Genomic DNA, 106,796 nt, shown 5'->3' with positions numbered 1-106,796 from the left:
AGCAACTAAATATGGAAAATATGCCTTATGTTATCGTGATGAATAATGAAAGATATCCATGACATCGTCGCACATACAGCATATATATACAGCACATTCCATAGATAATGAAGCATTACAATCAAGATATATAATTAGATTCACCTGTTGAAGCAACCATATGTCAGGAACTCATCTTTTTATGATGAAAATTTATTTATTTCTCCTGTACATAATGATTAACATTATCCATCCTACATATTTACTGTCAATCCCACGTTTAATGCAACATTATATCATGTCTGTTAAATTTTTCATTATCTCTGGAATTTTTTCTCCCTATTTAAGGGTATCTTGGTGCTGTGATTTCAAAAGAATAATAAATTCTGAACAATTTGGATTAGGATGGATCAACATGGAAATTATGAATATTTTTTGGGTGATTTAGTCAGTATTGATACAGATTTACCTTTGATGCAGGAACGTAATCAGATTGGAGTTTTAGGAGTCAAAACTCTCAACTTATTTTATAAAAGTTATTCAATTCGATTGAGTTTTATGAAGAAACAATCCAAAAACCCTGCTATTCCCAAAAAACTTCTGACTACACACCTGCATTGATGCAAGCATTTACTTTGACTTTGGAAGATGATTTAGTCGTTTTCCAAGTATAGAAAAAAATTGTTCTGAGTTTATAATAGCAAATAGTTTGGGTTCGGTAGGAGAGGTTGAAATTTTGGAGATTTTGAAATTTTTGTCTTCAGAAATTCAATCAAATTGAAGGATTTTGTACAAAAAGAAGACATGGGGAATGAAGATGCCAATAGTCTGGGGCATATATAATTCAACAAAAAAAGCCAAACCAAAGCATCATTATATTCTACAATTATTGAGAATCGAACTCATGTTAATAATATGAATTAATGTGCATACATCGAGTATTTTAAGAACTGTATCAATGTTCCTGAAGTGTTCTTACAAAATTAGCTAATCTAGATAGGGTTTCTACAGTGCTCTGATTAGAAATCTTTTGCTCCATAACTACTATCATGTCTCCTTGAATCATTATGCACTTTAATGCACTTAAGCTTAGATTACATTACCATATAGAATTCAAATTCACCCTTATACCATCCATCTACCTTAGCAACAATATCATTATGCAACAATATCAATTGCCATACCCCATGACATAATAAAAAAAAACTAAGAACTCAATCAAATAATGTCACAACCTGTACAGTAGTCTATAAATGCGCTCAGTGCATTCATTCATGAAACCCTTCAACATAGAATAAAAAAAAGGGAAAAAAAAGATTGGTAAGGGAAAGGTATAAGGTAGATTACAGCACGTCTTAATTGTTTACTCATCAGCCTTACAGTTGTCGTGTGCACAATAAACTCAAAATAAATAAATAATAAAATATTTTTTTTTCGTATGAATTCACGACAGAACAAAATTAATCGAGAGAATTTTAATATTAAAAATTTTGTGATGCAACACAATACGAAACAAAATGTAAAAAAGTATATTGTATTAACTTACAACAACAGTTGAAGATTTTATGTATATCATTTTCATCTGATATGTATGAGAGACTTGAATTGAGAGACATTTTACTATGTATTGATGTGAAATTTTTGAATTTTTTTTCTAACATCAATAACTTTTCCAAAACTTGAATCAATTGACATCAATTCGATTTTTTTTTTAAATAGATTGACTGTAAATAATTGTTATTTTAGTGCCAGCAGGAAGTTGTGACGTAACAAGTGTTCTTTAAAAACAACTGTTTTGGAATTAACATTCCCGACTAGCTGTCTACAGGATATTGTGAATAAATTAAATACAAATTTTAACGGGAAATTAATACAAAAATTCATAATTTAACGGTAATTATTATAGCAAGGTCTAAAAATCGATTGAGATTTTGTAGCACAATTCAAAATTTAACCGAAACTTTTATGACAAAATTCAAATTTTTATAGCAAAATTAACATTTAACGAAAATTTGGACAATAAAATTCAAAATGTAACGTAAGTTTTTATAGAATAATTCAAAATTTAACGGACAATTTTATAGCAAAATTTAAATTTTAGCGGAAAATTGTATAACAAAATTAGAAATTAAACGAATACTTTTATAGGAAAATTCAAATTATAACGGACATTTATATGGCAAAATTCAAATTTTAACGAATATTTTATAACAAAATTTAACGAAAATTGTCAAAAAGGGGATTTTTTGAACAGAATTTAAATTTTAACTGAAATTTTTAAACAACTTCCTTAACAAATATTCCACAAAAAACTTTCCTACCTTAGAAAAATTAGAAGCCATAAAAAGTAACAACATCCAAATAAATTTGCAAACAACTCAATTGAGCGAAAGAGAGCGGCTTAAAATAATTGTGATTTATGCAAGATTGATGGATTTGACAGATGCTGCGCACAGAAATGTTTATCAACAGTAAGAAAAAAAAAGATGAGTGGATATAAGTAGGGAGGAAAATATAATTTGACATGCAGGTAATTATAATTGTAATCTCACCCTCTCTTATCCATCACATATGTTAAGGAGTTATATGCTGACTTACAAGTCATCAATATACTCAATAAATGTCAACATTTAAATCTCAATAAAATCAGAATAGATGTAAAGAATAAGACTAATAATGTATATACAAAATTTTATGAGAGAGAATCAGCCGTAAAAGTATGAGCATGATTGAAATACAATTGAAAAAAATAAACAAATACAGTTACTGGTTGCTCTGGAAATTTATTTTTCCCTTTTACAGTACGTCTGTATTATACAATTTTTTTTTTTTCGTACCTTCTCTACGTTCAATTTCCCTCTGTCCTCTACACACACTTCAAAAATGATTTATTTACCGATGTATATTGGATTAATGAACAACAAAAAAAAAAAGAAATAGAATAAAATATCATTACACAAGCAGTCTCACATTGGATTCCTGTGGAAATAGACGGATACGGAAAAGCTCTAGATGCTATTTCGCTCTCGTTATTCGGTGCTTACAAACGTCATTTAAAATAATAAATAATAAATCTGATCTGATGTGATAATTTTTAAAAAATATTTAAATTTTGTGATCAATTTAGGAATTAAAAATGTGCCAAAATTAGTGAATCCATAAAATAATTTTTACTTAATTATGTTCAATGACAAAAGTATGAAAAATCGATAATTATGTCGGTGGAATATGTAATAATTGTGTAGTGACCACGCGATGATCACTCAATTGTCATGATAATTTTGACGCGCCAAATCTTAAAACATACAGAACCTTAAAAGCAGTGATGATAAATTTAAATTGCAAATTGTTGTGATGAGGAATCGACTAGAATGTGAATTAAAATTTGAAATTTTGTGAATAAATTTCTTAAAACATATTGAAAGGAAATATCGCAAAAAGAGACAAATAAAAGAAAAAAAAGGAAAACTTATTACATAAAATGGAAAATTTGATGCAGCTGTATAGGCTAATTGTATTGTAATATTATAAATGTATGTGAATCTAAATATTATTTTTCTATTCTATATACACATATAATATATTATATTATATTTTTTCTTATTCAGTGAGAAATTGTTACATGATACTATTTACCTATATTTTACCTTTTTTTTTTTCTCCATCTAACTTGACGTCACGAGAAAAGCAAATCATTTTTGTCTTGTGTGTGTGCATGTTGAATTCGACTATTTTATTATCTACATAGATAAAGTGGAATTTAAATATCAAATTAATTGCATAGATTGCGGAAAGAAAATAGAAAAAAAAATATGAATGATTTTGCAATATAAATGCTCTAAGTGTGTACGTTGTGTATCATCAACTTACAATATAATAATAATGAGCGTAAATAGCCGTGTAAAAGTGTAAAAAAAATGATGACAGTTCATTGTCAAGTTCTTCTTTTTGATAAGTGATAATATGATTAATGTGAAAAAAAGCGACGATAATTTGATTATAAATTGGAAAAACTCATCGGTAATATTGTGTAATGGATACTTCATGTCATTTCAAACTTAATTACATCAAAATAACTTGTAACGGTAAATTTATGTTTAAAATAAATTCTACCTTCTCGGTAGATTATTGAATAAAATTCAAATTTAGAAAGGTCGTTGAACAAAAATTTCATGCTTGATCTAAAATTATAGCAAAAAATTCTATCATCTCGGTAGATTTTTTAACAAAATTCAAATTTCAAAGTTCAATAGTAATGTTTACATGTTTAATTTGAATTTATAGCAAAAAATTACGACGGCAATCTTCTTTTCAAATATAAATTATTGCCTCTCGGTAGATTTTAGAGTAAAGTTAAAATTTTTAAAGATCGTTGAAGGAAAAAAAAACATCCTTAATTTGAAATCATTGCAAAAAATATAATTCAACCATCTCGGGCGATTGTTTAAATTTCAAAAGTTCGTTAGAAATAAATTCATGCTCAAATTGAAACAAAAAACAAATAATTAATCATCCAAGCAGCAAAATAACATCGACAAAAATCTGTTATTGCATTTTAGAATGCAAATTGAGTAATCTGTGCACACTAATTGCTTCCATGTAAACTTATCAATTACGTATAGAAAAGAGAGAAAATAAAAACAATTGAAATTTCATTTAAATTGCATTAATTAATGAGTACATTTGTAGACTTTTAAATCCAATCAATAAGTCTATGGCTCAAATAATTCTAAGGCTTTCTCAATCTTGACCCAGATTTAAATATTATAATAAAAAAAAATGTCCTTCTTTTTACACATAAAAAAAATCTCTACCTTTATATTGATTACGTATTAGTAACAGTAAAGATAAATCAATAACAAAGAATCGTACATGAAATTGAATGTGGAGAAATAAAAAAAAATTGGTTACATAAAACCAAAGAAGTGAATATGAGTGGTACGAGGATCCATCCACATGCGAAAATATATTTTTTTTATGTAACAAGATCTCATTTTTCATAATTACGTTTATTGGGTACGAAATGGGGATGAAACAGTAACAAACTTATGAGAGCATTGAATTTTCATATCGAATCCATACATAATTTTTCCATTTTTCAATGTAAATATTTATGCGATGGTAAATGTAACTGCATTTTAATTCTTCTTTGATTTCTGTTCCACTTTTGTTGAGATGAAGAATTAAATTTTTTTTTTTATTTAACTTTTTCAACCTCCTTGGCAAGACTTTTTCTTTTGCATAACTTTCTTCCTTATTGTTCTTAAAAAATTTCTCTTCTGTTATTTCATCACGTAATATGGAACGATAAATAACGTCATTCATCTGATGATGAAAACGCATTTTATGATGTTGCTAAGTCAAGAATACAGTCGAATAGGACAATTTGGATAATCGGTCATAAATCTCGCCTCAGGCCGGATCAGGCTGGCATTGTTCTGACTTGATGCCGGTTTGATTTAATTCAAGTCAGAGTCACGCTAGTCTGATTCCAAATTTAGGATAGATTAACCGACTTGTGTGCTATTTGGTCGAAAATCGTCTTATTAGTTAGTGACTGGAGATTACAGTTGGCTTAATACCTGACCAGAGTTGGCAAACGCCGGGTTTAATCGCTTACAACTTCACTTTCCGCAGTTGGTCTCTTCCATTAGTTCTAGTGATTTCAGGCACTTAAAATGTTTAACAGGATGGTTTCTAATCGACGACGATTTCAAAAACAATCCTTATTTTAATAAAAAGTGGATAGTAATGAACAATTTAGTATATCATCATAAGATAGCAAGAATTAGAGTCGTAGTTAGAATATCTTGGGAATCGGACTTGAATCCAGTGATTCAAACTAGAATGCCTCATATATAGTGATAGAAAATTCCATATTAAAAGCCACAAAATGATAGTTTATCATGTTCTGTGCCAGAATGTCCAATGAAAGCCTTCATATTCTAGTTATGTCATATCCACAGAAAGGAGTGTAATCTGGGGATGGGGTGTGAGACTGTTGAAGTCAAACCTCGTTTTTGTAGCAAATTCTTCAATTTGCTAGAGTTCTTTTATAAAAAGTCTCAGTCCATCCTTCCACCTCCATAAATTAGCTTCTGTCTACACACCTGCCTACATAACAAATCTTATCCTAAGCAAATCACGTGAAGAACTTATGATTAGTTTCGTCATTGCCAATCGTATTTCTCATCTCATTCTAATCCAATCAATAATCCCAGACAAAGTATGCAGACTTAAAAAAATTGTTCCTTCCTTAAAAAAGTGCTACGAAGTTTTTTTACATTATTATGTAAAGGGTAACTGCTACCTTCCCATCCTTTCAATCGCAGATTTTTTTTCTATTTTATTTTATTTACAAGAAGAAAAAAAAAGTTTTTTTTTTTAAAGCATTTCACAGGATGCATGGAAATTATTATTTGTCTTGCTTCTTTTGCAGCAAATTACTTTTTTTTACAAGTTAAACAAGAGTTTAATGAAATAAAAGAATGGATGGAAATTTTTTGCCCTTTTAGTATAGTCGGGTAATAATTTTATGGTTGTAAAAAAATAAAAGTACGTATCTCGATTTAGCATTTGAGATTGATTGTTATGACAAAACAAATCATGGTCTGACGCAAGAGAAGAAAATGTCTTGCCAACAATATAATTGACATTAATAATAATTTTTAATTATGGAAAGTTTGTTTAATTTGTAGTTTCTTCTCTTGTAGCTCCAATTGGAGTATAATTTAGGATCAGACTTGAAAGTTTTGAGTTTAAAAGAATTTAAAGTTGGGCAATTTTATCTTCAACCTAATTCGAAACAGGAGAATTAATTAAAACTTTTTGTTACGAAATCAATGTTCAATGTGATCGCGTGAACAATCCCGAGCAACACTAGACACACTCATGGTCTTTAAATTCAGTCACTTCTAAATTGAGCTTTTTCTCAAACGGACTAGAAGCAAGAAATCATCTTCATTCATAAAAAATCTATGTATTTATTTAAAAGATATTTCAAGGATCTGTTGTACCCAGTGTTGCAACAGAAGCAACTGTCACAGGAAAAAACCGTTCAAAGACCTTCTTAAAAGCTCTTTAAAATGTCTATATTCGTCAAGAACATCCATGATTTCTGTTGATCTGAGTATTTTGTAGAGTTTGTCCAAAACTGTAGGCTTTCAGACAAAAAATGCAAAGCTATTTTGAACAAACTATAAGCTCCAGTCGAAAACTGCAAGATTGTGCATCTAAAATCCAGGAAAAGAAATCCTGTGATTTTTGGGAGAATCTTACTATTTTGACCTCGGGAAAGTCGCAAAAATTACGTAGCTTTAAAATTACCCTTTTAAAATACCCTCACCTTCTTCCCACAGTAGCGCTTTGTAGCTTTTACCGTAGCTTATTCTAATTTGAGACATTACTGCATCAATTTTTTAGTTAGTGACTAGAATTTAAGTTGATTTTGGAACTTAAGTGCCATTTTCAGCCAGAAATCGTCTCTCAAGCCCCTTATCTTTAACTTCCATAGCATTCGACAATAACTAATCCCAATATTTTGATACACAAATATCTAAGAATACAGTTACAATTAAAATTAATTAAGTCAAAAGTATAGGCGTAAAGCAACTGTGCAACACACGATAACATCAAACTATGACATTGAACTTCACATTTTCTCACTTACATTGTAGTGAAAATTACATCCGACTAGCCTGAAGCTATACTTAATATTTTTCCGTATACGTATTATATTCTATTCCACATGCAAAAAGTATATATATGCAGCTTTACTCAATACTATGACAATTTAAGCTCACTTTTAATATTATTACATTTGAATGTAATTTATAATCTTCTATATGTGTACACAAGCTTACTAATAACTGCATCAATGCGCACTTTTTTGTTATGCAATTTATATTCAAATGTAATCAATCAACAAAATTATGTAATTGACGGACTGGACTGACTTTATATTCTCGTTCTACTATAAAATATTCTTGATAATACTTTGAATTCATTAATGTGATTAACTATAGGAACTTTGTTATTATTATTGGCGCGTGGATTATTGTGGAACTGTTGCTGGTATAAATAATAATTTTCATAGAGATTACTCGGATTTACACATTATAATTATTAGGAATTGAGGAAAATATTGATGATTTCATAAGAATTGAATTTTATTTATTGGGAATGTACTGTGTATAGCTATTGAATAACTGGCTTCTAATGGATTTTATGCAATAATAATCTAAAGTGCTTTGCAGTTGTAGGATTTTCTAGGAATCATGGAATCCCTTTAAAAGCTTACAAGCTTGAGAATGACAATAAATATTTTTTCTGGGTTTTCTGATGATATGTATCACCTGATGATATGAATGAATAGATAACAATCGCAGAATTGGATTAGGGAGGAATTAAATTGTAAGCAGTCTAACCTAAAAGTGACATTTTTAAGGAAACTAGTATCAATTTTAAGTGTGTCTAAGTTAAAATATTGGGTGGATGTTATGACAGTCGCTGTCGGCACATATTGGAACCTTGCTACCACAACGACGAACCTACTTAGAATCAAGTAGCTATCTACTTGTCGAAAACGTCCAAATTTGTCCAATTTGTACCGATCGGGTATTTTGTCTGTTGTTAAAACAAATCTCACAATCGATTGACTTCTAGATAAATACTCAACTAAGCTAAACTTAACTTCCAATATAAAAATTACTACGAATTTACCTCTAGAGCAAAAGTTCTCTGGTTGTATTAGGATTAATAATGGTCATATTAAATTCCAAAACAGCTTATTAGAAAAATCCTTATTGTCCTTGATAGCGATCCTTGAGTAATACACTAAGACAATCGCAATCGTATGGCATGTGGCAACATCTACAAGGTTACTGTCATGTGGTAGCAATTGCTAATATAATGAAGTTTTGCATAAAATCCTGTAATATCGCGGAAACATAGTAGACAAAGAAGGTCATCATATTGATTCAATATGATCTCTAATATGTTTACCTTGTGTCGCTCTGTTATAGTCGTTTCTCTCACCGGCTTTTCTAATTTTTATTAAGTTGCATTCCATGAGTTAAATTTCCATTCTAAATCCTTAATAATGTAGAATTTTGGCTTATCCAAGATCTATCCATTAGGCAGAGTTAAAAGATTCTTTAACCAACCCGACTGAACTACTTGACATAATGTGTAGTTAATAGCTAGATCTACTATCGACTAATGACACTTTCTACGGAATGTTCATTAAAATTTGTCATTAGTCGACAGTTAATTTAGTTATTAACTAGGCATTATGTCAAGTAGTTCACACGGGAACTTTATCAACAGACTTTAATCCACAAATAAAAATGAACTTTGAATTATAACTTTGAACTTTTCAATTACTTAACATTCGAGTTTAATAATTGAAATTTGAGATCTGTGATTATAACCTTATAGTTAAGCATTACAACTTGAACAAATAATTATGTAAGAACTGTAGCTGTAATAATCACACTTGACAATAGCAAATTTAGCACGATCTAAAAACAAAATTATTCATCCACACAAATCACAAGACAAAAATAAGATAAGCTGATGTAAGATGGCAACACAAAAAATTTCTCTTGTTCCTTTACAATTATTTTTAATATGCAATGCGAGATGATTACGGTAATAAAAAGTATATCTCATATTATTATTTAATTACAGCGAACAAATATGATAATTGAAGAATACACAACAAATTATATAAGCATGATAATAAGGAGGAGAAAAGCCTTACTAAAGAATAAGCAGTGATTAAATTGGAATTAAATATAGAACAATAAAACATTGAGCTTCTTAAGCTCACAATTGAGTGAATTTTTAAATAAAAATTAGTAAAAATTAAGATTAATTTAGAGACAATGATGGAGGACGACGAGGATAAGGAAGACAACAAAAGAAAATCAAGGAATTTAAGCGAGAAAAAGCGCCGAGATCAATTTAATTTGTTGGTAAATGAGCTTAGCTCAATGGTGTCAACAAATAGTAGAAAAATGGATAAGTCAACAGTTTTAAAGACAACAATTGCATTCCTTAAAAATCACAATGGTAAGTTATGAATTAAAATATGTGAAATTTGGTTGTATAATGGAAATTATGAAACTGTCAATTTGTATAGTCTGCAATAATTGGGGCTACAAATTCTCAATATTTGTTCCCAAAAATACTAAAACTTGCTGATGCACTCAATATGTTCGCATAATTTACAAATTTATAAAAAAGTAGAAAATAAAAGGTAGACAGTCACGTTTTGCCGGTTTCAAGTTCAGGAATATCGTGAATGAATTTTTAAAGCAATGTGTTACATATGTAGTGTCCAATAGCTATTTAAGAATCTATAATTTATAGGTATGGTACGGTTCGGTACAGGTGCTCATCACTGTACTGTGATTTTACCGTACCAAAGAAATACAAAGTTCTTGTATACAAAAGCACTGTGTGCGTTACAGTGAGTTTGAATAATATTTTTTAACATAGTTGAAACTAGTGGTTTCTGAACCGCGAACCAAAACCAGCCCCAAAATTTGTAAAATTTTTGCGGTTTTCTGGTTTAAAGTTCTAAATCTGATTCAGAAAAAGTCACGAATTTGTATTTTCTTAAATTATTAAATCATTTTTCTTATTTCATTAAATTTAGCCAAATTCTTGATGTTTTGATAAAAAAATTTTTAAACTTATTTGAAAAATTAGCTAAAATTTACTTTTTGAAGTTTCCATACAAAGTGTTAAAACCGCGGTTTTTTTTCAAAAAAGCAGCCGTGTGTTAATGTTCATTTGAGATTTAAATAATATTTATTGGGCATAGTTGAAAACCCCTTTTTGTACAAAAGTTCAGTCTTCATTTGAACTTCGAAGAATAAACATCATAATTATACATATTTTTGTCCAGTTATTATCTACCGGACAGGAACTGAAGACTTCTTACACTTATAAACAGCTGAGCTTCCAAGACACCAATTTTTCATCTGTGTTCACCACAAATGGCCACAAAAATATTCCAAATCAATCAAATTGAAGTCACTCAATTCGAGTAGTTGAAGCACAACCAAATAGAGCACAATTTAAAGCAGCTGTATAAGTGTGATAGAATAATAATACAGTATTAATTTAATATTATGATAAAATATTAAAAATTTTGAGGGAATCCCATTATCCACTTATTTTATAGTTAAATTTTTCACATTGATATTGCACACGAGGATCTATTTTTAAATTAAAAAATCCAAAAAACTTGTCAATTATACTGTCAAATAATCTATCACGAATTTAAATTGATGAATATAAAATCAGGCAAGCCAATAAATTTAAACGTCTGTAAATTACAACATCTGATATAAAATTTCCATTAATGACGTAAATTTTAATGACACTATGCAGTAACTCGTCGATTACAGAATCTATAAATAACAATTCTCTGACTTCATAATAATCTGTGCTGTAATCAAGTCTCCAAAAGCTCATGCTTGTTTTTCTGAATTCTTTTTTATAGAAATTTCAGTACGTTCAAGAGCGCACGAAATTCAAGAGAACTGGAAGCCATCATTCCTGCCAAATGAAGAGTTTACTCATCTTATCCTGGAGGCACTCGATGGCTTCATCATTGTGTTTTCATCGACTGGGAAAATTTATTATACATCGGAAAGCGTTACATCACTTCTTGGACATTTACCCGTAATTATAATAATCAATATCTGGTTTTAAGTAGCAAATGACATAACACGTATTTCCATTTCAGACTGATCTTTTGAATATGACAATTTATGATTTGGTTTATGAAGAGGAACAGCAAGATATTTACAATCTTTTACTAAATCCACCAAAGACTGTCATAGATCCAGTACAAAACGGAATTAATTCAGAGAATCAAGTTTCGTTTACGTGTCATGTGAAACGAGGATCAATTGACAACAATCCAACGTCATCATTGTCATATGAATATGTTCAATTTAATGGATATTTTAGTAAGTCTATATGTTCACCTACATTTCATATAAATTCCAGCACACGAGCTGCATTGTTTTTGATTTCATAACCTTGAAAGAAAATACTCAAAATAGATTCATATTTCTAGGAGATAATGCAGATGTTGATAGTGTGATGCCAAATAGATATAGTGGATATTCAGGTGAAGCTGATACAAGACTAATATTTGTTGGTACGGGACGACTATTAACACCCCAATTAATTCGAGAGATGTCAATTGTTGATACAAAAAGTGAATTTACCTCACGTCATAGTCTCGAGTGGAAATTTCTCTTTCTCGACCATAGAGCATCACCGATTATTGGATATTTGCCATTTGAAGTGCTTGGAACATCGGGATATGATTATTATCATTTTGATGACCTTGATCGAGTAGTCACGTGTCATGAGGCATGTAAGTCAACATGTAAAACTTTATCTATGTATAGCCGCTTATTATTGTCCTTTTTTTACTTTTTCTATTCAGTAATGCAGAAAGGTGAAGGGACGTCATGTTATTATAGATTTTTAACAAAAGGTCAACAATGGATTTGGCTGCAAACACGATTTTACATAACTTATCATCAATGGAACTCAAAGCCTGAATTCGTCGTCTGTACACATCGTGTTGTTAGTTATGCTGATGTAATGAAGCATATGCGTAAAGGCGTTACAACAACACATAAGGATATTGATGATAATGACAGTGCAACAGAGGACAGAAAAGCTCAATCTACGTCAATGATGGCGACATCACCTTGGAGTTCAAAAAGCTCCCGAGCATCAAAGTCATTTGCTCATACTCAGGAGTCACCAAATGTTAAAATGAAACGATCATATCAAACATATAAACCTGATTCTGACTCAACCTCAATGTCGGCTGATTCGCCACTTAGTCATCATTCCATGTTAACTCAACATAGTTCTGTTAGTCAAGTAAGATAATGATTTATAATTTTTAATAAGCCTGACTAATTTTTAAAATTTATAAATTTCAGCGATCGAAATCTCGTCCTAATGTACAAATACCCAAAATTACAAACCACCAGCAGAATCAACAGCCACCGACACCACAGCAAAATACCCAACATCAACATTTTCCCCAATTCAATTTACCTCAGGTTCACTCCACAAATCCGAATCCACAAGTCCCACAGAATATCACTCAAATTCCAGGTCCGATGGCAATTCATCCGACACCAATTGCTGGTCCAATAATGCCTCATCATCATCCGCATCATCAACGAACAACGGCGACAACGCAAATAATTGGAACTCCATTTATTGATCAGTCACAATATATTACAGCGATTCCAGTACAACCGGTGCTAACAGCACCAACGTCCTTCCCAACATCAGCAACTGTGATCTCACCCTTATTACCGCCACCTGATTATGTTCATTCAAATGTAGTTTTAACACCTGCACAAAATCAAATACAAGATCATCTGCAGAGAAAGCATGAAGAACTTCAGAAACTTATTGTCCAACAACAAGATGAGTTAAGGCGAGTCTCAGAGCAATTGTTTATGGCACGATATGGATTGTTGCCATCTATTGTTAATGTATCATTGCCGTTTGTTGCTCCGATAGATTCGTCTACGGACAATACGGGTGAGAATAATAGATATATAAGTACATCATCACATATGTCACAACAATCATATCACGAGCATCATCATCAAGGACCGGTGATACAAAATCAAACAACACAAGTTCACATACAGTCAATATCACAGAATCAACAAACTAATCAGCCACCACCTCCCCAAGTTATGCATCATCCTAGTATGATGCATCAACATCAAATGCCGACTTATGATATGAGCTCACAAAAGTCAAGTATATCGAGTCATATGGATCAATCAATGGAATCAGAACAAACAAATAATGATATTATGCAATATATGCAACACCAAAATATCAATCAATCCAGTCATCCAACTAATATTCATCAAATGCCACAGCCACAGCAACAGCCTCAACAACAAAATCAGCAACAGCAACAACAACAAATTATGACCAATGATGATTTTGAGCTGATTCCCTTTCAAATGATGAATACACAGGCTCAAATATTATTTTCCAGTGGAAGTAATAATGCCAATAACAAATGATTATGAACTACAAAAGACACGAATATGTGATTTATATTAAACATAGAAAAAATAATGTCGGGATCAATTTTATTGACATTCTCAACGATTTTCTAGAGTTTATTATCCAGTGCATTTGCATTTAAGACATAATAATTAGATATGATTTATAAGTGAAACGATTTTTTACCTAAGAACTAAATGTCTACCTACCTTATTATGAATTAATTAAATTAAATTAGGTAATCAACAGAATGACTTTTTTTATATAGTCCCAGGAGATGAAAAATTGTTAATTGTGTAAGGAGTGCAAATTAATAAGAGTATAAAAAGATACATAATGTACATAAAGAATAAAAGACATCAATAAACTCAAGAAAAATATGGAAAACTCTGGTGAACTGAACAATTTTCTTCTTTTTCCTGCTTCCCTATCATTTTCAGTTGCCAACGTATTTTTAAAATTTGAATTTTTCGCATCATATTATTTTAAAGATGCAAAACTATTCAAATTTAACAAATAACGAAAACTTGATCAGCGCTACAGGTAAGTAGCGAAATTATATCCAAATGTACTTAATAGCTTTATTTCCGTTCAACAAGATAAAAGTGAATCATCAAATTAAAATAGTTATACATAGAAAGTTAATCTCACACAATAATCTTAATATTAATTGATTAATCATATGGAGTAAACATGTTTTTACGATCTAAGCGCGTGTAGAAATCAGATCTGAATTTACAATTTCCTCAAAGCGTTATGTAAAATGTGAACTTCCATATTTATATTGTTAAGCAAGTTCTCAAGCTGATGCTTGCTGTCAAGAACCTCAATCGTTTGAGTATAAGCATTGTATCTAACACCAAATGGACGCTTGATTAAGTCGGCATATTTGCTATAAAATAAATTGCATTAATTTATGAGAATTACTTAGTTGAAATCTGAATAATATTTACATCATTTTCTCGATTGCACTGTCGAAGCTTTCAGCTACAAAATATAATGGCTGGTACTCAGTAATTGGATATTTTTGTAAACCTGTTATTTCGGGTTCAAATTCCTTTATTTGTGGTTTATCAGTCAAGCAGTATTCAAGTTCACCGTAACTTGACAGTAAACCGGCACCGTAGGCTTTCAATTCGCCGTTCTGACGACACAATCCATACTCTACTGTAAACCAGAAGCAAGTAGCAAGTTTCTCAATTACATCATCCGGTGCACCAAGTGAAGCAAGTCCAATTTGTTGTGAAAATGTTGCGAATGCAGGATCAGCAAAAAGTGGAGCATGTCCCATCAATTCGTGAATAACATCGGGTTCAGGTGTATATAAAGGCTTAGATGGATGACGAATGTATTGGGTTGAATGAAAGACACGAAAAGCTAGTCCAGCTAAGAAATCTCTTGATGACAATAATCCAGCAACAGGACGTAATGAAAAGCCTGTAGAATCTTTTAAAAAGTTTGAAACATCTTCAAGTTGTGGAATGTTATCTTCACGATATCCACAATTCTCAATAAGTAAAGGAAACACGTGGTTATGTTCTCGGCAAGCATGAGTTGGATATAATTGTGTAAGCTTCTTAAACACAACACCCCATGTTTTGATTTCTTCATCTGTATATACAACATGTGGAAGCTACAAAACAAAATTAGAATTTCAAATTAGAATTTACAAAAATATTATTTGCAAATTTGCATATATCTAAACCTGTTGGCCATGCTTATAATTATAAGCAATATCCGCAAAATATTTGCGTCTTTCCCGATAAACAGGATCGGTAAAACCTGGATGATCAGCATTCAACTCAGCTCCATATGACAATATTTGATTAGCAAATCGATCCAATTCACGAATACGTCTTGGAAACCAAGGCACAACATCATCTTCGAGCTTCTCATCATCATTATATGCACGCGAAATGACTTGAAAATATGTGCATTTATCTTTCAATATTTCCAATGCATCATGAAGCTGTGGATTGTTTCGTGCATCGCATTCCACCATGAATTCATAACCTGTGTGTCATTAAATGTTTATTATGATTATCATATGGAGTCATTCACAAGTGACGTCTATAGAAAATTCCAAGAAAGAATCAAGAATTTTAGATGAAGTTGTGAGTAGCTTCTCTCGACAATAAAATTATAGTCGTCATGAGTGAATGACCCCTAATGTTATTGTGATCAAAGTCATTTGAATTTGAGGAAAATAAAGACGCAGTAAACAAGCATGCTTATCACATAAAAATATAAACTTAATTATGCATATATGCACGAAAGATAATCAACAATATAGGAAGAGGAAAAATAAATACCTGGAACACGCGTTGATGATCGAGACTCAATATGAGACAGGTCAATGTTAAAGACATCAAAGATTTTCAGCATTTTTGCCAAGTTTCCAGCTGAATTTGGGTCCGTTGGTGAGAATATAATCTATAATAATTAATTACACCATGTTAATATATTGTTGCTATGCTGAATATGTATCTAACTTACAACTGTCTTTGCAGCATTTTCAAGTGACTGAGACTCCATAATGTATGATCCTCCTTCCTTCAACTTTGGCTACAAAATAAAAATAAAATCACATCAGCAGCTGATTTAATATTGCAAGTAATTACAGCCTCATATGAATACATTATTATTATTGCTGCTGTTTTTATTAATCTTGTGCATGTTGATTGATAACTTGATTAATAGGACAATTTATTGGAATTTCACAACATTAAATCAATGCACATGCACAATAACAAATTAAAGACGATTGCGGAACTTGTTTCAAAGTATGTTAATAGCACAGAAATTGCATTTGATACTTACAGGACTTCCAGCATAATCTTCCACATCCTTTAATTTTGCCTTTGCGTACATTTTCACTGCACAATATAATTAATCACTTCACTATTATCACTTCCAAAATTATTAAAACTATATCCAGCACCCTTTCTTTTTTCAGTTGTTAATTGTTTCACGTTATATTTCCGACTGACTATAGAAATTCATAATTATTAGACTTAAATACTCAAACAAGATGAAAACTTGATTTTGGTTTGATGATGGCTGGTGATAAAAAAATATCAATAATATCATGTGAGCGACCGACCAGAACAATAAATGTGTGAATGCCAAGCAAACGAAGAATCTGAATATTTTTGGAATTGAAATTGACTTAATTAAGGGACATTAAGAATTTTTTGTTCCTTCTTTGATAAGGAACAAGTGCATTTAGTTCTGGTTGAATTACAAATTGTTAATTAATGATCGCATTTATAGGATGATTAAATGCTTGAGTACTTTAATCGGTCTGTTTTGTGATAAGGCAAGCTTACATTCATTGAACAATTCTGCAGATCATTCTGTGATGCTTTATTTAATCGTTCTATAGGGTCATTTGCCTATGACGTCAAATTTAACAGGAATTATGTGACATCTTAGAAAATGTATTTATTTTAAAATCCCTTAGACATGTCAGTCAAAGACCTCGTCTAGTTTGTATATGTCCGAAAATCCATAACTTTTGGTAGACGTCATTCCTCAATTCTCCAATCCAAATCATCGTGTTGTTTATAAAATAATAAAACAAGTTTAACGAATATTGGAGGCTTGTCAGATGAAGTGATTTTCTTCGATGAGATTCCAGCCTGTTTTGCATCATTTAAAATGTAAATGCTGCCTGACTAGATTGTTAATTTTAATTAAATGAAAATTCTTGACTCGAAAATTCTTTGCGGTATTTTTGAATTTCGGCATAATTATGAATGGCGTGATTGTGTATGAAATTAGAAGGTTTGAGAATCTTTGGAATGACATGTTTTGTTATGACTGCATATAACAGGTCTATTTTTGGAAATAACTCGAAATTGTTGATTTTTGTGTTACTTTATAAACACGAGTTTAATTTATTTTTTATTGCATTAACATAACTTCAAATACTTAGAATACATTAAGTACGTCATTAAAGTGATATGATGAGTAATGCTACGACTCAATTTTTAAGTTTCGACTCTATTTCTGCAAATGTTACAGCAAATGCTTTCTTTGGGGTGCATTTGGGTGGGCTTTTAAATGAAATTCAAATTAATTAATTTTCTAGATTCTAATTACGTATAATGAGGCATACACTTTTATAGAACCCGTAAACTTAGTGTGTATGATGAAGATAAGTAATTCTGATTCTGAAGAGTTTGTTACTCACCCAGCCATATTCACGATCTCAATTGTATCACCATCTTCCATATCCAAAGACTTTGGAGTGTCGTCATCCTTGATACGAACTTCATCATAAAGGAAGCCAGTATTGCGTCTAGAGAGATTCTTACGATCACAAAATACGTGCATTAGCTTTTTAAGTGGATCGTTACGTGATGTCTTGAACTCAATTGCCGAAGTAGCTGATACCATTACTTTAAGCTTGATATAATTGTTATCCTCAGGAATATCAACTTTTTGTCTATAGAAATAACAATTAATAATTAACATCCAGTAACTTTATGCTGCAACTTACGTTTGAGTCTTCATAACTTCAATTGTTTCTCCATCTTTTATGTCAAGTGATGTTAATGTGTCATTTTCATGGACATGCTTTCCTTCGTACAAGAATTCGACATCCTTTAAGCATAAATCTAAACATTCACAGAAAATGTTTGTGATTTTTTGAAATGATGAATGTTGCCGAAATTTGAATTCATATTCAGAGGTTTTTGGTCCGTTCAGTCGCATTTTGATGCGAATACTTTTGTTACTGTTGTCTTTAGGCATTGTTTAATATTGCTATTTATATTTAAATCCACAGAAATAAATAAATTTAATAATTTGTTTAAAAAGCACGTTTTGATTGAAAATTGCAAAAAAAAAAAAGATAAAGTTTAAAAATAAACTGACCGTTAAATTTTTTTTTTGATTCATAATACATCCTGAAAATATTAAAAACCGATTAATTAAATTAAGAGAATGAAAATTTTAAAAGTGATATTAGTCCTTTATTTATTACAGGATGAATCTGCTTAAAATCGTAATTATGCTTCAGAAATCAATCTTTTAAAGAAATTATATTAAGTTAAGTTTACAGAAGTTATTAAAAATGTAGTTATCATAAGTTTACATGATAATAAAATAAAGTTAATTAAAAACATCCACCGTCAGCTTCTTTTTCGACATCAATTTCGCCTCCATCTTCCATTTCAAAGGATAATGGTGTATCGTTGTCTTGAATACGTGATCCATCATATAAAAATCTCAATTCACGACGGTTTAATCCCAATCGGTCACAATATACATTCATTAATTTCTTTAAAGGTGCACTTTTTAGAACCTTGAAATTCAGTGTGGATTTATCTTGTCCTACGACTTTTAAATTAATGTGCTTGCTGTCTTCATTGTTTTCCATTTTGTCGGAAGTTTTTGAATACTTATTGCGTAAATCTACTACTTATATGCTTAAAAACACTTAATTATGGCTTTTTGTTGGCTTTCGTCCTTAACGCGCGCTTTTTGAGTAAAAAAATCTTTATTGACGTTGGATAATCCTGCAAATTATTTTTTCATGGACAATTCAAAGAATAAAATTCAAAAAAATTTTGTCCGTTTATTTCAAGTTTTTTTTTATTTAATTATTTTTTTTAGTTTTTTTAAGTCTTCGATCTACAATTGTTTTAAATATCAAATTGTGAGCAATTATTAATTGCAATTAATTAATGAAAATTGGTTGTTTTAATAAAGATAAATGATATGTGATGGATTTTCCTCTAACTAATTTTTCTTTTCTTTTGAAACTTTCCAAGAAGGAACAAAATGAAAAAGTGTTGATGAATTAGTTAAATAAATTAACAAGTTAATGGTATTTAAATAAAATAAAAAATAAAATTAAACCAAAAAAACCCATTTCAATGGCATTAAAAATGACAGATCTACAAAAAAAAATTTATGCGAAAATGTAGTTAAATTAAAAAGATTTTAATTTTCCGAAAAGCTTTTCATAATTTTTTTTTGAGCTACTTTTATTTCGAAAAAGCTTTTCATCTATCAAAAAGTGTGTATAAAAGGCACTAAAATTGCGTTATAGGATTCCAATACTTTTTTTTATTATGTATATTAATTACTTGATATCTATGGTCCATGCAATAAGAAATAAGTTGGGAAGATTAAAAGTTTTTAAGGCTTTCATTTTTGATATATTTTTCTAATCTAAGTTTAGTAGTTAATTATTGCTGTTGGGAATTAAAAATTTTGTTGCTTGTATATTTTCTTCATAACACAATTACTAAACTACATAATATGAATATGGCATATAATTTACATAATTTATCAACATAAAAAGTAAAGAAAAAGGGTTTTTTTAGATATGATGATCATAATTTTGTGTATAATTTAAAATACTTCAAAAGCAATAGCACCGAATAGTCTACAGTTTATTCAGAAAGAAGCTTTCTAATATAGCAAAAAGTCTAATTAATTCTAGTGCATTTTTCAGCATTCAATAAGACACAAGCGTCAAATTAACCGTCATTTTTAATTCAAAAATTATTTCGTTAAATTTTCAACAAAAAAATTCGTTAAAATTTTCAAAATTCATCTGACCGTTAATTTTTCATTTTCCGTATGTCTCATTGAATGCACAAAAAATGCCCTTCTGCCGATTACTTCAATCGACGTTATACTAATTTCCATAAAGCGGTCCTAAATGTAAATTTATTGAGAGCACAACTCTCATAATTGCCAAACATAATCACTCTTAACTTTTTTATTTCATATTTAATTCAGTTGTTAACTTTTCTCTTAATTCGATGAAATTTTTTCATTAAAAACTAACTTTCACATCAAAAATACTTCAATTAACTTTTTGTTTCCTTACAAAATTTCACGAGTAATAAAAAAACTTGCTTATTTCCATTTAGTTTGTTGCCTTAAAAGTTTTTTTGGGGAAGTTGAAATACTTTTCGTTGAACATTATAATGTTTTTTGAGCCAGATTATTAAAATATTGATATAATTAAAGTCTATACGTCAGTGTTTGAAGGGGAAATATGAAATGAAATAAGTTTGTATAGAAAATAAAAATAAAAACTTTGAAGCAATAAATTCTTTAAGCTTTCACTTTTCTCGTTTCGGTGATGAAATGAGTGTCTTGTCCATATTCTGCTTATCCTCTTCAAAAAATATCTTCGTAATTACAATATCACCTGTTGACAATGTTTGACATGCGATTTCTTTCTTCATGCCATGACTTGTCGATATTATTGAACATGATGAGGGTGTTGGACTATCAATGTATGCTTGTAGTGAATTATTTAATTTTGTTATATCTGTTGCGCTTGATCGATTTGATCTATGAATGAAAATAATAGTCAAGTGTCAATTGACTGTCAAAATAAACATATTATTTAAGTATGCTTACCCAATTGAAAGAGTATCTTTCATCACTAAACCACCATCATCATTAATGCCGCTTTCGATTCCAATTTGATCTGGTAATGATGCAGCAACTGACAACAGTGCTTCCAATTTATCAATCTTTATTGCTTGATCCATCGCTTTATTGTTGATTAATTCATTCATTAAATGCATTGATTCCAACAAACTTGGCGGCTCACTGTTTTTAGGTGAGAATGTGTTTAATGATGGAAGTGAATTGTCTGATGGAACTGAGTCCAAACTTTGATATTCTAATTCATTATTATCCCCTTCATCGTCAGAATCTGAATAATTTCTATCCTGTCCAATGCTTTCGAGTTTTTCCAATTTTTTAGCTACCTTCACAGATCCCTTTAGTTTCTCTTTCTCATCCTCAGTCAAGTCAAGGTATCTAAGCAATCGAATCTCTCGATTACTCAGCACAATATTTTTGTTCGTCGTCTGTAACTTCTGTTTTAAATCAAAAACTTCCGTACTAATTTTACGTTGCTTCTTTTTCATCTTCACGTCATTCGGTCGTATTAACATGTAAATCTGTTCTGTACAAAGTTCTGAGAAGAGACTCATGTTTTCTTGTTTTATTGCCCTGTACGAGAAATAAACAAAATTACTAAGTATTTAACTGGAAAGGTCAACGGACAATAATTATTTAAAGTGCATTTTTCAGTTTCGTTTGAATTTTAAAAATTCGTTAAAAAATAATCTATTCAGTAATTCGCAATGAATCATTTCATTCCAGTTCACTTGAAAATGAAAAAGCCGTTATTTTTTAAACCGTTAGGAAATCAATAATTTTCGAAGAAAAAAATAGAGAAAATGAAATGATAGATTAATAGAAATCTAGGTGAGTCGCAGCCACTGACCACTGCTCAGCACAAACAAAATAATAACGGCATATCAATGAAAATGAAAAATGCACAAAAAGAAGTAAAAAAGTATAAAATATCTTACGATGACATTGTTCGAAATAGTTGCTCATTAATCAGCACTAAAACATCACTAGCTGCATAAAGAAGCATATCTCGTGCAAGTGGTCTACGAGACCAATATTTAGGATCTCGTTTGTAAATGTTTTTGAGCTGATCCTTCATGGGATTTGGTGGTGCATTATACATCTCACAGAGCGTATTTAGCGAGACATTTTTCACTTTGTAAACTTGCTTGCCCGTCTCTTGATATTGCAATACAGCATGCGCACTCTAAAATTATAATTAACACAATGTTATTAATAATTAATAAAGTAAATAAAATCGAAAATTCGTACCTGAGTATCGAAGACATTTCTTAAAAGTACATTATATTGAGTATACAGATTATATGAATCATTTCGGCAATCATGGATGATTTTAATGATATTTTCATCCTCCAAAATTGATTTAAGGCCACCATCAGCTATGAGTTGTGGACATTGCTGTAGATCAAATATAAATGCCTCTCCACGAATCGTGCCAATCTCAATAATTGTCAATTGACCCTTAACTCCCAAATTAACACCTTCACAATCAAATGAGATAATCACACAGTCATCATTTGGTGCTGACTTTTTAATTGCTTCACATACAAAAAGCGATTCCTTTATTGTTGTTATGACACGAGTATTTTGAAGGACTTTAATCTTCCATGTATCACCCATGAAATAATTACGCGAATGTACTGGACTCGTATTGGTTGATGATGAATTTGAAGATGATAAATTGCCATTGTTGACCGGTTGTAAGACATTTATTGTCCTCTTATCCTTCTCCTCATTCTCAGCTAATGTCTTTGTTACTAAATTGCTTATTCTTTGCTTAAGTGTTAAATTTATTCTCCTATCTCGATCATTTCGGTCTACTTTAGTTGGAATTACAACAGATTGCTGTTGTTGTTGATGCTGCTGCATTTCTGGCTGATATTGAGTATTTTGGGAATATGTAAATTTCGTAGGACAATTTCGACTGCATAAATTCTCCAATCGTATTTCATGAAATGATTGTGGCAATCCTATTGATGGAAGATCATTTGTGGAATTACGTCCATTGCTGAGACTACCTTCATCATAATTCAAACTAGGCGATCCAGATTTACAATTCTTATTCTGTATACTGCCTGTACTACCCATAATCATTGTATTTGATATCGGTTCATTAAGCTTAAAATCACCGATTTTGGGCGAGGAAATTTGATTTATGTTGTTTTTATATAAAACTTTTTGCGCATGTTGTAAATGATTCTCATTTATTTTTGGCTTTTGAAGAAGTGTGACTAGATTTGATTGAATGTGGAAGCAATCGGAGAATAGTTTTAAGAATGTCGTTAGATCATTTGGCGTTTTAAAGATCTTATACCAATGTTCTTGTGGAAAATTTGATGTAACTAGATGAAATAATTGATCAACCAAAATCGGCCCTTTTATTTCAATGCATTGAGCAAAAAAGTCTAGTATCTGTTGTGTATTCTTGACATCAATCGTTGGTTGAGGTAGATGGAGCTTTTCTGTTGCAGGAATTACAGTCGCCGAATCATAATTAATTAAAACAACATGATCTTCCGTGAGATGAAAAATGTCAGGATGTTTAGCAAGAAAATCTGTAAATTCCTTAATGTGCTGTCCACTGATATGTCTAACTTGTGGCGATGCTTGCGATCGATGGCCGAGAAGTGATTTAATTGGAACTTCTGTACCGACTCCATATTGCAATAATTTATGCGAAAAATATTCTCTCGCTTCTTGAATATAATCCTTTCGACCAGCAACATTACCCTCCTCTCGATGCTGATAATTATTAACATTTACATATTCTCCATCGACTTGAAAAAGTGCTGGGTATTGCATTAGAAATTTCTTCAATCCTACAAAAGAAATAATAATAATAGTAATTTTCACCAACACATCAGATAAACGACCGAGCAGCACGTAATCATAAAATATTTCATTAATATGGAAATTAAAAATTTAACGGATTATTGGTTTTTAAAAAATATGCAAAAATTTGAAATTCAGAAAACCGTTTGTTTTTGAATATTCTAATTCCGTTACGGTTAAAATTAATTTTTTTGATGCATGACTGCTCTAAATATGACTAAAAAGCAATCACGTGCTACTCGGAACCATTTTTTTAATATTAAATATTTCTTTAAAAGATGTTTTTCACATTTATATCGCAAAATATACACAAATGTATGAATTCATTGAACAAAGAAAGAAAAAAATATGCAAATGAGGTATTAGAGTAGTTCTTCGTCTGTTTTCTCACACATAAGACTTTTTGTGACTTGATATTGACATGTCATATGTGATTTAACTAAATAGTCTTCACACAATCAATTTAAAGCAAATAATAGGCTTCAATTGTGTGTATAATTTATGATAAAAACAATAACATTATGAATCGTCTTTTGCAAACAATTTGAACTGTTTTAACTCAGCCTAATTAAAATATGAATTATAAATATTAAATGTGAATTATGCAACAAAAAGAAAAAAAAAAACTTCAAAATAGTAACAATATGTGGAAATAGTTTCATACCTGATTGACTGCCGCCTGCAATTTGTCGCATTTCTTTTGTAAATCCTGGCGCTCCAAATTGACATGATAAGTCGTGCAGCGTGCGTGGCTCATTTTTATCAATTAAGCGTTCAAGGAAGAAGAGTAACGTCAAATTCCGAGCTTGTTCATACTCCATTGCCTCATTGCTCATCATTATTGATAGTAAAACCTCTGTTTTCTTCTACTTTTCGATCTTTATATCTCACCCAGTCAGTCAGATAATTGGCTTCTCACTGTTTTTCTCGTCTTTCTCTACCTTCTTCTTCGTATTTCTTTCGTATTTTATTTTATTTTTCTTTTCTGTTACTTTGGCATCAATCAAGAAAAATGTATGGGCAAGCAGCACAAATAGATATTGCACCCAAAAACAGGTGTATTTTCAAACATTCACGATTAGCAGTGCCAACAAGAGTACTGCAATGAAGAAATAGAAATTTTTTATTTTATATATTTATTATCAATATTGTATTATTAATGTTTATCGATTTTTTTGCAATTCCTTTTTTTTTCGATTTCAAAGATCCAGTGAGATTAAGTAATTCTTTTTTTCAACATCCAGAAAAACAAATAAATCTCTACGAGAGAGATCACTACACTAATATTGCACAAGTTGACGATGTTTACTTACGATTCTTATCAGAGAATTAATTAAAATTGCAGTGTAAAGGAATTTTCTTATAAGAAAACTAGTGAAAATTTAATTAACGTGTTTTTAAGCACTAATTTCTACGTCTACTCAATTCACTGACTTTCAACAACTCCCAATTTCTCACTTATGTACTTAACTAATAGAATAAAGACGTTTTCATGGGAGAAATTGGAGAATTCCTAAAATAATTAAATTTTTCCACTGCAAGTAAGAAAGTGTTGGATCTCTTCATTGACTCTGGATTGTTTTTTGTGCAAGTGATTTTCCCTTCGAACTGTCAATTTTCAAATAAACCGTTATCCAGAGTTGCGAAAATTTAAACTTTTTCTTTCACATTCAAGTTCAATGCCACGATATTTGCATGATATCATAGTGCATGCATATGTAGTACAAAGTAAAATACACAACATGAGTTAAGTTAAAGTGCAATAATTTATTTTCAGTGATCAAAAAAGGCTTCATTCCTATCAATTTTTTGTTCGTTTCTCAATCTTTTTGTTTAATAATTTAATTAACAAGCTTATAAGCTCTAGTTTTTTACTCTCATATGACATAGTTTATAGTATATAGTACCACCGATATAATTTAAACTTTTTTTTTAATTAATTAAATTCCACAACAAGAATAAAACAACTCGATTGATGTTCTTTTTGTAAAGTTTATCATAATAAAATTTTTCATCATAAAACCTAAACATTATCTCACTCAACGAAAAACATAAAGTCAGATTTCTTTTTTTTACTTGCTAATAAAGCTCAAAAAAATATTTTTTTTTTAAATTTATATAATGTCATTCATCTTGGATCGGTTAATATCATCTTTCTTCCTCAGCACAGGAATGTCGACATTCTGATTTTTTTAAACACTAAAATATATATTTATTTAATATAATATTTGCTTCATTAAGATTAACATGTTCATGTTTTCTCTTTTTTTATTATTATGTTTGTCATTTCCTAGCTTATTGTGTTGGGCTATTCTCATCCATCTCGTTGATAACCTCGGTGGTTTTTTCCATTGCTTCACGTCTCAATAGCATTTGCTTTAAGTGATCCTCATTTTGTACCAAAACTATTCGATGTTGTATTGTGGGAGCTAACTGACATGATGATTGTTCCAAGTCATCTAGGGAAGCACGTCTTAACATCTAATTATGGAATTTAAAAAATATATATTAAATTTCTGATCAGTCAAACAGCAACTTTAGTCTTACCCTTGCACTTGTTGAGATTGGTGGAGGCAAAGGATGATTAGTTGGTGGATGATGAATTCTGACTGGATTTGGTCCATCAAGCTCGAGATTCTCTAACATCTGTACCATACTATGTCTGCGAGACAGTGTTACTAAACTTTGACGATGTTTTGAGTGCTTTCCAGTTCTACCCATTTTAAGATCGATTGCTTTAAAGTGATTTTGTATTGCTAGCCCTAAAATACATAATAAAACATGAATTAATTAAATTTTACAAATTAACGGTTTAAAGAAATTCAAATTTTAACGGTTTTCAAAAATTCAAATGAACTGAATCGGATTGAAATGAACTGAAAGAAGATGAAATGATTCATTCCAGCTAATTTCATTCTATTCAAATGCTTACATTGCAATGCAGTTATTATTTTATCGCATTGACAAAGTGGCAATTGTTTACATAATCAGTAAAATAAACAAACTGATTATTACAAAACCGCATATGTGTAACCGCAAAACAAAACAAAATTGTTTGCTCACCTAGTTCAGGGCATGAATCTTCATCCATTATAACTGGACAGTTTTTAAACATTGTATAGCCATCACATCCTGAGTGCATGTAAGCTTTAACACATAGAGTATATTTTTCATTTAAATCCAGCCACTCATCTCCAATTCTTACTAATCTCGGCTCAACGCGTGTTCCAGGTGCTCGATCAGGATTAAATGTGAACGAAATTCCTGAAACTTGTGGAAATCTTCCTTCTAATTTTGGATACGCTGAGACAGCATTCTCAAGTGCTTCATATAAAATCTGACCAGTTACTTCAATAACAATTAAAGGATCCTGCATGGGAACAATTGAGACTAAATCTTTCATTGTAAATGGACCGGCTTCATGGATTTGGTCACTTCTAAAAGTTCCACTATTAATCATACAAATATCGGCAGCTGTCGAAGCAAGCGCAATGTCACAAATAAAGTTTCCTAAATTCGTCTCGCTCGTTCGTATTTTTGCAAATCGTGCATCCAATGAACAAGAGAAATTTCCTAAAACCATTCCCATTTTTGATTCAATCATTTCACTATAATGACTCAATTCCGCTTTTAATTCAATGTCTTCCTCAAATGACTCTGTTACGTCAATCTTTTCAATATCTACATCTAATTGCATTTCGTCGTTCACTAACGACTTTTTTAGTGTAATTTTTGAGAATTGACGAAAATCAGTACCTGATTTAATAACATTAAGATGATTGACTTTTACTATTTCATACACATGATCATGTCCTCCTAAAATGAGATCCAATTTTTGACAATTTTGTGCTAAATTTAAATCATTCGGTGTACGCATATGAGTTAATGCTATAATTATATCACATCCTTCTTTAAGAAGATCGTCTGCAAGTTGATTTCCAGCTTTGACATAGTCAATATATGTTACTTCATTCGGATCAATATTTGGTAACGTATCTAGCCATTCCTTCTCAACCAAACCCATTAAACCGACTTTTAAACCATCATGATTCAATATGTGGCTTATCTTTCCATTTCCAAGCGGTCGACCAGTCTCGTTATCGATTACATTTGACATTAACCATGGAAAATTGGTTTTTTCAACCCATTTTTGTAGAACGTCTAAGCCATGATCGAAATCATGATTACCAAATACGGCACATGCAGTTCCAACTTTATTTAATACGGGAATCATTTGTTCACCTTGCGTAAATGTCGAAAGCATTGATGGATTGAATGCATCACCGCTGAATAAAACGAGAGGATTAAGATGATCAAATGTATGAATTGCTGTTGTAAAGCGTGCAGCTCCTCCAATTGCACCAGATTTAACTTGTTGGTCTATATTATAAACATCGTTGTAATGTAATATTGTTAACTTTTTTGCTTGATCATGAATTCCATTTTCATTATCAGATTGACTCATTGTACTCATCGCGCCCATATTTGATGTTGATCCATAAGATGTTGACGCGTCTTGATTTCTTGATGGACTAATTGGTTTGAGCAATGTTTTGAGAAATTGTGGTCCGGGAATTTTTTCCGGTGATACGACAGGAATTAAATTTGGATTTTTCGTCTGAATTTGTACGACAGCACGTTTGCCTGCTTCTTTAACCTCTGCTGATGCCTGAAAATTATCCAATTTAATAAAAAGAAAAGTTTTACTTTAGTCATTTAATTTAGTCATGCTATTGTTTAATCTCATGCATACTTGAGTCTATAATTTCATTTTATATTTTTTGTGTATACAGTATGTACATTTATTGTCATAATTCGCCTTAATAATCTTGAGAAATAAGAGAAATAATACAAAAAATACAGCATACGAAAAAGAAGAACAAATTATGTGTTTACCGATTTAGTGAAAGTTGGCTATTTTTCGTGAGTGGAAACCGAGAAATAGGCACGATAAATAAGGCATAAATGATACATAAAATTGTGACCTGAGCTGCATACAAAAAGTATAATATTTAATCGATACATTAATTCAGCGCATTTTCCCAAAAATGAAAGAGACTTTACTGTCCGCACTTTGTACGGCAGGAACAAAACAATATAGACCTAGCGTGCTTAAAGCTACTTTGTGATTTAAATCAGTGACTAAAGTTCAAAAATAAACATAAAAATCAAAAAAAATATGACCGTTACTTTTCAAATATTTTTTGGCCGTTATATTATTGCTGTTGGCTGTTTAAGCTTTTATTTTGTAGTTCCTTAGCATTGAAAATACGCTTCTGTCGATCGCAATTGAAAGCATTTTATACTATTTTGTGCTTATAGGTACACCAAACGAACAAATATATCTAATAGATTGAAAAGAAAAAGTTTGTACATAAGACATTACGTGCTACATTCATAAAATATATCATGTGAATTAAACAAAACTGAAAAGTGCATTTTTAGGCAAGGACATATATACATAGTAGATAGTTAGTATGAATTTAACACCTGTTTGAACCACGACATCGCATTTTTGAGACCTTCCGAAATGTCATTTTCTGTTGAGTCAATCAAATCTTCGTAATGACTTCGCAAGGCAGCCTGATTCGCGAAACCTGCCATCGTATTCGCTAATTTATCTTTTTTCGTATGATCGTTTCTACGGCAATAATGATGGTAATGAAAGTTATTAGCATTTTATGCTTTTGCATAACTTTTTTTTTTTGTTTCATAGCAATTACAAAAAAAATGGATCCGACATGAACTAATAATGCATAACAATAAACAATAAATGAGCCTCAATTTCTTATTGCTTAGTGCAACCTGTTTACAGTCGAACTTATCTTTTTTTTTTTTGCCTTGTCGCCTTGTTCTATTTTAAATCAGCACAGAAAGAGAGTAGAAATATTTGTTTTTTTTTTTCATTCGACTGTCTAAAAATATGTTCTCAAGTAGGAAAATAAAAAAAAAAATCTAACTAAAAAGTCAACATTTAAAAGTCAATGTTATGTGAACTAACAACACAGACTTAGTATCGTGCTTTATCACGTCACGCTCACTTTCAATAAAATTGATTATGATTATTTTTTTACATTCTTTTTAAAATCCTCACACACTCGTGTTCATTTACTCACAAAAAGTAGTCTTGAAATGACTTTTTTGAACATCCAATACGGAAAATGTTGAGACAGTTTTGATACGTTATAGACTACGATTATGAAAAGAAATAAAAAAAATTGCAAACACTTGCAACTTTCAGCCAAACAAAATGCAACTGAAAAGTGTGGGCAATAGAGTTATATTTATAATAGAAATATACAGATAATTCACAGACACTCATATTGTATATAAAACAGGGTTGATGTCTTTTTTTGTAGGCACAGACAATATTCGACCTGGTCGAAGATCCATATGAATCTGTCAATAAAATGTTGTCTGTGACTGTAATCCATAATTAGCTCTAGCTATTAAATCCACACATATTTATCTCTAGCATAGACACACAGACTATATGCCTGCCAATAACCCTGTATACAAGAGAAAAAATCGAAAAAAATGTTTGAGGAATTTTTTCATACCGTGCTTGATACACGATTCTTTTCATTTTCTATACGTTTTTTTGTTTCCTTACGTATTACATTTTATATTATCTAAGGCCTATGTATGTGCTGTGTAGAAAAGTATATAAACCATTATATCCAATGACCTTTGAGGAACATTGCGCGCTTTTGTCATATTGAATTAAAAAAGACAATTTACTTTCGTTTACAAAATGATTGAAAGTTGGTAATGAAACGCAGACACAGCACATTTTCCTGTCTACTTTGTTTTGTTATTTCTTTAATTAAAGTACATTTCCTTCAACGAAATTGAATTTTTTGACCTCGAAAACTTTTCATGGATGTTCTTCAATGTTAAATTAATCACCGAATCATATATGAAAGGCACACCTTTTTTGATAACAATTTAATGTTTTATCACTGGATTTAACAAAATTTTAAGTCACAATTTTTGGATTGGATTTTTTATCGATTTTTTTTTTGGATGAGAAAATTTCAATTTTATTTTATACCTTTAAATGTCTTGAAAACACACAATCTTTTATTATTTCCTAGCCACTAGCTTGACAGTATGTCCGAACAGTTTATTTAATAAACTAATCAATTACTCTGTCTGCGAGATTTTAAATATCTCGCGATTTTTTGAACTTTTTCTTCTGAAGGGTGACTTTACTTTGAATAATTTAAACATAGATGGAAATTCATTTATTTTGAGTCAATTTTTCAAAACGAGGACCACCTATACTGATTTCAAATCATTTTTGACCGTTATACTCAATTCGGAAAATTTGCAGCTTATTGGACAACAACATTGAAAAGTTTTCATCACAGAATTTCTAAAATCATTTAATATAGTTAATAATACAGTAATAAATATGGCACGTGGATCATTCTTCGCAATCTTAAAGAGACCGTCAATATTGTGGCCGTCAGCAATAGCTACAAGCTTTGGAATAGCATTTATTATAAAGTAAGTTAAATTAAAATATTTTTTATCAATTTAATTACATTTATTGTGAAGAACACGATGTAAATTAATAATTATTAGATTGTGAGTGAAAAGCGGCAAAAAGTCATTAAGTAGGTCATATAATTCAGTCAGTAAACGCACTCTAAATGGCATTTTCAATATTTACTCGATTATTTAACCTTATCATCAGTGTTGTTTACTTGATGTCTATGCTTGACCATGATCATAGAATGTACAGCCTATTGTTATATCTCAATCAGACAACGCTATTTTAACATATAGAAATAGTTATATTGACATATCTGTCTTATAGGAAATATCCAGTATCAAAGCGAATATCCAGTTACCAACACTGCTTATAATTATCACTTTTCTATTATTTTTAGAGATTCACTGCAAGGCGAAGTCTATAAGAATCCAATAAGTCAAGAAGGAAAAGTATTTATTGTGACTGGTGCAAATACAGGAATTGGAAAAGAAACAGCAAGAGATCTAGCAAAAAGGAAAGGAACCGTTTATATGGCTTGTAGAAGCTTATCAAAATGTGAGGAAGCAAGGAAAGAAATTATTTTAAGTTCAAGAAACAAGAATGTCTATTGTCGTGAGCTGGATCTGACGAGTTTTAGTTCAATTAAAAATTTCGTTAAACGTTTTAAAGCTGAACAAAGCAGACTGGATGTACTTATAAACAATGCCGGTGTTATGAGATGTCCAAAACTAGTAACAAATGAAGGATTTGAAATGCAAATTGGAACAAATCATTTGGGACATTTTCTACTTACACATTTATTATTAGATTATTTAAAAGCATCATCACCATCACGAATTGTAACTGTATCAAGCATAGCACATACAAGAGGAGAAATTAATACTGGTGATTTTAATAGTGAAAATTCTTATGATCCAAAGAAAGTTTATGAAATGTCAAAGTTGTGCAACGTCTTATTTACAAGAGAACTAGCTAAAAGATTAGAAGGAACAAATGTCACTGCAAATGCTTTACATCCTGGCATAGTCGATACGGAATTAATGCGTCACATGGGAATAGTCAATTCATTCTTTGGAAAAATCATCGTTTGGCCGTTCTTATGGATGTTCTCAAAAAATCCTTATCATGGAGCTCAAACAACTTTATATTGTGCTCTAGATCCAAGTTTAGAAAAAGTTTCCGGCGAATATTTTGCGGATTGTAAAAAAGCTGAAGTAGCTGATCAGGCTAAGGATGATAAAATGGCATTGTGGCTTTGGAAGTTGAGTGAAAAATGGTGCAGAATTGCTTAAAAAGCTTTTAGTCATATTATTTATAGGAATAGAAAGTACTTTTATTACAAATAAAATTTGTCAAATGTGCTTAAATGCTTGTATACCTAAATCTGACTTTTTACAGATATGCTTAAAAGTTTATTAGAAAATAACGGCTTTTAGGACATTTGAATTCCAGAACCATACAAATTATTTTCCAAGTGTACAACATTTGAATGGTTTTAATATAATTGCATGCATATCATGATGGCCAACACTGCAATCACATGTTGTTTATATACTTAACGACGACCGTAACTAAGTAACCGTTAGTAAACAAATTGTTTCCGATTTTTCATTCATTTTTAAATTATTCTTGAAAGTGATTAGACGTAAATTTGTGATTTTAATATGAGTGACTAAAAATTGTGTCATAATTGGAATCAAATTAAGGAAAAATGGATTACAGGCTACAATCACCGTATTGTAGTAGCTTTAAAGTTCCTATTCAACAGAAAGGTACAGGAAGTTGATAAAAAAAATTAATCCAAACTTTATGACTCATAGGAATATTTATTTAAATTAGGGCTGATTATGCAACATTTGTTAGTTCGAAAGTTGACACGCAGGGAACTAGAGGATAAGTATCTACGACTAATTGATGAAAATTATGACCTAAAACGTGAAAATAATGTCCAAAAAGAGAAAATTAAAATACTTACCACAAAATTACTTCGGCTTACTAAAGAAAACAGCCGATACAAGTCCCGAGAGTTCCTGTTCATGGATGAAAATAATGAAATACTTGAAGCTGAAGAATTTTTTAGAGGCCGTGGTAATCGACCAGCATCATCGTCTGCAATTCCAAGAAAATCGATGGACGAAAATTTGAGAAATTCCACCCCAAATCTATCGAAATTTAAAAGGTGACTTTGTGAAAATTTCTTGAATTTTCATTTTCATTTTTTTTCTCACCTGTTTGATCAATAAAATTTCAATTTCTACATAGCGAAATGTCCTTGCAAGAAACCATGAGTGGAAAAAGTACTGAAAATTCCGGCGTCAAGAATGTGAGAAAATTTCAACCTGTTTATTGGGAAAATAGCAGTGCTGTCAAATTTATTAATAATTATTATTATTTTTATGTTTTCCTTTTCAGCCTGATTCGAATAAAATAAGGGATATGCAGGATGAAATTGAAAGATTGACAGAGGAATTTAACAAGCTTCAAGAATTAAGTGATTTGGAAAAGGAAACGAATGCGCAATTGGAGATACAAATAACGGAATTAAAGGATAAATTAAATGGAAAGAAAATGCAAATGGAACTAGAAACGAGCGTTGAGATTGCGGAATTAAATAAGAAAATTAAAGAGCTTCAAGTTGAATTGAGGGAAATGGAAACGCGATACAAAAAGAAATTGGATGAAAATACAGCTGAAAACGGTAAAATTATTTTTAAATGTTTGTAAACCTTACAATTGTTCTTCAAAATTTCAACATTTGTAAGGTTTTAAATTTAAATTAATTTTTAACGGAAAATTTAATTCACAGAAAAGTTAGCGGAAGCTCTGGAAAAAGAAAGGAATAAATTCAAGAGATATGAGGCACAGTCTCATGATTTAGAAGCATCTCAGAAGATGATTGAGGAACTAATGGAGCAAATATCTTCGTTAGAAAAGGAAAAGGCTGAAATTGCAATGCAATATGAGAAATATGCCACAATTGCTGACGAAGTAGTCAACTACAAAAAGAGAATGTCTGAAATGGCTGATACATTGAACGAGCGTGAAAGAGAATTAGAAAAGGAAAGAGAAGATCGGGCTTCAATTGAACATTCCCAAGAAGAACTATTGAGAAAAATGAAAGACTTACAAAAAGAAAATGACGAATTGGTTGTAAAACTTGAAGGCTTGAAATCTGAAAATGACACTTTAATTAACAAAAATAAGAAGCTTGAAGATCGCATGAAAAATCTTGAAAGTGAAAATATCCATCAACTTCAGCAAATCAACGAAACACTCAAATTGCCAACACCAATAATTCGAGATACAGAAGCAATGATGCCAAGTTGTGCAGCAGAAGCTCAAAAGATACATGACATTTGTGAACAAGTCATTAGACAAAGATCACTTGAAATGGTTTCACCAGAAAAATCGCCAACATCGTCCATAAATTCACGCAGAAAGTCCTCAACTCCGTCCAACTTGACTATTCCTCCAGTTATTATAAATGATGATAAACGCCCAGAATCGCCTGAAAAAATCATTCCAAAGATTATTGAACCGACCACGTCAGAGGCATCAAAGCAAACTGAAGAGCATTACACAAGTACGATAAATTCTCAAGATGTTCCAACAATTCCTCCTGACTCTCCTAACAAGAAGGGATTTGCTGAAATGTTTTCTCAGTCAAGTAAGCATGATTATTACACTTTTTGTTGATCAACATTGTTTTAACGGATTTTAAAACTATGCAAATTTTAAAATTTGAGAAACCGTTAAAATTCAAATTCCAAGAAACCGTTAACAATTTAATTTCTTTTAATTACAGTTTCAAAGGACGAAGGTGAAGACGAATTCGATCCAAAGACATTTTCGATAGATCAGGTGAGTGATGCGGATGGTGTCAGTGAATTGATAGAGGATGAAGAGGATTACGAGTATCTGCTTAATTCCGAAAATTAATTTTTAATGTAAATGTAGTTATTTTTTCCAACTAACAATTATTATCAAAAGTAGTGTGGATTTCTGTGTCATAGGTAGTTAAGTAACTTAGTGCATTCATTTATGTCTTCTTATGTCTGTAAACGATTTGCTCGCTAAATTGTTAAGAATAAAGTTTCTAATGGTCAAGGACTTTTGCTATGTGTGTTGAGAGTTTTCTTCGACTTACTTTGTGATTATTACTGGAAGTGAAATTAATGAGTTAATTTTATTTGATATTCACAGCATAAAGGAAGTGAAACAATTCGCCAAACGAAAATAGAAACATCCATTGAACGTGCAAAGAACATAATCTTGAGTGACATTTTTGGAACTAATAAATCCACAAAATTATCAACAATGAAACGTGTAAGGCTGAGTGTGGATACTAAAATGATTTCTCCGATTTATTCACCACGGATCTCATCACTATCAAATAGTTCATGTCAAGAACATCCAAAACTTAAGTTAAACGATTACAGACCTAGTCAGAGAGAGATCCGTATACAGTCAGACAATGAATCATTAGAAGAATACATCCAACGTAGCAATTCGTCTAGAAACTCAACATCTTCGACATCAAGTCAAAAAATTCCTCAACTTGTTCTTGATCACATCGACGATGAGAAGCTCCTGTTAAAGCACAGCACACATTCGATCGAAATTGAAATAATTAAATTAGAGCTTTGTGAGAATTCAGCATTACTGGATGACGATGATGCAAACTTCCTGTATGTTGAATATACATTTATGAATTACAAAGGCTACCTGCTAGAAACACAATCACTTCCAAAGCCAAAAAAGTCTGGAGATTCTATAATTTATAATATGACAAGGAAATTTGACATTAATCCACAAGACAAAGATTTTAAGCATTTTAAGGCAATGGTCGACAAGAAATCAAACTCACCAATAAAGTTTTTAATTGTCAGTGAGCCAATCGATGCTAAAGAAGAGGATGGTGGTGATTGCGACGAAGTTGGGTAAGCTTTGTCAGATTTATGAGAATTCAAAATTTACAACGGTTTTCTTAAATTTAAATTTTGAACTGAAATGAAATGAACTCAATGATTTATTGAAAGAATTTTTGAATTTCAAGCAACCGTTAAAAAACAAAATATTTTACTTACAGATTTGCATGTGTGAAACTGAATGAGGTAATTGAAAAATCAAAGAGCAACACCGAGAAAATTGTAGCTGAGTGTTTTTCTATAGCATATCCTCATGAACTGATAGCATATTTACATATCAAAATCACAGGAATTGACATCTTGAATAAATTATCAAAGCTGAAATAAAGAATAATTATATTTTCCTAACGAATTTTCTATTTTTATGCCTTGAGAAAATGTTTTTTCACAGTGATCGTGTGTGCTGCTTACTCTACAAAAAAAAATAATAAAAAAAATTCTCCGTGATATTTTCTGGGTCAAAAGAAGAAGTGATGCAACTTTAAAATCGTTCGTTCGTGAGTTTATATTCAGCTACAGAAGCATGCAGTCGGTTCCTCTTAAGTGCAATCAAAAATCAAATCAATTTTTAATTAACGCAAGTGAATTCAAAGCACTAAAAAAATATTCGGAAGCACTTGTTGAATTAAATAAAAGTTTGTGCTATGCAACCACTGACGATCAGCTTGGATTAATTTTTGCTGTTCGTGCAATAATTTTCTTTGAGATTCAACGGTATAAAACGTGTCATGAGAATATAAAGTTGGCAAAAACTCATGGATATAAAGGAGAAGCACTTTTGATAGAAAATGAGTGCGTTGAAAAGCTTAAAGATGAAAAACATAGCGACGATCCTTGGAATTTCTTTAAAATTTCACTTCCGACGAACGAAAAAGTTCCGTTTATTGCTGATTGTTTGAAATTACACGAAACATGGAAGTACGGTCGTTATATTGTCACTGATAAAGCACTCAAAACTGGTGAGATTTTAATTATTGAGGAACCTCTATTCAAAATGCCAAATAAAGATGTCAGGTATAAAAGATGTGCCAATTGTATGAAATCGAATGTCATGAATCTATTGCCATGTACGCAGCAGTCTTGTGTTAGCAGTAAGTATGGTACCCAAATTAGATTTCCACAACTAAGCTCTTATGGTCCATTTTTGATTTATCCTTAATTTCCACAGCAATGTACTGCTCAACAGAATGCATGAAAATCGGCTGGAAGCGCTTCCACAAATACGAATGTGGACATCTAGAAGACTCACTTGAAAATAATGAGTATGACTTGATGATACAGAGAATAATTTTCGAGTCACTTGACATGTGTGATGGAAGTGTAGAGAAATTAAAGACAGTACTGGGCGGTGTTAAGAGCAGTCAATCGATTTATGACTTTGATGTGAGCATGAAGGATGAGAAGGAAAGAGATATGAATAGATTGAAAGCTGTTTATGCGTTAAAAAAGGCTGTAACTTCAGAAGAAGATAGATTGATGGCTGAATGGTTCTTGGACAATGATCAGACTTTAAAGTCACTTTGCAAGACTAAGGAACAAAAGGATTTCCTTAGAACTTTCATTCTTAAAATAATGGGAATAATTGACCGTAATTCCTACTTATTTTACTGTCTGCCATCAATTAAAGCTAAAAATGATGTGGAAATTGGCTCAGGAATTTTCTCATTTGCAAGTTTGTTGAATCATTCATGCTCACCAAATCTCTACAGATTTTTCGTCGACAACAAGCAAGTTTATGTTACAAAGAAGCCAATTGAAGCTGGTGAACAACTGTTCGTTGGATATTTGTATGCTTAAATGACATTTTAATTAATTTATTGATTTTTCATAGTAATTTTTCACAATTTTTCCAGATCTAATTTTACTTTATGTGATCGCGATAAAAGACAAGTAAATTTATTGCAAGATTTTCAATTTAAATGTTCATGTGATGCTTGCGTCAACAATTATCCACTAATGAAAGATCTTAAAAAATATGACATGTTGTTTGTAGAGCCACCAACGCTTATTGGCGATGATGTTTTAACAGTAATGAGGATATATAATAATAATTGTGAATATATTGAAAATAACATTAAAAAATTTCCATTTCCTTCCTATGAAATATGCACTACAATGCAATCATCATTCAGACTTTTACACTATTTAGCTAATAAGTACTACCTTCCTGATTAATACTTTTTATGTTACTTACGTGCGATGTTATTGCCTGAGTTATTGTAAACCTGTAAAAAGATGACTTTTATGTAATAAAATATATGTGAATTGAAATTTTTCATACGTACCTTAAGCATTTTGGTTTTAACAGCAAATGTTTCAGTAAAATGCAGCATATCATCATAAAACAAATTGATAAAGCGTAAGAACTTGTATGGTATTGTATCAAGTCGTTTGGATAAGGATGTCTTGATAGTGAATAGAAAATCCAAAGTTTCCATCGTAAGCAGCATATTGGACGAGCCAATTGAGTTCCGTTCTAGTTCAATTGATTTCAGGAATAATTCTTTTACTCCATTCTTAAGATCCTCTTCTAGAAAATCCTCTAATGATGTAAGTTGACGACACATTGACAAAAATGTTCGTACTGTTGTTCGATCTCCTTCCGAAAAGCTTCTGAGACGATTTACAGCACGATATTTTGTGTTCTCACAATCGCTATCTGATGATTCATTACTTGATTCGTACGTTTTTGAAAAGTTTTTATAACTTTTCGGGATGCTCTTCTTCTTACTTCCTGTCTCAACATTATCATGTCTGTTTTTAGTGTTATTGGAATGAAAATTCATTTCATTCTCTATTTCATCTAATTCGTTTGTTGTCAGCACTAATTTTAGCTTTTTATTGCATTCTCTAGATAAATAAACGTTTTAAAATGCTTTCTAAAAGATCCAGTGAATAAATTTACCTTCTTGTCAAATTATTACTGACTATGCATTCCTTCATCCATTTTTTGTAAGGAACACTGTCCAATTTAGATAGTTCTCGGTGAAGCACACTTTCATCGTGCAGGTATAAGTCATTTTCATTTATTATTTTACTTACACCGCATAGATTACACGAATAAATTGTGTTGGAACTTACTATTTTCTTTGAATAGACGTAAAAAAGATTTCCATTTACTAATTCCTTAGTGCAATTAAGAAACTTTTGTTTGATTGTCAAATTATGTTGAATCTGTAATGTATTCAAGCTTAGTAAACGAATAAAAATGATTAAATTAACTTACTTCTTGATTTAATCCCATTTTGAAGCCACCAGCTTCTTTACACGTTTTTCAATTTGTAACGTATTTTCAAATTTTAAATTAAACGAAAACATTTTGAAAATTTTCAATGAACATTGATCAACCGTCAAATAAGAAAAAATTTTATTAAAAATATTAATTATGGGCATTGTAGAGGTTAAGAAAGGCTTGCGAAAAGCCCAAAGAATCAATTTCACTTGGACAATCAATGATTACAACATAGAAACCAGATATACCAACAAGATTGAGTGTGGAAAGACAATTGTTAAGTAAGCTAAATTATTTTTGAGGTTATGTTGGATAAAAATAAATAATGATATTAACAAAACCAGCAAATTATGTTGACAAACTGCTTCATGGATCATAGATTGTATGATCTGTGCATGGCTTGATTATCTTTGATAAATATGCTGATTATGATATTAATTAAATTTTCAGGATGCTAATGGATCCGTGCTATGTTGATGGAAAAGTCGAAGGAGCTAGTCCATTTATAATGTTTGATGATGTCGAAGGAATTGATAAAGCCGCCAAGGAATTTTCAATTCTAGTTAAGCACGGTGTCAAGTACGAATCATCTTTTGGATTTATTCATCTGAAATTGAAGCAACGATATTCAGCTGGACCTGGGATATTTCTTGAAGCATACAATTATGTCCGTTTTTTGGAAATGCGTAAAAATCTGATTATGGACTTTGAGGTAATAGACATCTTCAATAAATTTGAAATTAGCATTCATGACCATTGATTTATTTTTAGATTTTGATCGTTAATGCTGGATATGAGAAGGAAGCAGCATTCGATGATTCTAAATATGCAAAGGATATGCAGAATCTTTTTCACAATAAATCATTCTGTGACTGCAAATTCGATGTCAACGGAAACATTATAAAGGGACACAAATTTGTAATGTCTACACGGGCTCCAATGCTCTTAAAATCAATTGAAGGTGCTAACAATAAGTTAACAATCACAGACTGTTCAGTCAATGGATTTAATGAATTTTTAAGATTCTTGTATTGTGGAAAATTGGCAGATAAAAGCGATGCCATTGTTTTTGAAGTTTTAAGCTTGGCTCATACTTACGATGTTCAGTACTTGAAGCAATATTGCGATGAGATTCTCATGAATAACTTGAATGCTTCAAATGCAAATTCCATTTATCAAAATGCTCACAAATATGATTTGAGTGACGAATTGAAGCAACAATCCTTTGCATTGATTCAAGTTATGTTCAAAAATATCAGTCAAAAGTTGCCAGATGAATTCATTAATGATCCGAAGTATGTCGATAATCTCATCACTCTTGCCGAAAGCCTCATTAATGGATTGAAGAAAAAAGACTTGAATAATGACCAATCATTTGTTCAAGCCTCTCCAAGCGTCAAGCAAATGAAAGTAGAAAAAGTTATTGACGAAATTGTCAAGGAAGCTGAAAGTTTAAATGATGGTACCCAAATTGATGTAGCAGAATCAGCTGGCGAATTGCAAACTGATGATTATGATCAAGAATCTGATGAAATGGCAGAGTTTAGCTCAATGGAAAATTACGTCCAAAATATGAGTGAAATAATCGATGAAGAATTTGGATATGAAGAGTTTGCTGAAAATATTCCTGAAAATACAACCGACCGCTATTTGGACGTAATCATAGAAGAAGACAATCTCGTCACTAATTCTACATCAGAACAGTCAATTGCTGATGAATCTGAGCATAACAAAACGTTTGATGTTGGCTCTAATAGCCTGAACAAAGTCATTGACAATCGAGACATCACGGAATGTGTTATAAATTCAGAAGACACTCCAACAACTGTGGATATTGATGTAAAATTTTCAGATGAAGGGGATCATGTTGAAGGAATTGTTAAGGATGTTGATATTACTGAAATACAAAAGGACATGCAAAATATTGAAAAATTCATCATTCAAGTTACCGATGAAGTTGGTTCGGTTGTTGAAAATGTTTATGGACGCGATGAAGTTGATGCTGTCATAAAAGATTGCTCAAATGCTAAAAACATTGCCGAACGAGACGGTAAATTAAATGAATCAGTTCCTGCAGAAAATTACAAGATTGAAATACAAATTGTTAAGGATTTTGATGAATTAGATATCAATGATGAGCAATTAAGCGAAACTCTTGAAATCGCACTAGAAGATGTTTAATTATTATAGTAAGGAAAGCTTGTCTCTTTTTAAACTTGCTTATTTCGAAATTTAAGCATTTTTAGATGATTTTTTTTATCTCGGAACTTTTGAGAGATATCTTTAAGAATTAATTTTTTACACTTTTTTGTTGGAGACAAGCTTAGTTATAGTCGTTTATAGAATATGTTACTTAATCATATCAATCTGGTGATTTTGTACCACAAATATGAATACTCTGATAAATTTGAAATTGATCTTTAAAATTTGAAATAAAGAACAGAAGAAGAACCTAACTTTTAAATTTTCAAATTTGTTAAACATTAATCAAGATCCTCAAAATTGAAACATTTGTAGGGTTTTAAACGATAAATCTCATTTAAAAATTAATTTGTACTGTTTTGAAGCATTATTTATTACGTTTGAATGGTTTTATGAAACATTTGTATGGTTTTAGAAGAAAAATTAATGAACATTCAAATTGTAGATGACGGTTAGAATTTGACGCTGAACTATTATTGGATCAATCAGCATAATCTCTGGAATAATCCGATAAAATCATAAAACTTTCATCATTTTAATCATTAATATGTACAGTTTTTTATGTCATCGCCACGTTCCCAGAATAGCAAGGTGTAACTTTGATAAGAATACCAAGTAAGTCACTTTGAAGTTTAATATAGAGTGTGTAAAAACCAATACATCATCACATAATTGATGTTATAACTGAACCCTATGACATACCAACAAAAACAACCAAAAGCATGAGCATTTGTGCAACAAGTTGAATATTGCTGTAAATAAATCATTTAACACATAAGTATCTAAAATTATCATCAAAATATTTATTCACTGATTCATACGTCCACAAAAATTGATTGTTGCCAAAACAAAAAAGTCTTATCGTTATTTTTGTACATAGTTATACAATTTTACACGCGTGGAGGTGAAAGAGTAATGCTTTAAAGGTCATATATAAAAAAATTGATATGTGATAGATAGCAGAGCACTTGATAAGTTATCCAGACAGTTATAAAGTCTGTAACGTTACAGATAAGAATGTCGTTAAGTAATTCAGGCGAAAATTGATGTTTATGGCTGTGCTGTAAATTTTAATTGAGTTCATAGGTCAACTTAGAGACTAGAGTTTTGATAGAAAGACCGTATGTACACAGAGGTAGGAGCCTTAATGGTATTGCCTTAAAAGTATTAGTCAAACTTCCATAGCAGCACAGCATAGTCGCCAAAAACCCGAAATTTACCGAAATATCAATACATCCAATACATTAGTTACTAAGAACTATTAACTTTCAATCTATAATACCCATAAAAATTGAGTAGTATCCATGTCCTCATAAACTACAACTCAAAATTACAAATCGACGATAAAAAGTTATGGGATATACATTAAAAAATTGTTATGTTTTATTTGTGTTGCTTGTAAACATGCAATAGTATCTTTAAAGTACATACAATTTGCTTTCTATGTCTATATTGCAAATGTAATTGACCATTTTATGTGTTGTTAAAGAACTGCTCCCATAAAAAAACAGGAGATAGTAAGTATTAATATAAATTAGGTTGACTGACCCCTTTTGTCTTTTGCCTGCATAATCAATCTTCTTAATTGAAATTTACGGTAGTTCCTATGCAGAATATATTAAGTTACTAATTTACGGTCTTGTACATAAGATTTCTTGTAGCAGATACTGCCAACCCGTTGAAAGAATGCATGCAACTTTGTATGTTGTGGACATACATAGAAAACAATAAAATTTGACTCCAACACTGACGAAACAATATCACTGATTATGTATGTGTTTTTGAGTAATTAATTAGAATACTAATTATAATTGGAACCGATAAAAAATTAATAAACTCTTAGTTCCGCTGATAACAAAAAATTAATTGAATTTATCTGAAAATATTGAGTGCTTTTCGGATAAATCCTGGTCCGTTCCAAATGCCATTTGCAAGACCGTACCAATATAGTGGAGCCATAAAGTCTCTCTTTGCGAGTAACATACTTAATCGTTCCTTTGACTGATCGAATGGGAACGTTTCTAATGGTTGCAGATTGTAATCAAACTCAGCTAAAATGCATGTATTGTATCCCGTAACAAGTGGACATGAGGCATATCCATCATAACTCTTTGAAGGCTTTCGTCCTTCCATAACATCAACAAGATTCTTATAAACTACTTGACATTGTCCAGCTACTGCTGCTGCAGTCTTTGAATTTGGACTGTTTGCACAGTCACCGATGGCAAAGACATTCGGATACCGAACACTCTGCATTGTATGCTTATGAACATCAACAAAGCCCAACTCATTGACCAAATCACCAGAATGCTCACGTAAAGCAGATGGTGTGCTCATTGGCGGAACTGCATGAAGAAGATCGAACTGTAAAGATATGAGGAAAGAAAATATTAAAATTGCGAAATAATCATCGCTTCTTTCGCATCACAACAACAACATCTTCTTGTTTTTCTATTATTATTTATGTATATGTATAGCATGTGTATTGATTCAATACTCACATCCATCGTCGTTCTTTCTTTCGTCGTAAGGTTTTCGAAGGTCGCTTGTTTTGCCGCTGAATTAACTTCAACAAGATTTGTACTTAAATTGACATTGATGTCTCGATTTTTAACTACTAGCCATAAAGAATCGGCATAATGCTTCACACCGAAAATAACTGGAAGTGCTGTATTGTAGAAAACTTTTGCATCGTTTCGTTTGTGACTTTTTCTTAAATAATGCTCGAAGATGTAGCAGATTTTTTGCGGAGCACCTTTATATGATGAAATTGTGCGTTAGAATTGGTAATATTAAAAATAACAATGAGCGATTTACTAACCAGGACATTTAACTGGAGATGCTGGGAAAGTGAAAATAGCATTTCCACTTTTAAATCGTTCAAATGCTTTAAATACATTAGTTACATACTTTGGAGAATAATTAGAAACGACTTGACTGTTTGGATCTTCTAGAGCATCAACAAGACCCGGAATTTTATGATAATTTAATTCTATTCCAGTTGACACGACCATATAGTCATACTCAATTGTATCACCCTTTTCGGTCTCTACTCTGTTGCTTTTTGGATCAAATTTCGCTGCACGATCTTTCTTCCATTCAGCTTTGGATGGCAATACATCTTTCATGGATTTATAAGAATTTTCCAATTTCTTCATTCCACCGCCAATCAATGTGAACATTGGTTGGTAGTAATGACGCTATATATTATGTAAGGTAATGTTAGTAAGACTAGAATCAATTAAAATTATTTAATTTTTCATACATCAGACGGTTCCAAAACAACGACACTTCCGGCACCATACTTAAAACATAATTTAGCAGCAACTGCAGTTCCTCCACCACCTCCGCCAACAACAAGCACTTTGCATCTATTTAAAATACAATTACTTGATAAAATAATGCCACATAATTTACTTATTTTATGCTTCTCACTTATGATTTGCTAAATTTAGATTAGATGTCGAAAAACTTCTCGTAATTAGAAGACCATGCTTGCTATTAGTTAAATATTTAAGAGAATTCATTATTTCTTATCAAAAAACTTTTAGTCTTTCCAGTTGAAGAGCTATTTCGCAACTGTATTAAAGAAATTTCACGGCTTGATACAATCGGTCCGCAATAGAATTGTGTAAAACAAGAAAAATTAGCACTAATATTTTTATATCCAAAGTAAAGGAAGCTTATATTTTCACTTCCGAAGCTTTCCTTTTCACTTATCACTTCTGTACACGTGCATGACTGTTGTCAAACTATTTTTGTGACTTCTATGTCAATGAAAACATAACTAATTCAAGTGTAATTCCGAATTTTTCATCTGTTTCAAAACATTTTTTTCATACTTTACGCAATATGTATATAGTCGGACAGACAGGGAATAATACAAACATTCATATATTTGATACACGAGCGGTTCTTTGAATGTATTGAATTGATAGCCGGCTGATTTTGTATGTACACTATTGAAACCTTACAAATGTTTTTGGGCTGTTTTGAGGTTTTCAAGGTCGTTTGTTGTTTTGATTTTGAATAAGCTTATGCTGCATACATAACCAGTTTTCATAGAACATAATATCATTGAAACACGAGTGACTTGATTTCCAATAACCAGTACAGCTTTAATTTCTATTAAATCCGCTTCCGTTTCTTACAATTACAAATACAATTAAAAATCACAAATGTTGCTCCTCATCTTATCACCAGCTCAATTGTTGGTTCGGTTTGATTTTAAAACTTTACAAGCCTGCAAGACAGCGTCGTGAAAGTCATCAGGATTGTCTGAATAAATGTGATGTCCGGCATTTGGGATGATTTTAACTTCTGTGTATGAATCTTTGCCTCTACATTCTTTGAGTATATAGCCATAAGTTTTACTCGTCCATGTTCTTGCGCCGTATAAAAATGTAAGCGGGAGGTTTTCATCTATATTCTTCATTCTCTCTCCAATTGGATTTATTGGCCTATGAGAATTAAGCTCTGATTAGAAATGGTTGAGAATTGAAATTCAAAGCAAGAGAACATTAACGGATATTGGAGATTTGAAAAGTAACGGAAATTCAAAATTTAAATGTAGCTTAAAATTGGAGTTCAGAATTTGAACTTCAATATTTTTTTTAGCGAGATTCATTCTGCCTCAAGGCCAATGTGTTCACAAAATCAAAATTTAATATTTACCAAGGACCAACTCGTGTCATTCTATGAAATGCTTGCTCGCCTGTTGGATTGTTGTTATTTACACAGTGATAAATATATTCGCACATAACCGACGTATCCGCAATTGAATTGTATTTTTGAAGAAGGTCTGGACGCACGTTTTTTATAAGCCAAGGTCCAAACGGTCCTAAAGCTCGTACCATTGAAAAGCATCCTTCTAATAGACGCACACCATATGCTGCAGACAACTTCCAGAGAGGAAAATCAGCCATATCAGGTTCATTATCAAGTCCCCATGGATCAACTAAAACCAAGTGCTCTAAATGTTTGGAATATTTTAATGCATAGGATGATGCTAAGAATCCACCCCATGAATGGGCTACTAGAATTATTTTATCGAAATTCATTGCTTCTCGCCACTTTTCGATGGATAGGACGAATTCCTGAAAAAATCACGTAAAATTCATGAAATTAAAAGACTTATTCATTTTATCGCTTAATTACCTCTTCAATTCGATGGGGATCAATCGAGAATAAAGGACGTGAGCTTCGTGCTAATCCTAGAATATCAAAGGCATATATTGGATGATATGCGCTAAGTGTTTCCAAATTTAATGCCCAAAAAGCCATTCCAGCGCCTTAGATAAGGAAAATAATAATATTATTGAGGTATATATGATTTGCGATAAGAGATAACAGAAATATTTACCGAATCCATGTAGTAAGACTATTGGAACTTTTTCATTGTCGGTATTCATCTCGAAAGTCCAGATTTTATCATCATTTCCCACGCATTTTCCTATTTTCACATAATATCGTTTGAATGGCTTTGATATTTCTGGAAATGAAATCATAAAAATGATTGTGTCAAGTATACTTGGATTCAAGAGGTAATTATGACTATAATTAATAATAAAAATACTTAGATTAGTATTATTTACTTGAAAACAGCTTATCTTCTGATCGGGCAAGTGCTTCTGATGAATGACTATTCCATTTTAGATACAATCCAAATAATGTGTCCCTGGAAGTATAGACGAATGAATTGACATTAATGATTTGCGAGTCCAATTTTCTAGTGAAAATCATATGACGACGATTAATTGTCAAAATGCTGATTAATTAATTCACCAATCAAATGTTAGCGATAATATTATATCAAGTCATGGCATTGCATAAGTATCCAATATTGTATTTACTTTACAAATAAGGAACGTTGTTTTATTGGCTTTTGAAAATGTACTTTATCTATCAAATTAATGGAATGATTCACATGCTTAAAAAAGTTTAATTAACTTTTTATAAAAATATTTTAATGTCATCGTCCTGGTCAAATGTTTTTCAAATTTCATTATCTCACTTGACTGTCTACCTTCCCGACTGTCCAATTTCAAGCACAGCTTTTTCATTAACCATATCCGCAGACCTTCAAGGCACTAAATTTGTGATTTGATTAATATTTTTAAGAGTAAATTTAGGAAAACACACGACAGAAACGTTTGAACAGTTCTGTGTCTTTCGAGCAAATACTTGAGTTTAACATTATATCAAAACTTACAACGATAATAATTATCAGACCTCGATTACTTATCAATATCATTAAAACGATTAAATTGATAAGAAATGTTATGTAGAGCATCACGTTGTTCTTAACGGTTTTTTAAAATTTAAAATTCCAACACGTGGTTACATCACAAAAACCGTTAACATTAAATTTCTTTAAAACACGAATTTAAGTTACCTTTGGACTAAAATATGGTAAAATTTGATTAATTTTTATATTACCAATGCTTATTACTTAGATCTGGTCTAAGAATAACTCAAAAATCATTAAATAAAAATTCCAAAATTCAAATAAAAAAGGGGCACAAAAGTACATTCAGCGTAGCTTCTTTGGGAATCTGATTGCGACCAATCGCTCATTGATTTTTGAGGAAAAATTATTTAAAAGTTAAATTTGGTCCGGAATGGCTTCACAAATCGTCAAAAGAGGCATCCAAACAGCCTCAGCAAATCTTGCAAATCCAGGAACATCAGCTTCTGCCGGACATAGTGGTAAATTATCCAAAATTATAAAATTATGATTGCATAATTCTCAAAAAATTTTGGCATATAGATAAAATTGATAAAAATTATGCTATAACTTTGATAATAGCTTAATTTTAGATATTTATTGTATGCTTATGTCACACATAGTATGGTCAAGCATACAGCTATGCTAGACAAGAAATTTTCCTGTGAAAATCAACCTTTATTTTTTTACGGCTTACTGGATCTCATAATAATCACGTCCGCAATAACCGAGAAAATTTTCAATTTTTCATTTTAGGTGGATACAAATTGTGGAAACGCTTGTCATTCTTTGTTGCTATCCCAGCTGTTGGTGTCTGTATGTTGAATACCTACTTGGAACATCAAAAAGAACATGCTAATGGCCATCATCAACCACCATTCGTTCCATACGATTACTTGAGAATGCGTAACAAGAGATTCCCATGGGGCGAAGGCAACAAAAGCTTATTCCACGTATGTTCATTGATTGCTATGATCTAGTAAGGATCCAGAAAATTTAATTTATGTTTTATTTAATTCCAGAACCCACACGTCAACCCATTACCTGATGGTTATGAACAAGAGCATTAAACTATTAACATTCAGTTACAGCCATTCGGATAGTAAAACTTAAAATTGGAAAAATAATGAAATTTTAAAAAAAGAAAACAAAATATTCTGTTCAATGATCCAAAAAAGAACATTCACAATGGAAAGAAAGTTTAAAGTAAAATAAATCTGTAAAAAAAGGAGACAAAATTTTAGCTGCTTTAAGTTCCATAGACAATATTAACTTTAAACTTTTTGATTTATTAATTTTTTTCAGACGAAAATTCCATAAATCAACAAGGCTGTGCTATGTAAACAATATTATAAAGAGCTTAAAAGTAGCTCTGGGATGTTCATTCATTAATTTTACATTTTTATATTGCTACACACAAAAGTCATTCCTATATAGCCTCAAGAATTTCTTTATTCACATTTCTTTATAAACAAATTATTCTCAAGTGGATTTCCACCACTTCCTATTTATTTACAATACTGACATAGTTTTACTTTCAAGCTCTACAAAAATCCTTTGTCAAGAGCTCTTAAGTCTTATTATGAAGCATATATAAAGTAATAGAAACTTTCATTGTCTACATATCCGAATATGAAAGTGAATTGAGGGATTTAGAATGCAGAATAGTCTAATCTGTATCAACAGAGGAAGGATCAAATGTGACAATAAAGTTTTGATGGAGGTCATAAAAAATTGTTGAAGAGTTTAAAAATTTCATTGAGTGAATAACGGATTTAAAATATTCAAAAATTATGTAATTCATGAAGTTTTAACGGTTTTGTAAAATTTGAATTCAAAACCATACAAATTATTTTCAAAAAATTTATAAGGTTTTCAAATATTGTTTTTGTTGTTTCACAACTTTTAAAATACTGATTGACATCCAGCTGTCCAAAATGGATGTTTAAACTCACTTTTCTAAGAAGAAAGCTCAAAAAATGGAAACAATAAAATAAAAAAAGGAACAGGAAATCCTTTTTGGCGATGAATATTTGTTGACAATGACAAATTATAAACAAAATCCATCCCTGATCACAATGTAACTGCATTGCACGACTACGCATGTACAATGAAGTAACATTTCTCTCACAATCTATTCGGCGGAGAAGAACGAATACAATTTTTTTTCTCATTGATAAGAATACTTTCGTGGGATACAGACGTGTTTTCTCTTCAATCTATTCGAATATTAAGAAATTTCCTTTTTGTTAAAGGGCAAAAAACCAGTAGAAACAGCAAGTTGTAGTGGAACCGTGTATATGTGCTAAGAAAGTTTTTTTTTCTCTTCTTCAACATAAAAAATAAGAAAAAAAAAAATAAAAATTCTCATCTCTTTTTAATCTATGTAAGAAGAATATTTGATGAAGAAGGGAGGTCAGTGGATTGTGTTATTAGAAAAAGTGGTGGGCAATTCCTGAATCGTAAGGAGATTGCTTTTCTTTTTGTAAGTGCGGGAAAAATAAAAAAAAAAAGTTTTTCATTTTTCTGTAAGACAAATAAAGGAAGGAAGGAAAGGAGAGAGAGAAATGGATAGATGTAGGTCTCTGTTTGTTGATGGATAAGAAAATTGCATTCAAGCATAGGACAAGGCATACATACTTAACCTTTATATAGTGATCTGTTGTGGCATCATCAATGAAATAACATATTGGTAACTAGTGAGTCGAAAACTTCGTAAAGGATGTTCTTTTTCGTTCAAAATAAAGGGAATATTAAATGATGGCATGAAAGTTTTAAGGCAGACACACAAAAATAGTGAATGAAAAACGATTCAAGAAGTTAAAGCGTGAAAAACTTTTCCATTTTTTTTCCTCTTCTTGTTTTTCTCGATCATTTCTATATCCCATCTCATCATTTATACAATTCTGTAAAATATAGAATTTATGCAAATTATTTTGTCATGATGCAAAATGCTGAACAGAGTATTAAAGGCTTACGAGTGATATAAACTCAAGAATTTTATGATTATTCTTTTATGCTGCAAATACATTAAGCATTTATATTTTTTCGTATGACAAGGAAAAGAAAGTGTCAATAATTTGGCAATTTAAAGCCTTAAGAACATGTTATTGTCGGATGGATTCAGATGATCTTGATTTATTAAATTTAACGTATTTTAGAATTTCAAATTTTCTTACATAAAATGTAGATTTTACATATCAAATAGTTTGCATACGTCAGATTACGTACGTTTTTGTGAAATTTACGTACATATTTAGAAATTTTACATCACTATACGTACGTATTGGTAAATATTACGTACGTCACTTTACGTACGTATTAAGCAATTTAAATTAAAAAAGCTTTTAAAAATCAATTAATACTAATTTAATTGCTGACTCTCTTCCCATATTCCTTAAGAATATTCCCAAGACTCTAGCAAACGCTGTCATAATCATCCATTAAAGTTAAATCCATTAAACTTCGTTCAATTCCATCACCATTCGTTCTTCAAATTTCTTTCCAAAATTGCCTCCTTATAAAAGGATGAAAAAGCAGCAAACAGAATATAAAATAGTCATAAATTTGTCAATCGAAGAGTCGTAAACTTTTTTCCTTCCATTTCTTATTCCTTCTTCATTATCTTCCATTTTTTTCCTTATCCATTCATTCATATATACGTCGAATATGGTGTTTGACAACATCAAATCCAATTCAACATTCAACGATGTGAAAGATGAAAATGAACATCATTATTAATGAAAACGAATTGTTGTCTCCCTTTCCTTTTATTAGCATATCATTTGATGTTTTTTTTCTTCTTTATTTTTTCTACACCATTCATTCGTCTATTTTATGTCTCAATTCTTGTTTCTACGGTTTCTATTTGTTTTCTTCCTTTTTTCCAACATATTCATCACTAGCTGCCTTGTATTCCTTCATCATCTCATTACATCTTAGGAATAATTTTTCATTTTTTTTTTACGATTGTATTTTCCCATGGCACCGACTTTCTGTGTCATATTCTAATTTTACCATGCATCCGACTCTACTTTGGATGATGAGATTGAATATAGAAATGCTTTTAAATAGAAAATTTCTGCGAGCTTTAGGGGATTTTCATATATTAAGCTGTGTAGAGCTTACTATGGATCAATTTTTGCAGAATCTTTAAGATTTTCTATTGAATTGGAGTTGGAATTGGAATTGGAATCAAATATTGAATGTGCTTTAAGTTGCAAGTTGCTTTAGCTTAAAGACTATAGTCAGCAACTTACCACGAAATTGAAATTTTGAAATTAGACCAAATTTAGATTTTAAATCCAAATTTTAACCTCAAAACTCATCCTAGATCCACTAAAAATATACAAAATCCTCTAAATCCCTAACAATCCGGATCTATAACTCATACATTCCCATTTGTCATACACACGTCAAATGAAGTAAACATTTTCTTCATATTAAAGATGATATTTTCCATAATAAGGATGATATTTGAGCCTTTGCACTTGAAAAAGTGCCTCAAGTGCTCCGCATACGATGTGATACTTAAATAAATGACGCTAACATTTGCTACAATGTCAAAAAAGAAAGAAATTTTTTTTGATTGAAACACAATTTTTATGAGCACACATTATGCGTAATTTCAGTAAAAGCTGCTGCATCCATACATTTTTTAACCCATTTCAGAACAAAAGACTGAAAGTTGTGTATATGATGTTATGATAAAAATTGCCAGAACGCTAAAAAATTTAAGGTCAACAAGTGAGACTTGCAATGTATTTTGTTATCCTTGAGAGAATAATCGCAATAAAAGTAAACAAAGTGCTATAATTTACCATACCGAGGATGCGACGATGATAGAGATAATTAATTATAATCATAAAGCTGACTCTATAGTCTCTATAGAGTCAGTAGTGCACAAACTTTTATTTTTCATGGCACAACTTGATGGTGAACCTCTATTAAAACCGTACAATTTATACGGTTTTCCCACACGGCAGCCGGTTTATGACATTATAGATGCTCACTTGTGTGTCGCGTCATACAGGTTGTCCATCTGTTGTAAACCTCAACCGAAACCCCACATTGCATACGGTTCATGACAGCATACTAGTGTGTCGCGGCACACAGGTTGTCCACCTGTTGTAAACCTCAACCGTAACCCCACACGGCATACGGCTCATGACATTATAGATGCACACTAGTGTGCCACGGCACACAGGTTGCCCACTCCTGCCATAGACAATCCTGTTGAAATTAAATGTCAGTCGAGGACAAAAATATGTCTTTTTTAGCATTAAACAACAAAATTATGACTTCTTTTTCATCGTTATGACCCTAATCATTGTATTAATAGACATCTGTGTCCGTCCTCTCATGAAAAATAATTTCCATTCTTGGCATCGCCCACATGCAGACACAATTTACGATTATATTCTCCTATTTGTGCTTGTTACAATTTTTCTTCCTTTTTTTTGTTCAAGTTTTTGCCATTAACACAGAACTATGTAATAGAATTCCCATCTTCGAATGATGAGACAGTAATCTTATTTGACATAAAGAAGCGTGAACTTGAAAAGGAATATGAAACCTAAGTAGTGATAGATAATTAGAAAGGATTTGTCATTCATCCACTTCTCTCTCGCTCCTTTCATTTTCTTTATATTTACAGTATTATTATTTTCTTCTTCATCCTGCAATTTACTCGAGTACATGTTATAGGGTGTGCCAATAGTATTTTTGTTGAATATCGTTATGCCATGTGAACTGTTCATGAATCCTTTTCATGTCGATAATGTCTGAACAGCATAGCATGCTCGCTAGAGCATGAAGAAGGTACCGTAACGCTTAGTTCGATACATTTTACGATAAAAATGCGGTTAGCCGATTATTTGAAAACATTTTCCAACTTTTTCAGTTAGTGACACATAAAGAGCCACTGGTGTACCCTGATAATGAGATAAACTAGTGATTGCTATACAAGTCGTGGGTTCGAATCTAATAAAATATCAAATTTCTTGATTTTTTCCAACTTTTGTTTATTGAAATCTAAGTAACCTTAGACAAAAAACAATCAACAAAGTTGAATTTAATAATAAACATTAATTTACCTCCAATTACATTAAGTATTCGTAAAGATAACATTGACACACCCTGTTACATAATACATGTCTACTCATGTACACATAATTTAATGTATGTTGTTCTTATTGTGATATTAGATAGTAAATACTAAGAAGACAGTCCTCTTGAGAGGATAGAAGGAAAAAAAAGGAATAAAATTAGAAAGAAATAAGTGAAGAGTTCAAGTGGATAGATCTAAAGTAGAACAACAGTGAACTTGTTGATAATAATAAAAAAGGACATTGAGAGTTCATAGAGAGTGTGTTCTCTATTGCATAAAAATAGTGAAAAAATATACGTGAATAAAGCATCAAAAGAGCAAGGATAAAGTTGTTTCATCAACAACTTTTATTTTGCGATCAAAAATACAAAAGAGTGGAGAAAAAAAAGAGAATAGAAGATAAGGAGGAAGTAGAAAGTTTATCATCATCATCAACCATGAATAGCGTGCAAAGTTCGGGTAATACGACATCACTTAACAGGAAAAAGGACTCTCAGTTTGAGGTAAGTAATATTGTATTATCTGATATAGTAAAGAGCAATCCATGATGGTTGCGAGCAGAATGAATAGTGGCATAATTAAATACAGACAAAAATTTAGAGATTTATGACACAGAAAGATTAATCTCAAGTATGTTGAATTGAGTTCTTCTGGATGATATGTAACTTTCTCGTTTTGAACCACATTCTCGACTACATTATGCTTCATATAATTAATTTAAACTCAACGTAGATGATTCTGTGATGCCAAATTAACTTTTGCATGTTAGATTTTGCTGAAGTAATTTGTTAGCAAGAAGTGCTGATGTCAATTAATCAAAATAAAGTTTACCCAGCACGAAACCATAAATCATACCTCTTTTTTTTGGGTAAGGAGAAACCAAAACTGCAGACAAAGGTGTAGCTTTTTTGGGTATTAAGGAGTGTTTGTGGACAGAGTTAGCTTTTCGATTAGTTCTGGGTTGATATGAATGTTTCATGAAGTTTTGTCGACTTTTCTGTACAAATTTTAGTTGAATTTGAGTTAAATCTAATTCAGACGTGTTATAACGTTCATTTGAGATTTGAATTTTGTTTATTGTGCATAGTTGAAGACCCTTTTTCATACAAAAGTTCTGTTTACATTTGAACTTTGAAGAATAAACATCATAATTGAAATTGACTTAATTACACTCAAAAAGCACTCAATAACAACAATTAGGCTCACCAACTCTGTCTCTATATCTTTATGTAGTCATAAAAACAACTAACTTTCTAAAATTAGCAATATTTGCTGTAAAGTCTTTGAATTTGACACTCCTTAGACTGAATCTGATAGATTAATACATTTTCCAATAAATCAAATCACAGGGATAATTTTTCGAGAATATTTTATGGTTGTGGATTGGTATTTGGGTCGAGCATAACAGATCTATCGATATATTTAAATAACATACCATATACATGCATGTGGGATGTTTAATAAATTCGCATGCTATGAAAGGATCTAAAAACCATAAATCCTTGTTTAAAACTAAAAGTTTTGTAATCGTATTTTATGTATTATAAACATTCCAAAAGTTCCTCTTAAGAAATTGATGATGAAATCTTGCATGAAGCCTTGCCTTCTATGACTTTTCTGTTTGGATGCTCATTCTTTTGCTGTTTCTTAATCAACACGTCCTAAGTTAAGATTTTCGATCTTAATTTTCTTCTCGTTCTACACTTTTGTCTTAATTTTGTTGTTTCTCATTCCTCCTTTGTTGTTTCGTAAACATTCAGTTCAATAAATTTTCATTTTTTTCCTTTTCAATACTTTCCAATGAACATTTTTGTTCCACCTCATCTTCTTGATTCCCTCACACTTGATATCGAGTTGAGATCTCATCGACCCCAATTGGCCTTGCTGTGAATGAATATAGCTTATTTTCATCATCGATTTCGGTTGATCACAATTGCCATTAACCATAGTACTATGTGTCTATTTTAGTGTTATCATGGGACGCAGACAAGCAGGAAATGTTTACATTTCATCATCATCACATAACCAATACATAGACTATATATATTTTTCCACTTTACTTTTGTTCACGTATTAATATTATTGTTTTTATTATTTTTGTATCTCATCAATGTTTTTTTCAAAACAATGAGGAGCTTTATTCAAATTAATTTGAATATTATTCAACAACCTAGATGTATAAATGTGTAGGCAGGGTGACAATATACATGATATTTGCATTAAGTTGAGTTCTATTTGCTATTGAATTTGATGAATGAATTTTCTGGTATTGTGGATGCTTTGGGGTAGCTATCAGGTCTAGTATCTAGAGTGGAATCTAGAGTATTCAGCTATATATATATAGGCTAATCTGTTAGTCAGACCGGACGTCTATATCACTCTTTTGTGAGAATGTGGGTTCGATTCCCACCCAGTTGAACTCTCAATCATTGTCGATAAGACAAGGATTCACACAATACACTTACTTACTGGCCGTACAGATCAAGTGTAATCCATGGCCTCCCTCAGTCGGTTCCTGAAGCTGGCTCTATCGCTGGCTACCGATTGCCAATTACCAATTCCAAGTGTGACATTATCTCTATCGACAGCTTCTTTCCATGAGTTCTTTGACCTACCGCACAATGCACATTACATTTCAAGTTCAGTCACAACTTTCTGGGTTTTGAGGTTAAAAACTCTTTGTTTACAACAAGATCCAGGAACACTTTGATTGATGTAAATGTAAACATTAAGTGAATAATTGATTATTTTACCTCAAAATCTGATTAATTCTCTATTTTAAAGAATGTAGCATTAATGTTGACATCATCAGAACACACAATCCAAGCCATATCTTATCAAACATCTTCATAGTCATCCTACAAACACTGCTTATATGCACACAAACTAAGGGGTACAATGTTTATGAAATGCTTTTTTATTATTGTACCATTGAGAGTCGAGTTCCTTTATACGCTTTTTCCTCCTCACAACGAGCAGCACACACAAAAAAGAAACTTTCTGTATTGTTGGCTTTTGACTTAAAATAATTCCATTGTGAGATTTAAAAAAAAAAAAAATGAAATGTTGTTTAAGATGAAAAAAATTTTAATATTGCTGAATAGAAGAAAAGTAAATTATTTTTCTTGTATAAACGTAAATTCCACACATATTCTCATCCAGGCACTATCAACAACACACAAAGCAATTTTCTCTCATCTTCATTTCCCTCAGTATGCAAGATAGGAAAGGAAAAAATTATTCAGAATAAAATTTCATCTTAAATTTACACTTAATATTTTTGGAATGGAAATTCCTCTCTTCATATTCAAGTGCATGAAGATCATTTCCCACCTTAAAAGTGCTTCTCTCTCGGTTTTACATCATGATTATGCAGTTTTTATATTTCTGGCATATTAATTCAAATCTTCTTCCTTACTTCTCATAATATTCATGATATTCTTGGTTTTATCGTTCCATCCTCAAGGCCACAAAATATTATGTATATAAAATGACTGACATATTAATAATAAAATTTGCTTACTTTTCGTGACCTCTGGGGGTGGGTGTTGCTAATAATAACTTGACAGTAATTTTGATTTCATGAAATATTTGGGTATGGATTGTTGTTTCCCTGAGAGATTCAATGTAGTCGAAAGGTCATCGCTACATGGTCGCATTGATTGCAATGATGTGGGGAAGGTGATGCTGTGACGGTATCGTAGCAGCTGTTTTTGGTCCTTTATTGCGTAGCATGCTGTTCGGGATTACATAACTCAACCATTTACGAAGGAAGAAAACATGATAAATTGAAGTACTAAAAAGGTCCTTTTCATCTACAATTATGGAATGAGAATCGAACCCACATCTTCACAAATTAGAAGCTACACTTATTTCTAATATGTTCCAGAATTGTGGTCATTGGCTTTTTGCAAGTCATTGGGTATAATGATATAAAATAATTAAGAGATCGGCTTCTGATGGGAATTGAACCCACGTGCTCATAGAAATAGTGACACAGATATCCAGTTGCTAACCACTCGGTCACAGTGTACTTCCTCTTGCACTGACAGAATCACCAATTAAATAGACATTAATTTGCCTTAATCTAGTTATAACGTTCCTATCTCTGTAAATAATTCGGAACTCCAGATTCGATACTTCTCAAACGTTGCTGTGACATAATGTTTTTACAGCAAAGAACATGGCAACATCATCTACATACGACTTAATACTTTAACCCCTACAATACCTAGATTCATTCAAATCACAAATCATGAAAACTCCTTACCTGGCAAATTTAAGTATACTACATAAAAGTATAAGCCTAAAGTGATTCACTGTAAAATTTTCTGTTAACCAGCATGTCTTAAAGAAGAAGAGCATAACAAGTCAATTTTTGAGTTGTCATGTCACGTGCCAAAATGTAATTCACAGAAAGACAAAAATGATTTCCATGCTGAATAAAAGATCCATCGGCGCCTCCAGTTCTCTGTGACTTCTCCATCCATCCAAAATAGACTCAGATGACATTTGATAACGAACAAGAAATGTAAAATGTTGAGGGAGGTAGTCTTAACATTGGTTTTGTTATTATAGTCGACAGAATTAACATCAGACATGACCATGCGTCCAAATAAACATAAAGAAACAAGCTTTTTGTAGCAATTTTATGCCTTAAAGGTAACATACCATGTAATTTGCCTTTAAAATGTTGTTTTGTCATTCAAATAACGAAGATGATCCATTGAAAAAGATTAGTCTCGACATGAAGTGAAAAAGGTCATAAAGTAGGAGTTATACTGACTTGAATAAGGCTGAACATAAAGCATTAAGCCTCCAATTAAATTGAGGAACCGAGAAAGTAAGAAAATTTTGTAATCGTCAAGGATGGTGCCGACATAAAGGAGAAAATAATTTCATTTTTTATGTGTATTTTTGCTGATTGCGCGTGCTGTATGTGAGTTGAGAAAGTAAAGTATATGGCCATAAGTATGCTGTGCTATGAGTATTTCGAAAATCGTAACAAAACTTGCATGTCTAACATTATTCTGAACTTGTCACTTGGCAAGCTCCTTTCACTTCTAGCTTCATATTGTAACATGACATTTAATTTAATTAAAATCGATACAATTTTTACAAAAATCTTATTTTTTCTGTTCATCCCTTACGTATTGAACGAGCATTGAATAATTCACAACTTTTTTTTCTACGAGAAACGATTTCATTTCTCTTCAGGCGAAAGCAGCAACAGTAAATAGAATTTGAAATGATTTTTTTTGTACCCTCCTCCTCGTTATTCGATTTTATTCGCGCTCTATTCCTATTCAAATTTGATATTCTTTAGAAATGTGAATGTAAAACATGCGAAAAATGTCGTGCAAACAACAATCCTAATATTTGACGATGGAAGACGATGAAATATAAGAATAATAAACAAGTATTAAATTGGAAATGGGAAACTAGTGCAAATTTTTGTTACTTGTGGGTATTGAAGACGCAGATATTCGATGTTCAATAGTGAAACATCTTTTAATGCTGTACTATCCTATGTAACTCATGATCCGTCATAATTAGAATCTAGACTTAGCTCAATCTAGATGAATTAGTGTAGCTGGGAGACTGCTATTTATTTATACCTTATACCAGTGATGAGTAAGATGTGAGCCGCGACTGTGTCTAGGGCAAAAAAAAAAAAAGTGGCAAATTACTGGTTTATACCAGAATACTAGTAATAAGTCACTATTTAGGTCAGAGATCGAAGTATACTTGAATTGGTCTTGTATGGAGTCGATTAGACTTTTTCATACAAAATCCCACTTTGCTTCGAACTCTGATCAGTACAAATTGATCTTACTTACTTACTTCGCTGGCTGTACAGATCAGTTGTAATCCATGATCTCCATCAGATGTCGTCTAAAATCAGCTCTATCGCTGGCTATCGTTTTCCAATTTCCGATTCCAAATGCAATACTATCTCGATAGACAGTTTCTTTCCATGAGTTCTTTGGTCGTCCAAGTTGATCTTATCGTGTGTAGTTCCGGTGTGTTACTAAGCTTTTCACGAAACAATAACGTGTTAATGGTCATTATTTGAAGAGCACGACTGTTGACATATTATCTTGTATTGTTGTATTCATTCATCTTGAGAAGCCAAGATTGTGTTGAGTGCTATTGTTAGCTTAACTTTACCTTTATAAAGCAGACTATATTCTTGCCTGCGATAAGCTTCTCTACAACCTTCATAACTCTAATTAACAATTCTTGAAGCTTCAATTAACTTTAACTAAAGGCCTTCCATTTATTATGTAACTTGACAAATCGATTCTGAACATGAAGATATGTAAGTAGCTAGGACAGCCAGCCAGCCAGACTAACTTATCATGAGTAACATTATCTATTGTACTATTGTTGAGAGAAATTACCCAAAAAAAAGTATGTGGGAAAAAAGTTTAAAATTGTAGTGAATTACTTTCAGGTAATAAATTATACTATGTTTATATGATTCCATCAACCACACTTACGCAGCTCATTTTAAAATGTACAGACACACGTGTGTAACAAGGTTTATTTGAAAATTTTCACTCAATTTGTTTCGGAAAATCTCATTTCTCATTTTATTGATATTACCTACAGTTGAAGAGAAGAAAATTCATTTATTTATGACTTCATGGAAAGTGTTTCAGTTTCACCAAGTAGCAATTTTCTTTTTTTAAAAGTTTCAGTTTATTTTAGAATTCATCAAAATTCAGTTTATTTTTAGATAGCACCCTGGTGTGGTTAGGAAGTGCAGTTGAACAAAAAAAAAATTGATTAAAAATTTTTGATACTAAAAAAATGTCGTATGAAGTTGGTGTGATAAGATAAGACATCATAATGTGGATTGATGTGAGTTTTTTTGGATATAATCTTTAAAAATACCGATCAGCACATAACCTCAAAATTAGAATTGTTTGCTATGGAGATGACTAAGTGGTAGATCACATGATTCAGTGAAACGCAACCTATGTGGTGCGACACAATTTTTAGAAATGTCATGAATCATATGCCGTGTAAGGTTTTGATCGTGACTCACCATCAAGGTGTGCCGCGAAAAATTAAATATTAGCAACTACTGATTTAGTCCCTTAAAATCAGTTGTGGACAACTTATATGACGCAAAACATTAGTATGTTACGCGACAAATTAGTGTGTGACGCGACATATTAGTGTGAGATGCGATACATTAGAGTGACGGCATTTTTTTGGAAATACCAAAATCACACGTCGTGTGAGGTTTCGTTCGAGGTTTACCACCTAATTGTGTCATACCACACAGGTTGCCCACTACTGCTTTAAATCCTTAAAAAACCAAACAAAAACAATTTTCCGTTTGTGTGCAGCTTGGAAAACCTTCAACAAAGTTGATCTTTAATTCCACATAAATATTTGACACAAAATAATCACAAAATTCCTTCTTTATCAGCTAATAAAAAGTGGAAAAATCTCAAATATTTTTGAAATAAAATTTTCACCACATTTGTATGAAATGATTGTGGATTATGGAATGGGATTTCACATCATAAATACAGTTTTATGAGCATACATAAAAGGTATTGATATGCTCACGAAATTTTATACACTCATGACTGTAAGCAATGGTTGTGAATTTTGATTAATCAAAGAAAATTGAATTTGTGCTGATCTGAAAAATCCATTAAGAATTTCAATTAAATTTGCATGCTGCATGAATCGTCAATCAGAAAATTTTCTTAAATCTCATAAACACCAACAACAACAACAACGCCTTCATTTCATTAAATTTAATGTAGTAAAGCTTCTATTTTGCTGAGAAAATTATTTTTTCTTCATCCATTCGAGGCTTTTTTCTCAATGGCAGCAATTTAATGCAGCACATGTGTATTTTATAGAGATTATTATGCTGAACTTTTAGCTAAAGATGTAAGAAGAAAAAAGTTCTTTATTTGTAGAAGAAAGTCTTTATGGTCGATTACTTCTCATTGATGCTTTGCTTCATGGAGGTTTTTCTTCTTCGCTTATTGTCGGAGATGTATTTAGGGGGTTGTGGTTCGCAAAACTTGATGAAAATTATCTGTAAAATTGTTTAACTGAGCGTAATAAATGAAGAAGGGTACTTTACGGAGCTTTAAAGGTTCTATGGACTATGGAAGGCTATTTGGTTGCTGAATTCAGGCGACTTCCATTAGATGTTAATCAAAGAGGTTTCCCGGAGCTTATAACTTCTGTGGTCGAGCTTTCTTCATTTGTGTTGCTCGAGTAAGGTGCTTTTTTGTTGTAGGCATTGCATGAAAGTGTCCAGACGATACTGAGGCACACTAGAATGTCGCGTCACACAGGTTACCCACCACAGTAAAAGATTTTATCAGCTTCAATCAATTAAACCACTTCAACTCAAAATACTGCAAAAACTCAAATATTTAGACAACTTTCTGGATATGCCCCTGCATCTTACTCTTCCTATTTTCTTAACTTATTCTCTTCGAGACTTTAATTCTCTCTTTTACCCATTTTACTGTATTTTATTGCTATTTTAAATTAAAGAAAAAATTCAGTGGAAAATGAAGAATTTCAACTTAAAACAGTCCTAAGGCATTGTAAGATGTTCATGAAAGCTCCGCAACGGTTTTGTCACTTGGAAACGAGCTTCCATTGTCTTCTGTCTATAGAATTTTTATGGAATAAATTCTATCCGAAAGAATACAATAGAAAAAAAGTTTATTCAAGCTAAAAATAAGGATTTCCCGTCTATTTTCTGATTGAGATTTTCGCTCTCTCCATTTGACTTGCTGTGTGGAATGAGGGGTTGAATTTTTAAACGCTTCATTTTGTCACAGAAGCGACGAGAGGAAAAAATTCTGTGAATTTTAATTACTAGTCATAAAAAAGTCACTTTATTGCTTTTTGAAATCTACAGCACGAATCAGTTTGGCAGTTGAAGAGGGGAAGGAAAATGTTTGTTGACTTCCTCTTGGCAATATTGTGCTGCTTTCCATTCTCACTTCATCCTTTTCATTTTGTGTTTATTTGCCACTTTCAATTGGAACTACTAAAATAAAAAAATTTACTTCTTTTTGTTACTTAATTGAGTTTTTAGTTCCACTTGCATGTTATGTGAAAATAATTTACGCACTTTAGACATAAAAATCGCTTTTTTTGTTGTGAAAGGAAGTGGAAAACGTTTGTGAATGTCTCATTTTCACGGTTTTATTGCTCCAAAAAAGAAATAGAGCTTAATATATATATTTTATTTTATTAAGGGTCGGTTCCTGCTCTGCGGTTAGGACATACTTGAAATTTACTTTAAATTATGTTCGAATAGATTTCAATTACGTTGTAAGGAAATTGTTTAATGTAATAAATGAGGTGAAATTTGATAGAATGACTTTAATGATTTAAGGCTTTTGAATGTGGTTTGGGGTGTGGTGGTAAAATTTATGAGATGGAAGTGGCGTTGGAAGTTTATTTGAAGTTAATGAATCAATTTTCAATTAAATTGTTATTAAATAAAATTTAAAGCTATGATTTGAGTATTATGGAGACGATTCTAGTGAAAATTTTGTAAATTTTGATAGAGCAATAAAGCACTATCTAGTATTGGAGTGTTGAAATGATATGGGTAGATTAGTGACTTAGAATGTTAAGCTAGTATACTATTCTAGAGCTCTATTACACTTTATTAGTGTATACTATCTCTAGTATACTCTAAATACTAAATTAGTACACGTATGTACTATATTAGTAACCATGTGTACTATATTAGTACACTAGTTTACTATATTAGTATACGTGTATACTATATTAGTACACTATTATACTATTTTAGTAACTATGTATACTATGTTAGTAGACCAGTATACTACATTAGTACACCAGTATACTATATTAGTACACCAGCATACTATATTAGTACACGTGTATACTTTATTAGTACACTAGTATATCAAATTAGTACACTATTATTCTGTATTTTTATCCTAATATACTAGTGTACTATGCCATTAAATAAGACTACCCAAGCACACGTCTGCCTCATAAAAAGGTAAAATATCAGCAAACAAATTTAGAATTTTTCCAGTTATTTTTATTTAATCTCTGTTGAGGAATCAAAATAAAAGCAATCAATCATCGTTAATTTAGCAGGCAAATTAGTTACTGGTAAATGTGATTATATTTATAATTCATTACTTATTACGCATCCTCAATTTATTTTCGAGTCATTTATGTAACCTTACCCAAAACAATAATAAGCTACACATACAAAACTTTCTGCTGTTTATTTGATTGCGTGGCATCAAATTTTATGGAAATTAATTCTTCTTTAAACGACGTCACCGTACGTCCTTGTGTATACGCATTTTATGGAGAATTATAAAATGTAGGTATTATAAAAAAGTAAGCAATGATATCATGAGACATAAAGTATTGTTGCGAGGTTCCTTTAATTCGTTTATCAACTGCCTGTGCGTTTAATGATGCCATTGTGGCTATTGTGTCAGGCTTCCTATCATCATAAAATATAGTTATGGGACATTTCAACGTTGATATTGCTTCCCCTCAATCTTTTGTGGACCTTACTATATTATGTCTGTCCGGTTCCATAACTTTCACGTCTGCATTCATATGAAATGGCTGATCATAAATGACAATGAAGTTTTTTATGAAAGAATTTTGACAGTATGTGAATAATAAATTTTGTTCAGCACTGATTTTCATTAAACCATTTCCATGTATTTGCACTATATATTTATCATAAATTTTATTATATTGCTCATACGTTCCTTTCATTTTTGCGCACAGTAGAAACCCGTAAACTTTAGGTATGTGAGAATGAAACATTAAAAATGTTATAAAGACATTAAGAAATGGTGTGGTAGGGATTGATGGTTGTGATAAAGATTGTATTTAAATTATTTTGAGGTTATTTTTCTCATAGGGTTCATGATGTTAGTGCTGGTGACTTATTTATGCGTTTTATATTGTTTTATATTGAGTTTGTTACTAGATCCTTACAATTTTGATATTATACATCAAAGAAAGTTTATGAAACTTTAAAAAACGGTATTCAAGTCAACTTCTAACTTAATACTGCTTAATCCTTTAAAAATCATGAAATCTCAATCCTACTGACTTAAGATAACGCCTTATGTTGATGATTATAAATAGTTCGGTGGCGTAGTAGGTAATTCTTCCGGATTTAATCATAAAAAACCGACCCAGCAATCAAGGGTTCGAGTCTCGGCTTGGGAAAGTTTTCACATGTCCTTTTTCGAATCATATGAAGTGGAAATGATGCTCACATCCTCCCTTTATGGTCTACAGACAATAATGTAGTCAAAGAAAAGGTTTCAATGCCACTATAAACTGTAGGACAAGGTTTGAGTGTGACGGCTTGATGGATCCTCATGAATGATCTCTGAGACACAAATAACTCGAGCTTCTGCATCTTTCAGATCGTTTAATGTTATTTGATGTTGGCTACCACATGCTCCTCACCAAAATCAAGTGTCAACAGAGTCTCTTTCAACAGATCTCATTTCTGTAGGGACAAAACTTGATATGATTACGGGCAGTGAGGGTATGGGTCCATTTCGAACTCTCTGATCACATTCTTGCTATCCTGATTGCTGTAATAGAACCATTTAACAATTTTGTATGTCCTTTACATTAAATCAAAAGGAAGAGGAAATTACATCATAAAATATTCATGTAATAATTGTCATAAAATAAGTTTTTATAAGTCAGGATATCCAGCAATTGTCTATAATATATGTCAACTTTTATGAATCTTCCGAAGCGAATGTCCGTTTTACATTCATTGCCAATAAAATTCGCATGACGACACTTTCTGTAACAAAAGCAATAAAAAAGTGATCCATATAATCCATTCAAATCCAACAGAAGCTTACAGTTAGTCTCCTTGAAAGCTCTCAGATATTTAAAACAAATTTCATCACAAATGTTTGCCTTAAATTAACCTTGAATGGAAATAAAATTCTTCAAGTTTACAAATGGGACATATAATGATCAAAGGAAGTGATTCAATAAGCTTTACGCAATTCCCTCAATGCTCTTTTTCATTTTAGAATCAAATCTATTTATCATGAATCTTCGCAAAACATTAAGTGCGTGTCTCGTGCTCAAAAGCAAATAAGCAAGTTAGCGAAAACCTTTTAAAGTTTCATAAGCTTGTTCAACAAACAAAACGAGGAGGAAAAACATGAATAAATTTTGCTTGCTGTCATTCGGCTGCACAAAATATATTGTTTTGGAGGTAGTGAATGGGATTTAAGTGTAGATAGAATCTTATAGTGATTTATTTACATTCAACGGAAGTAATTTTTTTATTATTTATGGATGTCTAGGTTCCCTTATGGAAGTTTTTTTGGGTAATTTTGGGAATACCCTAACATGCAACGAGCATGCTTTCATGGCACAGAAAGACCACTATGGTATCTAAAGGCTGCCTTTTTGACTGTTAGGGATACATACTTACTTACTTTGCTGACTGTACAGATCAATTGTGATCCATGAATACCATCATATGGCGCTTAAAGCTTGCTCTATCGCTGGCTTCCGTCTGTCAATTACCTATACCAAATGAAATATTCCCTAACAGGCAAAGAACAAACTTTCATGGTACCGATCAGAAATACCACTATGGTACCTAAAGACGGTCTCTTGGGATACTGCCTGTTAGGTACTGTCTCTATCTATAGCATCCTATCAAGGGTTGTTAAGGTCGTCCACGAGTTTAAGTGATTCTTAAAGAAATTGCAAATTTAATGTCGATCTTAGATTGATTGATGTGATTTAGGTGAATTTTTGAAACAATTTCAATATTTCAATGAATTCTACTAATTTTCGGAAGTGCCTTAAAGGTTTAAAAAGTTTAAAACAAATTTTCAACCCAAAAAGATTGCAAAAATCCCAAATTCAGCAGAAAAAATCGGAAGTACAAAAGCTCATTTTCGTGTTAGTGAATTTTTCAACAAAAGAGAATGAAGGCAAATAGAATTAACTGTTATTGGATCAATTTAGATTTTTCTTGTGACAAGAGAATAAAGAGATTTGAAAGAGCAAATTCAGCGGAAGTTCAGAAAACAAATTATCAATAATTCTAAATTATATATCAGATAAATTTTATATTGAGGATTTCACCCTTGTGAATAGAGTTTCTTGGATTCTTGGCTTTGATGATTTTTCGAAACCAAGACTGCATAGGATTTCTTCGAAATCTCGGTCTAGACAAATCTAGAGATTTCTTAAGACTGGGAAGTCTTTATCTCGGTTTCGAGATCAGTTTTTCTTATTTTGTATGAAAAGGGGTTTCCAACTATGTACAATAAATATTATTCAAATCTAAAATAAACGTTATACCACCTATCTTGTGAATTATGACGAATGTGTTGATATTAATTTAATTTAGTTCAAAGTAAGGCGTTAGATAGGCTTTTAGGTTTGGCACGAGCTAGATCTAAATTAGCATTGTGTCACACTACCTTTCAGACTTCAGTAGCTCAATAGGTAGAAAACTTGATATTGATGTAATTAAGAGGACGTGGGTTCGAGTCCCACTCGGGCTTTAGTTGTGGGGAATTATACTTCTAGGATCTTAGTTGTAGTAGGATTCCAGAACAAAGTGTTACTTAATGTGATATTAAAGCTAATTTGACTGTTTCGACGGATTGCTCTCTCCTTAAATATACTAGTTGAGTATGTTAGCGAGAGCTACTCTTGTCCTTGCTCTGCACTTGAGTGTTCGATCTTTTCCTGATAAGGATAAGCAACACAGTTGAGTTCAATGTAACATCAACATCAATATCAGTATATTTGTAGTTAATACCTAGAAACAGGTATTTTGATTAGTAATCCTACTTTCATCAAAACAAACAAAATACTCATCCCCAATAAATAAAATTCAATTTTCCTATTCCTCGACTTAAATAATTCATGATCAATGTTTTCAAAATCAAATGTCCTTGAATATAAAGTCAACTTGTATAAATACTGAAACTGTAATGTCTTAAATGAAAATAAGGGAGAAAAAGTGAGGAAATATTTGTGTCTAAATGCGTTACATTTGCTTACAAGACATATTTTGTCCCATTTTATTATCATAATAGACTCTGTAGATAAGGATGAATTCAAATACATTTGGTAAACATTCAATTTATTATTTATTTATATTTTATTTTATTATTGTATTGTGCTTTTGCGTCTGTTTGCTTTGTCTACAGTTTGTATACAAAAATATTGAATCGGATGTAAAATAAGAGGCATTAAAATCGAAAATATGATGAGGATTAAATTGAAATCAATTTAAGAATGCTAATATTTATCATTGATATGTACATTAGGAAAGGGTCCAGATCGGAATAAATCCATAAATTGAGTTGCTAAGATCTTCCCAAAAAAGTACTTAATGTGCTGGATTTAATATTCAATTAAAAGCACCTCCCACAAAATGTTTGTTGAAAGCTTTAATGCTTTAATGTTCAGGCATTTAACTTCTTATTATTATCATCTCTACTTTTGTATATATTTCATTCCACATTATTTCTATTTGATCAATTTCTTGTTTTTATGGATCAGGAGCGTAGTCAGAGATTGGAAGAAACGTTTTGTCTCGAATTGTAGATTTTTTCCAAGTAGGGGGTGAAGGTATAGTGGTTTCTGGTCTAACCGGTTTTGGATGTAACCCCGGGTCAATTCGAATGTTACCCCGGGACAACTCAGATGTAACCTTGGTCAACCCGTGTAGAACCTGGCTCAACTCGAATGTAGCCCGGCTCAAACTGAATGTAAAGCTAGTCAACCCGAATGTAACCCGGTTCAACCCAAATGCAATCCGAGTTTAATCGAATGTAACCCAAGTCAACACGGATGTGATCCGAGTCAAAAAAAAAAAAACCTTTAGCTATTCAGATCTTTAAGATCCAGAGCTGCGCTAGGGCGATTCGCGGCTAATGATTGTTTAACGAGTGAGGGTGCGCCAGACCACTGCACTCAATAGACCTACAGTTTATAGTGGGATCAGAACCACTCCTTTGATGACGCTATTATTAGCTTATTGTCTCTAGCCTACAAAGGAAGGCTGTGAGCCGCGTTTCCACTACATATGATTCGAAAAAGGACACTTGAAAAATTTCCCATGCCGAGTCTCGAACCCATGATCGCTGAATCGGTGTTGCAATAATTATGTACCGAAGTACTAAACCATTCCGCCACCGAGCCACTTCGACTCACGTGATCCGAGTCAACCCGAATGTAATCCAAGTCAACCCGGATATAACCCTAGTTAACCTGGATTCAAAAGAGAAAGGTATGACTCAGACTCAAACCTTCCCTTTCTCCCCTGAATTCCCCCCTTGCTATTGATGCTCCAGTAAAAGTCTAAAAGGTTTTTATGATTGATTAAATCGATTTCTGCTGACTCACTGTCCTTTAACAGACTAAAGTGCTTTGTTTCTTATGCTTCAAGGAAACCTTCTTGTCATTCCGAGATATCTATTTGTTGAAAAATGAAAATATTTATCTATCCAGCTCCACAGATACCTATTTATAAATATCTTTTATGAATTTTTCATGAGGAAATTGTGTCAGAAATAGAATAAAAATTTATTTTATATTTTATGTACATGCTATGAACATGTTGAGAATGTAAATTATTTATCTGATTCAAAAATATATATTTTATCGGGTCATGAGTCTGATTTATTTAAAGGTGTTAATAAAAAATGTCTGGGTGGTGTTAGAAAGGAAATTATTCATAAAATTATGCAAAAATTACAGTGAAGTAAAAAGAATTTTTTAACAATTTTTTTAATGGGGTTGTTTGGATACTTTTGATACTATTTAACACTTAGTTTGGGTTTGTATTGTTGGTATTGTGCGAATCCTGAACAAGACAAGATCTGTTTGATCTCTTATGTATTCATTCCATTCATAAGGTGATCTTGTAGTTTTTGTTCTAATTTATCAAGCTGCACTATGTTTCCTAATCCAAAGTTGTCCAGAGCTCCAATTTCGTTTTGATCTCATATGTATATTAAGTACTTGAAGTGTCTAAACTTCTAAGTCACCAATTTGAAAATTACAGTAATTGAACCGACCTTTGAGTTACCACGCCAAATTTGAGTCAAAAACCTTCAAGAAAAGCATAAATCGGTTAATCGATCAAAAATCCAACCTTGGTCGACTTAACTCTGATTTGCTGCAGATATATTTGTCTTAATCCGATACTATCTCAGAGTCACACCGTCTAGGTGCAGAGTTTTGGTTCGGGTAACCGACTTGCGCTCTTCGGGCTTTCTGATTACTCCACAGAGACACTTATCTGCTCATGAATAGCAGTTCCAGGTCATTCACCTGACAAATCTCGGCTAAAAAAAGACAAATTACAAGCATTGATAGAAACGCCTACATATGTCTGGCTACCCACATGTTTGTAGATTCTAATTTACTCTGACACCACAAATTCGAATTAGAATTTCGAAAAATAAACAAAAAGTTATGTCGGCAATAACTGTAAGCAAGTGTCTAGCATGGCCAATTTTAATGCTACGTAATGTCTAAACCAGAACTTGAGTTGACTTCATCGAAAATTCAAGTAAACTTCTAGTTCTGATCCAAAATATCTCTGCATTCTATTAGCAAATCCAACACGCGTTCCAAACTAATTTCTTAATATAACGCCGGATGTTTCCTCAATGGATTTATCTCGGGATTTAAGTATTATGTAAAAAAATTTCAAAAAACTTTCATATTCACAAAATCCGTTCGCTCTAAATTTCATAACTGCAAAAAGTTTCATCTTTTTTTTTTGTTTTGCAGCGTTCATGTTTCATGAATTAACAATTGAGCAGCAATAAAAAGCTCAAGGGATAAAGTTTAAGAATTTTACATCGGAGAGCTTAAGCTATCCAAATAATCATTTTTAAAGTATTAAGATGCTGAATAATAGAAAATTTGCTAATGATAATAAAAGCAAATTGCAGTTGGACTAAATTGTTATGAATTTTCCCATAGAGATTGCTGATAGCAAAGGCACGAAACAAATTTTTAAAGTGGATTAAAATTCATATGAAAACATGAAAGAAATGAGCTTTCATGGCAAGTTGATGCTTTTTATTTGGCAATTTTCTATCTATTTAAATAATTTTTATATTTTTTAGCCAATTTTTGAAGAAATTTAGCTTAAAAATACACTTTGTTTGGCTGACTGGCTAGTTGGTTCGATAAAAGATGAGATCTCGGCAACCAGACTTCGTAGAAAGCTCTAGTTTGAAGCATTCGTTTTGTACCATCGAGTTATTTAGGTATTGATTGGTCTAAATGCGCAAAACTATCTCAATTTACGTTAATTAATGAATTTTCATTAAATAAACAAAGGAAAAACAATTTTAAAGCGTTGCTTTCAGTAAATTTAAATTATTATCAACCATTAGAAATTTCAAATTCTAAAAAACCGTTATATTGAAAAATGCACATTTATTTGTGTTAATTTCGTCAATTTTTGATCGCTGACACAAAAATGCGCTAAAGTCACTTGATAGGAACAAGCATCGAGGAACAAGTTTATTTTGTATAAAATGAGTATAAAAGAAATGAAATTTTTAAGCACTTTGCATGGGAAACGAGAATTTTTTTTCTTATTTCTTCCGTTTTTCTTCAATTTGTGAATATTTTTTTCCTTTCCGTAATCGCTTTTCATATGAAAATGAGAGAAAAACTTTTTCCTTTTTTGAATATTATGGAAAACTACAAGCAGAAAAGCATGAGCAACAGCTATCATATGACTTGCTTTATTCATTTAAACAGAGTCATATTTAAAATTCAAAACTTAACCTCAATTCAAAAAAATTTTATTTGTCCCAGTTAGATGCACATTTCGTTGCACTTGTTAAGCATCATCCCCCAGTGGATGTAAGTGACATAAAATTTCCTTTATAAATTATTTTCATCTCCACACGATAGCATTTTCTATTCCCCAAAATAAACATCTATAAAAGTTATAAAATTAACAAACTTTTGTAGTTGGCATTTTGATTTACCGAATGACACTAACTCACACATACAAATGCACACACACACTCAAGCAATTCGCATTCAAGTGTGAATAATTGAATTTCATTTGCACGATGAAGCTTTTTGTGAGTTGAGCTTGGGGAATGCAAGTGATTTGATTAAGATTTGAATGACTTGATCATTTTGGCTGGTTTCATGCTGATTTATCAATTTTAAGATTTTTGACAATTTTTGTCTTTTTGACAAAATTACAAAATACCGTTAAAATTTTAAATTTTCAAAAACCGTTAAAATTTTAAATTTTCAAAAATCGTTAAAATTTTAAATTTCAAAAAACTGTTAATATTTTGTTAAATTTTCGAAAAAGTCAAATTATTACAAAAACGGTCAATATTTTGAAATTTTTGAAAATCGTTAAAAACTTTTTTGGTAAATTCAAATTTTAAAAAGCCGTTAAAAATCAAAATTGTTTTACTTTTGGGAATTCCAATTTTAAGTATGCGCTCCTTGCATCAACTACTCATTCATTCATCCTATCTCCATTTTACGCTCTCATTCTCCACAAAGTGATAGAAATAAAAAGTGAAAAAAACCCAAAAAAAACCTGAGTAAATATTTCATTTAATTATTTATTTATTTATTTATTTTATCCGCTTCGTACATCGTTCTAAGCTCGTACGTGTATGTGCTAAAATATCAGTAACAACATTTTTTTTATCGCCTCCATTCGTTGAATCATCATGTATAAATCAGCTATTCTACACTCGTTTTTCTGCAAATATACTTTATTTTTTTGTGTTACATTGTTGTTGTTGTGGGGGCTTTTTGGTTAATAGACTTGGGGGTCTATGGATGGTATTATTTTGTCTTGCGCTTATGCTTTACGAATTAGATCTGATAATGTCTCTATGGTTTTGATATGGCTATAAATTTTCTATAATTTATGATAATGTTAGATAAGGGATTTTATGTCAAAAAGATAACTGATCAATTATTTAATTATGTTTGTAGCTGAGTAGATTGACATTTATGGACTTTGATGTTATGTTTACCAGATTTTATGAAGCATCTGTCAATAGAATTCGTAAAATTCTCTGTAAATAGAATTCAGCATCTTCTTGAAATTAAAGGAAGTAACTCAAAGTGCTTTTGATGTTTTTTCCCTCCCTAATTTGGCTTTTTGATCTTCATATTTTACCATTGAGAGCTATATCCGAGTAAACATTTGCCCTATATACCCGCAATATTTACATTCTTGTAGAACAACATCCGCAAACTTATAATGTTAGATAAATGAAGGACTTTTTGTTTCAACACATTGACTAGTCCAGTGGCGGGCAACCTTTTTTTTGCGGCACAAAGAAGTGTTAAGCCTCGACCAAAACCGCTCATGGCATACGGTTCTGGGTATTTCCCGAAAATTTCGGCGACACACTGACGTATCGCGTCACACTAGCGTATCATACCACACTAAAGTATCGCGCAACACTAACGTACCGCACAACACTAGCGCATCGCGCAACACTACCGTATCGCGTCACACTAGCGTTTCGCGCCACACTAGTGTATCGTGCCACACTAGTGTGTCGTACCACACAGTTTGCTCTCCAATGGACTTGTCCCTGCTTGATAGCTTCAAAATTGCCAAAATTTCTTCTTTATATCCACATAAAGATTTTTCACATGTTTGTTTCCATATGCTTGTTGTTGTGCATTATGGCACTTCTACATTCTCTCATGTTCTGCATAACTCGTGATGCCATGAATAATTTTTTACACACAAGTCGTTATGTAAATAGAAACAACACCGGAGTCATGAATACAAGCTTATGTGCATAGCCACCCAATGTGGTTGTATATTCCATCATAAAAATGACCTGCAAAAAGGGTTGATACAATCTTTGCCTTTCTTCTTCACTCAACGGATTGCTATACATAAATTGAATGATAATCTGAGCTTCAGGCGACATCCTTAAAAATGTTTATTAATAGGATCTCAAGAATATCGAGTTGACCGAAGCGTAGAATAATTTTTTATTATTGTCATGACATTTAGATGAATTGTGGGGGATATGGTGTTTGGTATTGGATATGGCAGTGGTGTGGAAATTGATTTGATTTGTGGCTGAATTAGTTCAATTGCTTGCTTGCTGGATTTGTGATCTTTAGGGCTCTCTAGGGTTCTTCAAGGAACCGATACGTAGTTTTATTAACGATAAGACCCAAAGTTGCTCTGATGGCTCCCTTGATAAGACCCACATTTGTCCTGATGGCACTGTGACGGCTGCTTTTGACCCATTTTTACGGAAAGAAATGCAGTTTGTCGCATTGCGTCGCTTGGGCTAGCCAGATCAGCAATACTTAATATTAAAGATTAATTTGGACAAAATTTAGCTGAATCATCAAAATTGGGATTCGAACCTTTGCTATGAATTTTTTTTTGCATACTCTCAGCATTAAGCTCTATGCTGTAGCTTCTAATCTTGACAGAATGTCAATTTAGAGTGTTAATTTGCTCTGAACACAATTTTTGATCATGATACATTGCAACTTTCCTTAGGGACCGTTCTAGTGGCATAGGATTGGTAGGAGTGAGCATTTGCAGGAGTAAGAGTCATTATGAAGTTCATACGCTCTTAAAAAAGACTCCGAACTCTTTGTGGCTTCCAAATAATTGTCAAATGTACTCTTGTGTCGAACGGTTGAGGAACCTCCAACATAGCAGTTTCAAAACCACTGCAATAAGAAACGTCAGCAAAAAACAGCGTCAACAATTTCCACATACATTTAGTATGAAAATTAATTTCATTTGATTATGTCCTCGTTTACTAGCTTGCATACGATAAAACCAAGCATCAACATGGGATAAACGACTTGGAACATTGCTTGAGTATGAGGAAGTTTGTCACGTAGCATCGAGAAAATTTCCCATTTTCCAAAAGATTAAGGAATTTGATGACCGTCATAACTTTTCACTAAATTTGATTCCTTAAAGTTGACATGGGAATTGAGACTGTTTCCTTTGTTATTGTTAAAACCAGAGTGTGGTCGTCTCAAATTCGAGTTTTTCGACATTAGATTCGAACTTGAACTTTTCGAATTCAACTTATTTTAAAATAAAAATTTACGTTACGAAGAAAAATAGAAGTAACGGTCAAAAAAATTTTGAATTTTAATTATAAAATTTTTTTGAAAAATATTAACGGTCGTTATTTAAACAGCCACACTCTGGTTAAAGCATTGTCTTTAAAGAAAAATCTGAATGACTTTATTTTGAAAGTAGAACGAAGGAAAATTTAGGAAAATGAGGGAAAAAACTTTTCTTTTTTTTTTTTGCAGTTTTCATTAATAAAACTTGCTGAATTTTCATACATCTCATAAAATGGATTCATGTCTTCATAAAAATCTCGAAAATTTGATTATTTAACTTTTTCTTTTTACTCGACAACTGCTGTGCTGTGCTGTGTATGACTAGCTTTATACGAAGAAAAAAATCATGATCAATCAGTTTCACTTTTATGACTTTAACCACATGAAATGCGGAAGTAACATTTTCTTTTTTGTGAATCAGTCATTGACTTGGATTAAATTGGAAAGTTTTATTCGATAATAAAACTTGTTGACTAAGGGAAAAAGCCACTAAATTTATAGAGTTTATGTATCAATAATTTATTTGATTTTTAGTATGAATTATGGATGGCTTTTTGGAATGGAAGTAGAGTTTTTCTATTTTTTCTATTATTGAGTTGAATGTGCACTGTAGTGAATGGAGTAATTTAGATTGGATTGTGAAGTTTAATAGATTTATTGCGTTATTGAAATGGATTTTGTATTCAATTATTCAGTTCAGGACGCGAATACAGGCGCCGAATAGGACAAGTCGGCTTATCGATTCAAAAGCCAGCTTCAGATCGCCGTGACTCTGGCATGGTGCTAGATTTAAATTAAATCTGGCAACAAGTCAGAATCACTAGATTTTTGATGATTTAACCGATTTATAGAATTGGAAATTGATAGCAACAATTGAAAAAATCCGGATTCATTGCTGCAGCGAAGACTTAGTCACACTCAGACCAGTGCACACGAGAATGAAAATAGGAAAAATCTAGAGCCAAGTCGACTTGAAAACACTAACCCGAAAGCACTTTCTTTTGCTTTACTTTCGCTGTCTGTACTTATCAACTGTGATCCATGGACACTCTCTTGGTTGGATTCTGAAGCTGGCTCTATTGCAGACTGTTCCTTGCTAATTATTAATTACCAAATGTTATGGTCTCCAGGTCGACGACTTCGACTATAAGTCAGCTTTGACAAAATCCAGCACCTTGCTAGAATCATCATATTGACCTAGGGCAAGGTGCGGAACTTGAAAATTCACCCGCATTTTTCCGTTTTTATCCACATTATCCCGCATTTATGAACAAGATCCATCTCCTTGACCTTGGGACACTATTTTCCAACATTTTCAACTCATTTTTCTTTTGGATAAGATTCGAACTCGAAATAAACCACATAATTGCATCACAGCCTTTTTCCACCTTTTTCTACATTTTAAAACTTTTCAATCTATCAGTGCTGAGATAGTATAGTATAAGATATCAGTGCTGATATCTTTGGATTCAAAGGCAAGTGCTAATATAAGCTTTAAGCTTGTATTACAAGCTTTAAACTAAACGCATCGCACACTTTCACCCAAAAAATACCACAAAATCCGCCCTAAATTCCATAAAAGATTCAAAAATTGCATGAAAGCAACAAAAAGCTAAAAAGAATTTTTTCTTTTATTAAATTACACGCACATCTGATGTGAATTGTCACATTTTTAGACCCAAGGCATGCATAGATGACAAAAAAAAGTAGGGAGCATCTAATTCAGTTTTCACATGAAATGTTTTTATGATCTCATTTTTGCCGAGTATTTCACCATAATAAATATCTGTACATGTTTGTCACATTGTCTCTATAGATTCCATATTCATTCATGTACGCATGAAAAATGAGGGTAAAATAAAGCAATATAAAGTTGCTCGACGGAGGGGAGCTTTGAAAAGTCTTCGGCAAAATGTAAAGGAAGCATAAAAGATACATGTTTACCAAAAAACATAATTTAATTAGACTTTTTCACCAGAAAAGAGTTGAGAAATGAAAGTAAATATGTGCGGATGTTACAGCTACAAAAAAATAAAAAGTTTGTCTTTTTTCTTGACATAACATGACAGCAATTTAATATAATTTACGCATCATACTGATGATATGAGAATAATTCACTGCTTCCCTCAAACACTCACCCTATCCTTAATGCTCTATAAAAGTTAATAGTTTTGCGGATTTTGGGTTTTGTGGCTTTAAAGTTGAAAACAAACATAATCTTCGTCTATATCTTGGATGATTTTAGAGATGCATAGTCCTTTTCCGAGCAGCCTAACTCTTTTTGGGAAGCTTAATGGCCACTTAATAGGGGCGGACTCGATTTGGTGTTAATAGGGGTGGTAAAACGGATCCTTTAAAACTGAGTGGGAAAGCCTTCTTGATTTGTGTCGCTCTGCTTTTCCGAGAGCTTTAAAACAGTGTTGTTCAGACTTTTTTTTGTCACGGCACACTTTAATGATAAGCCACGACCTAATCCACACAAGATTCATGTCTTTTTCAAAAGATGTCATCGACACATTGGTATGACGTGACACACATTATGGAAAACACTGCTTTATAGGCTCCGCTAAAGCTCATTTACTAACATCAAATGGAAGACGTCTTTAGGTGGAAGCCAAATGACAGCCACATGTAATTAATCGGAGCTTTTTCAGAGCTTTTAAAGCTTGATGTTTACATAAAATGTGTCACATGCCCTAACACTGAAGCCTCTTCTATTTGGCAACCATATGGAAACCACAAAACTGACTTCCATTTAATCCTAACAAAAAAGCTTTAAAGGAGCCCTAAAAGATCCTTACTAACCTTCCTCTCATGTGTCACTCGGTTTTGTTACGGAATTTTCTCCAAAATAATAAAAAGGAATTTCATTCACAGAGTCAATGCTGTAGGAAGGATATGAAAAAAAAAAACTTTAAAAGACCATAAAATTAAATAATACAGAAAGAGATTTTTATGCTGTATTTTATATATATAAAAAATGTTATTCATGAAGAGAAATTTGAAATTTAAATTTGAGAGCCTCAACAAAAGATTTTTCTCCGGGGGTTGTTATGCTAAACTTTTTTTTGAATGGTGATTCTCAAATTAGATAATGAGAAAAATATTCTCTTTTATTGCAAATCATCATCTTATTATACCTCCTGCTTATGGGTGCTTTTTATAGGCAGGCCACTTTTGATTGATGAAATTTCATTTTTTATTCTTATTTCCTGTTGAATTGTGAGGAGGTTGATTGGTGCTGGTGGTTAAAGGGGATCATAGTAATCATTTGCCTGTGACAGGCACCTATTTTGCAACTCTGGATGAGAGTTGGTGTAAATTAGCTTGGAACCTTACAATTTTTTAAGATTCTAGAGAACTTCTCTAATCAAAATCAGAGTGGGATTCGAACCCATGTTCTCCTGCGTTCTATAATTTCCGGTTGTATGCTCTTATCACTGAGCTGCCGGGGGGTTGTTAAGGAGCGTGGCCCAAAGCACATTTAAACCTTCTTTTTCTATCCAATGTTCATTACACAGCTCTTATCGTTGTATGGAACCACAGTATTAAATCCAACAAAATTATCTAAGTGGAACAGACATAGCGCATGTTTGACTTGAATACAGCACTAACACATCACCACACCATCTCTATCCCAGATAATGTGCCTGTCAATTCAATGCGCTTCACAGAACTAAACTCACTATCACAAAATTCTAATTCATTTATTAAGTTGTCACATTCTTATACCACCCTAAAACACCATTTACGTAGCCATTCTATAACATACAATCGAGATTAGTGCGAACACATTTTGATTATATAAATTACATGATTGGATGTACGACACAAAACTAAATTACAAAAAAAAAAGCTTATCACAAACACACCTGGCAATTTGCAAAGCTATAAATTACAACGTATTGTTTACATTCCAAAGAATATCAACACAAATGCATAATTGACACAAAACGTTAATGATAAAGTCCTACATTGTAACAACAATAGATTATACAACTTGATTGTTGCATGTTAAAGGTGATGATGAATTTATTTATATGAACTAAAGCTGAATTGTGTGTTGAAATTTTGTGAGTTGGTTTTGCATAATGAGGTTAGGTAGTGGGAGTTTATGAGGTGAAATGTCTGTTGGTTTTGCTAGAATTGTTTGAGAAGTTCCATTTAATAATTGAGTATTCAGACATTAGAACCAAATGCAAGTGTGTAACTATGTAATTAAGTGCCTTCCTGGTCAATCAGGTAAGGTGTTTGGCTCGAACTCGATTTTGTAACCCCGAAAGTCGTGGGTTCAAATCCAATCATATTCAAAATTATCCTTTTTCGCAAGTTCAGATACTTCAACTGCTTAATATACGAGATCAAGTCATGATTCAGCCTCTGGGCAGTGTTGGGTAAAGAAAAAATTCTGGAATTTGAAGTGCAGGGAGAGACTGTTGTCATATTAGCTTAAAATGTTTATTATTGTCGTAGAACTGCAGATTTCTCTATCAAAACAGACAAAACTTAAAAATGACCACAGATCCGTCAGTATCGTAAAGTAACATAGTGTTACCCCAGCACAGTGGTGAGCAAACTTTATGCCGCGAAACACTAGCATGCCACTAACATTTTTAGAAATGACATGAGTCATATGCCTTGTACGATTTCAGATGCATCAAACATTCATGGTTTGTCGCGAAACAGTCTGTATTCTAGCGATTACATTGTGCAACTCGGTTGATTTAACATCAAAATTAAACGATTCATTAAAAAATCGATGACCTTTTAATTACAACATAACAATAAACAACATAAAAGCAATTTAAGTAAGAAGTAAAACATTTTCAATGAAAAACCTTTTAAAAAGCCAATGACCGTTAAACTGCTATGATTAAAATTCAATCAAAATGCTTTTTTATGTATGAGATAATAATCAAGTTAGTTCATAAAACAGCATCGAATATTTGAAATTTAATATTTTTGTGAAATTGTTTCAAAAAACTTTTCATGGAGAAAAAACTTTTATCATGAAAAAATTATTAAAGGCAAAGTTTTCTAAAGTTGTAGCCAACACTCTATAAAAAGTTTTCAATAATAAAAAATTTAATTTTTCATTTTTTTAGTGTAATGCAATTTTTATGACTTTATGACTATTTGAGCAATAACAATAAATTGATTGAGGTCGGTTCTCTTATCCCTTTTTATATCTATCATTTTTAAAGAGCTATTTTTAGTGTATTTTTATTTTATTTGGATAATAAGTAAGTGCTTGTAAGAGCATTCAATACATAAAAAAAAAAATAAAATGCCATTCTATTTTTATTTTCAATGTTCCTTAACACAACATCGTAAAGTGCGATTTAAGGCAGGCAAAAAGTAATTTCTCGTTAAAAATATAAAGTTGCTGCGTACTCAGCAAATAAAGGAATGGGATTGGTTCATCAATGATGTCTAAAGAGATGGGTTTGGTGGTGAGTTGGCAGGACTTCTCAAGTCAGCTCATATGGCTGAGATAGCGGAACCTATCAAGTTTCGGTGCGGAACCATCTGTGTAGCTCTAGTTCCAATGTGGAGGGGTCTTAAATGGAATCCGGGTTTTGTGGAGCTCGGATCTCAATAAAAAGCTGAGAACAGAACTCTAATTGCTTAATTCCTTGGCGAAGGTGCACGAGTGCCCATTGCCGCATAAGGAGTTTGTCGGAAACTGGATCTGTCTTTAGACAACTCTACAAACTCGAGTAGAAGAGTCTTTTAGGAGTTCAAACTCCCAAAATTTGGACCCAAAGCCATTGCTTGAGCTAAATAGAACAGGATGGCAAAGGTACATCGGTTGGACTGTACAGGTTCATCGGTGGTACGAAAAAAATGGTACGGGAAGAATATATTAATAGGACACCGTTGCGTCGCCTTATTAACAGTAAGACACGACTTTTTCCAGGCCTTACCAGGACCTTACCATAAGGAATCGAACTTATTCTTGTCGACTTTTCCATACGAAATCCGAGTCGACTTCAAGCTCTCGAAACTTCTAAAAATCCCATTTACATCATTCACAATCATCCCCACAAACGGAAGTTAATAAAAAGGAAAAAGGAAGAGAAAGTGGATGATTCAAAAGCCTATTGTAAATTTCCACAGTATATAATAAATTTTTTTCCACCACTCCAATGTCACCAACATATCAACGATCGAAAAATTTCAATAGAATGACTTTATAGTCAATTCTATTGCCATCATTTCATCATTTCATCATTTCATTGTGAATTTAAGCGATATAATTTCTTGGAAGGAATGTTGGGACTATGGGTTGCTTTAAACCGATTGTTCGGATGTTCATGTCGATGTGCTTTAAAAGTTTTGAATGTAAACAGGAAGAAGGGATTTAATTTTCAATTATCAAGGATCTTTAGGTCCAAAATTCACTTTAAGGCTGTCCAAATGTTGATTTTTGATGAAATTTTATCAATTTTAAGCCTCATAAATTCAAGTCATTCAGACCAAGTTCAAGTCATGTCAAAAACGCCAATTTCCGTACAAAATCTCAAGAGACGCTACTCGTGGCTATAAAAAAGAGACGAGAATTATTGATGAAAAAAAATGTGGGCGGCTTGAATGAATGAAAGAATGTTTCCGACAATTGAAAAGCTTGTTTGTAGTTGGGGCGGATATTAAATGCCAATGGAAGATCCATATCTCAATACTTAAATAACCCCTCGAGTCAATTTCTGAGTCAACAACAATATTGTCTTCCTTTTTCATAAATTTTTTGGTGTTGGCCATCATGCGGTGAAATTATGCGGTTGAGAATCGGAAGTGAAGCCAATGGGCACTCTCAGCTATTATTAGGCTTAATGCTCAATACTTGAGCTATATTTTATCTCAAATAGCAATTTCTCGTGTCAGTATTGTCTAATTTAATGATAAGAATAAAGATTTTTTACTACTTACTTGTGCCATGAAATCTCCATGACATGAAATTACTCCCCATGCTGCATGTTGTCTTAGATTCTTTTTGTTGTCTCCAAAAAAAAAGTCCTTCTTATTCTTTATTGCTCAGCTGATAATTCTCATCTATTTTTATGTGACTCAATTGATTTTCATTTCCGTTTTCATCTTTACTGTAAACACACTTTGTAGGATGAAATTGAGGATGAATTGGATAAGAAAACATCATTAACAACAAATCAGATTCTCAATAATTGAATTATCCTTTTGCTATTAGATTCTTTTTTTTTGTTGTTGTGACATGCTTAACTTTTTTGTTTTTTTTCATATTCACACCATGGTTAATGATTGTTGGATAGATGGAGATTGGATCTGGACTGATGAGAGATCGCTGTATCTCTATATGGCGAAGTGGGTCGGTAAAGAATGGCTTGGTGTAGTGGTGATCAACCTTCTTTGTGTCGCACCACACAGGTTGCCCACCATTTTTGTGTCGCACCACACAGGTTGCCAACCATTTTTGTGTCGCGCCACACAGATTGCCCACCATCGTGTCGCGCCACATAGGTTGCCCAGTCTTGGTTTAGTCCTTCGAGTTATTTAATTGTTGTAACACCCACACTGTCATCATTGTACATAGTATTGCATTTAGTATTGGAAATTGGCAGGCAGAAACCGGCGATTGAACCAGCTTAAAGCGACATCTGAGTGAGGCCATGGATCACAGTTGATCTGTACGGCCATCAAAGGAAGGAAGAAGGAAGAACCCTGCTGTCATGGGTTCGAGATTTGACATGTCCATCCTCACTCCAGTCATTACTTCTTGATACACCCAAGCATAGTTCAAAATCTCAATGATTTTGCCATGATCTGATTACCTAACTGCCTTACTGTGTTGCTTTCCATTTGTTGACATTCCTTGACATTGAAGAAAATTAACTTCAATACAGTTTCTATGTCACAAGGCAATCTCCTCTCTGACCTACCTGAACACTTCACAATCAATAAACACAAAAAGTTCTTTCTGTTGAGAATTTGTTCACAAATAGCATGCTGCCTTACTTTACTTCCTTTTCCATTTGCAAATGAGCAAGAACTCTGGCTGCGATAAAAGGAAACATTTATATATCCTTTATAGATAAAGCAGTCATGGCTACTTAACCTCTCAACAAACAAGCAAAAAAAAAAAATTGACATGAAAGGAAGCTTGTAAAGTGATTGATGAAGGAAAAATGATTTTGAAATTTTATTTGAAATTAATTATTTGAAGTTATGTCGGAGAATATTTTTAATGGAAGGGATTCATTTACTGATCATGTCTAGAATTTAGATGGAAGGAAATAATGAATTTATTGACAATTCTGAGTGGTTCAAGAGTGTAGTTGAAAATGCAATATCACGTTGCTGTTCTAAGGAGAATCAGTTATTGTTGGAATGGAGTAGCGACGGTATATCATTGGAAGTGCAGGAGTGAGGGGGGTTAGAGAGAAATGTATAGTTTATGTATGGCACTTTGTTATGTAGTCGGGTATCCTCCAATAGCTCAGTCGTAGGAGTAAACGACAGAAGATACGACCGGATATCGTTGGACGTGGGTTCGAGTCCTACTCGAGATCCGTTATTCGGATTTATACTTTTTCTGCTAGATTAACAGTTTTAGAGTCATTAGATTCCCTCTAACTGCACAATTACGATTCTTTGAAGTCAATAGAATCAGAATCACTTGTTTGATGGCATTACTTGCCTGTAGTCTACAGATGAAGATTGTGAGCTGCGTTTCAACTAAATATGATCGAAAAAGGACCAAGTTCCTGCCGAGTCTCGAACCCATGACCCCCTGGGTCGGTTGTTGCAATAATTAAATACCAAAGTATTAATCCATTCCTCCACTGAGTCACTTAGACTCACTAGTCATGCACTAGACAATTAGTTAACTAATCGCAGCATGATCCAACTCCATTAAACGACTCAATCATAAACATCACTCACAAACTACCTCAAAATGACAATAAAGTTCAATTTCTCGCTCCTGTACGGATTCAAAGTTTTAATTGCTTTTCAAATAATAATAAATGAAGAAATTAAGAACAGACTTTTTATTTCCATTACATAAAATTCTCATTTTGAAATTTATGAATTGTATTGGGATAGAAAATGAAGTCGACAAATGCTGCTAAAAATATGACTCAACACATTCTTGAATTTTTTTGTATATACGAAAAAGCTTCTTTTTTTCGTTGTTTATGTGAAAAGTTTTCATGAAAAGTCTCTCGAGTATCAACAGTTAATTCCGACAAGTTGAAGATTTTTCGTGTTTTTTGGAGGATCTAATTAACTTAGTCATGTTTATCTACGTTATTTCAGTCATGTAATTGAATAAAGCTATTAAAATTAAGTGAGCTCTTATGTATTTTTTTTTTTTGATATTGCTAGACATTTGGAAGAGATTTATTCAAGCAAATCACAATTGCAAAAGATTAAATTCTGTCTTAAGGTCAACGCATTATGTTAAGTAGATATGAGAAACCACTTGATGATGAGATAAACTTAGGAGAGTTTACTTTTTATATCCGAGTATCTAATTTGCATAAGCTTAAATTACTTTTTTATTACTAACTTCAAGACTATCTAGTTTATTATTAAATTTTTTTAATGAACTTTTGAAGTTGCTGTTGTATCTCAAGTGTGTAAACTTATATTACTTTAAAGCGTGTCTTTAAGTTTAATGTTGCAGAATAATTGCACTTAATCTCTTAAAGAGACTCCGTTTCAATAGATTTGTGGCTATTACCCAGTAGAAATGTCCTTGGGAAACTTCTTTCCCGAACAGTTCAATGTGTATGCTAGGGCACTTCTATTGCGTCGTATTAACCAGAGCTCGAACTCGGCTCGGATTTTACATGAAGTCGAGTTGACTTTTTGATACAATATTAGAGCTCTGAATTGCTCGATATAAACGGTAAAATCCGAAGTTGCTCTTACGGTACCGTAACTCGCTGCTTTCTCGAAATCCCAATTTTGACAAATTTTCGGGATCGGGAATGAAATTTCAATTTTTTTTTCCTGGGAAATCCCGATCCCGATAGCGAGAAAGCATAACCGTAACGGCTGTTCACTACATTGTGTCGCTCGGAATTGTGGCTCTTACATATAAGTGCCCTTACGTTTTACTATGTAGCTCTAATATGTATCGTAAATCACTAATTACAATGGCAATTCATCATGACAAAGCATTAACAACATATGTTTTACCTGAGATCTGTTAGAGTAAATGCCGTGACCATGAAATGAAAATTTACTAATACCCTAAAGGCACATGACATGAAAAAGTCGGAAAAAATATTGTCCATTGTTGGGTGTACCTCTGGTGTTGAGTTAGATTTTGCCGAGTCCGGCTCGAAGCCAGGGCTACGCCGATCTAATGGTGTCAGATTTTGGATCGATTACCCGTTTTGTGCTATTCGTGTTAGAGCTGTAGAACTATCTATTTGCCGCAACATCTTTGTGAATCATATCATGTGTACGGTTTCAATCAAGCCTAATCACCAAGGTGTGCCACGATTGCCCACCACTGGATTAGATTAAGTGTCATGACACACAAATTGACCATGAAAAGATCAGATTTGTTGTCAAAATTTTATTCATTGAATTTTGGTACCACTGCTGTTAAGTCAACTCAAAAATTTACCATGGGTGTCAAATCATAACAAATCTGTCAGTATGAGCTTAAGGCTTTCGTGGGTGTTAGTCTGGAAATTCATTGTCATTTTTCTTTATGATGACGTGGGCTTGATTTCAGCCAGCATAATTTAATCTCTAAATCATTAAATTGAATGTTGTTGACATGAGTCATACAGTGCTTCCAACACCCAAACTTCTTTAACATTAAAGCATCTTTAAAACAATCAAAAATGTCATTGATTTTCAGCAAACCTTTTTAAAGCCATTCCATTTGAATAATCGTTAAAGCACAACAAAAAAATTCAAATTACTTTCTTAAATCTCATCCAAAAAAGCATACATTTAAATAATTTAAAGACATCCACCACAGTAATTTTTACAACAACAATTCCTTTATCGTAAACAGCAAAAATATAATCTTAATATGCGTCCTTAAATGCTAACATGCCATCCTAAAATATTCATGAATGAAATTAAAATTTTCACTTCATTTATTCTCGCATCTTATTCAGCTCCATATGTGCTGCTTTTTTCTTTGTTTCGCCTTTCATGAACCGTTTATATAACATTTAAGATCGTTTGGTATTCAAGGAAAATAAGAAGGAACGAAGATTGATGGCTGAAACTTTTTAACTTCCAGGTTTTTTTGTCGAAGACAAGTCGAAGATTAATTGTTGGTTGAATAATTTTTATTGGAAATAATGTGGAACAAATTGAACTTTGAACATATGGTGAATGTTATCAATGTGTTGATGTTTAGGACTGGTCAGGGTTTGATCAATCATGATGAATGATTGAAGGTATGGAGTTTCAAGAGTTAAGATGTTTTTGAAGTGGAAATGTTGCTGATATTCAATGATATTGCTCTTACGGGATCTTGCATATATTTGTGCTGTAATAGCTAGCGCTTACATTTGGGATTGACATAGTATATTTTCTCGGATGCACTTATGAATGACATGAATCGTCACATGAATGACATGAACTTAATGTGCCTCTGTGGCAGCGTAACGGCCGATTATGGCAAATTCTCTGATAATTCCAGATGCACCAGGGCGTCTTTTTCCTTGTGGATTCCATCCAAGCGCGGTAAGGATCTCTGTAGAATCTAAAGTACACTGACTGGTTGACGTGTTAGTGGCAATTGCCATAGAAACCTAAGAACACTATGATGACGTCTGATAACAGCCAACATTAAGTTTCCTTTCATTGTTTGATTCAAGTTAATAACTACTTCAAACAGTACTGCAAACTGCCTTTCATAAAGCTATTGTCAAAGACTCAATTGCCAGGCAGTTCGAGATAACCTACAAATGAAAAAATTTCGTTATAAACTTCTCATCAGTATTTCCAATCCTTAAATCAACAGTTGTCCCGAGTGGACACAGCTAGTTAATGTCTACTATTAGACACCATTCAACTAGCCATTTATTTTGCCAAAAATATACACGACAACGTAACAAGACATTAACGAGACTTTAACTTGACACATGGAAAGTTGATTTCTAAAGAAATTTGTGTGAAACCATATACTTCACAAGTGCAAGCAGAAATTACAAATAGAAATTTGTGTGAAACCATATACTTCACAAGAGCAATCAGAAATCACTTTTATAAGAATATTTTTTTTCTGAAAATTTTTTTAATACATTTATATACAATGAATGGTGTGCACTTAACGACTTTTGTCAAAGTGCAATAGTTAGTTACTAAGTGACTTGCTAAAATGTTTTTAAAGCAGCTACGAACCTGTAATTCTGATTTTTCCAAAATAATTAAATTAACAAATGTCTTCATATGTCTTGTTTATATCCACATATAAAATTATTAAGAAATTTTTGATTTTTTCATGTACGTTAAATGGTTATGGTTAACTAGACATTAACTATACATAAGTACTGTACATATGTCTAGTTAAATGGAACGTTCCAAAAATGTCATTAGTCTCAGATACGGTTAGTTACATAGGCTAGTTTATTGGAAAGTAACCAGCCATTGATAGGAAAGTAAATGGCAAGTCTTTAACTAGATGCCTGTCCACTCGGGTGTGTAACAGTTGGATGTAAGTGCTGAAGTTGAGTAATTGATTACATGTCAATACTCAATTGAAAGAATAAAGTGGCAGATACAGTACAAAAGATTAAAGCTCATAAAAGGAAATCAATTTTCGCACAAGTGATGGAAAGAAAAGCACAAACATTTGTGTCGCTTCGTCGTGGAAGCCAAAAAAAAAAAAGCAGAAAAAAAAGTTTCTTTTATTATTATTTTCATTTCATATCATCAACTCAATTCAACTGAACTCAAGTGTATGTTGTTAAATAACAAGAAGGAAAAAAAATTTGTTTTTGTTGTTTTTTTGAAGTAAAGTTTGTAGTATGTAGCAGATAATGCCACATGAAAATTCATTTTTGTCGCACTCCATAAAAAAGCAATTAAGGCGAGAAAATTCAAAGTTTTTTTTAGTCAGAGTTGGGAATTGGGTAACGGCAATTGGAGAAAGACCGTTGAATATTATCTGCTATCGGCAGTCGGTCAGAAGCAGTTAACACTTGCTACCAGCAGCCGTTAATACTTGCTACTGGTAGCCAGTCGTAAGCCGGTAAAACCTGCTACTGGTAGCCGGGGGGAAGCTATTAACCCCAGCTAGCGGCAGCCGGTTGGTAAGCCGTTAATACTTGCTACTGACAGCCAGTCGTAGGCCGTTAATACTTGTTTCTGGCAGCCAGTCGTAAGCCGTTAACTCTTGCTGTTAATCTGTTAACACCGGCTACCGGCAGCTGACAGCCAACCCCTGCCATCGACGGTATCCAACAGCCGTTAACTGTCGTTTGTAGATTTCACTCAATTGCCATCTCTGCTTTATCCACATCCATGTCTGTTATTTATTTTAATTTTTCCCACTTTTTTTACTTACAGGAACTCGCGATATCATCAACAGAGAAGAGAAACTGGCGGGGTATATGCATTGCATTGCTCGTAATATCTGCCGTCTTATCAATTATCGTCTTTTCAATATTTTTACTGTCACCAGGTAGGTTGAAGTCTCATCTTTTCATGACACTCGCGGGTGTTCATTTACATCTCCTATTTTTTATTGATTGTGAAAATTTGCATTTCTATTTCATCCTTTTCATCCTTTACTTGACATCGTCGATTTGCGATTGCGATGTGAAAATCCCTTTTGGCATTGAAAAATGACGATTTAGAAATCGAGGACACAAGAATTTATGGAAGGCGTCTTCTCTTATCAGATATTTACAATGACTCGCTTAAATGGAAGTCATTCAATGGCTCATGGATAAATGGTAAGTAAATGTCAACCGTTTCTTTTTTTGTGCCTACAAGTTGATGTCATCTAGATTGTGCAGTGTTAATATAAACAACCGAAAGGAAATTGATGCTATAATAAATTTATCTAGGCATAATAATAAGCGACATTAACAACTATTTTCCCAGAGTGTGGCTTCCTCAAAAACGACCGTTAATTTTTTTCAAAAAAATTATTTTTCGTTATAATTTAAATTTTTTTGACCGTTACTTTTACTTTTCTTCGTAACGTACATTTTTATTTTAAAATTAGCTAAGTTCGAAATGTTCGCATTTTTCGACAATCTAATGTCGAAAAACTCTAATTTGAGACGGCCACACTCTGTATTTTCCTTACATTTTTCTCATTTTCCTTACATTCTTCTTTATTTTCCCTTTTTTTTACCATCTCTTATCGTGATTGCCGATTCGCCTTGACGTAATCATCATCAACATGGCCCATTATTATCATATTCACCATCCTATCGGATCATCATCCATTACGACAGACAAAGAATTTATCTTTCGAAATCTTGAAAATGGAATATCATTATTTAATGCTGAGACATTAGAGACAAAGTTGTTAATGGATAATTCGTCATTTGTAAGTCACAAGAGTTTTTTTCTTCTCTTCTTTAAAACTGAAAATATACATGCAGGGGGTGTCAATGGGAGTTTTTGAGGTTAATGACATTTTGGTATAGAATACTTGTCGAATAACATAAGTCGGTTAGTTGATCCAAAATCTGGAATTAGTTCAGCGTGGCCTGACATGGTGCATGACTGGCATCGTGCTAGACTATCATGGTGCTAGATTATCATGGTGCATGACTATGGCATGGTGCATAACTATGGAATGGTGCATAACAATGACATGGTGTATGACTATGCCATGGGGCATGATTATGGCATGGTGCCAGATGGCACTATGTTGGCTGTTTTCGGTCAAATTTTCCGTGTTGCCTGTTGATAGCTTAAGAAGCCAAAAAGAAAATTTTTCCTATTGACACACCCTGAATTTTGAATAAATTAATAAACATTTATATTCATTTGCATGTTTATCATTTCTGCCTCATCTTTATTTGAGTTTGACGAGAGAAAGAGCGAAGAAGTAAAATGATGAAGCGAGTGTTTGAAAATGTGGGAGTTCATACTTTCTTCAATACGTACATAAAGATTGTAAATGAATGAAAATGAGCAAATTGAGTGATTTAATGTACATAAAATAAGAAGCGCATTTCGTTATTAATTATCATCATTAAAGTCTAATACTTTGATTGCTACACTTACAATTAGGTCTCACAAAGGATGAGAAAATTAATCATAAAGTGGTGATTTTATGTGGGCTATTAAAATTAGCAATGATTTTCCACTTGATGATTATTATGCCATCAATCATTTTGAGAGGGAAATAGATTTAGATCAGAAATAGACATAGGAAGATCATTCATAAATGACGTGCTATGAAGTATGGGATTTTAAGATTGATTTGTGATGTTGGAGTAGAGTGGCGGTCGGAGCTCGGTGAATCAATCCCATATGCTGGGCTGGGCTGATTCTGGTGGTGGTACGGTTTGGTAAAGGTATCCCACTGGTACGGTACAGTGGTATGGCTTGGTATGGCATAGTGGTATACCTGTGTTGTATTAATGGTACACCAATGGTACGATATATGTACAGCACGGTACAAACGTATCACTTTGCCATACGAGGTATTCCACTATACCGAACTAGTGCTGTGCCTATGGCGTATCGCATACATAACTAAACTTACAGTAAACTAATCTAAATCTGTCCCACTCAAGATTGCTACTAAGCATTCTCCGTGAGTTCAAAAATCTGCTCCTATTAGTAAGATACAATGCCAAACGCATCTTACGATAACGACTACCCCTACTCTCTAAATCCACCATTAGACTTCATAAGCGAACAATCTCAAATAGGCCAATTAAAAGTTATTTCCTTTCCATTTTTCTTTTAACCCCTCAATTAGGAAGCATCAAAGTCAGATAACAATTACAGGTTTTGTGGATACACAACTTAATGCCACAAAGTTCTTTGTTAGATTTCATTAGTTTTATCGATAATAGAGCAGTCAAAACTTTACAATTTAATTATATCTATAGAAAATATCATTAAAATCCAAAGGAAAAGCTCATTAGACAGCATTAAGCACGACATCACAGATTTCTCCCTTAGCTGTCAAAATGACATGTTAAGTGTTTCAATTATTACAAAAATCCCGCTACAAAAAATGTTATCGCTAATGAACATCAAGTTTAATTATAATGGAAAATTTTTTCTTTTTTTTTCTCATATTTTCTACATAAAAATGATAATCGTTTGTGGATGCGAGCAAAAAACGACGGCAGAAAGTTGTTCCTTATAAACTTTTTCCCGTCCGAGGCAATTTTCGTCTCGCGAGGAAAATTCCGGAAAAAATCATTATTCTTTTCATTAAACAAATCAGCAAAATCAAGTAGAAAAGAAAGCTAAGCTTCAAGGCTGTGGTGGACAACCTGTGTGCCGTGGCACGGCATATGTCACAGAATACGTCACGACACATTTCATAGCATACGCCACGATACATATCACTGTATAGTCCACCACAAACCTTGGCGACAAGCCACGACCGAAACACCATACGGCATGCTATGCTTAAATTGGATTCTAGTAGTGGCCTTTCAATTGCACTTTGCCATATAGTCGAATAACCCCCGATAGCTCAGTGGTAGTTGCATGCAACCCGAAATCATAGAATGTGGGTTCGAGTCCCACTCGGGATTCTTCATTCAGAATTATGCTTTTTCTGTCAGATAAAACAGTACACTAGTGTTCCACGGCACACCTTAGTGGTCACGATCGAAGCCACAAACGACATACTATACCGCGGTATACAGTATGTCCACAACTGTTTCAAGTGAAGCCATTAACATTTAATTTTCATTTTTCGAGCACATTAATTCAGCGGAAAATCTCAATTAGATGATGACTTTGAAAGAGATAAGGCGTAAAAAGCAGGCATTTAATGATGATGGATCAAGAGAGTTTGCTCTTAAAAATCATGATAGTGCGATTAAATGTTCATTTACCAAAAATCTCTTAAGATGTTTGAAAGCTGGGCATCATTAAATCTTCTCGTCCATTTTTTTATAAAGAAAAAAGAGGTAGCTAATGAAATTAGCGCTTTTTTGAAAGCTTTTGTTTGCTCTGCGACCTTCGCTTCTTATCACTCTTTGTCAACGTCATCAGCACAACACGTTCATGCTGAGGACGCATTTTTTTCTTCGCTCTCTTACAGGACTCATTTTACGGTCATTTGAGATCAGAAAAATTGAAGATTTTTTATGTTGAGGGATTAAAAGGCAGAGCTTTTTGTTGGATGAATGTTAGGAGGTGTCTTGCATGAACGTTTTCATTGGATTTAGTTATGAAAAAGTCAAGGCATATGGAAATACTAACTTAGGTCTTAGGAGGTGTAACAAGATATAATAGTCTAAGACAACATCAGCAAATCAAGACCGAGATCAAGTCCTGAGTACCAAAACCGAGACTAAGAACAAGACTGCCACTAAGACTGTGACTGTGACTGAGACTGTGACTGTGACTGTGACTGTGACTGTGACTGTGACTATAAACTGAGACCGAGACTGAGACTGAGACTGTGACTGTGACTGACACCGAGACTGTGACTGTCACTGTGACTGAGACCAAGACTGAGACCGAGACTGAGACCGAAATCGAAACTGAGACTGAGACTGAGACTGAGACCCAATGTCCATACCAGAGTAACGTGGGTCTGGCTCGTCACATGGGTTGGTAACAAGCATTTTCCGGAATACTTTCCGTAACTCTTTTCATAGCAATTCATTGACATAACTCAAATGACCGTAGCATGATCATAATTTTTCTGCTCCGTACACTATTTACATTTGTTCTTAATTGTCAAGCTTTTCATAACTTGTTTACACATTTCTTTAATTTTTTTTCTCTCGTCCCTTTCTCTTTTATATCATCCACAGAGACGACTTAATGTAGATTGCTACAACATTTCACCAGATTTAAATTTTATACTTTTATACGAGTGTCAGCACGACAGCGACTCGAATGGCACAAAATATTTTGTGTATGAGATATTTTCAACAAATATCTATCCACTAACACCAAATGGCAGCGACGAAGTAGAGCTGCAAAAAATATTATGGTCACCCGGTTCTTATGATAGTAATAATTTAGCCATCAACGATAATATTGATAGCATAAGCACTAACAATAATAACAATAATAGTCCTAGTAATAATAATAGACAGAAAAAAGTTCTTCCAAATAGTAAAACGAAAGTAAAGTTTGAAAAGAGTAAGCTGTCACAGGCAATTGCATTCATACATGATTATGATATTTATTATAAGCCAAAAATACACAGCGATCTTGTGATTCGTGTGACGACAAATGGTAAGTTGTTAATAATATTTATGTTTAAACATTTATTTTACCTCACCCTGCCTGCTTTCTTCCTTCCCGTCTCTTGTCGTCATTGATTGAGTTATTTATGTTCATTTATCATATGAAATGTTTTTTTGTTGTTTCTTCTTCAATGTTCTGACATTTTTATGGATCAGAATTGCAAGAAAGGGTGCTTATTGGGGTTTGATTTGGTCTATTGTCTGGTTTTATTTAGTGACAAGGTTGATGATGTTCTCTGTAGGTTATTTATCTGGTGACAAATTATGCTTACTTACAAGTATTGTTTGAAGAAGGCTAAGAATTGAAATTTTCTAGTGTCGTGTTGTCCAAAATGTGTGGCACGGCGCACAAGAATGCTGCCAATTTCTGTAAATGCATTAAGCAACATGCTTTGTGCGATTTTGGTCGCGGCTTGGCAAAATATGCAGTGGCAGATAAATATTCGGTAACAAATCTTCTTTACTTAAAGGTTAGGGCTATTACTAAGGAATTCATAAGTTAAGAGACTTTTCGAAACAATTTAGTCGGTTAAGCTGTCATCTGTCTCTATATCTTAACAGTAAAATATCACAAAGTTATAACTATACCTAAATAAGCGACCAATCATGTGCCTACTCGGTAGTCTGATGATAAATTGTCTACTCGGTGTACTAGTTGACAGTACAATTAAAACCTAGCGTCTTCCTATCGACGGTAGCAATCCCGTTGTTAACCTTTTAGAGCAGATATGCAAGTTGAACAATCATGTCCAAAGAAGAGTTGCTTTGAGCCTAAGAAATTGCCTGGATACGTCTCTGACCATAGCTCTTGCAATATGCTACATCTTCCTGATATTTTGATCCTTGATTCAAAATGCGCTTTAGTCAACACCCTTAATCTGCGTATCTTTCCCTCAATATTTCATTTCATTTTTTTCAATCATGACAACATCAAATAATGACAATGTTTATGCCAATAAAAAATTTTCTATTAATATTTTTTTTTCCATCTCGTTCTGCTTGTTGAGCTTTTCAATATTTTTTTTTCTCTCTTCATCCATCGTTGCTAAGAGTAATGCATCATGCCCTTTCAAGTACAGAAAAAATAAGTCATTAAGAAATTTTATGCTTAATAAAAAAAAATATATAAGCGAACGCTTAAATTTAAAAAGCGAGTAAATGTGCCCGAGTAGGACATGGAAGTTGATGGATCTGAAATTTGGGACAGTGTCAGAGTCATGCTGATATAGGGTTACTAAACCTGTCTACGGTAACCATGCGGTCTCCGGTTACCAGGCCTGTGGTCTTAGGTTCCCAAGCCTGTGGTTTCAGGTTGCCAGGCCTGCGATCTTAGGTTGTCAGGTCTGCGGTCTTAGGTAGCCAAGCCTGCGGTCTCAAGTAGCCATGACTGCGGTCTCAAGTTGCCAGGTCTACGGTCTCAGATTGCCAAGTCTGTTTGACTCTTTAATGGTGTCGACACCAGGTAAGACCAAAACAGACCTGCATTTAAGCTGAATCCGATACCAAGTATGAATTACGTCGGCTTGAAGCGCATTTTTGATCAATTAACCGATTTGTGCTACTCGGCATGTAAGCATAAGGAGAACCTCATAGAAAATGGAGAATTAATGTTCTTAAGTGTCATTTAAAGCTCTCAAACGAAAGCTTTTTTGAAATAAAACATCAAAAAGTATTCCCCATAAGGTGATTATTACAAAAGGAGACCTTTTTACTTTGTTGATGTTTGTGTGCTCTTTGATATGTGACTTCCTTTTGACAATAATTTCAATTATAAGACTCTCATACAAATTCTCTCTCGTTACAGGCAAAAAAGATTTTATTCTCAATGGCATCCAAGACTGGCTTTACGCAAACACTCCGGAACTGAACGGGGACACAATCGCCTTCTCGACAAATGGAAGTTATTTATCATTCCTTTCGTTTAATATAACAAACGTAGAAAAATATGAGTGAGTATGAAACGTGATCCACTCGTTTATTTTCATCATCATCATCATCTCCTATTCAGCATGCAAACATGCACAATATTATTTATTTTTACATAACATGTATGAATATGTACATGCGATTCTGATGTCAGGTTCATACTTTAGTCTCTCTTTTTTTAACGATTTATCAGAGAATAAAAGGAAACTGACAAATGATAAATTCTGATGGAAAACAGCATGAAAACACGAAAGCATGGGTTAACATTACGTTTTATATCTGTAGACTACTCTTTTCTTGTGTTTTGGGAAAACCCTCTGAATTCTATGCTTAGTTTTAATGTGTTTGAAAGAGAATAAAAGAAAAGGAAAAATTTTTCATCCTTTCCCAGTGCAACAATACGCCTACTTTAATGTCAACAAATCTTTACCTTTGAATCCTTAGACTTATCGGTTTTCGAAATCGAAATATTCGGAATTAAGATTTTTGGCGGGAAAATTTTTCTCACTTGAAGATTTCAGTATTGAATTTTGAGCTTAATTTAAGAGTTTGTTGGACATAAAGTAGGCAAAGTTGTAGAAAAATAGTGAGCAAAGCTATTTTTCACATAAATTTCATAATATTCTTTCAATTGAAATCGAAATTTTCAAATTTAGAATTTTTGACGGGAAAATTTTTCTCACATGGAAATTTCATTATTGAATTTTGAGCTTTATTTATCAGTTTGTTGGACATAAAGTAGGAAAAATTGTTGTAAAACAGTGAGCAAAGCAATATTTTCAATAAATTCCACAATATTTTGTCATTTTAAGGTTATTTTGTGATTTAAAAAATCTTCATAATAACCTTAAAAAGACCAAAAGTTTAAATTGTTGTTGTATCCTTTAACCGTAAGTGCGAAACACATCTGATTCATTCATTCCAACATAAAAGGATAATCGAAATTGAATCTGATGAATAGAAATTCACTCATGCATGAATATGCTTTTTGTAATTTTTTTTCAACAGATACACATGGAATGGAAGAAATTCGCAATATCCCATGATCAAAAGCATTCGTTATCCACGTTATAGCACACCAAATCCAAACGTTACATGCTTTGTGGTTAATCTGAATGTGCTCAAATACATAAATTTAATTCCATTAAATCTACCAGAGCATTTAGTTGGTGATTTTTACATTGGAAATATGTTTTGGATAAGCAACACAGAATTAACTATAACATATACGTCGAGGGATCAGACGCTGTCGAGTACATTGCTCTGTACAGCACCAAACTTTGAATGTACTGAAGTAAGTTATATTTTTTTATAATAAATTACCATGACGTCATGATATGCTGTTTGTCATTTTTATGCTACATGCTACACATGATGAAAAGATTAATTTTGATGTTACGCCTAGAGAGTACGTAACTTTATCCATCAAGTCTTCATGTAAATTGATACAAAAGATAATTTTATTCATTATATGCAAATTTTCATCTACAATACGTAAAGTCTTAAACTGTTAAATTGATATTGATTTGATATGTGTAAGCCTCGACGGAGTTATAAAAAATTGTGTAGCAAATTAAATTTTTTTTGGTGGATTTATGTAACATAGGAAGAAACTAGAGTTGAGTCTTTGAATGATTAATGAAACGTGAGATGGGATTTATTATAAAATTTAATTAAATTATGTAAGTCAGGGATTATTTGAAAGTTACGTAGCGCAGAAATTAGTGTTTTAGACATCCTTCGCTTTTCCTCTCTAACAGGCAAAGAAACCAGTTTTAGGTACCGTAGTGGTGTTTCTGTATGCCATAAAAGCATACTATTTGCCTATTAGGGTTCTCTACAACCGTGACACTAGAAAATTCATGAACCAAAATTGAGACTGAATAGCATAATCAAGCCTGTCTATCCTCCTCATCCCCACTAAATGTGACGTAATTTCCGAACGATCCCTTAGTAGCTAAAAATTAATTTTTCTTCGAAGACATCTTTTGATATTGCCAGTAGCTTAGAACTATTAGATCAGTGGTGGGAAATCTTTAATTCTGGCACACATTGATGGTAAGCCTCGACCGAAACCATATAAAGTATACGGTTCATGACATATCCAAACATTTTCAACACTAGTGTGCCGTAGATTTTAGAAGGAAAAAGCTCGTTTTAGACGTTCCCAATGATCCCACATGCACCTCAACTAAGGAAGTAAGTAAGTAAGTGTGCCACACCACACAGGTTGCCCACCACTGCATCAGATCAAAACTATTAAAATTCGATTTCCTGCGCCATGCCATTCCGCGAATGTGCCGCGTCACAAAGGTTGTCCACCACTGTATCAAAAAAAAAAAACTATTAAAATTCGATTTTCCGCGTCACGCCATTCCACTCAGCACAACAGCATATCAGACGACAACGCGTAAAACGATCCCAAATTGCTACAAAAGTTCCTACAATCTCAATATACAATATATATATTTTCAATCTATAAAAAATTTCAGATACAACGAGAAACAAACAATGAAATAGGAGTCGACATATCTCCAGAGAAACCAATTTATCTCGATGTGAATGAATTTGCTCATGCACTCTTATCATCATCAATAAATAATTCGTCACAGCAATCATCAAATAACAATCGTTTTTTGATTAAAATTTATCCAGTATTGGATGGTAAATATGGAATGTTTCGTCAAATTGCATTAATACCATTTGTAAATAAGAAACCAATTGGTATAACAATTGGACGTAATGAAGTGACAGAGATACTTGGATGGGATGCAAAAAGTCAAGCGATATATTATATGAGTGCACCTGAAGATCGTCCTGGTCAAAGACATTTATATAAAATTGTATTGGAATTTCAAGTACTCGATAGTACATCGAGTGATATTAATATACGACCAAAAACTCCTGTATGTTTATCTTGTGATAATAGTATCGATACTTATGATATGAATAATACATACAATTTGAATAGCTTTATACGTGAACACAATCATAATGAGAAAGATATATTTGTTCATGTGAATCACATGATTGGTAAAAATAAGGAACCGAGTGAATCGGAATTAATACCAAATAATTGCTTATTTAATCGCGTTCATATGAGTACGGAATATTCCTATCATATACTTGAATGCTTAGGTCCCGATACACCAAGCATTTATCTCGTAGATACCTTATTAGCTAGAAAAATTTACATTATTGATAATGGTGCAGAATTATCAAGTAATGTATTAGAATTGGCATTGCCACAAGTTAAAACATTTAGTGTTGAGATACGTGATGGTTTTCATGCACAAGTACGATTATTTTTACCGCCTATGGCGAAAGAAGATGAGGAAGTATCCTTTCCATTAATACTTCATATTGACTCAACGCCTGGCTCACAATTAGTATCAGAAGAGTTTAAAGTTGATTGGGATCATTATTTAGCATCACAAAAGTCTTTTATCGTTGCACAAATTGATGGACGAGGAAGTGGCTTTCAAGGTGAAGCATTTAAATCACAAATTAAAGGAAATGTTAGTTCGGTTGATGTTGAGGATCAGCTTACTGTACTTACGTAAGTAAATTTATTGTTACTGACAAGCCACAATTTACACTTCTATCCCTTCCATCTCCATTACCGTTGTGTATTCCAGTGGTGAGCAACCTATGTGTTGCGCAACCTATGTGTTGTGGCACCTGTATGTTGCCGCACCTATGTGTTGCGGCACCTATGTGTTGCGGCACCTGTGTGTTGCGGCACCTGTGTGTTGCGACACCCTTTGTGAAATGCCATGCCGCATGCCGTGTGCGGTTTCAAATGAGGCTCATCAACAAGCTGTGTCGCGACACACATGTTGTCCACCACTGCCACATCCCTTTACACATCTATAGAACCTTATAACTATCATTGTTATCTTCCCCAATGCTCATCACCCATAACATTCACACCATATACATATTTACATATCCACCTCCTTCCATCCCATAATGTTGGAACTTCCATTCCATTTTCATGCTTCATTTATTTCAATATTATTATTGTTGCCATTATGTATATATAACCAAAAATAGATATTTGCGAGATAATTTCAAAATTATTGATCCAACGAAAATTTGCGCGTATGGCTGGGGCTATGGAGCTTATCTGACATCGATTCTACTAACGAAGGATTCAAAAAGAACGTTCTTATGTTACATTGCTGTAGCGCCGATTGTTTCGTTTCAGTATTATAGTAAGTATATATATAAATGACTATAGATAAGCATTTATTTATTGCAAATGTGCTTGGAGATGTTCCACCTTCTTGGTTGAAACACATTTTGTGTTCTTCTTGTTGGTTTTTGGAGCGTTTTCTTGAAAGGGATGAATTGTTTTGTTTGTAGTTTGTCTGGTTTACTTGTTCAGATGATTTAGGTCATTTGTTATGGGATTTTCATGTTTTAAGTTCGAAATATCTGGATTTTATTGAAATTTGCATTATTTAAAGTGTTGAAAATCAATTTATCAAATTTTCTCAAGCAAAAGTGATAAAATTGATGATTTTCTAATTTTTGCTTGTTTAAACTTAACTGGAACTTTAAAATATCATATATTAAGCAATTTTAAATAGAAAGATCAATATTATGATGAACTTAAAGCTTGATTTGCATTGAAAATCCTAAAAATTGAAATTTCAATTGTTTGTAAACAAAGATTTGAACAAAATTCAATTTTGAACCTTTACAACGTTAAAAGCATTGATATAAAGGTTGTTTAATAATACTAATCTACTATCTATCCCAAGAAAATGCTCAATAAACCCGTAATAACCACAAAAGAACTCAAAATCATTGATTCATTCTTCTCTTATCACTCCTCATAGACTCATTCTTTACGGAGAAATATTTCGGGTATCAGCGTATGATAGGTCATTCTCTACAGGAGGCCGATTTATCACTACATGCTGCAAACTTCCTATCAAAAAATTACCTTCTCATTCATGGAACAGCAGATACATTAGTGCATCAACAACATACAATGCTCCTGACGAAATCACTCATACAAAAGGGAGTCATTTTTAGACATCAGGTGAGACTGAGATTACCAAAAACAGAATTTTACCCAAGAGTTTAGAGTGAACAAAAGTTAGGAAGGATAATGATTATGTGAATGATGTTGATATGCATGGGAAAAAAGATAAAACTTGATAATAATAGAATGTTCACTTCCATACACATCTGTACACGTGAATTTATTGTACATTTTTTCAGCGCATTTTTGTGAATATGGAAGCTTAATAATACAGTTAGTCATGTCAGTCGTAAAAGTTCGTTAACCAGACATTGTAGAAAGCCCGAATAAGCTTTGTTAGATCAGTTTTATTGAGTTATTGGTGAATTATATAGTCTTAAATCTTGAAATCATTCCTAAATTTGGGAATTAATGATTTTAATTTCATATTTCATTTGTAAACATACCTGAAGTTGGCTGCAAATGGAATATTTTACTTCAAAATTTGAATTCAAGATAACCGTTACAAATATTATTTTCTCTAAAGATTGATAAATTTTACAAATTTTTTTTCAAATTCTACAAAACTGTTAAAAAATTTGAATTGCAAAAAACCGTTAATTTCTCAATTTATGATTGCTGGTACAAAAATGCGCTGGAGTCACTAGACATTGACGAGCACTTTTCTGATATTTCTCTTCTTTTCTTTCCTTTCATATCTCCACATCGTCTGCTTGAATGCTTTTCATCATGTCTTCATCGCACACCGCACATCCCACATATTGTATTTATTATCAAAAAAATCTACATAAAATTTTGACTGTACAACAACAACAATAACATGACATTTTGTTAGGTATATACTGATGAAGACCACGAGTTGAAAGGAGTAATTTATCACGTTCATAAGACAATTGAATCATTTATGGATGATAATTTTGGCAGTTTAGATGCACGAGAAGTATGGGAGGATCCAGTCTTTTACATATTCAACAAGGAATAGTATTAGGCATAACATTTGTGATGATAATTTTTGAACATAAATCATATCCATCGCACTTAATGATGATGAGATTGAATGAAAAATGATGAACAGCACATCTGAAACACCAAGTAATTAAAGGAGCATGTTTATCTCCTAGACGAAAAAAAAAAACAAAATTAAGGCACAGAATAGAGAGAGACCTTAACAGGCAAAGAGCATGCTCAACTGGAATATAGTTGATGAGCATGCTTCTAAGCCGAGTTGCAAATCAGGCACTTGTGACAGACAAAACCCCTACAATTGCTTGATAATTTGTATGGTTTTGAAAGAAAAAACCCATTCAAAACCGTACAATTTCTACATAATTTGTATGGTTTTGTACGACGAAAAAACCGTACAATTTCTTGGTAATTTGTATGGTTTTGTAGGAAAACAATACAAATTATCAAACATTTGTACGGTTTTTGTCACAAGCGCCTGTTTTATAACTCTGCTTCTAAGTGTTGCTTACTCTGCATCCTGAAAGCAAGCTCTTTGCCTGCTAGGGAGACAAAAAGTTGATATTAAGAGGCAAATTCAAATTTTTTGAGCTTTAATCTCAGTTCCTTTACAAAAAAATCTTGATGAAATATTGAATTATTTCCTTTTGTAAGATTTTCAAAGAAAATCACATAATTAAGTAAGATACATAATTTATGGTACGTTGATCAGACAAATTCCATTATTTATTAAGGATCTCTTCAGATATATATTCATAGTATTATGAGATTTTTCCAAATAATAAAAGGATTATTTTTAGTCATGCTTGAGAGAGGATTTAGAGAAATAAAGTTTATAAAATTGTTGAATTTTAAATAAAAATAAAAGCTTTAAATAGAAATTTTTAAGAATTTTTCAAATTTTATGAAATCGTTGAAATTTAAAAAAAAAAAAATTAAATTTTTGACTTTTATTTAGGATAGAATTTTTTATGGAAGAGAAGGGAAGAATGGATCAACGTACCTTGTAGTGAACAGTAGATTACTTAAGTTATGTCAAAGTATTATTTATGAGTCAAGGTGGATCGGTGGTGGATTGGTTTCGTGATTCGGTGCCAAATTATTGTGATATCGACCAAGTGGTCATGGGTTCGAGACTCAGAATCCTTTTTCGAATCATATGGAGTGGAAACGCGGTTCACAGTCTCCGTTTGTAATCTAAAGGACAATTAGCTGACCATATGCGTCAACAAAGGAGTGGTCTACTGTTTCTATTGGTCAATTGCGTTCAGTGGTCTGGCGCACCCTTACCCCTTAAACAATCATTAGACACAAAACGCCCTAGAGCAACTCTAGATCACAATATTGAATTCTCAATATGCCATTAACTGCTCAGATTCTGTACTATTCGGATATAGTCATTTTCATACTCAGATCAAACAGATCGATTGTGATCCATGACCTATACGCCTCAGAATATAAGTAAAATTAGCAGTCACGGTGCCTACAGGACAATTTTACGTCTTCATCGTTTATACGATGACTAGCGTCCTAAGTCACTCTGTGCTGTTCAGGATGTATAATGGTAAATCCTCTTGTCAAATAAGATGGGTTGACTATCATCCAAAAAGCACAAAAAATTTCAATCAAAACAAAAAACAGATCAATTTCCCCTAATAACAAATCAATGATCTATTATTTCCAAAGTCGACCCCCACCTTCCACAGAAATAACAAACCATTCAAATTAATTTTTTCATTCATGTCTATAAATAAACACGAAAATGGAACCATTTTTCATGACTAATTTGATTCAACCGCAAAACGGACATGCAAAAAGGTAACACCTACAGTAGCATAAAAAATTGGAGACAAAAGACTTGAGAGATTTACATGGAATTTTTGTGGTCACTAACTTTTTATCAAGTTTTCTCGCTTTCCGACGTCCATTAAGAAGCTTTCTGATTTTTTTTTTATTTCCCTCAATTTATCATTTGCAACGAGACTTGTCTCCACATCTCCACCTCTTAAAACGGTTTCTGTTCCAGAGTTGCAAAAGAGGCACTTGTCATAGGCAAAAACTGTACAATTTCTGATTCAGTTGAATGGTTTTGTAAGAAAAACGCAGGCAAAAACCATACAATTTCTTGATAATTTGTATGGTTTTGTAAGAAAGATTATACATTATTAAGAAATTGTATGGTTTTTGCCTGTGACAGATGCCTGTTGACCTGACAAAAACCGTACATTTTGTTGATAATTTGTATGGTTTTGTAAAAGACCATGCACATTATAGAGAAATTGTATGGTTTTTGCCTACAATTTCAAAAACCGTACATTTTTATTGAAAATTTGTATGGTTTTTATTGAAAAAACGTGTGCTCATTATTAAGAATTTGTACGGTTTTTGTCTGTGACAGGTGCCTGTTTTACAACTCTGTTCCGTTCCTTTACATTAAAGCCGGAAAATTGCCCCTAGGGGTCCGAATGACGGATATCCGTACCGTCCGTTACCGGTAATTACCGGTAATATCCATTACCGTTACCGTTCATTTATATGGATTATCCATCGGTAACAGATTTTTAGGGTAAAAACGTTATTTTTAGACATTTTTCATTTTTGAAAACTTTTAATGTGGATATTTCCAAAAGAATTTTTAGACTTGTCAATTCCAAGATATATATCAAAGTTAAATGTAATTATTGGTCAAAAAAATGTTAATTTTGGTCACATCTAAAAATCAGTCATTTTTTATGATGAATCCTGAAAAAGTGCTTTATTTATTTGAAAACGTAATATCAGGAATGATAGAGGGATGAGAAAGGTAACTTTTCAGGTACTTATTGGGTCATGAAAAACTAGTTATTTAGCGCAAACGGCAGAATCGAAAACTGACCAAATTTGGGTCATTTTTAAACGCTTTTTTTTTCAAATTTTAATTTGCACGAAGTCCAATAGTCAAAGTTTTTAATGCAAAAAATTTTGCTTATGGATGTTTTAAAACTCTTCTATACAAGCCATCCTTTAAAAACGATTATATATGACTTTTTTTAAAAATGACCAAAAAAAAAAGTGTCAAAAAAAAATTTTTTTTACCCTAAATATTCGAATATATATAGTCGGAATATACGGATATTACCGGTAACACCGGTAATTACCGGTAAATATCCGTTACCTTCAAATCTCGATTACCGGTAATTTTCGGACCCCTAATTGCCCCTTTTATTACCTTTTTCTCTCTCTCGTTCTACGCTTCATTGTGTATAAAATTGAAAAGAGCTTTTGAGAAAAAAAAAAAGATATAAAAAAATCTAAGAAACTTTTGACACGGATAATTAGTATTACAATCTTCTGTATCTGTACTGACTAGAATGAGAATTTCAAGTAAAAAAAATTGTAAAATAAAAACATTTTATTCCTTTTTCTCTTCTTTATTCTCCCTTCTTTTCAACTTCTTGTTCAAGTTCGTGCTACAACTTATATTGCATAACTTTAAGTAAAAACTTTTTAAATTAAAAAGTAAGGAGAAATGTAAATAATATGAGCAACAAGACGGAGGAAGTTGATGATGAGAGACATCATCAACTTTTCAATTGAACGCACATTTAAGTAGCTTCAATTGAATTAAACTTCTTTCTTTTTTGCTTCCATTCGATTTTTTGGAAATGTGAAATAAATAATAAACAAGTAAGTTACAAAGAGACATTTTTTTTTGTTTCATGTGGTGGGTTTTGTTTGATTTTTGTTTCATATTTTAATTAATTTAATTATTGACCGTAAATAAGTATCCAACAGTTAGAAAATATTTGAAAAAATAACGGTCAAAAAATGTTTAAAAAGAACGGACAAAAGAAATTTGAAAAATAATGATTAAAAAACATTTGGAAATAACAAGGAAAAATTTGGAAAAATAACGGTCAAAAAATATTTGAAAATTAGTTTTAAAAAATATTTGAAAAATAACAATAACAATAATAATAACAATAATAATTTGAAAAATATCGATCAAAAATAAAATGTTTGAAAAATAACGGTCAAAACATTTGAAAAAATAACGGTCAAAACATATTTGAAAAAAATAACGGTCTTTGAAAATTTGAAAAATAACGGTCAACTTATTTTTGAAAATCAAAAATTTTAAAAAATCTGAGCTTCTTTTATAAGGACTAGGGTTTCTGAAAAACGGCATTTTTAAAAAACGGCCGTTTCCGTTTTTTTCTGAAAAACGGCCGTTAACGGGTCCGTTTTTTTAATGGAAGGGAAACAATACGTTGCATTCAAATTGAAGTCCTTTTTGATTTGCCAAGATATGTACATGAAAAATTTACTTCTAAAAGTATACCGCAGGTCAAAAAAATTGACGAATATTCATGTTCTTAGTTTAAATTATTATGTAAAAATTTTTTTGAGTCGAAAACTTAATAAAATTTTTGGTTTTTCCAAAAATTCAGAGAAAAAGTCATATTAAAAAACGGAAAAACGGCTAGCAAAAAACGGCCGTTTTCCGTTTTTATTTTTTCGAAAAAACGGCCCGTTTTCCGTTTTCGTTAACGGCATCAGAAACCCTAATAAGGACACACGAAAGTCTAAGATCTTAAAAAACCCACTCCAGAAGACAAAAAAGAAAGTAAAAATCGATAACGATGATGATGACATAAAAGCTTTAAAATGAAAAAAATAGATAAAAAGAAAATTATTCTTTCCATTTTTACAAACCCATTCTATAGACACATAAATACATATATTGATAATGGGATGTGACAATTCAATGGTTATTAAATGTTGAACACAAAAAAAAATTGTGAAGTGAAAAAGTTGTTGGATGTTAAAAAAAAAAAAAAAAAAACTTTCATTCATTG

The 106,796-nt window shown here is 32.3% G+C and overlaps 14 protein-coding genes across 17 annotated transcripts; 7 read left to right on the top strand and 7 right to left on the bottom strand.

The window, feature by feature from the left end:
- The first annotated feature begins 9,866 nt into the window (after window positions 1–9,866).
- Window positions 9,867–14,175, top strand: Clk (circadian locomoter output cycles kaput protein Clock). Its single transcript, XM_070653993.1, has 6 exons — window positions 9,867–10,053; window positions 11,495–11,676; window positions 11,741–11,966; window positions 12,077–12,382; window positions 12,455–12,903; window positions 12,966–14,175. Exons 1-6 carry the CDS (start codon window positions 9,867–9,869, stop codon window positions 14,082–14,084), a joined length of 2,469 nt encoding a protein of 822 aa, XP_070510094.1. The 3' UTR covers window positions 14,085–14,175.
- A 337-nt stretch (window positions 14,176–14,512) lies between these two features.
- On the bottom strand, window positions 14,513–17,061 carry Hn (phenylalanine hydroxylase). The gene is made up of 6 exons (XM_070653994.1): window positions 16,888–17,061; window positions 16,564–16,632; window positions 16,380–16,500; window positions 15,773–16,080; window positions 15,021–15,700; window positions 14,513–14,959 (listed from the first exon to the last, which is right to left on the bottom strand). Exons 1-6 carry the CDS (start codon window positions 16,936–16,938, stop codon window positions 14,803–14,805), a joined length of 1,386 nt encoding a protein of 461 aa, XP_070510095.1. The 5' UTR covers window positions 16,939–17,061; the 3' UTR covers window positions 14,513–14,802.
- Window positions 17,062–17,606: 545 nt separating this feature from the next.
- On the bottom strand, window positions 17,607–18,897 carry LOC139085611 (uncharacterized). Its single transcript, XM_070633698.1, has 3 exons — window positions 18,572–18,897; window positions 18,263–18,517; window positions 17,607–18,125 (listed from the first exon to the last, which is right to left on the bottom strand). Exons 1-3 carry the CDS (start codon window positions 18,823–18,825, stop codon window positions 18,053–18,055), a joined length of 582 nt encoding a protein of 193 aa, XP_070489799.1. The 5' UTR covers window positions 18,826–18,897; the 3' UTR covers window positions 17,607–18,052.
- A 744-nt stretch (window positions 18,898–19,641) lies between these two features.
- On the bottom strand, window positions 19,642–25,897 carry egl (Egl_like_exo domain-containing protein). The gene is made up of 6 exons (XM_070653905.1): window positions 25,635–25,897; window positions 24,986–25,420; window positions 22,741–24,308; window positions 22,428–22,675; window positions 21,460–22,062; window positions 19,642–21,390 (listed from the first exon to the last, which is right to left on the bottom strand). The coding sequence occupies exons 2-6, from the start codon at window positions 25,158–25,160 to the stop codon at window positions 21,156–21,158; spliced, it is 2,829 nt and encodes a 942-aa protein (XP_070510006.1). The 5' UTR covers window positions 25,161–25,420; window positions 25,635–25,897; the 3' UTR covers window positions 19,642–21,155.
- A 171-nt stretch (window positions 25,898–26,068) lies between these two features.
- Window positions 26,069–31,527, bottom strand: LOC139101048 (mannosylglucosyl-3-phosphoglycerate phosphatase). Of its 3 annotated transcripts, XM_070653906.1 has the most exons (5): window positions 31,376–31,527; window positions 29,812–29,962; window positions 27,385–28,990; window positions 26,869–27,083; window positions 26,069–26,802 (listed from the first exon to the last, which is right to left on the bottom strand). In XM_070653906.1, the coding sequence occupies exons 2-5, from the start codon at window positions 29,923–29,925 to the stop codon at window positions 26,617–26,619; spliced, it is 2,121 nt and encodes a 706-aa protein (XP_070510007.1). In that variant the 5' UTR covers window positions 29,926–29,962; window positions 31,376–31,527; the 3' UTR covers window positions 26,069–26,616. The 3 variants fall into 3 exon arrangements, with proteins under 3 accessions (XP_070510007.1, XP_070510010.1, XP_070510009.1); XM_070653909.1 differs by lacking the exon at window positions 29,812–29,962; XM_070653908.1 differs by lacking the exons at window positions 29,812–29,962; window positions 31,376–31,527 and adding an exon at window positions 30,438–31,158.
- A 131-nt stretch (window positions 31,528–31,658) lies between these two features.
- LOC139085581 (retinol dehydrogenase 12-like) lies at window positions 31,659–33,183 on the top strand. The gene is made up of 2 exons (XM_070633667.1): window positions 31,659–31,833; window positions 32,220–33,183. Exons 1-2 carry the CDS (start codon window positions 31,739–31,741, stop codon window positions 33,112–33,114), a joined length of 990 nt encoding a protein of 329 aa, XP_070489768.1. The 5' UTR covers window positions 31,659–31,738; the 3' UTR covers window positions 33,115–33,183.
- A 280-nt stretch (window positions 33,184–33,463) lies between these two features.
- LOC139085632 (flagellar attachment zone protein 1-like) lies at window positions 33,464–37,098 on the top strand. The gene is made up of 8 exons (XM_070633725.1): window positions 33,464–33,594; window positions 33,662–34,001; window positions 34,085–34,145; window positions 34,235–34,520; window positions 34,629–35,489; window positions 35,628–35,683; window positions 36,026–36,762; window positions 36,912–37,098. The coding sequence occupies exons 1-8, from the start codon at window positions 33,534–33,536 to the stop codon at window positions 37,075–37,077; spliced, it is 2,568 nt and encodes an 855-aa protein (XP_070489826.1). The 5' UTR covers window positions 33,464–33,533; the 3' UTR covers window positions 37,078–37,098.
- Window positions 37,099–37,200: 102 nt separating this feature from the next.
- On the top strand, window positions 37,201–38,978 carry LOC139085633 (histone-lysine N-methyltransferase SMYD3-like). The gene is made up of 3 exons (XM_070633726.1): window positions 37,201–37,841; window positions 37,919–38,537; window positions 38,604–38,978. The coding sequence occupies exons 1-3, from the start codon at window positions 37,274–37,276 to the stop codon at window positions 38,923–38,925; spliced, it is 1,509 nt and encodes a 502-aa protein (XP_070489827.1). The 5' UTR covers window positions 37,201–37,273; the 3' UTR covers window positions 38,926–38,978.
- On the bottom strand, window positions 38,570–40,013 carry LOC139085634 (uncharacterized). The gene is made up of 4 exons (XM_070633727.1): window positions 39,977–40,013; window positions 39,656–39,924; window positions 39,036–39,600; window positions 38,570–38,975 (listed from the first exon to the last, which is right to left on the bottom strand). The coding sequence occupies exons 1-4, from the start codon at window positions 39,992–39,994 to the stop codon at window positions 38,937–38,939; spliced, it is 891 nt and encodes a 296-aa protein (XP_070489828.1). The 5' UTR covers window positions 39,995–40,013; the 3' UTR covers window positions 38,570–38,936.
- Window positions 40,014–40,096: 83 nt separating this feature from the next.
- LOC139085584 (uncharacterized) lies at window positions 40,097–42,170 on the top strand. Its single transcript, XM_070633668.1, has 3 exons — window positions 40,097–40,263; window positions 40,433–40,694; window positions 40,754–42,170. Exons 1-3 carry the CDS (start codon window positions 40,136–40,138, stop codon window positions 42,161–42,163), a joined length of 1,800 nt encoding a protein of 599 aa, XP_070489769.1. The 5' UTR covers window positions 40,097–40,135; the 3' UTR covers window positions 42,164–42,170.
- Window positions 42,171–43,545: 1,375 nt separating this feature from the next.
- Window positions 43,546–45,930, bottom strand: Sqor (Sulfide quinone oxidoreductase). The gene is made up of 5 exons (XM_070653996.1): window positions 45,620–45,930; window positions 45,450–45,555; window positions 45,006–45,384; window positions 44,686–44,939; window positions 43,546–44,548 (listed from the first exon to the last, which is right to left on the bottom strand). The coding sequence occupies exons 1-5, from the start codon at window positions 45,709–45,711 to the stop codon at window positions 44,057–44,059; spliced, it is 1,323 nt and encodes a 440-aa protein (XP_070510097.1). The 5' UTR covers window positions 45,712–45,930; the 3' UTR covers window positions 43,546–44,056.
- A 347-nt stretch (window positions 45,931–46,277) lies between these two features.
- On the bottom strand, window positions 46,278–48,361 carry LOC139101091 (1-acylglycerol-3-phosphate O-acyltransferase ABHD5-like). Of its 2 annotated transcripts, none has more exons than XM_070653967.1 (6): window positions 48,210–48,361; window positions 47,779–47,861; window positions 47,547–47,675; window positions 47,342–47,475; window positions 46,859–47,280; window positions 46,278–46,644 (listed from the first exon to the last, which is right to left on the bottom strand). In XM_070653967.1, the coding sequence occupies exons 1-6, from the start codon at window positions 48,251–48,253 to the stop codon at window positions 46,389–46,391; spliced, it is 1,068 nt and encodes a 355-aa protein (XP_070510068.1). In that variant the 5' UTR covers window positions 48,254–48,361; the 3' UTR covers window positions 46,278–46,388. The 2 variants fall into 2 exon arrangements, with proteins under 2 accessions (XP_070510068.1, XP_070510069.1); XM_070653968.1 differs by having other exon boundaries at window positions 48,198–48,352.
- A 363-nt stretch (window positions 48,362–48,724) lies between these two features.
- Window positions 48,725–49,648, top strand: LOC139085563 (cytochrome c oxidase subunit 6A1, mitochondrial-like). The gene is made up of 3 exons (XM_070633640.1): window positions 48,725–48,892; window positions 49,167–49,363; window positions 49,433–49,648. Exons 1-3 carry the CDS (start codon window positions 48,805–48,807, stop codon window positions 49,478–49,480), a joined length of 333 nt encoding a protein of 110 aa, XP_070489741.1. The 5' UTR covers window positions 48,725–48,804; the 3' UTR covers window positions 49,481–49,648.
- A 967-nt stretch (window positions 49,649–50,615) lies between these two features.
- Window positions 50,616–102,240, top strand: LOC139101119 (inactive dipeptidyl peptidase 10). The gene is made up of 12 exons (XM_070653995.1): window positions 50,616–50,895; window positions 54,617–55,022; window positions 89,221–89,335; window positions 89,511–89,609; window positions 90,120–90,214; window positions 93,633–94,062; window positions 95,878–96,022; window positions 97,008–97,293; window positions 98,492–99,558; window positions 100,056–100,216; window positions 100,847–101,052; window positions 101,831–102,240. The coding sequence occupies exons 2-12, from the start codon at window positions 54,957–54,959 to the stop codon at window positions 101,975–101,977; spliced, it is 2,817 nt and encodes a 938-aa protein (XP_070510096.1). The 5' UTR covers window positions 50,616–50,895; window positions 54,617–54,956; the 3' UTR covers window positions 101,978–102,240.
- Window positions 102,241–106,796: the final 4,556 nt, after the last annotated feature.

The sequence above is a fragment of the Chironomus tepperi genome, unplaced genomic scaffold (genome assembly GCF_022539635.2).
Source record: "Chironomus tepperi strain 1889 unplaced genomic scaffold, CSIRO-AGI_Ctep_v1 contig_74, whole genome shotgun sequence".
Lineage (NCBI taxonomy): Eukaryota > Metazoa > Arthropoda > Insecta > Diptera > Chironomidae > Chironomus > Chironomus tepperi.
The sequence above is the reverse complement of the archived record's forward strand: the minus strand, read 5'-3'. Positions and strand labels throughout refer to the sequence as shown.

Excerpts from the sequence above, each read along its gene's own strand:
- Clk (XM_070653993.1), top strand. The coding sequence starts at position 9,867 with ATGATGGAGGACGACGAGGATAAGGAAGACAACAAAAGAAAATCAAGG. Across the intron at positions 11,677-11,740 it reads CACTTCTTGGACATTTACCC|ACTGATCTTTTGAATATGAC; the intron begins GTAATTATAATA and ends TTTCCATTTCAG. Across the intron at positions 12,383-12,454 it reads AGTCACGTGTCATGAGGCAT|TAATGCAGAAAGGTGAAGGG; the intron begins GTAAGTCAACAT and ends TTTTCTATTCAG.
- Hn (XM_070653994.1), bottom strand. The coding sequence starts at position 16,938 with ATGTACGCAAAGGCAAAATTAAAGGATGTGGAAGATTATGCTGGAAGT. Across the intron at positions 16,633-16,887 it reads AAGATTATGCTGGAAGTCCT|CCAAAGTTGAAGGAAGGAGG; the intron begins GTAAGTATCAAA and ends TTTATTTTGTAG. Across the intron at positions 14,960-15,020 it reads AGTGCAATCGAGAAAATGAT|CAAATATGCCGACTTAATCA; the intron begins GTAAATATTATT and ends TTTATTTTATAG.
- LOC139085611 (XM_070633698.1), bottom strand. The coding sequence starts at position 18,825 with ATGCCTAAAGACAACAGTAACAAAAGTATTCGCATCAAAATGCGACTG. Across the intron at positions 18,518-18,571 it reads GAAGTTATGAAGACTCAAAC|ACAAAAAGTTGATATTCCTG; the intron begins GTAAGTTGCAGC and ends TTATTTCTATAG. Across the intron at positions 18,126-18,262 it reads GAGATCGTGAATATGGCTGG|CCCACCCAAATGCACCCCAA; the intron begins GTGAGTAACAAA and ends TTCATTTAAAAG.
- egl (XM_070653905.1), bottom strand. The coding sequence starts at position 25,160 with ATGATGAGCAATGAGGCAATGGAGTATGAACAAGCTCGGAATTTGACG. Across the intron at positions 22,063-22,427 it reads CTATTTCGAACAATGTCATC|GGCAATAAAACAAGAAAACA; the intron begins GTAAGATATTTT and ends TTTCTCGTACAG. Across the intron at positions 21,391-21,459 it reads AAAGATACTCTTTCAATTGG|ATCAAATCGATCAAGCGCAA; the intron begins GTAAGCATACTT and ends TTTCATTCATAG.
- LOC139101048 (XM_070653906.1), bottom strand. The coding sequence starts at position 29,925 with ATGGCAGGTTTCGCGAATCAGGCTGCCTTGCGAAGTCATTACGAAGAT. Across the intron at positions 27,084-27,384 it reads AGATTCATGCCCTGAACTAG|GGCTAGCAATACAAAATCAC; the intron begins GTGAGCAAACAA and ends TATGTATTTTAG. Across the intron at positions 26,803-26,868 it reads CAATCTCAACAAGTGCAAGG|ATGTTAAGACGTGCTTCCCT; the intron begins GTAAGACTAAAG and ends TTCCATAATTAG.
- LOC139085581 (XM_070633667.1), top strand. The coding sequence starts at position 31,739 with ATGGCACGTGGATCATTCTTCGCAATCTTAAAGAGACCGTCAATATTG. Across the intron at positions 31,834-32,219 it reads GGAATAGCATTTATTATAAA|AGATTCACTGCAAGGCGAAG; the intron begins GTAAGTTAAATT and ends TATTATTTTTAG.
- LOC139085632 (XM_070633725.1), top strand. The coding sequence starts at position 33,534 with ATGGATTACAGGCTACAATCACCGTATTGTAGTAGCTTTAAAGTTCCT. Across the intron at positions 34,146-34,234 it reads AAAATTCCGGCGTCAAGAAT|CCTGATTCGAATAAAATAAG; the intron begins GTGAGAAAATTT and ends TTTCCTTTTCAG. Across the intron at positions 35,684-36,025 it reads AGACATTTTCGATAGATCAG|CATAAAGGAAGTGAAACAAT; the intron begins GTGAGTGATGCG and ends TGATATTCACAG.
- LOC139085633 (XM_070633726.1), top strand. The coding sequence starts at position 37,274 with ATGCAGTCGGTTCCTCTTAAGTGCAATCAAAAATCAAATCAATTTTTA. Across the intron at positions 37,842-37,918 it reads GCAGCAGTCTTGTGTTAGCA|CAATGTACTGCTCAACAGAA; the intron begins GTAAGTATGGTA and ends TAATTTCCACAG. Across the intron at positions 38,538-38,603 it reads CAACTGTTCGTTGGATATTT|ATCTAATTTTACTTTATGTG; the intron begins GTATGCTTAAAT and ends CAATTTTTCCAG.
- LOC139085634 (XM_070633727.1), bottom strand. Across the intron at positions 39,601-39,655 it reads AGTAATAATTTGACAAGAAG|AGAATGCAATAAAAAGCTAA; the intron begins GTAAATTTATTC and ends TTATTTATCTAG. Across the intron at positions 38,976-39,035 it reads TTAAAACCAAAATGCTTAAG|GTTTACAATAACTCAGGCAA; the intron begins GTACGTATGAAA and ends ATCTTTTTACAG.
- LOC139085584 (XM_070633668.1), top strand. The coding sequence starts at position 40,136 with ATGGGCATTGTAGAGGTTAAGAAAGGCTTGCGAAAAGCCCAAAGAATC. Across the intron at positions 40,264-40,432 it reads TGTGGAAAGACAATTGTTAA|GATGCTAATGGATCCGTGCT; the intron begins GTAAGCTAAATT and ends TTAAATTTTCAG. Across the intron at positions 40,695-40,753 it reads ATCTGATTATGGACTTTGAG|ATTTTGATCGTTAATGCTGG; the intron begins GTAATAGACATC and ends ATTTATTTTTAG.
- Sqor (XM_070653996.1), bottom strand. The coding sequence starts at position 45,711 with ATGAATTCTCTTAAATATTTAACTAATAGCAAGCATGGTCTTCTAATT. Across the intron at positions 45,556-45,619 it reads CTAAATTTAGCAAATCATAA|ATGCAAAGTGCTTGTTGTTG; the intron begins GTGAGAAGCATA and ends TATTTTAAATAG. Across the intron at positions 45,385-45,449 it reads TTGTTTTGGAACCGTCTGAT|CGTCATTACTACCAACCAAT; the intron begins GTATGAAAAATT and ends CATAATATATAG.
- LOC139101091 (XM_070653967.1), bottom strand. The coding sequence starts at position 48,253 with ATGGTTAATGAAAAAGCTGTGCTTGAAATTGGACAGTCGGGAAG. Across the intron at positions 47,862-48,209 it reads GAAATTGGACAGTCGGGAAG|GGACACATTATTTGGATTGT; the intron begins GTAGACAGTCAA and ends CTATACTTCCAG. Across the intron at positions 46,645-46,858 it reads ATGACACGAGTTGGTCCTTG|GCCAATAAATCCAATTGGAG; the intron begins GTAAATATTAAA and ends TAATTCTCATAG.
- LOC139085563 (XM_070633640.1), top strand. The coding sequence starts at position 48,805 with ATGGCTTCACAAATCGTCAAAAGAGGCATCCAAACAGCCTCAGCAAAT. Across the intron at positions 48,893-49,166 it reads AGCTTCTGCCGGACATAGTG|GTGGATACAAATTGTGGAAA; the intron begins GTAAATTATCCA and ends TTTTCATTTTAG. Across the intron at positions 49,364-49,432 it reads GCAACAAAAGCTTATTCCAC|AACCCACACGTCAACCCATT; the intron begins GTATGTTCATTG and ends ATTTAATTCCAG.
- LOC139101119 (XM_070653995.1), top strand. The coding sequence starts at position 54,957 with ATGAATAGCGTGCAAAGTTCGGGTAATACGACATCACTTAACAGGAAA. Across the intron at positions 89,610-90,119 it reads CAATGGCTCATGGATAAATG|ACAAAGAATTTATCTTTCGA; the intron begins GTAAGTAAATGT and ends CCATTACGACAG. Across the intron at positions 99,559-100,055 it reads GATCAGCTTACTGTACTTAC|ATATTTGCGAGATAATTTCA; the intron begins GTAAGTAAATTT and ends AACCAAAAATAG.